This window comes from Lagopus leucura, unplaced genomic scaffold (genome assembly GCF_019238085.1).
Source record: "Lagopus leucura isolate 7727_CA_CO unplaced genomic scaffold, USGS_WTPT01 Super-Scaffold_100159, whole genome shotgun sequence".
Lineage (NCBI taxonomy): Eukaryota > Metazoa > Chordata > Aves > Galliformes > Phasianidae > Lagopus > Lagopus leucura.
This window is the reverse complement of record NW_024962335.1, coordinates 33,926,460-34,070,638: the sequence shown is the minus strand read 5'-3', so window position 1 is coordinate 34,070,638 and position 144,179 is coordinate 33,926,460. Positions and strand designations below refer to the sequence as shown.

Sequence of the window (144,179 nt, the reverse complement as noted above, 5' to 3'; positions counted from 1 at the left end):
TTGGAGTCTGAGCCAAAACCCTCAATTTCACCAGTCCCCCAGTTCATTCCGTACTAAAATAACCTGACATGTTCCTGTTTTGACACAGGTTTCTCTCACTCCATCATCAGCATTGCACTTCTGCAAAATAAGTAATTCCACTAGATACTGGAATTCCAGATGGCATACATGAGGAAAATGTAGAGGAAACAGCAGTCCAGTCTTACAGAGTCCATGCCCAAAGTATCGTTAGCTACCCAATCACTGTTGTGCACTTGGATATAGGATATCCCTCGATATTTTCAGCCTGAAGATTGGAGTCCCACTCCACAGTCAGCCCTCAGTAGTTACAGGGTAGCCCCCGTGTTGGCTATGTACTATCACAACTTTTACACAACCTCACAAGCATTTTATATGCTGATATTCAAATATATTCCTGCTAGGCTTTCCTGCCATATCCTCCTACCTGCCTGCCATTGATTTCATGCCTTTCTCCTCACTTTAGTGCCCACAGGCTTCTGCTGGAAGCATTAATGAGAGCAATGTGCAAACCAATGTGAAAAAATAATCTCTAATGCTGCAGGCTCAGAAGCCATCAGAAACCAGAGGATGTTTTCTAGCAAAACAGCAGCAATAAGAGCTATTATCTAAATAAATAATGTCTCAGGGCATACAAGCTTAGCATTAGCAAGGAGATCATGGTCTGAAGGCACTCTAACCACTGTTTCTTACCACTTTCAGGGAAGTACTGACACAAGAACCTGCCATTACATTACACACTGAAGATGCTGGCTGGTATTTGGATCTGTTGACCAAAGTTCATTCAACAAGCAAAATTACTGGAATCTTTGCATTTCTTCTTGTCTTTGTAAAGACGCTTTATTTTGCTTAAGAGTAGTTAAATGCTATCATCCCCATTTTACACAGGAGGTAAAAACACTTAAGAAAGGTTACACTCAAGTGACTCCTCTCTGGGCATGCAGGAAAACAGAAGTATAACAAAGCTACAAGCCTGAAACAACTCTCACCATCAGCAAAACGATGACTTTCAGCCCATCTTCTTTGACTACAGATCGCACAGGACAGTCACAGAGATGCAGTGTCTACCTGCCCTCCTTTCAGTGACCATAAACTCCTTGCAGCCCCCATGAGCCTCCTCACTGCCCAGGAACAAGCTGATGCGTGGGGACATTAAGCTTTTAAGAATGCCACCGCACGAGGTTTTCTCCCTCAGCTGCAACCATTGGGGTCCATACAGCAAAGGATGAATAGCTCATTGGGAAGCATGGGGGCTTCTCAGTTGTTGCCACACTTTGCACAGAGTGATTATGACAGTTGTCTAGAGGGTTGTGACCACTCTATATGACTCATACTGGAGCTGGTGAGGTGGAGGAAACCAAAACCAATGGCGCATTTGTTGCTGGCCCTGATAGACCTCCTATTGATAGCTCTATCTCACACTGGGACAGCTGCTTCAATACCAGAAATTCTTCACAGCCCCTCTAGCCCTCATGGTGCTACCAGGAAAGCTCCAGTTTCAGTTAAGAATTCAATGGCTGGCAAGTGTATAAATCATAAAAGTAGCTTTGTTCTGTAACACTTCAAACCTACTCAGTTCTCTCATATTGCTGCAGTTTGCTGGCACTTGCTGTTCAATTTATATAAGCTAAGCTGTGCAAACTCATGCCTTTCCAGCCTGTGGACAGCTTGTTATACTGCACAGAGATGCTGCTCCTTTACTCCATGCTGTGTTTTCCTGACAGCGGGGCCTTTTTGGGAAAAGCGCAGCCACTTATTTTTTGGGAGATTTTATTTCACAGGAAGCCCAGACAACTGCAGGCTTTTAATACTGATTTAAACTGAGTAAAATCAGGAGGCTACATCCGAGCTGATTACTTTCAGCAAGCTCTGTGCCTCAGCAAGGGTTGGAAAGCAGAACAAGGGCACTGGCAGCTAGATGCCAAGGAGGAGGAAGCATGCCCTTTGCAGACATAGCCTCGGGTGAAGGCTGAGCTTCAATTTGTGGATACCTCCCCAGGGCGCTGCCCTGGCAGCCAAGAGAGAGCACGGGGGCAGAAGCTGCCATGCCCCTGGTCCCACCCTGCCCCTACCCACCATTTTACCCAGGTGGGAAAGCAGTGATCCGTGGGCAAGAGGGGTGGGACCAGCCTTTCATCTGGTGTGAACTTCTGCAGTGCCTTTGATGTTCTTGGGTCTGGCACGTAGGTTGGAGTGGGAGCCCCATAATAGTAATGTGAAGCCAGTGGAACCTGCTCAGATGCTCAGATCCTCTGAAAATCTGGGGTGTGTGGGGCTGCTGAGCATGGAGATCATTTGAATAGCATGACTTGCGGCTGTGCAGATGCTCAACCTGCAGGCATCTAATAAATGAGCAAAGAATTGGAAAGAAAAACAAAAGCTTTGGTTTTCAGCAAAATTTCCAAATTTCTTTCTGATGCAAAGCACTGAGTTCTGTCATTATTCAGAAATCTGTACTTATGCTCAGCAGTTTAAGCATTTATTCAGTCCAGTCAAAGTGTTTCCAAATAATTCTTTAAAAAAAAAAAAAACTTAAAAATACATAGGAGGGTATGGGTTGCACAAGCTAATTATCAGCTCCAGCTCAGCACACTTTGCCCTCTCACCTTCTTGATGTTTGAATTGCTGGACTCTCCCCTCTTGCAGGTTGTCAGAGCTGCCTGCTAGGAAGACTTTTGATTATTTTCTAGGACTCCCCAGTGCTCAGCAGTGTGGCACACATCGTTTTGCTGAGTGATAAGCTGAGCTGGGACAATTAACCACCACAGCTGAGAGCCATCCATATCTGGGCTCCGATGGCCAAAGTAAGTCATCACACATGACCATGATAGAAAACTGTTTTTGTAAGTGGAATGTAAAGCCTCCGTGGATCCCTAGAGTCCACGGGATGGCTCATCTTGTGAATTTTTACCCTCCATCCCAAGGGCCAAGAGGGCCCATGGGTTGGAGTGCAATGAAAAAGAATCATTATTTGGGAACATGGATGGAAAAATTGAAGTGGCTAAGAGACATATTTCAAAGCTCAGGCTATGTATATATATTTACAGATGTGTGTCAGTGTATGTATATAAATAAGCCTTTCTTTCCATCACAGAGATGTACAAACCTACATGCCCACACACGTCCATCAATTGTCCCTTCATTAAGTGCAGCCCAGTGATACATTGCTGCCTACACTGTGACACTCCTAAGTAGAGATGGACAAAAGCCAAAGAGCTAATTTTACTTGTTTCCAATTTGGTGATGCCCGAGCTTTCATGCTTGCTGGGAGACTGCAGTCCCATAAAACTGCCAGCCCTCTTGCATGCAACGTGTACATCCCATGTTGCTGACAAGTTTAAAAGTTCTCAACAACCAGACCATTTCACCTCTCTCCCTCCATCCAGTCTACCATACCAGACATCTCACCACAATTTTTATTGCGCTATTAGTGACATGTAATGATGCACTGTTTACCAATTGCAAAATCAACACATACAGGCTGGTTTACACCTACTGAGGAAGGTGTAGCAATTGGACTCAAACTCTCATTTACCAACATATGTCCTGAAATCAATGAGATCCAAAGGGACTCAGAATCTCAAAAGTGTCAGGGTCACAGAAATACTCGAAAGCAAAGGAAAGGCCTAATAGGGGAGGAGAGGAAAAATAACGAAGTATCTGCCTGTAGGACGTAACAAATGTTTCCTGCAGGAAATTAAAACTTGTAAGTCACTGAATGTATGGTATTGTGCATGCCCACCTAAGCCTGTGCCAGGAAGAAGAAATAAAAGATATGGGGAAGGGAAGGGAACAGGAGCTGGTACAGGAACAGTGCTTGATAACCAATGGTTTGTGCTCAAGTTTCAAACCACTCCTCTTTCAAACCTCAGGCCGTGAGCACTGCAATTGGGCTGTTGCAGCCAAGGCTTGTGCCAGCACTGTGGGCACTTGTAAACCATTTGAGTGGGTAACATCCTGGTTCATGGGCCATCACACATTTGAGCACCCACATTTTGCACATGGAGCAAAGGGACAACACAACCACCCTGCTAATCCCAGAAATGTGAAGATTGCTTCCTTAAGGTGGATGCAGTGGCAGTAACAGTCCATGGTAGGACCGTGAGTGAGCCAAAACCACACAGAAGAATCACTGTGTATAAGCAAGGAATCTGTAGGTGGGTAGGGAAGGGCTGGGAATAGATGCAAAGAGGATAAACACATTGCTCATGTCTCATAAACTCTAAAAGCCAAAGGAAGTTTCCCTAGGGGTAGCCCTTGATCCTTTCTGTAATCTTCCACACCAGAGTTTTTTGATGCTTTCTCCTTTCTTTTTTTTTTTTTACTTTTTAAGGATCCTCCCATTTCTAATTAACACTGCATTCTTACCACCCTACAGGATGAGGCCTTCAGTGGCATTCTCTGCATAAGGCCAACAAAATACAGAAATTTCACCCATTTGTTGCTGCTTCTCTGAGTTGGCAGGTAAAACTCTGTCTCACTAGGAGCATCCACGTTGGAATGAGCAGTCCATCAGACCCTCGGCATCTTTTGTCCCTGGTTTTTGAGCAGGAGACTTTTATTATGTGAGGTACTAGAGCCTTCCCTATCATTGTACCAGTGGCTCAGAGCATCTTCAATCTTCTTAAGTTCTTTATAGAGAGAGTGGTGAGGTGCTGGAACAGGCTGCCCAGAGAGGCTGTGGATGCCCCGTCCCTGGAGGTGTTCAAGGACAGATTGGATGGGGCCCTGGGCAGCCTGGTCTAATATTAAATGGGAAGTTGGTGGCCCTGCATGTGGCAGGGGGTTGGAGATTCATGATCCTTGAGGTCCCTTCCAACCCTGGCCATTCTGTGATTCTGTGATTCTGTGACATGCTTTGGATATTACTAGCACATACTTACTGTGGGTACCCAAGCAATGCAGAAGTGTGTGGTCAACATGCATGAGCATTTGGATCACTTTGCATTCTCTGTGTCCTCCTAGCAAACACCTAGCAACAGAAAGAGAAGAGTAGAATCAAGAGTGATAAATCACATCCATACATCTTTGAGCATGTTGGGGAAAAAAAGTAGAACATCTCTTACAACAGTATTTTAAAAATTTAGAACCCTCTGACTTTGTCATCACAGCTCTATATTTTAAGAAGATGCATATTATGATCATGTGTCTAGCCCTGGCTCTAATGTGCTATGTTTATTGCTTTCTGCTTGGAAAACACCTTCAAATTTCTGAATTTTCCTTGCTGGGGATAACCTTCTGTATTCTGTGGGATTTACCTTCAGAATAACTCAGAGCACTGAAAGTCTTTTTACTTTACCATACCTCAGATAAGCTTTAGGCAGAGTCCATCTCAGTATAAACTGTATTTTTAGTATGTATTTTTGTCACTAACTAATTAAGAGTGTAGCTGTAAGTAAGAGATACCAGGCTTACTCTCTGCCAGATTAGCAGTAATCCAAATAGCACTTTGTCAGCAGCCTGAACCTTGTGTCTAAAAGGCTGAAATGAAGATGCAATGAACATCTGCTCTCTTCTTCAATAGCGGAGTAAGGCCTAAAGTGACAGGTCTCTCCATTCAGCTCAGACATTTCGACCTGAGCATATCTCTGTTCTGGAGAAAGCAGAAACTGGCCCCTGGGATTCCAAATATCAGGACTGTCAAGAGCATGAACAGGCTGCACTGGGAGACCCACAAAGATTGGGATGAGGCTGGAGGAGATACTGCAGCATCCAGGCTTGGAGGAGGAGAGGAAACATTCACTGAGAGAAGAAAACATGATCCAGATGACTGGGAGCTGTGCTTGCAAGCAGCGACACTGAACAGACAACCCCAGAGCCAGCAAGAATTTTTAATAACCAATTTCATTGAACCCAGATAACATGCTCATAAATAAACAAGTAAATAAAGAGCAGCTCCTCTGAAGTTGCACATGAGTTTTTTGTGCTAAGCATGGAGCATGGTGACAGGATCTGTCGGGATCAGTTTAACCTCATGCAGCAAACTTCACAAGGCATTAGTCGGGGAAACAAGGAGTCTTAAGCCAAGCAAGAAAGCCTCCTCCTGACAAAGTCAACAGCTACTTCTCTTCATGTGGTCCTCTTTTCCCTCTGCTCCTTCACCCACAAATCCAGTCCAAAGCCAAATATTGAATAAGACCCTGTTCAAATTATGTTTGAATGTGACGTGAGTTTGCATGTGCATACATGTGTGAGACTAAAACCTGCAGGTGAACAAGAGCTGCAGGATCAAGACCTCAGATGCCATCTGGCATACCCTATTTCTGTCTTTCAGGAGGAAAATCTTGCTGAGTGGGAGGCTTCTTTTCACCAGGGCAAAATGCTCAGGATCTAGGTTTTAAAATAACTAGGAAATACTACTGAGAAGAAAGAGTACTTCTTTTTTCCTAGAGTTATGTATTTTTTACCAAGACAAATAGTTAGAACTGGGGACACATTTTAAAGACTCTTCAATCTCTCTTCTCAGTGATGCTACAACACAATTCACTGACCCTATCAGAGTACTGCATTCCTCTTCAAAGGGGCACTGTGTGACAAAATGATAAGTATACTCAAAAGAAATAATTACTCTTGCAAATTGACAACTGTGGCAAAATGAAGCATGTAAATGACCTTCATGAAATTAGAGAGAAATAAAGCAGGTGACAATTTTGAAGGGCTTCAAGAATGCTTGTAGCTTCTTTGGCAGGTGTTTTCTCTCAGGGGTGAGTGGGACAGCGAATAATCCCAGAACATTAAAAGTAGGCAGAATATCAGAAAAGACAATATCACCTCATACTTTTACACTGCCTGCCAGGTTCAGGTAAGCATTAAACCAAAGGAGAGCATTTATCTTGATTTACCAAATCAGTTTGTTACTACAAAAGGCATTTGCTCAGTGTTTCATCCATCATACAACTGGAGTTTTTCTATTTCTTTTCTGTTCAGGAAAAAGCCTAAGACTCAGCTGTCTAAGGTGAGGGGATAGCAATGTGGCTTTGCTGAGGAAACAAAACTTACTTCCTTTCCTGCCCTTTTTCTCTCCATATTTGGGGAACTCTGCTATTGTTCTTGCTTTGTCACTGGTGGGTAAATGAAGGCCTTGGGAGCCAGGATAAAGTAATCTGTGAGCCACAAGAAGCAGAGGACAGCCACCCGAAGCTCAGAGAGAAAACCAAGAGGTTTGTCTGTTCTCTCTTCTCCTGAGAGCTCCCCATCAGGAAACACAGTGCCTTCACAGATCCCACTCATCAAGTACAAGGCCCTAACTGCACACAGCCCTAGGTCCCAGATTCACTCACATCCTTTCATGCCTTCTGCCTCCCTTCTCTCTTTCCTCTCTTCCATTCCCACTTCCTGGTTCCCTCTTTCTAAATGGTGGCCTCTGTCCGTCATCCATGGTGAAGTTCAGGAAGGCTCTGCAAAACCTACTCAGGCTCCATATGCACTAACAAATACAGGTTCAGAAATGACTCGTACTTTGGAAAATCTACAGATAAATCCTGGCTTATACTGAAAAGGGGAAGCAAATTCAGAAATGCAGGCTTCCATCAAAATCACTCTTTTTTCCACTCTATACAAATTCCTGTCCACAATATACATGGCTGGGTCCAACAGAAAATTATATTTCTGTAGCAATGCCAGCCAGTCCTCTCAGTCATCCATTCCAGTGCACTTTGCAAGAGGGCATTCTTGCCCAGGAATCCCTAGTGGCATTATGATTTCATCTGCAGCAATAGCAGCTATGTAAATTTTATTAATAAAGGCTTTTAGTCTTTAACTCTTTCTATAGAAAGAAGGGGGGGAAAAAAAAAGAAAAAAGAAAAAGAAAAAAAAGAAAAAGAAAACAACAATGCTGTGAAGTGGTTTGCTGTGTTCATGTTCTGCACACCATATGCACACAGGCTGGCAGGCAGGACTTCACTTGTGACGTGAGTTGTGGTCAACAGAGGAAGCTAAAAAAGGAACTCAGGGTTTCTATTAACCGAATGGGGGGATATAGCTTACTGGAATCTAGGATGTGCTACTGCTGATTTACATACTGCATAGGAGATGTGTGCCTCAGAGATATGTCACAGATCACCAAGAACAAGCCATCCTGTAAACTGAAAGCATCTTCCAAGAAATGCTGAAAATCCAAACTGCTATTGCTCAGAATATTCATGGAAGAACTACATTTGCTTTCTTCCCCCTCTGCGATGTTTCAGGCATGGTATACAATTTTGAGAAGGACCAAAAATCAACTAGACATGTTGATAACACAGAGCAACAAGGCCATGTCTCCAAATCTGGCAGAAATCCTGAGCTCTGAACCCTGAATGAGGAACAGCCTGATGCCCACTACGAACCTGGCCCTCCAAGGTCTCAAGAGACAAAAGAAAGCCTTTGCTTTAAGGAATTCCTTTTACTTCCCCTTAGCAGAATTAGACTTTGGATAGATAGTAAGAACTGAGTCCTTCCAGTTTGTAAACATTTCATCATAAGAATTTTCTCTTATCCTTCTCATTGGGGTTAATTATCTCAGTAACAGCATGGTTTCTCCTGAGAATCACTGTGTTTTGAGATTGTCTTATCTGTTTGGAACAACCACAGTTCATAATTCTCCTCTTTGGAAATCTCCTGAACTTAACTGAATTTGATAGGGAAAAAAGTTACAGTAGTGTTGCTTTGAAGAACTGGTGCAATTTCTGTAGCATCCTCATATCCTCTGAGTAACGCAGCACTTTCTCCTCCGCAAGAAAAAGATAGTCATTCATTCTCACAGAAATTCTATGGTCCTGTCCAATCAACACTTTTCTTACTGATGGCAGTGAGACTGGCGTTCTTCTTTCTGAAGATTATCAAAATGCTGCCAAATTTGGGATCAATATAAGCTATAAGCATTTGTCATTTGTATTGGGTTATGAGTTAAACCCATGAGTTGGGCCACAAATCTCACCACCTCTCAGGCTGATCCCTGCAAGAACTTGAAAATGTTTGAGTTTTTTTTCCTCTCTGGTGAACTTACTGTCTCCATCGCCAAGGAACATTAAGATGGTCAGTAAGGTAAAATTCTCACCTCAGTTGTGTTTGGGGCATATTAGGAGCTAGGGATGAGACAAAACAACAGAGTAACCCAAGCTGCTGTCATGACGTCAACCTCAGGATGGCTGGGGAAGCAGCTTAATCTCACACTTCCACAGGAAACTCAAGGTTTGAGCTACCTCAGGCAGTGCCTCTAACCCCAGATTCATTCCCTTACCTGCCAGGCTCTCATCTGGGTGGAATAAAGCCAGTGAGGGAAACCCTTACTCTTCTGTTTCTACCGTTTCAGGCTGTACAGACCCAAGGTTCCAGTTTTGCATTTTTCTCTAATTATACATAAAGCTGAAGACCAAGAAAACAGTTATTTCAGTGAACTTACTAACTGCTGCCTCACTGGCCCTACAATATTAAGTAGATCACTACCTCTTCCTGTAAGTGCTTGTTATGGGAAATGGTTAGCTCATGTAATTGTCACATACAGAGAATTAAACTCCATTCCCTACAGAAAGGACAGAATATTAAACACAACACAACACACTCACATCAGTGACTTACCTAACCCTCACTGCTTTTCTGTGTAGCCTTTCCTTTGCTGCAAATTGTTGTTTCATGGCACATGCCACAAGAGTACATATGTTTTCTGCCAGCATCTTGGCCAGACTTTAATGCTCACATTCCTTTTACCTGAATTCCCTCTGCAGGGAAGTGCAGACATTAGTCTTCCCTGGCAAAGAATACTCCTGTGCAGTGCAAAGCAGTGGCCGTGCTTCACACCAGAAGCCTGTAAGCGCAAGGAAAATAACTTGTGTTATAGGACTGAGGGAGTCTGTAAAGCATGGCAGGTCCTTCAAAGCAAGAGACAGTTTCGAAATGCTAGACATTGAGATTTGCATCCCTCACTCCCCCTCCCCCCCCACCACTGAGAGAACCAAAACGAGATGAGAGCTGATCCCAGGTGGGTTGCACTGCCACAGGAATATCAGATGCATGGATATCAGGGCCAGCATGAAGAGATAAGGCCAGGAGGGAGAACTACTAAGGACTTGTCCCTCCGTTGATGGACAAAAAGATGTATAGGTCAATATCAGTGGAGGTGGGTGGATGTGACGAAGAGCTGTGTTCAGAGCCAAGCCTGGGAAAATGTGTACCAGAGGAGAGACAGCAGCAAGCTGCAAGGAGCTGAGCTTGCCAAAGATGATTTTTTAACAGCCAGCTCAGAAAACAGCTATGATTTTAACAACCAGCTCCACGAAATAAACCCAAAGTGCCTTTAGCACAGCCCTCACACTAACAGCATCTGAACTGTCTCTGAAAGCCTTCCTTGACCCTGCTCTGCATTTAAAATGAATTCCAAGGAACATTATAATCTGGACAAGGCAGAACAGAATTAGATTTAGGAGAGAGCAATGAAGGTGACTGCCCAAGGCCCAAAGATGGAGGGGAGCCGCACTAATGCACATCATCAGCAGAAGTCAGCCACTTTGAGAGGCAGGCAAGGAGCTGCCTTTGCCCTATGCCCCCAGAGTTTAATGCTGGCTGTGCTGTGAGAGCAGCAGGGCCAGGTCAACATTGGTTTGTAAGGCAGGAAACAAAGACTCCACACAAGATAGCATTGAGGTGACTTAAACATTTACAGGCTTGCTGCAGGCAGGGGGTGAGGAGAAGTCAAGTTTTGTGCAAGAAGGCAGTAAATTTCCTGTTCAGATCTGTACACTGTTTTTTTTCCCAGAAGTAAAGCTACTACTTTCAAATTCATCATTGCCCTGGTGTACAGAGCAGTGTCTGGGTGATTCACATCTGTTGCTGTGTGGCTGGTTGCAAGCATCACAGACACTTTCAGTCTAATTTTGCCATGAACAACTTTTCATGAGCAAAAAGTTTTGAAAACCTCTTAGGATCATTGCACATCATTGTGCTGTGGGCACATCCTGCCACCCGTTTCCCCTTCAGACTGAAAAAAGACGCCAAGAGAGGGAGGGGAGCACCATGGCCACATAGATCACTAATGTTGGTGTTGTGCTCCACCAAGAAGCTATCCTCTAGAGATGTGGAAGAAGCCTGGTAGCAAAACAAGCTCTGGGGTCACACTCCAGATGGCACAAGAGAGGGCAGTACTGAGAGGTATGAGAAAAAGTGAAGACATCCTGGTTTCATTTGCAGCCACAAGAACAGTTCACAGGGTGAACCTGAACCCGACCCAAATTACATTAATTTGCATCACAATGAAAACACACTGTAGCAACAGTGGTTTGTGTCCTGCCTCCTCCACCCTACATGATTTTCTGGAAAAAAAAAAAATTTCTGTAGCATGAAGTTTTGCTCAGTACATCACTTCCTCATTCGTCCCCAGCTACTTCTCCATCCAGGGCTATATGGTCTCAGCCCTACTCTGGGGCATGAAATGCCATCCCCAAGAAGAAAGAAAGGGCTTCAAGTGCATGGGGAGGGAAAACTAAAGAGAAAATTACTCATTCTTCCCACTCAGCTTGGAGGGAGAGCACAGACTTCCCACAGGGGAAGAACATGCCTTGTGCACCCCAGCTGACTCTGAAACCTTGTCATCTGGTCTCTGGTTGGCATGCAGTTACTTCTGTGTCCTATAAGGATGTTACCCCCTTAGTCCACTCAGAAGAGAGAAAGGAAATACTCAGAAATGTGCCCAACAAGTCATGTTCTCGATAAAACACTGAACAAAATTGGCATGCAAAACTTACTTATCTTGATATATGTAAATTCATTGTGAAACTTCAGTTTAAAGAGAAAGATTGCTGTGCTAAGAGGGAAATGAGTGGCGTCATGCCAGCCATGCTGCTCACAGGTGCCTGAGGTCCTCACCAAGCATCTCTCAGTACCTTGTGCAAGTATTGGCTGAAAAGATCTTTAATGTGTGCACTACACGGTGGCCACCTCTAGAGCTTGGTTCTGGGCTGGTATAAGCCAGTACAGATTATTTTGGTTACATACACAGAGGTTTACACCACTGCCACGTCCCCCAGACAGAGCAGAAGAAACTTTTCTTCTGAGATTTAACAATGGCTCTTTGCTTTCCTGCTTCCAGGTATTGTGATGGAGTTGGTAAATCAGACTACAGCATGTCTCTGAGACACACGCCCTGTTTCTGCCATACCCCACTGCTTGCCAATGCTCCTTGCTACTAAGAATAGGCCACAGGTAAAACATCAGCATAGTATGGATCTGATTGGTCTTCAAATCCTTGTCCAGCAATATATTTCTTCCATAGCCTCAAAAATAATGTCAAGTCTTTGATTCTCATAGCAAAACTCACACCGTTTTGTCTTCCACATCACTATACGAGGACATAAAGCATCACTGGGCGGAGATCACGCACAAAATATGATATATGAAGGTACCTTAAATGCCTACACAGCTCTTGACACAGGTTTCACAGCCCTACTGTGCACTTGCAGACCTGTGACATTGGGCCACACATGCAGAGCAAAGACACAGTGAACCTTAAAGAAACTTCAGCTATCATGAGAAAATTTTGATGCAGACACAAGAAAGATACCTCCAAAAAAAACAACAAAACATAACTTAGTAGCCCTAAAGTACTGCTGTCATCTATAAGAGATTTCTTTTGTACCTTTGTCTCAAAGCTTGCTGAGCAACACTGATGGACAAGCCTAGTCAAGGGTTGAGAAATACTTTGTCTGAGGAACACAGATGGTCAAAGTTGGCAAAATCTTTTGTCTGAAGATTTGCAGGCCAGGGAGAACAAGAGAGAGATAAGCCACAGCTTAATGACTTGGAAGCAGTCTTTTGTGTGGGCTTATCTCGAGGAAGATGGCCATCTCAGGAGGCACTCCTGCACATGACTCCCCAAGCACCTAGGAGAGGCAGAAGAAGAAGGATAAAGAAGGGACCAACAACCATGAGGTATGATGCCTGCCTGCTGATGGACTCTCCTGGGCCTGCTACCTGAGACTTGCCCCTTCCTCCTGGACTTGCTCTGTCGCTGTACCTGCTTGCTGCCTAAGGCTGGCCACTCTGCTGCTCTCTCTTCGTGTGCTTTTGCCTCGGACCATTGGAACGGCATGCAACAGAACGCTGCTGGATCTTGGTGCTGACTATCCCTTCTTTATGTAATTCTTGCTTCTTTCCTATCTTTTCTATTGCTCTCTTTCCCTTCCCCATCACCCTAATTTGTAATAGTCTCCGGCCTCCCCTTACACATCTCCCTGATGATTAAGATTTGTAATAAACTGGTCAGACCAACATTTGAACTGTTGTTTCTTAATCTCACATCGGGTATACATATATCAAAGAACCTCCTCTCCCTCCTTTAAAATGGAGCAAAACACCATCCCAGCCCGTCCGTATGACAGAAATACGTGTGTTTCATAAAAAATTCATAGCCATCACTGGCTATAAAACCAATATAAAGAGGACATCCTACCCAATCATTGCAAGGTCAAAGAAGGGAGGAACAAATTGGGCTGTCTCTTCAACCTTACCTGTGACGCTCCTACAGGCTCCCATTGCAAGATGCACAGCAGCTGGCCTGCTGACTATGGCATCTCCTCAAGTTCTGAGACCACGGCAAGTCACACTATCTGATCTTCCTTCCACAGCCACAGATTCTTGACTGGACTCTCCAATACCACTTGCACACAGGAAGTCAGCCAAGTGCTTTGATTCATACTGGGGAGCAGTGACCAAGGCAGAGATGGGATAGACACACAGTGGAGGGTCAGTGGAAGTCCCAGCTACTTTTTGCCACCAAGCTCATGGCAATGACCCTACTGCATATCTAACTTCCACAGTCATCACAGAGCCAGAAGCTGGTGCTTTACGTTCCAGGTATATGACTCCATGGCCCCCAGTGAGCATCACAGGCCCATTTGTCCCCAGATGGCGGGCTTGTCCCTGAAATTCAATAAAGTTCTTCAGAAAGATCTGAGTTCCTCATGACTTATACCGTGTTGTAGGCCCTACTGCCACCCTCAGCTGTGTTACTGGCCTCTTGATCTTGATTCATTTTATTCCAGTATTGGTTCCTACTTTGCTGATGAGACAGAGGTTATGCTTTTTGGTACTCCTGCATAATAAACAAAACCCCCAAAAGAATACCACGAGCATGAGCACATATGTTGCAAAATCTGAGCGAATTCTCAGTCACCAGAAGTGTCTGATCTGCCTGTCACTACTGAGGTGCCTTCCTCTCACTAGCACCAGCTAACAGAAATGCTGTACAGTGCTGTGTCATGCAGCCACACTACAGCCCACTACCAGCTGGCAGGTGAGAAGGGAGCATGGGATTTTTTCAGTGCTGATGCCCAAATGGGGAAGCAAGCAAGCATAAATTAGGAAACTACAGCAACTCCTCTTGTGTTGTTATGTTTCTGCTTGTGCAAAGAGGAGGAAATGTTTGTAAAGCTCATTTCCCAGAATGAATCACCTCTGATGGAAGGAGGTCCTGTTGAACTTCCCTGTGCTCATCTCACCTCCACAGAGCTTTTCTGCCTGCACACGGGCAATGCAGGGTCACTTTGCTGAGCTCCATTCAGTTGGAAAAAGAAAATGGATAAAAAGAGTTTTTAGAATCTGCCAAACCATCCCTCTGCCAACTCTGATAGAGTATCACTGTCGTTTTGCACTCAACTTTTACAAAAGCAAGAAAACTTCCCATTCTTATGGCACAGCCACCAGTTTCATAGGCTTCGCTGACCAACATTCGCAAGGTTTTGTCCTTGTTTGCACTTTTCCTTCAAGGAAATGATAACATGGGGTAGATATCTTACAAGGCTGGTCATAGATTGTTGAACATGCAGTCCCAATAAAGGTTTTGAAAAATAGCTTCCAGTGACTCACAGCCACATGACTTTGCCTAGTCTCTCATTCCTTCCTCGGTGTTATCTTATAGTCTAGTGTTGCAGTGTCAGAGCAAGTCATCTCCCAGGCCACAAGAAGTGCCTAGAAAAGCCCTGGAGATGGTGACAGCAGCAATTTTCTAGCTCACGAAGAACAAACTAATGTGCGGTGTTTTTCATGGTAACAGCTGCTTCCTCACTTATGCTGAAGAAAGTCCTGCCAAAGCTTTTCTATTTTACTTCTTATATACTTATATATACTTATACTACTTATATATATATATACACACACACACATTTGTTTGTTTATTTATTTGCAGTGGCAGAAACCAACCAAATTTAAAAAAAAAAAAAAAAAAAAGGAGGAGAGAAACCAGTCCTGGACTACACCGTTCAGCTCAGGCAAAGAATGCTGGAGGTGGTAGCTGCCAGAATGACATAGGGATAGTGATGTGTCTGACCAGTAGTCTTTGGGTAGCAAAGAGCCATGCAGCATGTAGAGAGAAGGGCGTATATTTTTCATACACACAACTTGTTGTTCAGGGTGCATACGCCCAAGCTGACGCACACAGACAGCGAAGCTGCAAATTTTGCCTGTGTGTCGCAATTAGGTGGAGCAAGGAACTCTGCTTAGCAGAGGTCACCCAACACTTTCCATAAGAAGAATGTGTTTCAGTTTGCTTCAACTTTGCCAGATTTCAACTGTTTGGGCTGGATTTTTTCCATGCATGCTGTCTGCCCCAGGGTAAGTGTTTTTTGGGAAAGTTTCAGCAAAATGATTCAGGTTTTCTCAGCACAAGAGTAAGGAGAAAATATATTTTGACCCTATTAAGGGCTACAGATATGAAAAGAGCTCTTTGCAGGGTTCTATAATTGCTCCGTGCACTGGAAAAGGAATATGGTATTTGCATGGACAAAACTGGGACTTCTGCTGGCCCTGTGTGATCTTGTTCAAATCAGAAGCATTGTAAGCTTCCCAGAAACCTCAGTTTGTGCAGGAGACTTTCCAGGGTTTGAACATTCCACCTGTGTGTTTCATCCATAAGTATGAACCATCAAGGAAACAAAAGGCATTTGAATAAGGGGATGGGATATCAATGGGCTATGAGGGGACTGTGGTCCAAGCTCTGAGCTCTGTGAGAACTTCCAGTTCACAAAAAGCAAGTTGAAACTAACCAGTTATTGCTAGAGAGGCAAAATCTCCAAACCCAATAACTTCCTTCCTGGTCATGTGCTTAGACTCTCTTTTGGGGTAGCATAGTATAGCTTGTACTCTGGGTAATGGTGGCAACCACTGCTACAAAGACAAAAAAAGGAATGGGACTATGCCTGGAGTCAAAAAGAGCATATATATACATATCCCCTGGAATAAGAAGTGATGCCTTCAGTCTCATGTCTACTCATGGCAAAACCTATCAGTCAGCAGGCTTTCCTCTGGGAATGGCTCCAGGCAGAGGTTAACCTAAAGAAAACAATCCCTGACGCCTCCCTGGCTGCCTTAGGAAATGTGTTGTGGGAAACAAACTGCATACAAAAAAAAAAAAAAAGAAATCCTAACCGGAAAGTGAAGGTGGCCAAGTCAAGCCCCCAGTAGTTAAGAATTCCAAAACTGAAGTTATCTTGTGCTTGGCTCTCTTTCCTAAGCATTTTTAAAATGCGCTCTGATGAGATGTGCTCAGGTATCAGCATATGCAATATTGTTGATGCTGCTCTGGATATTTTTTGCGAGTAAACGGAAATTAAGCACTACTCTAAATAGGACCCCGCCATTCAAGAAAGCAATGAGTTTCACAATTCAGCCTCAAATACCTATATTTTAGTAAGTAAATAGATAGGAAGAACAAGTATCATAAAAAGATGAGCCCCATCACCTTGCAAAGCCCCATTACCTTGACAGAGAAATGCCTAATTTATACAGAAATGTCATGGTAAGAGCAGGAAATATCACATCAATATCATTCTTGTATATACTCTCATTTTGCTAAAGAATTGGTAAAACTGTTAAGGAATGTCAGGATTCATTAAGCAGAACTGGAAGTACAGCTGATACTCTTGGGCACTTGCTGGAAACTGCAAGAATTGATGGGAACGCCTTAAATATTAGCCTTCCTCTGATCATTTGAAATGATTTTTGCTTATTTCTCCTTCCGTAAGCTTTCCTCATCCAACTTGACTGGAAGTATACAAGCTCAGCTCTCTAATTTAATAATACGTTAATTGATAACAAAGGAGGAAAACGTGATGTTGGCTATATAATTCATGTTTTATGGTGTCCCTGGGAACTGACATCTCTGCTGGTAACCTTATGCACTGAGATTATGGACTGTACACCATAATTCTGCTTCTAAGAGTCATGGACATTTTATAGAGAAAAACCTTTTCATTAATGAGTCACAGATTATGGCTGCTGAAGATATTTTTGGTCCAACCTAGAAAGACAAAATAAATAGGAGATCTTTGCAACTCTGTATTTAAAACAGGCCAAAATTCTTAAGTGGCATTTCTGCAGATGTTCCAGGCAGAGAAAAATTGGTCATTTTATCTTCACTTGAATTAAAATAAGTGGGCATCTGGATTCCTATCTAGGAGAAAAGATTTACACATTTGTCACTAAGAGAGGCTTATAAGGTAGAGAATACTCTGTGCTTTATATATCCAAGTGAAATGCTGTTTTGATCTGACAGAAAAGTACCTGGTTTTCGTTTTAAATTAATCATTTCTCTGGACATGGCCCTGCTGTTGGTTATTCTTCCCTGCCTTTTGGGAACAGCTGGGTAGCCACTGCAGAGTGCTGCACTAACAATATCAGAACAACATATCTACAAATGGCTCTCATCTTCTGCAAAATCTCAGTTTGTTTTCCCAAAAACATAAGCCTTGTGCAACCATGCAGCGTGTGAGTGAGTCCATGTATCTCTGATTATCTGTCCATTCTGCCCTTCCTCTTCACCCTCCTGGAAGACTTTATGCTGTTTAGGGATATTTCCAACAAAAGTGGCAGAGTGTCTCGAAGTTGGTATGAAAGCTCCCATTTTGTGCAAGCATGTGGCCAAGTAGAAGAAAGGAACTGCCATGATAGGCCTGGTGATGGACAGGCTGGAGCAACAAGAAATTAACTCACCCTTTATTAGACATTAGAGACTACAGGACCAAGGCCAAGCAGGCAAATTTCCACCAATTACAGAAGTTGCACAGTGAGACACTTCCACTTTTATTTTTATGCCAAAGGAACCTGCAGTGAATGTTTTGATGGAAGTCGGGATGGATCAAGAAAAGAGAAATCTAGGAAACTGCGTGCTTCTTCTGCCATGACTGCACAGTTATCTAAAAAGCAACAATCTTTCTACTCTTCATTCCATCCTCACCTTGACTAATTTTGTTCTTTAATTATGACTCCTGGCAACTTTCAATACAAATGAGTATTTTTCTCCTTTAGGTAACGCATGTTCTTGGCTCCAAGGAGGAGATTTGTCTGTCAAAATGTTAGCTAATTCTTTTATATGTGAAGTATTAATTCTATTTATCTTCAAATTATTTTCAAATACTGGAGGCATTCTTCTCTGTATTGGAATGAAACAAGTGCTTAATTTCAGGTTTTCATGTTATTCTTGCTCAGATACGAAGCCAAAAATGAGTAATTAAATTCCCATTTAAACCCCATTTCCCTAAATACACCCATTCTCTTCCCACACACAGCCTCTATGCTAGCCATGTGTTCTCTCACATAAGGCCCACAGCCTACAGGGACAGGTATAGGACACAACCTTCCTGCAGATGGCCTATAACCACATTATTATTATTCCACCTCTTACCAGAGAACACTAATGCATGTGTTAGTGTGCAGGAGACCAAAGGTACTCAAAAGACTTATTTGTCCTCAGCAAGGGAAGAATTGTCCCTGAAGCAAGGGATGGAGTGTATGGGAACTGCTGAGTCACGGCCTGAACCTCTGATTAATCACCTGAGGTGAGCCTTGAGTCAGCCAGAGGAACACAGGTGAAGGCAATTCTCCTGTGCTGCCGGAAGGGGTGGAGCCAGGCTCCACCCCTCCTGGACCTATTTAAGAGCTGGCTACCAGAGGGGAAGGATCTCTTCTGGAGATCCCCTCTTCTGGTATCTTCTAGTGAGCTCAACCCAAGGGTAAGCTCTTCCACTTATTCTCTTTTTGTGATCATTGTCTGCTTTGCCTTACTCTCTTGATTATATTGCAATTATAACATCTTGATATCTATTGATTATACACAATTATATTGTGATTATAACATCTTGGTTATACAGTGGAGTGAAAAGCTTACTGCCACCTAAGGACAAGACTTTGCTCTCCTCACTTGACTTCCCAGTTACAGCCTCCATGAGTCTGGAACTACCACATCTATATTTCTAGCAAAAAGAAAGCAAAGGGTTAAACATGGAGTGATATGAGGGAAACATAGAAATGGAGGTGATTTGATTAATCCATATATTCAGGTCCAAAGGCAGTACTAGCAGTCTGGCAGCATGTTTCTGTGCTGACCTGCCTCTTGGTCCTTCAGTGCCTCCAGTATCCCAGCAGTGTGCCCTTGTGGCCAAAAAGGCCAATGGCTTACTGGGGTGCATTAAAAAGAGCGTGGCCAGCAGGTCAAAGGAGGTGATCCTCCCCCTCTACTCTGCCCTGGTAAGACCTCATCTGGAGTACTGCGTCCAGTTCTGGGCTCCCCAGTACAAAAAAGACAGGGATCTCTTGGAAAGAGTCCAGTGGAGGGCCACGAAGATGGTGAAGGGCCTGGAGCATCTCCCCTATGAAGAAAGGCTGAGTGAACTGGGTCTGTTCAGCCTTGAGAAAAGGAGACTGAGAGGGGACCTGATCCAGGTCTATAAATATCTAAGGTGTGGGGGGCAGAATGGCGAGGCCGGACTCTTTTCAGTGGTGAGTGGAGACAGGACAAGGGGAAACGGCCAGAAACTGCAGCATAGGAAGTTCCGCACAAACATGCGCAAGAACTTCTTTACAGTGAGGGTGACGGAGCACTGGAACAGGCTGCCCAGGGAGGTGGTGGAGTCTCCTTCTCTGGAGATGTTCAAGACCTGCCTGGATGCCTACCTGTGCTACCTGGTGTAGGGAACCTGCTTTGGCAGGGGGGTTGGACTCGATGATCTCTGGAGGTCCCTTCCAACCCCTACAATTCTGTGATTCTGTGATCCACTGCCACACTCTCTTACCAAGGGCTTCTCCCTGTGAGCCAAAGAAAGGGAACTGCAACATTTCTTACTGCCAAACCCATGACTCCTCTTGAACAAACTGAATGCAACCATCACTTGTTTTCATTATGCCTAGAGGAAGAGAAGTTTTGGATAAAATAGTCACCACCAGCCAGCTCTAACCCCTGCTGAAATATCAGAGGATGTGACTTCAATGCTTTGAGGTATTCAGTACCCCAGATCCTAAAGACGCACTTAAGGGACTGTAAAATGCAGGCAAAACTTCGGCAAGGGGCACAGACACAGACTCTTGTGCCCATACCAAAACATAAGAATCAGTGAACTCCAGCATCCTTCTCTCTCAAGGCTCCAGCAAAGGCCTCCTTGGGACAAAGGATGGACATCTGAAGAGCAACTCGCACTTCAGAAATAGTTTTCTAAACTACTTGGAGGAGAAAGTCTCCATCAGCAGGAAGGCATTTCCAGCCTTGTGCCACTTCTGCTTTTTCCAACAGGCAGCCTGCCTTGTGGCACACTGAGCACCATGGTTGTGAATCCATGCTTTCAAGCACTGGGGAGGAACATAACTCACAGTCCCTGTCATGATCCTGTGACTAGTGATATCCAAAAAGTGAACACAACTTTTTAACAATCAACAGTTTATTGCTACCTGCAGCAGCACACTCCATGAAGTGCAACAGTCTGAGAGTTTTTCTTGCTTTGTCTTTTCTTATTCATACTCAAAGAGCACAGTCATGAGCAAAACCTGCCACGTCTAACCTTACATTCCCACCCAAGCTAATCCTGGAAGAGTCTATGGAGGTCTGATCAACATCTTTCTGGGTTTTCATCGTGTTTCCCAAAGCCTGTTGGATATCACTACTAAGAATACTCAGAAGGGAAGTAAATCCTTTAGAAAACTTTGATTTTAGTAATCTGCTCAGTGAGAGGCAACACCACCCCTAATTAGAAGTGGGGAGGGAAACAGCTTTGCCTAGAGCTTGTGCTAAGTGATAAAGGAGCTTCCTACTCAGCCAAAGAAGAGACTTGGAGCCTGAGCTCTGCCATCTGGGCCATACTCACTTCACAGCCATCCCATGCCACCCTGCAGCCTTGTCCTGTCCTTTTTAATCTTTGCTAGTGCTATCTTCAAGAGTAGCGAGTAGCTTTCCAGTATCAGCCATAAGGAACAGTCATGAATACTGCCTCATTCTGGCCATCAAAAAGCAATCATCTGCTAAAGACTTTTCATTTATTCCCTATGGTGCCAGGTTCAGATTTGTGAAAACAAGAAAACTTGCTAATATGTTTTCAGATTAAATTGACCTTTTCTTCTCTTAATAAAGGTGCCTAAAAATAATAAGAGTTCAGTTCCAGGTTGAATTAAAATTGTAGAGACAATGAGGACATATTCTTGCAGAGAATATAAAGACATGCTGGATGACTGGGAATAGTAGATGAGCAAAGGGTAACACAAAGACATCTGAGCACTTGTAGGACTTCATGTTTCTATGGAATGATTCAGCCCTACCCAACAAGCTTTCCCCCTGGACTTTCATTTTTTCCTTCACCTGTGCTCCAGATCAAAGGAGCAGCAGTGAGGGGCTGATGCCCCTTCTCAGGAACCGTAGGTCGGGAGGGGATTAACACAGAGCCACTTTGTTTTGCCCTCTGCTTCATCTCCACTTGTGTGTATTTTCAGAGAGAAGTGGCTGGTGGGGCAGCTGAGTCCTTCATCTTGCACACTTTCTGCCAGCAGAATCCCCTCTGAGAGGGGAATTTGCTGCTGCCAGTCTGCAGCCAAAATTGCATGGTATCCATTGATACTCATTTGCCCAGAAAAGTTCACTTCAAAGGCAACAGCTGCTCTTCAAAGAGGCAACAAATTGCAGTGAAGTGGAGAATCAATGCCTTCTCCAGACTTGGCCAGAGCTCCTGCAAGGCATCAGAGGAGCCTGGGCCCAGACTGCACGGTAAAAACCCAAAGTTGAAGAAAGGTGGAGGAAGCAGGTTGTTTATACATTTTCTTAAACAGAACACACACACACACACAACTTTTACACTTTCTTCAAAAAGCAATATGTTATTTCTAATCCATTTCTGTGGGTTTTTTTTAATTTTTTTTTTTTTTTTTTTTTTTTTTTTAGAAGATTAAAGATGAGACATTATCTACTTTTCCTGAGATCACACAGAAAATACCAATGGTCGTCTGTCAGTTCTGAGCATCCCTGTAAAATTATAGGTATTCAGGCTCTTGAGAGGTAATACTAAAAAAGTGAAAACTGATTTTTGCCCATCATCTAAGCCTATGAAGTATGCAATTCTTTGAGGCTCATGTAAAAAGAAGGTAAAAAACTATACTCAGATTTTTCAGCCTCATCCAGGTGTCCTCACTTCCTTTTAGTCTTTTAAGATCGCTGCCCTATGTTACCATCATGTATTACTAAAAGGCCATGTGACACAAAAGAAGTCTCCAGACAGAGAGACATTCAGGCAGCCTGGAAAAAACTCCACCATCCTGTGTTCTATTTTACACAACTGCAAAAGGGTTTGTCGTATGTGAGAAATCTTCACATTTATCAACTCAAAACACACAAAAAAACCCTCAATTTACATTTCATGTTTTTCATAACTTGCTTGGCCTGCTTTTGTTCACTGTCAAAAAAAAAACCCATATATTTGCATTTAATCAAAGACTTCAAGTTCCTATTATCCCACTGTTTCTCTCCCTGCAGTCTCTTCCCCTTTCTTACATCTAGGAGAGTGGCTGCGCTTAGGACCCAAACTCTGCAAATAAAGTTCTAAGGAAGAGCTTTATCACCAGGGATTCACAGATTTGGTTCTGGGTGCTTTGACTAGGCTCTCAATGGGGAAAAAGGCCATTGTGTTGCACAGCACTTTCCCTGAGAGCATCGCACCACCCTCAGCACTGAGATTGCACCTGAGAAGGCCTAAAAGACAAGGAACTTCTGAAACATGAGAGTTTGACATCTTACCAAACGAAATGCTGATCTGTCTATTAGTTTTATCCTCCACAGTCTCTCCACAACTACCAAATGCTGTCTCACCAAACACTTCATTTTTTTCTAAAAGGATACGTGGAGTCTACAGAAATGGGAACTCAGCACACTGGACTGTTTAGCACATGAAGAGAAAGCACAAAACACGCAAGGTGAGTATTCACAATACTTGTTCTAGGCTTCACACAAAACCCATGCAGGAGGACATCCAAGAACAGGGGGAAAAAAGAAAGCAAACCAGCTCAGAAGAACATGCTCCTAGTTGAAGTAGGCTGCTGTGATGGCAGTACTGGTTGTCTGTTGAATTGTAGCAGTTAGCTCTTTTACATGCCTGGTTTGCACCTCAGTAAAGCTTCCACGAGCACATCTCATCTTTTGCCACTCTGAAGTAATATGGAACTCATAATGCAGCATGAAACTGCAGCTTCATATCAAAGAAAATTTCTCCAGATGGCACTTCTCTGCTTCATGTTAATTACCCCCCAGTGCTTTCTGTACCAGATATGCTCCATTTACTAGAAAAATGTTTCTCTTTCCTAGTCCAGCTAGGTTTGCAATACCACCCACCTCACCACAGAATCTGAGCAGGTTCCAGAACTGTATTAAGCAACACGCCTAACATCTGTCACATGTGGTTTTTCTCTCTCTCTCTTTCTCTCATCCTCCTGCCCAGTGAAGGTCTATGAGTTCAGTAGCTTGTTTCACTTGGCAAAGGATAGTTTTATTTTTAAAGGTGCTTATGGATGTTCTTTAGAGAAGTCAGCACCAGGAAGCATATCCTAAACAGAGAGGAGAAGGAAATATGCCTTACATTCTCCTTGGAGGGAATTTCTGCTGTGTGGTCTTGCACCAGTCCTTCAGAAGCCCTCTGTCTCCTGGAAAACAAGCTTACAAATTCACCTGGATCTGAAGATCAGTTCTGAATATGATCTATGATCTTCAGAAGGGAACTCAGATTATTATTTTCTTTTGTAGCCAGAAGGTGCTTAACATTGTGCGCCCAGAATATAAATATAAAAACCATGAGCCTCGATGCAGTTCTCCTGCTCCAAGCCACTGAGATCACAAACAGAAGGCAGATGTTCATCAGAAGAAGCACTGATTCCTTAAATCCCATTAAACCACCTGTACGTGATCAAACAGTATAGCCGTCTGGGACACACTTGCTAATTGCTGAGTATGAATGAGGAGTATACTATCTGCTCCATAGCCACCCAAAAAAAAAATGGACCCAGAATATTTGTGCTGAACAAATTAGCTGCAGCAGAATTGCCAGGTCATGGTCTGATGACTGAGCACCAAGTGAGAAGGCCTGGCTAACCCAGGGAACTCAGGAGTAAGCAATGCACCTGAGTGACTGGAAGGGATGAAGTCTGGATCCACCCCTCCTCACCCTCATTTAAGAGCCAACAGCCAAGGGAGTGGTATCTCTTTGGACAGTGACTGCATTCCTCTCAAGTTGTCACTTGTTTTTGCAATGGGTGAGCCAATTTTTCTTCTTTGTTACCTGCTGTTGTTTCATGGCGCTCGTCTCTCATTAGAACCGTCATAATCTTCTTCCGCCATATGTTAGCTAATTGGTATGATTGGTATGGTTGACCTTAGATTAGAGCCACACTTTAGAGTGTAAGGTAAGACATGACGTATTGGTACCAAGAGATGTTGCTTAACAAATAAAGAGGTACAAATACAGATAAGAAGAGGTAGCCAGAAGGGCACTAAGTAGCAGGAGCAGGAAGCTTGAGGGAGCAAGTTTTACCTTGGCTTTTAAATGAGCATGGCAGAGGGCTTAACTATCTGCTTGTAGCTTTCCACCTCCTAGGATTTCAACTTATTTTTCAAGCTTCTTTTCTCATTGGAACCTCAAAGATTTATACAGAGAAAGGAAGGAACAAAGAAGGGAAGGGGAGAAAAAAAAAAGCCAACACAGCATTTTAAATACTCAACTTAGAAGGAGCCCCACGTTCTAGTTACTGGCCAAAAGAATTCCAGAGAATAAACAGTGAATTTTTCACTCTTTTTCATATGATGCAACAGCTCAGAAGGACCCAGGTAAGCCAATAACTCATCACTCAGGACACTCCAGAGAGAAAACAAACTTTGGTCCCTCGGGGAAAGCAATAGATGTCTTCAAAACAGTGATGCCCTAACCATGCAGTCATTGGCAAAAGGGAAACAGTAAAGGAGAGTGTAAGAGAAGGACGTGAAAACTGGTGATGGAGCAACTTTTTCGAGTGAGTTTTGAAAGAAAGTGCTTTTGCTGTGGAGGTCTCTCAGCATGCTGAGAGAATCTACTACTCCAAGCTGCCCAGGGATGCTAAGCAGGTTTTCTGCCTTTTCACCCTACACACTACATTACTTTCCTACAAAAATACTGCAACATGGTAGATGTCTGTGATATCTCCATGAAGAAGGCCCCTTGACAGACAATCACAAAACTATAGGCCATCAGCACTACTCTACCCTCTGTTTTCCCTAACTACACAGCTTGCAGGTCATTTGTGGAGCAGACTTAGCTGGCCAGAAGTGTGAGATGAAATTTGGAAGGTAGAGCCTGGGCTGTGCTGTTGGAGATTGCGTGACACCATCTTGCAAGCCTCCTTGCTGTAAGATAGATGGCAGTTTCCCTTCACAAGGCTATTAGGTTTTGCTTTGATGCAAAGCCAGAAGAAGACAGTACCAGCTTCCAGGCAGCAATTTTGTGGCAGTGCTGCTAAACTGCTCCCTCTCCCACCTACTGTGCTGTTAAGAGCTGTTGGTGCAGTTCTGTAATGAACTAGACCAGAAATCTTTCCAGCTGAAAAGGAAAAAAAAAAAAAACAACAAAGCATCAAAGCAGAGAAAGTGGGAAATCTCTGCCAGCTCCATTCCCTGATCCAGTTCCTCATGTAACTTTCCTGGCAGGATGACATGAGTGGGCTGGATGAGGAAGGAAAGGGATGCCTAAGTCCATGTGTAGGCTGTACCAGCTGTGAAACTACTGCCTACATTGCATTAGGTGAAACTGGAAGGTCAGGATTTCAAGGCCTTCCACTCCCAGACTGCTATGACTTGCCCAGCTCCACCTGCTTGCAAACACCAAGCCCTCTTTTGCAGTACTTATGCTCAGATACAGGTGGCTTTGCTGGAAGAAGAAAGAAAAAAAGAAAAAAAAAACAAAAAACATTGAATTCAACCTAGTTATTCCTCAAGCCAAGAAGACAAGCATCCCCTAACTGCTAAGCCTAGGCATGGCCTCAGGTAGGAGCTGACCTCCATTCAATTGTCTGGCGGCAGGGGCAGGTTGCTAAATGCTGACCCAAGAGGGACAGCTGGCAAAGCCATCCTGCTGCCTGTTGGGAGAAAGGACAAAAAGGGAATAAAAGGCAACTGAAATCAGTGAAGCAGGTGAAAACAGCCCCGTGTCTTGTCCTGTGCTACCAACAAGCCTCTAACTCTCTCCCATGCTTCAATGCCCATGCTTCACCCTTTCCAAAAGAAATAAGCCAGTTTTCTTACTGCATTAAGCACTGTTACCAATAAGGTTGCTGGAGTCCTAAGTGACTCTCTACATGCTGTGCTTGTTTTGTTTTTTTTTTAAGTGGGAAAACACAAGAGGTTTGTTTTTCAGTTTTCCTTGAGAGTGATCCCTGAGGTCATTTTCAGAGTAGGTATGGCAAGAGCAAGCGAGAAACCCCTTGCAGCACGTCGGCTGCAGACAGACGCACTGACAGAGCCCGGCAGCGGCTCCTCGAGTGCAGCCAGTAGAGGTCTCTCCTCCCCTGAGCCTCCCTTCGCAAATAATAACCTGCCCATAGAGGTGAGTTCACATGTGTCTTCCCTTCTGAATCCGATCTCCAAGCAGAATGACATTAATAAAGAGGGAAGCTGGTGGCTCAAATAGGAACTCAAGAGGAAAGAAAAGAAGAGGAAAAAAAAATCATAAGAGAAAGATTGAAGTCTGCTACATTGCAAAGCCTAAAGCATCAACTCCAGGCTTCCCATCTGGCAGGAAAAATGCACAGCACATTCAGCCCTGGAGCTCTGGCTTCTTTCCACATGGATAGCCTCCTACGGAGCTCTTCCACCCTGCCCCAGCAGCAAGGTGTAGGGACCCTGCTTGGCACATCAAGTCCCCACATTCAGTCTGTGTGGAGTCAGTCCCAACAGCAAGCCCTTTTCAATTTGTAGTTTTGGCCTCCACATAAGGGCCTCTCTCACACTTACCTACTGTCTATACCACACAACCTTGGCTATAAGCCTTGGGACAGGCACCCATGCAGCAGTGACATTGTAGGGCTGGAAGTTGACCCTCTAACAAGTGGCAAAGTTTCCTGTTTATCACAGCACCCTGTAACAAGAGAGCTGGGAAAGGGGCAGCTCCCAACTTCGTTTCCACCTCCTGCCAGACAGCAGGATTTTTGCCTGCACTGCAAGGCACAGGCCTTTGCCTCTTGCTTTTGTTGCTCTGAGAGTCCAGGCAGGCACTCCGCCAAATCTGGGCTCTCCAACACATCTGGGACACCCGACGAAATCAGGGCACCCGACAAAATAGAGATCCTCACTGCATCTGGGCATCCTAACACATCTGAACTGCAGCTCCAGTGCCACCAGAGGATGACAGAGGAAGATGGGGGGGCAAAGCTCTGGGGCTCTTTCACTTTTCAGTGCTAATTTTGCATCATTGGTAACCTCCTTTAAGAGGATTTTTCTAACTGCTCCCTGTTGTATTTTGCTTCTTCAGGCAGTAGTAGAGGAAGAGTGGGTGGTCTGATGCTGATTTAGGCAGCTGTACTTTTTGTATTCAGCCAAAACAACATAGGAAAACATACATTTTCCCCACCTTTTAAGTAAACTAGTTGTGAGTTTTTATTTTCAATTAAAAAAAAAAAAAAAAAGTACTTTTTTTTTTCTTTTTGAAGAAATGCACACTGGATGGAGGAGGAAGCCCAGCTGGATGACACTGCGAGTGCCGTGCAGACACAGACTGGCCAGTTCGAAAATACCTCTCTTCAGCTCAGTAAGCATACCAGATGTTGGTGGGGAAAAATAATCAATACTTAAAGAAATAGAATAAGGAAGAGAATGTTTTCAAGGATTTACCAGCAAAATCAAACCAGAAAACATCTCATCTCAAGACTGGGCAAAACAGTATTATATACACAATATAATGGAATTACTGTATTGTAAACCTGACAAGGCATTTTGTTTTTGTCATTCTACTGTAAATATTTTCATTGGATGCATATTAAAAAAAAAAAAAGATACAATCAAAAAAGTAACAAGAGAATAATAGATTACTTTTTAAATGCAGAAAAAGAAGTATTTTAAAATGAAAAGATGAAAACATCAAAACAAAAAGATGCTGAAGGTAAATGCGTTGGTGTTTCTGAAGGGGGATGTTTTCTTTTGAAAACTACAAAGTTCTTTTTCTCCAGGTTTTGTCATCTGGAGCTTCTCAGAAGCACGGATAAAGACGGGCATCTGAAGACTTCGTGTTGCCCCACACCCGACACCCTGTTCCCGCCGCGGAGGCGCGCAGATCGGACCGTCAGAAGGGGGGGAGGGGAGGGGGTGGTTGCGCGCGCGTGCGTGCGCGCTCCCGCGGGGCAGCCCGGCAGCCGCGCCTATTGCATCAGTCGGGCCGGGCCGGGCCGGGCTGGGCCCAGCACGCCGCGCCCCGTCCGCGCCTGCCTCCCCCTTGCTGTGCCGGGAGCGGCGCTGTTGGAACGGAGCAGCGGGGCAAGGTTGCCTCCAGCCGCCCGAAGAGGAAAGGCTGCGACGGGGCAGAGGCGGGGAGGAATAAAATGATATTTTAACATAATGATTAAAAAAAAAAAAAAAAAGTTGCTCCTCGGCCCGGCTCAGCCCTGCGTTACTCGCGCTACCTTAAATCCGCCCCCTCCCCCCCGCTCCGCCCGCTTCCTCCTGCGGAGGTTCCGCCGCCAAGCCCCTCCACAACAACAAGCCGGGCGGGGGGAGAGGGGCTGTCCCCTCCCCCGGTCCCGCCAAACGGGAAGGGCGAGGGGACTGGCAGAGAGCGGGGCGGAAAGCCCCATCACCTATCAAAAAAAAAAAAAAAAAAAAAAAAACCCTAAAAAAAAAGAAACTGAGGCGGCGGACTTGCTTGCAGCAGCTCCCCCGAGCACTTTGTTCGTCTTGGGGGGGAAAAAAAACTCGTTAGTCCCCGGGAAGCTCCGGCTCTGTGCGCTCTCCTCGGCCGGGGACAAAGCCGAGTGGCTGTCCCGTCCCTCCCCGCCTCAGCACAGCGTTTTCGGGAGGTTCCAACGCGAGGGCGAGCCCAAGCGCCACCGCGATCAACAGCCGGATCGAGTTGCAGAGCGGGGGGAACTCGGAGAAGACTCGCCCAGGGCTTCCCCCACCCCCCGCCCCTTTCCATCGCGCTGCGCTCATTTTCGCACGATGAAAATCCTCTCCTTCGCTGCGTTCCAGGGGAGGGGGGGAGGGGAGGAGGGGGTGCACCCGCACCTTGCGACCGCAAATGCCGGGCTCGCCCCGATCTTTGGCAGCCGGGGGAGTCCGCGGAGAGGGAGAAGGGCTGGGCCGGGGGCTGCCCTCAGCGGTGCTCGAGCGGCGGGGCCGGACGCCATCTTGGTTAGCGCCGAGGCGGCGGGAGAGGGTGGGACGCGGCGCTTGGTCGGCGCCAGGCCGCGGGCCGGCAGGCCCCGGGCCCAGACCTCGGATTTGGGCGCCTGGCGGCGCGGAAGCGGCCGTACTCTGGACTTGGCGGGGGGGAGGGGGGGGTAAGTTTTGGCTCTGGCCTACCCGGAACGAGGGGTTGATGGGGACCAAGAGCACGGTACCGGCCCACTGGGCTCGGGGTTGAGGTGTTTCCCTCGGGTCTACACCAAAACAACAGCGTCTCGAGCTGCTTCACCGTTACGTAAAATAGAAAAAAAACAAATGACCAATTGTGATGGGGGGACGTTCCACAACTTAGAACTGAAGAGGACACGTTCATCCCAACTCTCATCGAGAACTAGCACAGCACCGAGGGCTGCATCCCTCCACCTGTGCCAGGCCGACACACCAGGCAGCCCCCTGCGAGCTGCACACACACACTCAGGAAGGACATGGCTCTCACAGATGGCACTTCTCTTTATTGATTGCTCGCCGTGAAACAACATCGATCCGTATTTCTGCTTTTTTTTTTTTTCCCCAAACATTACAAAAAAATACGGAATTGGCTCAGTCTGCAATCCTTTAAGCACAGCCATATTATCAGGAAGGAAGGAAAAAAAAAAAAAAAAGAAAAAAAAACCTCTAAGAAGTCTACCAAATAGAGCATTTACAAATGCACAAAAACACGCCGCTTTGGCTTTATGGGGAAAAATACTGTTTTCTAGATTAAAAAAAAAATCTTTTAAACATAAATAAGTTAGTATAATTTCTCAGTGTCTTTACAGAGTTATGTACACAGGTACACTTCAAACTTTCTTTTTTTATTTTTACATACAGGTACACAGGCAATGTAGAAATACTGTTTAAAGATGTAGTATCCCCTTCCCTCACGTAAGGACGAAAGGATGTGGGCCAGGTCAGAAAACAGCAACACTGGAGATACCCTTCCAAAAATAAAAAATAATAAATCCAGCGATGTAGCAAATGGGGTGAATTTGTGAGAGTGCAGAGGCATTCCAATTTCATACAGGGATTTGAGGTGGGGGATCACCCCGCCTCCCACCCCTTCAGCCCAGCACAGAGAGGAGGGCTCTGATGGCGGCCTGCAGGCATCTGCTGTGAGCAGCACTACCACCGTAGTGCAAGGAAAAAATAAAAACACAGGGGACCCACTTAAAGGGACAATACATCTTTAAGGAATAAAAAGCCTACACTGCTTCTCTTCATTTCTTTGCTTGCTAGATGGCGAAAGCAAGTTTCGATCGGTCACCTTCTTCCTCTCCCCCCCTTCCCAAAACGTTTATGTGCTACATAAGGTAAAAACTATATACACAGGTAGTACAATGAAGCAAATAAGGAAACACCTAATTGCACAATGCTACATCCGATGCTTTTAGAGGCAGGTCTTTTAAGAGTGTCTAAATTTTTAGTGTTATTGTCTGCTTTTTTTTTGTTTTGCTGTCGTTGTTTTTCAGTGCTTGCACAGGGTCCCCATCCCACGGAGACCGACGATATGTATTCATCTCTACTACAACTTTATATCTTCCTGGCTTCACCGCCCCCCGATGAGCAAGGAAACGCGAGTCCTCCGCCCTGCAACGGGAAGAAGACAGGGAGAAGACATTAGAGAAGCTGAAAGCGACGCACTCCCTTCCCCGGGCGCGACCGGTCCGAGCCGACGCCGCTCCCCGCGGCGGGCAGGCCCACCCCGGGCAGGGCCCTGCGGCGTCCCGGCCCCGCGGCGCTCTTAGCCCGGCCGCTCCCGTCGGGGCTGCGCCGCCCCAGGGCCGTCGGCCGCCTCCGCTCGGAGCCCGCGAGGCCGGGCAGCCGCCGAGCCGCGGAGCTGCCCCCGCCCCAAAGGAGCGGGCGGTGGTGCGGCATTTGCATAGAGGCGAGGGCTGACGCGCTCCGCCGCGGCTCCCCCCAGCAGGAGTAATTTGTTGCAACTTCTGCTTTACAGCTTAATCTCTTCGGCACAATCGCGAACCGCGTTTGCGAACCTCCCCGCTAACCTCGGCCCCGAAACCGCCGGCGCGATGTACCACCTCCCTCCGCCCCAGCCCTCGCGCTGAAACAAAACAACAACAAGAACACCACACACGGCTGCCATTAACCCGCTCCCTTCCCTGGAAACTCAGTCAGCGCCTAAAACTAAACCACAACAACCGGGGAGGGGGTGAGAAAAAAATAAATCAATAAAAGAACGGAGAACCACCTCGCCTTACTCAGACCGAAAGGCTCCCGAACAGCCCGGCTTTTACGACCCTAGAGCTCTGCTAGGCTGCAGCTCCCTGCCAAGGTGGGACAGTGGCAATAGCGCCGAGGTGGGGCAGCCCTCCCGGACCCCCGCCCCGCGTCGAGCCCCGTCCCTCGGCCGGCACGGCCCCAGGAGCTCGGGGAGAAGAGCGGGGCCACCCGGTCACTGCGGCCCCAGCAGCCGGCCCCCAGCAGGAGACCCTCGCGGCTTCCCCCACGGCATCCTAACGCCCAGAGCCCGAAGGGAACCTACTTAGGGAGTTTACGTTTGATGTCGTCTCGGGCTCGATTTCTTGGGTGTTTGCTCCACTGAACTGGCACTGGGGGAGTCTTCTGAAACCTCCTCTTCTGTTGTGTTGGCTCTTTTATTTTGAGGAGAGGAATCTAGGAGGGGAAAATTAAAAACAGGGGGGGAGGGGGGAGAACACTGGTTTAAAATATTGTCCCGCAAGGTGCTCGCTCGGCACCCGGGGGCGGGAGGAGCGACGGGGCCGGGGCTTATTCCCGCACATCCCCGCATCCCTACGTCAGCTACCGGGCTACGCGAAGGTGGGCACGGGCAGGCTTCTCTCTCGGCAAGAGATGCGCGTTTTAGTTTCGCCCCAAGTCCGGTGATGGAGCCTCCCCTCCTCTCCTCCGAGAGGGGTGCAGAGGGACGCGAGGCTCTCACCCCCGGCCCCCACCGACCGCGGAGCTCCCGGTGCTGCGGACGGCACCGGGGCCGTTCGGACGGGAGGAGGCGGGTGCCGGGCCCGGCGCGCGGCGCTGCCCGAGGGGTTACGTTACCGTCGGCGGCGGGTCTTTTCCTCTGCCCAGCGCACTGCTCTGCAAAGTCCGTCTGACTGCCAGCAACATCAGTCTTTCGGCCTACACAGTGAGTGTCCTCTGAGATTCCCTGAGAAGCGGCGCAAATCGCGGTTTGGCAATTCCCGTTTACATCCAGGCTCTGACGGCCGACGGACCTGCAAACGGCTTTGGGTAGCCTCGGCGGTCTGAAGTAGAAATCGGGCGAGCTCCCCTTCTCCACGGCTTGCCACTCGTACCTGCCTTCCAGCGGCTTGTGGTTCTGGAAATCGAAATTCCACTTCCTCTGGCATGCCTCTTCCATTTCCTTGCGGTGCTTCTTCAAGTCCCTGTTTAACTCTTCGTGGTTTACCGGCCCGAAGAGGTTCCTGCAGGCCGACGGCTTCGGGTACTCCGACTGCCGCGCCTCCATGCGCTCCAGGGTAGGGCTCCCATTAGAAATGCGGACGTTTGACATCTCCCCCTCCCTTTCTGCCGTCACCGATGGCGGTGGGTTTTCTCGCGGCTCTCCCCGCTCTTCCTCTCCGCTTCTTACCCGCGGCCGCTCGCAGGTTCCCCTCCGCGGTCTCTCTCCGTACGGCCCCCTCTCTGCGGCCCCGCCTCGGCCCGCGGAGGAGAGGCGGCAGCGCGCAATTGCATAAGCGCCGGGCCGGCCGAACCCCGACAGCCGCCGCCGGGCAGCCCGGGCGGCTCCGGAGGGGAGCAGCCGAGCGGGGAGCGGCGCTGCCCTCCGCGGCCCCGGGGGCGCCCTCGCGCTGCTGTCCGCACGGCCCCACCGCTGCCCGCACGGCCCCGCCGCTCTCCCCACGGCCACGTCGTACGGGCGGAGAGGGAAAAAAAACAAGCCGAGACGAGCCCTTTTCTCAGTTCCCAATATGGCGATTGAAGGGAGGTTGACGAAGGAGAAAATGATTGACAGGACGAGTCTATTTAAACAGCGGAGCCGAGCCATTGGTTACGGCGGACGGCACCGCCCCGTCGGCACGGCCATACCTCGCAGCCGCCGCCGGCTCTAAAGGTGGCCCTGGCCGGCGGCCGCCCCTTGGCGGGCGGAGAGAGCGTGGGGGGCACGGCGCTCTGCACCGCTCCGCTCCGCGCACGTGAACCCGCCTCCCGCTGCGGAGTCAAGTATGGTGAAAGTCGTGCTAAGTTGAGGGGGCTAGCTGCATTTTGACTCGTTATGGCCATCGCTCTGCTTTCACCGGGTCGGGAAGTCAGAGCGGGCCGGGAGCTGCAACCCAGCTGGGGCGAGGGAGTGGGTCGCTGCCCCGCAACCCCGTCGTGCTGCCCGCAGAGGGAAAAGGAGAGAATGAGGAGAGGCTCCTGCTGCCCTGCCGGCAGGGAGGGCCCAGGTGTGGAAGTAGCTATAAGAATTCTCAGCAGGGACCTGTGTTCTGAGTTAGTAGGGGAAAGAAAATAAAAGCCTTCAAGTTTGTGCAGTTTGTGTGTTTTGCAGATTAGTTGAGTCAGGAGTCATGGACAGGGTTTTCTGAGCCATTCCTCTGATTCCTACAGCAGGTCCGCTGGAGTTAAGAGCAGTCCAGTGTTCTCCTCCTGGCCCTCCTTGTTCCCACTCCTTTCTACAGCCAGCATCCCTTGCTCAGGACAGCCCCACAGGACATAAGGTCTGTTTTCAGATCCTGGAGGTCTGGGACTTCCCCAGGGCCCAGGTCACCTGGGGGCTACATACCAAAGTGGCTGGCCTGGCACCCTCTGCAAAGTGCAACTGGTCCCAAATCTTGTGGCCTTGAAGATAGGGAGCTTTTGCCATGTCTGTACTCACACATGTTTTGCTTCAGGCCTTGCAGTTGTGACGGGCCACCAAAACCTACCCTGCAGTTGCTGTTTTGGACTGGGGCGTCACCTGTGCAGGCATTGGAAAGGGAACAGAATCAGCATGCAGTGCTTATCCCCAGGGTACAATTGTCTGTGGGCCTCCTTCCCTGAGGCAGCAGCCCCCCACCTTGCTCAGCCTGCTCTCCTGGGTCAGCCTGGTCTTGTCAGCCCTGAATTCAAAAAGTGATGTGTGCAGCCAAAGAGAAAAATAAAAATGTTTGAAAAACACAAGGTTGAAATAAAATGTTAGCCCTGTTATTTTTGCTTCACAGAACTTTTACCACAAGTTGTTTTCCAGCTCCTCTCAGCAACCACAAGATCTACCAATTCACAGAGAATTCAAGCTGACATCCCCATGTCTGCATCTTAGGTGTTTGTTGTTGGGTTTCTTTGTTTTGTTTTGTTTTTTGAAGTAGTAACTCTGTGGGGAAAAAAGGAAAAAACACAAAACTGTGCGAGCTGGCAAAGTGGGACTTGTTCATCTGCTTCATTTGAGGACTTCGTTTTCTCTTCCCCAGGCTTTCCTGTCTTTAACTTAGCTATCATTAAGGTAGTGCCATTTCAGAATTCTCCACTTTTCATGTGAGGTGTGGGACACTTGGGTTGTTTTCTTAGCTGTGCACAACTGGGTACACAGCAGGAAAGCAGTCTGTTGAGCAGCTCCCCCATAACCTGCTGAAACCATCTGAGATAGGGAATTCCTACTGTTCTGCCTTGCTGGGAACCACTGCCTGATTCCTGTAACCAGAATCCTTGATGGCAGGATTATGACACAGTGCAAAACCATGCCAATAATAATAAATTATGATGATTGGTAATAATAGGAAGCAAACACTGGAAAATACAGCGTAGCCTGACGGATAAACACCCGCAGACATGATGGCAGCTGAAAAGAGCACTGATTTATCTCCCTGTAGCGCTTGGAAAAGAAAAAGAAGAAAAAAAAAAAAAAAAAGAAAAAGAAAAAAAAGTTCCTCTCGGGCAAAAACCTTTCTGCTTTGGTCGCTTCGTGCTGCCCCCGGGATCAGCAGTTTCAGCGTGCCAACCCTCCCCAACCCCGCCCCCGTCATTGTCAAACCACCTTAAATCGCTGCGGCCGCGAAGGAGAAAGGCTGTGTCTGCAGCGACCTTGCCATGATCTAAAGTGTTTTGTTTACAGTCAGCTCTCCCCCTCCCCCCCCCGCCCCGGGGGCCGGGGGAAGGGGGGGGGGGGCGGGGGGGCCGCCCCGTGGAAGCAGGGAAGCGGGGAAAAAAAAAAAAAAAACTACTACTGGATCCTGGAGGAGAAATGTGGCAAGACCAGAGCGCCATCGCCTTGCAAAAAGCAGACACGGCAGCCGGGCGGAGAGAAGGGTTTGTGGGGAGCTCCTCCCCAGCGCTTAATGCAGTTGGCATGTGGAGCGGCGAGACTGTCTGAGCCGTAAACACAGAGGGTGGGGGTTACCCGGGCTATTCAGCATACAGTTGGGAACAAGGTTTTCAGCGTTCCCTTATAAATCGAGAATAATACCTGGGCTGCTCAACGGCGTGCATCCTCCTGCGCTGAGGATGAAGAAGGCAGGGCCATGGCATAACCCATGGAAAGCCAGAAGCTCTCACCTCCCTCAGCTCTCCCTGCGCCGATGCTGTTTCCCTAACAACCCCCGTTTTTCCTAGCACACCCATAAATTCTCGGGAGGTTTGGGGTTGGAGGCGCAGGCCCTAAGAACCGAGCCGGAGCCTTCGAGGCGGCTCCCCTCCTCCGCAGCGCCCCGAGAGGCCGTGGCCAAGCCGAGCCGAAGCCTTTGCGAGGCCTGTGTCAACTCTAGAGGGAGCCTAAGGACAGGGATCGGGCCGGCGTGCCCAGCCTGACGTACATACAGGGCGAGGGAACTGAGCTGCTCCCGAGGCAGGTGAGGCTGGCAGCGTCCTGAAGGCAGCAACGACTTCCATTTTCTGGGGGCAAGGAAGAGAATGTCCGCGTACACTCTTGTGTTTAGCTGTCCCAGCAAGCAATACTGTCGTGGAGAGGAAGTTTAAATCAATAGAACAGTTTCGTTCTGTACACTAGCCTAATTTCTCCAAACAAAACACACCATATAAACAAAATTTGCAAACTGGTGTAGCTCCATATATACGTCACCTATTGCTTATCACTTTGCTCAAACAGCAAATTGCTCACAGGAGAATCTTAACTGGAGGCTTCTCATGGCAGCTGAAGAGTCTCCTAGCTTCAATTTCTTCTTTTGCCCTTCTTTTCCCCTCCCCTTTTCCCTTCCCTTCCCTTCCCTCCCCTTCTTTTCCTCCTCTGCTAGCCATCCCAATCATATAAAATACTCTGAGGTAATAATTGGGCAAAGCCCTCCAGACTCATGTTGAAACTAAAGAAATATTATTTCCACGGAAGCTGTACCTCAGGCTGGCCAACAGCAGCTCATACTCTGGGGACCTCATCCTGGTGAGGGGCAGCGCCCCTGCACCCGCACTACAGAGAGGCAGCAGCACTCTCAGAGGTGCTTGGAACATTACCTGCTTCATGTCTGTAAAGTGCTCTGAGGGTGGAAAGTGCTCAGCAAGAGCTAAGTAGTAATAATAACGATGGACTATTATTTGTTACTATGAGGTCCAACAGTTTTCCAGTTACTTGCTCAGCAACCTATGCCTTTAAGAAAGTTTCTCAACAGATGAATTATATTCAGAGGAAATGAGTTGTTCTGTTTTTCTACAAAGCCTGAAGTGAACCTTTCTGGGAAGGGGATGATATTTTGTAGCAATGTTTTCTCAAATACAATTCTTCAGGTTCCCAAGTGATGACACATTGTACAGCAACTCTCCTGGCACACCAAGTTCATCTATGAGAGGGGACACTGGCCCCATTTTTTAAAGCCATCCGTTAAATAAAAACACCCTATGTCATATGTTATGTTCCTCCAAAATGTTTAAAGTTTTTTGTGTATGAAATCATATGGTGCCGGGATTCTTTTTTTTTTTTTTTTTTTTTTTTTTTCCAGAATACAGCACTAACCTCCAGCTCAGTTACTGAACATTGTTGGAAGAGCTTGCTATTTTTTCTTAGCGTGTGTTTTGTTTTCACTTGGTGTGATCCCAACTTTATGCAATAGGCTTTTTTAGAAATACAGAACTATGTAAATGTGATGCTTACAACTGACCACAAAGAGGCCACTCACACACACACACGCACACATACACACACAAAGTAACAATTTTTAGGCATTCTAGGTGTCACTTACATGAGATTCTAGCCCAACATCCCCCTCCTCCTCCCATGGACTATCAACTGCCCTACGATCAAGAGATCTACAAACATCTTCTTAATACAAACAGAGGAACTGGTCTGAGTACTTTCTAAATCCTCTAAGGGAGTTGACCCATCTCAAGTCACTGATCATAATCAGGACTTTGGATTTGTGTTCTGATTCTGACTCCCATGGGTCAGGTCCTCCCACATATATATTTCTCCTTTCCTGCTTTTTCTGTTGCTTAGAGTTTAAGCTGCTGGAGATGCTCTGTTCCTGGTACAGGAGGACTTCAATCTCAGTCAAGGTCTCTAGATGCTAAGGTAATTAGAAATATAAAAGTGCTGATTACATTTCAAGCTTATCACATATTGTTGGTGTTAGTAATCCCTAGCAAGTGAATTGTACAGCTCCAACGTGGAAAAGCCATTAATGTATAACAGCACAATTTTATCACAGAGAAAGACAGTAAGTGGATCCTGCAAGACTGGCAACAAGAAAATTTGTGTAAGGCAGGTGGTAAGCACTTCAAGATAAAAGGAAAAGGACCTTGTCATACCAGATACCCCACACTGGAACCACAGTTTTGGGGAAAAAATCATTTCCTTTATGATGACTCTCTCATAAGCAACCCGCACAACAGATTCAAAAAAATTCCTTCTCTTCTCCCAGCCCTCTAGGAGTTAAGTATGTCTCATTGCAGAGGCCTAACCTGCTGTGGTTTTTGACTTGATAGCTGTCTTGTTACTTCCTTTGTTCTGACTGCCAGCAGCTAAATTGGGACTTCTGCTCAAAGACAAGTACCTAAAGGCACCATTATGAAAGGTTTGTCACCTTGTTATCTCTAGTTTTCAGAGCAGCTTCTGCTCAGGACGAAGTCAGCATTGCCAATAATGTATTGCATGTAGTATATATACATAATACCTTTACCGAATGTCAGAGATGAAGCATAGCTGTTACTGTGAGAGGCCAACCTGAAGAACGGTCCTTTCACTCTGGACATTGACAGTTCAGGTACCCAGACTGACCACCTGCTCTTTGTGTGGTGCTCTGAGAAGAGCAAGAAACTTGAACTGTTTCTCTTCAGTGTGGGGGATGATGCACAGGATCCATGTGCCAGTACTCCTCAAAAAGAGCAGCCTAGCTCAAATCATATCATGAGGCTTCCACTTACTTTCTGTGCTTGAGCTTTGTAAAGAATCCCATATTCCATCTCTTTGCCACCGCTGCAAGAACTGTAAATAAACAGATTTTGTTTCATGCTCCTACTCACAAACACACCTTGCTTTAGAGGAGGTGACATTCACCGAGAATTTTTTCACCTATTGTATGAAGCTTCACCTTTTAGTTGCCATGAAAACTATGTGTTTCCATGCCATGCTACAGCTCTTTAGAACTTATTTTCATCACACACGCACAGGATTTCCAAATCGTATTGAAATAAATCGGAGCTGCATGTGTTTTCCATCAAATCAGGCCCTGAGCATATACACAACTGACATTCTCTTCCTAAAGGCTCTAATAAAGGAGAATAGAAAGGCATTATTCAATATATATATATTTTTCTTTCGCTGTTGCTCCTCACCCCAAGTCTGCAACAGATAGGTGGGAAATCACAGAAACAGCAAAAGCCCTGGTTTCACTCAGTACCTGCTCCTCAGATCTCCATACTAACGTCCTAAACAAAGTTATCCCCTTTGTGGTGGTCTCTAGTTCTTGAAAGCTATGCGTAACCTCGTGTAATTTCTTTGCCCTTCTCACCCCCCTTGCTCCTCCCCCCCAAAAATACATATATATATGTATATATATATATATATATATATACACATGTTATTTGTTTATTTACTGAGAGAGATTATCTCTGTCTTTCTCACATATATACACAAGCTCTCACATGTCTTTGTGGATGTTTGAACATATCTTTAAGCCGTGGGCACCCCAGTGTTTCAGAATAGCCATAAGAACCTGTAAGCCTCCAAAGCTCCTCAGGCTAGTAGGAGCCCTTTCAAGTTCCTTGCAAGTTCCTTGCAAGCCTCTTGAAAGTCTTTAGATCATTAGTGCTTGCTAGACCTTTCCATCAGGTCTCTTTATTTTCTGCTGTGGTTGACCTGCTCAGCCCAAGTTAGAAACAGAAAGTCCAACTCTTAACAATCAACAATTCGAAGAGGCTAGTCAGCCACCCACCAGGACAAATAAAGCCCGCTGAGAACTCAGGGCCAACTTCTCAAAGGCATTCAGGTGTCTAAAACACCTTTGAAATGCCTAATGGTCCAGAAGATGATTGGCAGTAAGCCATCTTGGGGTGCCTAGTTGAGCCTAGGCTGTAATGACTACACAGTTCTGAGGTGCGTGGTTGCTTCGGGGTTTTAAAAGTCATGAGGTTTTCAAAACAGTTCTGTTTAATGTCTTCTCCCTTTTGAAACTTCCTCCTTACACACAGGTATCAAGAACTCATCTTTCTAGAAATGAAAGTCTCAATAGAAGACTTTACAAAGCCAATTAACAGCTGAAATCCTATTCTGAAGAGTGACTCAAGCACTAGGACATGTGAACTTCATAATCATGCAGAATTCCAAACTCACATTCCCAATAACAATTTCAGCAAAACTGTGTAGCTACATCGTTATTTTTTTTTCTGCATGTGAAAAAGGTTTTGATTTAATTGAGTTGATTTTAGGTTGTATTAGCTCCTCTGTGAGTACTCTTAATGACATTTTACAATATCCATTTATTTCTCCTTATTAATAGTTTCTTACTTGAAACGGTGATCTAGTAGAATCTTCCAATAGAACAATAATATCTGCTCCAGCTTTCTTGTCTCTCTACAAATTATCGGTAGAAAAAGTTGATAATTCTAACAAACTGTTACTCTTTTGTACATTCAAAATTGGACATCTGTAGCTTGAGTCTTGGAGACTGCTTGCTTCTGCACAGCTATGCAGTTTTTGTTTTTAATTAATAAGTAATTTAATTATTTCCCCTCTTTAGCCTTTAACAACTGATAACAGCATATACTTCAGAAAGTCAAGCATGGTCCTTTCTTTTCCACAGGAGGTACTTAGCTCCAGGCCTGGAAAAGGGCCAGAGCACACAGGGACACTGTTCCACAGTAACATTTTGTACCTTATTAAAACAAAACAAAAAAAAACACCAAACCCAACAACAGCCAACTCTCACATGAATAAAATGCTTTTCTTCTCCTCCCTCTCTTAATACACAAATATTCATTTATTCATTATACTTTCTGTATAAACGCTGGCACACATGCATATTCACACTGCCTTCTGCTGAAACTTTCTAGTGAACAAATGATGTGCTAAGATGTCTTGTATTATTTTTATGAGTTTAGTTTGGCTTACATCAGCTACCACCAAAGCTTCCTCATCTCCAGGGCTCTGGGGGCAAGGGCTTTCTGGGTGATCAATCAGTGGTTTGGATTACTTCAGTTTAGGGGTGCTTCGCTAAGAAAATCTGTGGAAATTCATCACTTTTACGGTGTCTCATATCAGGCATCTTAGACCAAGAGGCTGCCGAGTCACTCTGGAAAATAGTGGCCTGGAAGACTGCAACAATCTACGCAAATATACCACAATCCAATTAAACCAGCAGACTACACAATTATTTGCAGACTTTCACAACCCATGGCAGCAAACAGATACAGACCATATTGCACAAGAGTTGTCACAAGCAAGCATGTCCCACAGCCTGGCAGATATCTCCTGGGGCATGGTGCAGGCATGCTGGAGAGTGGGGAGGGGCACACTGCAAGCTGCTGGGCCTGCAGGCCACGAAGGCCCAGTTGCCTACCACTCCTCGCAACTTCGTACACAACCCAACTTCACTACAGTGGCAGAACCACAGATGGGCAGAGAGATTAGCAGGAACCTCTGCATCCATCTAGTCCAAATCCTTGTCAAGCAGAGCCACCCAGGACACATCACAAGGCCAATTTAAGAGGCTGCCACCTTTTGTTATCTTGCACCGCTCACTCCCAATTCAGCCCAAAAAGATGCTTTTACAGCTGTGCTGCAAACACTTGCACTTTCACATCTGAGGAGGAGGAAAATAGATGGCAAAATGTGATCTTTTCTAAAGAAAGAATGGTCATTCTAAGCTCAAGCATAGTCCAAGGACTGTATCTCTGACCTGTCTCAGCATAGAGCTGCACTAATATTTGTGATAGAGCAGTGAAGTACGTATTTGGAGAACAGTGAAGAGAACACGTCTATGCAACCTCTGATCTGGGAGCCAAGCAGTTTTCACTAGCAAAGATGCCACTGCACTCTGCAATGTGGGCAGATGTGAGGAGGAGATTCTCTGAAGCTTAGACTGAGCACAGATCCCACTAGGCAGTTTATAGGAAATACTGAGATGAAAAGCACTGGCCTGAGGTCTGTTGCCCTGAAGGCCTCTGGCAGCCATCAGCCATGGTGAGCATGAAGCTCCATGCAGGCCACAAAACCCACTGGACGAGACAAGGGAGGTGAAATTTCATCAACACATTTGGGATACCCAGCTGAGCCATTCAGGCATCTGGCTCTAGGCTTCAAGGACGTGCTTACTTCACAGAATCACAGAATTGTTGGAAGGGACCTCTAGAGATCATTGAGACCAGCCCCCCTGCCAAAGCAGGTTCCCTACACCAGGTTGCACAAGTAGGCACCCAGGCGAGACTTGAATATCTCCAGAGAAGGAGATTCCACAACCCCCCTGGGCAGAATCACAGAATGATTGGGGATGGAAGTGACTCGTGTCCCTTTGGTCCATCTCCTGCTCAAGCCAGGCCACCTGAAGCATTTCTTCTCAAGACCCACCACTGTGAAAGTGCCCAATCTCTCCATTTTGAGAAAAGAGGAGGAATCAATCCTTTCAGATCGTGGCCATATCCTCTCCCATATCACAGAGCTCATACAGCACTCCCACTGTAGATCACATCTGCATCACACCCACCATGCTCTCCTGGGTCACATACAGTCAGTCTTTCTCATTGTCTTTGGGGTTGTTTCTTGTTCAGAGACTGAAATTTGGGTATTTTTTACACCAAAATAATCTCTGTTTCTTTATACCATGCAAAAATGAATTTTTTTTTTTCACCAAAGAATTATGGAGATAAGGACAATGATGTTCAAGTAATGTACTATAAGCATTTCCCTAGAAACAAGGGAAAAATGGGCATGAAAATTAATGAAAAAAAGAGAAAGGAGGAATCAGAAAAGTTAAACAGAATTGTTCTTTCTCTATTTGGTTTACACAGTTAAGGCTGTGTTAAGTTCCTTTTAATGCAAGGAACTGGGTTTATCCCTTCTTGCTGATACACCCCTTTTTTATTATTTGTTTATTTATTTATTTATTCCTTTGAAGTCTCATCTTGCCAGCTCCTTCATTATTTTCTGGGAATAAGCTGAACCTTTCTGGTAAGTGAAAGATCCCAAACACTGCCAGTTAACAGCCCCTGGAAGTGCCATTAGCATTGGCTCATCACTTCTGCAGCAGTTTCTGGTGGTCTGTGAAAATGATAATGGTCACAAACCACCTAATTTTAGCTGCCTAATTTGGAATTGCTAGTGTCAGCCTCTAACCTTCACAAAAACGGAGCTCTGTCAGAGTGCAAGGCATCCCTCTTACCTCTGACACCAATTCGGGTGATGAATCATCCTCTGGACAGTCCTGTGTCTCCTCACAGTCTACTGAGAGCACCTATACACCTCGTTCTGGCTGGGTGCAAATTTCCAGTCCATCAAAGTTAAGAAAGATGAGTCCTACCCATAGTGCTGGCATCTCCCCATGGTTTCCATTTGCAGCAGTACTGTAACAGATGCTGAGAATACATTAAATGCTTTCCTAATGTCACATTCCCATGTCTGCAGTTATGGTAATTGCCTCAGCGAAGTTTTGCAATTGCAAACTAGCAGGAAGCCATCTGCAAAAGAATCTGTCTATTAAGATGTGGCCCTTACTCTGAAAGTGCTTGAAAAGCCCTAGTACATTTCTTGGGCTAAAGATATAAAAGAAAAATAAAGGTCAGACTCCTGCAGCAATATGGAAAGTGTCCAGAATGCACTCTAGTGATCCAAAGAATAGACTGACTTTTGCTTAAGGACTGGGCTAATTAAATATTGCTAACTACATCTGAATAGAATTAAGTCTAATTCAAGGCCCTTTCTAAGCTCCAGGCAATGTAAGCCTGTCCTAAAAAAAGAAATTACCAACTGCTGACAACAGGTGTCAGCAACAGAAGAGGCTGAATCAGTGCTGAATGTGAATTAACTACAAGTGTAGACAAGGACAACGTTCTGTACTACTTCCACTGCCCTGGCAAAGATCTCATTTGGAAATAGGGAGAAACACGAGGACCAGGACAGATATGAACCAAGGCAGTTCCGAGTACTGCTGTCCTTGACAGTGTTTGCAGATAACCAGCACAGCTCCAACATTTGTGGTGCAGATAAGGTTTGTTTCTGCACCACCCATGCCAAAAAGTACCGTAGGTTCCTGTATGAGTTCTGGGCGGTGGTCAAGGGGACTTTTCAAAGTCTATTTGTTTCCTTCCTCTTATTTCTTCTTCCAGCCCTGCAGTCATCAAACTGGATTGTTTACTTCTTTTTTTTTCTTTTTTTTTTTTTCTTACACAGTTTCACAGCCCAATTTCCACATACCTCTCCTTCCCCATGTTCTCAGGAGTGTACACACTGCATGCCACACTATGCATCCATGCCAAGTTCAGCAGGGTCTTTCAGCAGAAAAGCTACTTGGTGCTAAGTTATTTGGTAAGCAAGGCGAGCAGAAAGCAGAACAGAACCTTCTCCAGCAGCCTTTTCCCTGGCAGTCATGTTGCTGTAATTTCCTTCTGGCTCCTACACCACTGTCTCTCTTGTCATGTTTCTTCAGTAACATCCCTTGTCTCTTCTCCCCCTTGCTCTTTTTACTTTAAAATATACATTTAAATATTTTGTTTCCATGCCCTTTCTCAGTAATTTATCCCATATGTGTACATGACTCTTCACATGAAATGCTTTTGCTCAAGCACTTCTTTGCAGACAGTTTTTTGTTTTGGTTTTATTTTTAATGTAGTTTTTTGCTGCCGTGATCCTTTTCTCCACTGCTTTCAAAAACACGCCTGTTTAACCCTTTTCTGACTCCATAATTGTCCACTGGATGCAGCCTCTCATCTGATGTTCCCTGTTCATATACTGTTTTTCTCCACCTACAGAAAGATCAAGAAAAACAGGTTTGCAGATGGTATTTATTAACAGAGCAAAAGCAGCAGGTTTAAATTCCTCTGGGCTTGTTTTTGTTTTGGTAAAGAGAAATGGTAAGGGCAGGTCTGATGGCTCAGGACACACAGCCAGGCTCACAGCCTGAGCTGAGCACAACACCTGTTTTTCTACGGGCTTGGGGAGAGAGAAGGGAGCAAATTCAGATGTAGTGAAAGTGAGGACAGTCTCATCCATTTCAAAAGAGTCTCATCCATTTACAACCACTCCAAATTAACATCTCTATTTTAATTCACCTCTGTACCTTCTATTAGAGTAATTTCACCTCTGAGTCCCATTATGAAATAAAATTTCTGCCAGAGGCTATGGACCAAGCTCACAGGATGTCTCCATTTATTAGTCTTCAGCAGTTTCACATAGGCTAGATTTCCTACAAGGAAAGGAAAGTAAATTTCTGCTCCCGATTTGTGACAAAGCTGGATTCCATTTTCGAGTCCAGAATAAAAGCCTTTAGATCTGTATCAAGAGAAACAATTGTGATCAACTTTACACTAACAACACTAGGCTTAAATATTATGTCCCAACGATGAATATGCTTAACATTGAGTTTAGAAAGCTTGAAAGAATAAAAGAGAAATGATGCAATTGTCATAAACTGGCATAATTATTGGTATCACTGTGGAACAGATGCAGCCATCTTCTGGACATTCCAATCAAAAAGACTTAACTCACCTATTTGATGCATTAGATCCATTTTCCTCTTTTTTTTTTTCAGAGCTACGCATATCTAACTGAAGAGTGACCAGTAAGATTCACAGAAAGAACAAAGCTGTTGCCTCCTAATTGATATGCTTTGGAAAGGATGAGTCTGAACTTATTTAGGTCTGGTCTCATTCACTCTGACCAAAAGAGTTAACTGTGAGTCTAACAGCAGAAAACTTTTCTAAGTTTTATGCTATATTTTATTGTCTTTTTAGTTTGTTTGATTAGTTGGATATTTTTTGTCTGTTGGTTTGTTTTAATACAGTACCTCAGATAAATCAGTGTTTATCAAAAGGAATTCTACTGAAGAGATGGAAATTTGTGTACTGAGATCATGCCTTCTCACATCTCCACCACTATTAGACAAAGACCTAAATGTACAGGGAAATAAATCCCTATTTGTTTCAAAATCTACTGCCAAGTCTGTAGTTCACCTTTTGTCATAAACCCCCTGAGGTTAAACACTTGCTTATGCTCTTTCCTCCTGATGTGGAGTGGTGAACATCACAGAGACCATTCACATCAATTGCTCAGGGCTCTCTGGTTTTGAAAGAATGGTGGAGTTTTCTACGATGAATGTTCCTGTTCCTAGCAAATGTTTATACATGCCATGCTAATGATGATTGTACTGAGCCTGAGAGTACCGGTCAGTCGAAAGGTCTATCTAGATGAATTTCCTGTCTCTGACACTGGATAAAAGCAAATGCCTAATGAAGAATGTAGCAACAGAGAAAGTATATTGTGCTATTTCCCAGAAGTATTCTCCCAAACTTTAATGGATTGAGACTCAGGAATTTGCTGGTGTTTTTGTGTGTAATAAAGCAGGATGGATTTCCCTTCTGCAAACTTGCTCAATCACCACTTGAGCCTATGTAAACTCTTAACACTCACAATATCTGTTGGTGTGGAGTCCCAGGGCTTCACTATCCCTGATAGGAAGAACTACTCACTCTTGGTTATTATGAGTTTCCTCCCTAAAAGTCTCCTTCTTCTGTACTGGAAGAGACAGTGAAGAACCGCCCCCTCCAAGACATATATGAGCTTACAATTTGCTGCCATAAATGTCCTCACTCAGTCCTCTCCCAAGCTACAGAATTAGAGAAGCTTAAAAGGTCTGGCTTAATTAACATTTGCTCATAAGTAAACTGCTCCATGCCATGGATCACTTGTGTCATCCTTCTCTGAATGTCTTCCAGTTCTGCAAGTCTTTCTGAGTAGGAAGAGTAGAACTGCCTATGGATGTGGCCATGCCACAGATTGGTATGGGAGCAAAGTGAAGATTTCTGTTCATTTCTTAGTATAAGCAGGCCCAACCTGCACCCAGCAGGTCGCAAAATGTGGCCCACTCCCCACCCCTCTGATTAAAGGTGGCAGATCTTCCCTGTGGAGCCAGAGTGGCCACAGGCTCACACCCATCAATCAACAACAGTCAAACTTTCAGAGTGCTATTAATGCTGTGTTGACTGAAAACAGGGTGCAGAAAGGGCAGTGCTGCCTCAAGAGATGGCACATAACTGTATGCATTTTGAGACACTGCCTAAACACAGGGCTCTGAATAGCAGTATTTATGCAGCCACGCTTTCTGCTTTGGAAAAAAAAATTGTAAACACAATCATAGAATCACAGAATCTTTGGAGTTGGGAGGGACCTTTCAAGGTCATCTTAGTTCAACTCTCCTGCAATTAACAGGCACATCTACAGCTTGATCAGGTGCTCAGAACCTGGTCCAGCCTGGCCTTGAATGTCTCCAGGGATGGGGCATCCACCACCTCTCGGGGCAATCAGTTCCAGTGCCTCACCATTCTCACTGTAAACAGACTTTCCTTATATCTCCCCTCTTTCAGTTTGAAATAATTTTCCCTTCTCCTATCACCACAGACCTGGCTAAAGCATCTGTCACCTTCTTTCTTTTAGCCTTCCCTTTAGATATCGAAAGGCTGCTCTCAGGACTCTACAAAACTTTCTTTTTTCCAGGATGAACAGCCCCAGCTCCCTCAGCCTGTCTTCATAGGGAAGGTGTCCCACCTCTTGGATCGTTTTTGGGGCCCTTCTCTGGATGCGTCCCAACAGGTCCACATCTCTCCTGTACTGAGAACTCCACATCTGGATGTAGTACTCCAGGTAAGGTCTCACCAGTGCAGAGTAGAAGGGTAGGATCACATCCCTTGACCTGCTAGCTGTACTTCTTTGGATGCACTCCAGGATACGTTTGCCTTTCTGGTCTCTGAGGGCACATTGCTGGCTCATGTCCAGCTTCCCATCCACCAGTGCTCCAAGTCTTTTTCAGCTTGGCCAAGCTCAATTCTTTCATCATTCCCCAGCTTGTACTGGTAGTGAGAGTTGCTGTGACCCAGGTGCAAGGCCTTGCACTTGGCTTTGTTGACCCTCATGAGATTCTCCTGGGCTCAGTGCTGAAGCCTATCTAGGTCTATCTGGATGATATCCTGTCCCTTGGGTGTGTTGACTGCACCCCACAGCTTGGGGTTTCAAGACTGCCAAAAAAAAATTTTTTTAATCATCAATTTACATTTACAAGGCCATTTTCAGTTGATATAAATACACAACCTGCAAGTTTTCAAATGGAATATATAGAATTGCAATCAGATATCCAACACAATAATCTGATCATGTCTCTTTACTGGACTTTCATAATCCCTGTCTGTTAGCAGAGAAAAATATCCTCCACTTCATAATCACACCTTATTCATATCATTGCTTTTTGGCAGATCACACATTCTGAACAATTGTTGTTAGGGATGAAGTACACAAACAGTAAAATTTCATCAGAAATCTCTGATGAACACTTTGAGGCCACACTGAGAACTGCAACCAGTGCCACTGAATCAGACTCGTGTGTTGGTTTCACAAGGTCAAATATCACACTAGTTTTATGCTTTTTTTCCTCACTCCTTTTTTTAGTGCTTTATGAAAAAAAAAAATCTAAAATTAGAATGTTTTGTTACTTATTTGTTAATGATATTGTATATTCTGTGAGGGCTGCTCCAAAAATAAAGCCTCCTATTTTATTATGATGGCCAGCAATGACAGAGGCAGATATTGGTGGTACAGCAGTCGAGGCTGAACCTTCCCACCAATATTCTGTTACATTTTGTTGCCATGTGACAGACGGCAGCAGAGGGGCAATCAGACAAAATGGCATCTGACATGGAAGGAAGTTCATCTGAAGTAAATGTATGTCATTGAATTCCTCCATGTGGAAAGAAATTTTACCTACCAACATTCACCAATGCTTTCTTAATTGTCACTGAGATGAAACAGTGAATATGAACACAGAGAGGTGGTGGGCGGTGTGTTTCAGAAGCAGTGAGAGTGGGTCAGATTGTTATGAGCATGGCATGCAGGCTCTTGTTCATTACTGGTGAAAATGCATAGCTAATGGTGGTGACAATGTTGAAAAACGTGTTTTGTAGCTGAGAATTTGCTCTAACAAATAATGTTATTGTGCTCTTTGTATCTGTTGTCATTTCCATGGAAATATATTACTTTTGGAGTGACCTATGTATATACGGCCTACAACAATTTCTATTCACTAAATATGGCTCAGGCAAGCCATAAGCTTGGACACCCATGCCTTAGTAACTTGCTACAAAACCCTAAAATGAGATGAGCTTTGAGCTCTGTGCATCTCTGAGGTGGTTCACTGTTTTACAACCCATGACTGATTTCCTTTGCATAGTGGCAAGCCCACTGCTTCATGCATAAGGCAAGACTGCTTTTTCTTCTATGTATCACTCTATATTTATCCACAGTTAAACTAAAAATGTATCCATGCTGCACATTCAGACTGAGTAGAGGCCAATGCTTTTGGCTAACATCCCCTTCTGCCTTGTGGCTGTTGTTTTGACATCACTAGCAGTCATGCACAGAGTCTATGACAGGGTTGGCCTGGGCTCTTTCCACCTGATTTTGCCTCCTGCTCTGTTCCAACACAAAGCTGCACAACCCCAGTTTGAGGAAACTTGCCCAGCTTTCTGCTGGCATGGAGAAGTGGTGCTGACGCAGCAACAGCAGAGAGGCAACAGACTATCTGCTCCTTACTGTACTTCAGTTCTTCCATATCCTCTTCTCAGCCCTGTGCTTCTGCACAGGCTGAAGGGCCGCATTTCAACTAGGTATCAGGCCAGAGGCATGGAGGCAATATGCTCAGACCTGGGGCAACAGTGGAGATAAAGGCAAGTAGAGGCAGGACCTCATACTCAAACACCCACTTGCCTGACCCTTACACGTAGCCTTGCGCCTGCAGACAAGAAAAAACAACCACTGTAGGCTGTAAATTGTAACGGCAATTGAAGGTTCATGGATTCTCCACTCCCCTCTGATGTGTGCTGTAAGAAACAAAAGGCAGTGGCTGGAAATCTAACAACATTTAAACCTTTGTCCCATTACTTCGCCATTATGGTCACCTATTTACTTATTCTCATTAAACACTTAAAACTTTTATTGCCATTCAAATTCCTTGTGTCCAGGGGTAAAATGCACAAAAAGCAGGCTGACTGTACCAGAGACCACTCAGTTTCTAGGGGGTTCTGTGACCCCCATTCAGCACCCCTTACCTATCTATTTAGACAGCAAGGCTTGCAGAGAGAAACCAGAAATATAAGCACATATATGGAAAATCTAGCATGTTTTTAAAAGCTTTCATACTTAGTCATACCAAAAAGAGACACCAAGATAGGATCCAAAGCATTTGGGATTTGTTTTTAATTTGTGTCATGGGCACACACTTTATTTATGTGCAGAGTGACTACTCAGTTAATTTTTCAGTGCACATAAACATGACCTACTTGGTATGAAATTCCTTTTTATGTGAATGTAAAACACAAGTAATGAAAGAAAACCCAGATATTGTAAGATATTTTGTCTGTACCATTTCATAGTGAATCTGATAAAAAACAAACAGAACACAAATCTGTATTAAATTAAAAGCATCTCCACCACACTCCTTCCACCCCAACTCACTAAGTCATTAAAGTGATTTGGTGGAATAAATGTAAGCTTGGAAAATCAGTTTATTGTTAAAACACAGGATTTAAAAAAATGCAATTGGCAAAGCATAAACCCTCACTGACCTCATCGGGACCAAATGTGAATCTCATTTCTTAAGCCTTGTAGGTCAGAGCTCAGGAACTCGGAACCAGAATGTAAATCACCTTATGCATGCATGTCAGGAGCCTTGTCATCTAAAGCCCAGTCCCTGCAAAACTATAATAAATGAAAAAAAAAAAAAAAAAAAAAAAAAGGAGAAAAATAACCTAATCCATTTTGTCTATCTATATTACTGGCATCTATGCTTTGCCATGCATTGTCAGTCTGAATTAGGGGGGATTAACAGTAGGATGATGATAAAATGTAGGTGTTTATAAAGATTCTTATACTGCCTTCATTGTACAAGTCCAGATGTGCTTTACTATCAATAATAGGATGAGAAAACAGTAAGACAAAATGTGGTAGAATGTGACTTGAAAAAATTTAGATTTGTCAAGCTTTGTGAAGAGCCAGAAGTTGAGAGCAGAGGTCTTGTGATTGACTGCTAGCTTGATGCTGGCAATGCCCCTTGAAGGAGCTCATGTAACACAGTGCTAAATATTTTCTAATGATAGAAAACTAATGCAAGAAATCAAGAAACACTCTGTGGCCTAGAGACGTAATGTTGCAAATGACAAATAAATCTACCATATTTAAAAGATCATGGCAGGTGAAGTTCCCGCTGACTGGAAAAGGGGAAACATAATCCCACTTTCAAAAATGGAAAAAAAGAAGATCCAGGAACTACAAGCCAATCAGTGTCACCTCTGCACCTGGCAAGATCATGGAGTAGATCCTCCTGAAGGCTCTAGTAAGGCGTGTGGAAAAGAAAGATGATGTGATTGGTGGTAACCAACATGGCTTCCCCAGGGGTAAGTCATGCCTGACAAACTCGGTGGCCTTCTATGATGGAGTTACAGTGTCAGTGGATAAAAGAAGAGCAACTGATGTCATCTACCTGGACTTGTGCAAAGCATTTGACACTGTCCTGCATGACTCCTGGTCGCTATATTGGAGAAAAATGGATTTGATTGATGAACCACTCACTAGATAAGGAATTGGCTGGATGGTTGCGCTAAGACGGATCAATGGCTCAAAGACCATGTATGTGAGACAGGCGACAAGTGAGGTACCTCAGGGACTGGGGTTGGGACTGGTGATATTTAACATCTCTGTAGGCAACTTGGACAGTGGCATCAAGTGCACCCTCAGCAAGTTTGCAGATGACCCCAAGCTGAGTGGTGCATCTGACGTGCTAGAGGGAAGGAATGCTATCCAGAGGGAGCTGGACAAGCTTGAGAGGTGGGCCCATGCCAACTTCATGAAGTTCAGCAAGGCCAAGTGCAAGGTCCTGCACTTGGATCAGGGCAATCCCAAGCACAAATACAGGTTGGGCAGAGAATGTCTTGAAAGGAGTTCTGAGGAGAAGGATGTGGGGGGTGTTAGCTGATGAAAGACTCAACATGAGCAGGCAATGTGTGCTTGCAACCCAGAAGCCCAAGTGTATTCTGGGTTGCATCAAGAGAAGTATGACTAGCAGGTGGAGGCAGATGACTCTGCCCCTCTACTCCACACTGGTGAGACCTCACCTGGAGCTCTGCTTCCAGTTCTGGGGTCTCCAACACAAGAAGGACACAAAAATGTTGCTGCAGATCCAGAGGAGGGTCATGAAATTGATCAGAGGGTTGGAGCACCTCTCCAGAAGGACAGGCTGAGAGAGTTGGAGCTCTTCAGCCCAGAGAAGAGAAGGCTCAGAGGGGACCTTATAGCAGCCTTCCAGTACCTGAAGGGGGCATACAGGAAATCTGGAAATTTTTATAAGGGCATGTGGCAACAGAATGAGAGGAAATGGTTTTAAACTGGAAGAGAGTAAATATTAGACTAAATATTAGGAAGAAATTATTTACTGGGAGTGTGGTGAGACACTGGAACAGGTTGCCCAGAAACGGTGTGAATTCTCCCATCCTGGAGGTGTTCAAGGCCAGGCTAGATGGGATTTTGCGCAACCTGGTCTAGTGGGAGGTGTCCTGGCCTATAGAAAGGGGTTTGGAAGTAGATTATCTTAAAGCCCTTCCAACTGAAACCATTCTATAAAAAAGGATAAGAAATCTGCTTCTATTAAGTACTAGTTTGAGTTACGTTTAAAACCACTGAGAACTTTGCATCAATTTCAGAAGGAACTGGATCAGGCCTCTGAAGGAAGAATGCCCTCTTGACAAATTTCTGTAGCCTAAGGCCCTGTCGAAGTCTAAGACCCATTTCTGGGTCTAAACACAGCACATCTTAAAGTAAAGCACGTGCCTCTGACATTAGAGAGGAGAAAAGGAGAAAAGCCCCACTGAGAGCTGTCTTAAGGAGCCTGTAACAGAGCTCTGCACATTGCCACAGAGGGAGACTATCTCAGCTGTCACCTCGGGTCCCACAGCAGCACAAATGAAGTTTCTCCCCATTGTTTCTTGGGGTCCCTGACACTAGGTGTCACTCTGAACTGGGGGAGCAAGGGGGAAAAATAACAGGAAAAATGAAGGCCAGGAAGGTGAAGTTTCCACCTCAAAGCTGGTGCAGAGATGAGCCCCTGCATTATAATGCTGTAGTGCTGCTTCTTTAGTCACCCTCTGCTGCAGAAATGCCAGGGCTGTGTGTACATGTATTATTACAGATTTGGAGAGGCTGTTTAAGTGGCAGTTCCAACTAAAATAAAGTGATTCGGGAAACAAGAGAAGAGACATGGACCGATACTGTCTATATTTCTGAAGTACCAGCAGGCTTTTCCCTTCCATGCAACAGAAGGGAGAACTCAGCTGAGATTTCTGAACACAGATGTCAGGAGAAATGCTCTTGAACATTGTCAGATAAAAGTCTACAGTTGTTTCCTCTTAAGCCACACCTAAGAATTGAATGAAAATACATTTTCCAATATATTTTCCACCTCTGTCCCCATTTCTCCCCACACAATTGCAGAAGGATCTGGCCATCCAGATTTGCAATGTGCTGAGGAAAGCATACGTCCATTTTTGAATAATTCTGAAACATTTTCCTTACTCTTCACTTTCTTTTTTTTTTTTTTTTTTTTTTTTTTCCTGTATTCCCTTGTGAATGTCCTCATCATCCCTTGACAGCTATTGTGTATTGAGCCACTCATGACCCAACTGCAAGGCAATTCCTGGAAGTCCAGGAATCCTAACCTGGAGAAGCACTTAATACATGAGGGGAAAATCATTCCCTTGACCTAAGGAGCAATTGACTCTTTGGTCAGCCTTAGACCTGCAGTATTACAGTCAAACTACTCTGTCCAGAACCTCAAACGGGGGTTCTCAGAAAAGTATCAGAGAGTTTGATAATATCTATTGTATGCACAGGGAACAAGGACGACAATGAGGTGAAGGAGGAACAAGTTCACACGAGACTCTTGCTGTTTACTAAAAATACAGCCAACATGATGCTTCTGATATTTTTGTTTGCAGTTCTGAGCCAAATGGAGGAAGTGCAGATGGCTGAGAAGATATAAAAAAACTTCTGTTTTTTTCCTCCTTGTGACATATTGTGTAACTGCAACCCTGGAGAGACCTGGTAGTGAGGAGTATCAGGTCAGGGCCTGCCTGCCTGCCTGGTGTTTACCAGGGTAAATATAATGCTGCTCCCCTCACCACCCCACTGCTTCCTCCCTGAGAGGCCATAGTTTAGGATGAAGATATAATCTTCATTAAGCCTTTTTTTTTTTTTTAACAGTACATTTTGTGAAGTAATATACCTGCTTTCCTGCACATGCAGCAGAAAATGGATGACAGTGCAAGAAAACAAGGATTTCAGTAATAAAGCCTTCATCCTCCATATAAGTAGGATATATGCAAGCAAAAGGAATGACTTGGTTTCTCTACACCAGCCAGGCAGGGATGAAGGTCTTCACACTTGGTGAGGGAGCTCATGTGTGAAAACCTTGGGATTAATAACAATATCTAGATGTCAGGCAGAGAGAGCCCTGAAGTAAAGTCCTAAAGGTGAATAGTTCTGTCGTCCTTCACAAAATGCCTGAGCCTGACCTTCCTATCCAGGTTGTTTCTTTGGGAAGTCACTTCCCTACCATTAGCTTCACAATACAGTGGGACTAATAACTAACTCCCAGAAATACTCAGGGATTTAATGCCAGCCATGTTTGGTATGTCATCTGAAATTCATACAAAAAATTAAGCACTGCAGGAACGCTAAATGCTGTGATGCACTTGAGGCTTGTGTGGCAACTAGATATCAGGCCTTGCTGTCGGATGCTGTGCTGCTCACACTGACTTAGAAAAACTCACCATCCACTGTGAGGTGAGGCAGCTCTGTTTACCCACTAACGCACAGGGAACAGAAACTGGGATGTCTAAGTGACTTGTCCAAGGTCACCCAGTGACTCCTCAGCCCCAGTGCCCTAGTAACTAGGCCTTCCTGCTCTTGCCTACAAAGGCTTGACTCACTCCAGTCCACTGCGGCTGCATTGCACAAGGGCAAATTTCAAATACAGACAAGTGAGATCATTTCTACCAGTGGAATTCCCAGTGTAGATACTGACTCTTTATCTTGACCTGTTCATACAGGACTGGACTCTGGCTCTGTTACCTCCCTTCATGTGATTCAGGTTTTAGGCTTCTGTTCTGCACCGGGTTGGTGGTAACAAGAGCAAAGTACAGTCCTGAGGTAGTCACCCATGTACAGCTAGTCATTCAAAGGCACAAAGGTCTGTTGTACATGTGCTTTACAAGGAGTCCTGCAATAAACAGGTCATATCACATCCTTTCCACAGTGGGCACAAGTGATTCATTGAGTCCCCTTTTCCACTGCTCCTCACACAGCACATGCTGCAAAATGCTGCCTTAAGCTGAGCGAACCACAAGTCGCACATGGTTCATGACAGATGGCTGCTTATCTAAAAGAACTGGTCATCAGCTGATACTGAATTGCAACTATGTTTTAGTAAGCTCACTGAGTAAAGAGACTCTTCTTTGATTTCAAATCACCTGTAACTGCCTCAAATTTCCATTGTAAAGCCTTCCTGGCACAATATGCCATTATTCACATATGCACTGAATACTGAATGTGGCCAGGTGGGGCTTATACCATTACCTTTTGTGTTTGCTTGGATACTAAACGGAGTCATGCAATCTTTACATCCAATAGAGATACAAATGCAATTGAAGTATAAAACCCTATATGCTCCACGGAATCAGAATTCAGCTCCTACCTACTCTTTTTTCTGCCTGCAGGCACCTAGCATCCTCTTGTGCACAGTGTCATTGTTCTAGCATATGTGCTCTTGAAAATTCATGTTTCTCTGTACTGAGGGTAAGTTTGGGGTAAAAAGCTCTCCATTGCAGGTGCAGGAAATCGGGAAAGGAAGGTAAGAGACTAGCATGGCTGAATTGGGATCTGCTGCTCAAAGTGAAGAGCAAGAAGAAAATGCACAGACAATGGAAGCAGGGGCAGGTATAGGCATGCTGCTAGGTTGTGTGGGAATAGAGTCAGGAAGGCCAAGGCCCAGCTGGAACTAGGCTTGGAAAAGGGTGCAAAGAAGAACAAGAAAGGCTTCTACAGATTCTTCAGCCAGAAGAGGAAAATCAAAGAAGAATTCCCCTAGTAAGCAATACAGGCAGGCTGGTAACGACAGGGAGAAGGGTGAGGTACTCAGCAAACCTTTTCCTCATTCTTCGCTGGCAAAAGCTCTTCACACACTCCTCCAGGGGTTCAGTCAGAATATCTGTAAATGAAGATCAGGTTCACAACCATCTGAGGAACCTGAACATCCCTAAGTCTATGGTTCACAATGAGGTGCATCCCAGAGTCCTGAGGGAACTGGCTGATACAGTTACCACTGATGCTTGAAAAGTCATGCCAGTCAGGTGAAGTCCTTTGTGACTGGAAAAAAGACAATGTCACATCATTTTTATTAATAGAAAGGACAATTCAGGAATGTACCAATATATAGCCTCACCTTTGTGCCAACAAAGATCACAGAACAGATCATTTTGGAAGCTGTGCTAAGGCACATGGAATAGAAGGACATGATATGACACAACAAGCATGGCTTCATCAAGGGCAATCCCGCCTCACCAACTTAGTTGCCTATGATAGAGTAGCTGCATCAGTGGACAAGGGAAGAGCCACTGATGTCATCTATCTGGAATTCAGTAAGGCTTTGGACATGGTACCCCATAATATTGTTCTCTCCAAATCAGAAAGATATGGATTTGATGGGTGGACAGTTTGGTGGAGACAAGGAACTGGTTGCAAGACCATACCCAAGGAGTGGTGGTCAATGGGTTAATGTCCAGATGGGGATAAGTGACAAATGTTGTCTCTCAGGTGCCAATACCGGGACCACTGCTCTTAGATATCTTCATCAGTGACATCGATAGTGGGATCGAGTCTGTGGATGACACCAAGCTGTCTGTACAGCCAACATGCCCATGGGATGGAATGCCACCCAGACAGGCTCTTTCAGTGGGTCCAGAAGAACCTCATGAGACAACAAAGCCTAGTAAAAAGGTCCTGCACATGGGTTGCAGCAACCCCTGCTATCAATACAAGCTGAAAGACAGAAGGTTCAAAAACAGGACTTGGGGATATTGGTGGATGGCAAGCTGAATGTGAGCCAGCAGTGTGCCCTCAGAGACCAAACAGGCAAATGTATCCTGGGATGCATCAAAAGAAACAAGGTCAACAGGTCTAGGGAGGTGACTCTGCCCTTCTACTCTGCACTGGTGAGACCTCACCTGGAGTACTACATCCAGATGTGGAGTCCTCAGTACAGGAGAGACATGGAGCTGTTGGAGCGTGTCCAGAGGAGGGCCTCAAAAATGATCCAAGAGGTGGAACACCTTTCCTGTGAAGACAGGCTGAGAGAGCTGGGGCTGTTCAGTCTGGAGAAGAGAAAGCTGTGTGGAGATGTAATAGCAGCCTTTCTAAAGGTGAGCTGTAAGAAAGAAGGAGACAGACTCTTTCACAGGGTCTGTTGTGAAAGAACAAGGGGAAATCTCTTCAAACTGAAAGAGAGCAGATTTAGACTAGATATAAGGAAGATGTTTTTAACAGTAAGGGTAGTGAAGCATTGAAACAGGTTGCCAAGAGTGGGTGGATGCCCCATCCCTAGTGGCATTCAACGTCAGGCTGGGTTAGCCTCTGAGCAGTCTTGTCTAACTGTAGATGTAGATGTAGATGTCTTGTTCACTGCAGGGGAGTTAGACTTGATGACCTTTAAAGGCCTTCCAACTCAAACAATTCTATGATTCTATGGACCACTGGGCTTCTGTGGGAGGCTCCTACTGGTAATGGGCCTTGGAAACCAGGTATACTGTATTTTGCAAGCCATTCTGCTTCCTTTTGGGATTTGTCCAAGCTCAGACAGCAGGTAAGCAATGAGCATTTCAAACTAAGGCAAGAACTTTTTGAGTTTTTGTAAGCAGCACTTTCAGAGCACATCTGACACACTGACTTACTGGATATGTGCCACACAAATTAAAAACTTATGTGCAGTCAATAACTGTTCCAGTTAAGTTAAGAGTCTAAAGTCCTCAGATTTGAACTTGTTAAGTGTTCCAGGTGGAAAAAGAGAATATTTTTGGTGACAACTGGGCAGACAACTGTATTTCTGGGGCAGATAGAGATGTTTTCATCCAGGACATGATAGTGGATGAATGTAGATCAAAATCTCAGATCTAAGAACCTAAGTTGTATTTATGATTGATTTCTTAAATCTTTTGGAGGTTTGGCATTTTTTCACCAGTTTTTTAACTTAGTCCATGGAAACATTCCAGCTGGGAAAAGAAATAAATCCATATCATTTAAAGCCCCTGAAAAGGGTTTATACAGGTGAAAACACATGAAATTTGTTTTTTTTTTTAACTAGTCCAGCACACTATTAATTCTTTTCACAACTTTCTCAAGTCATGTTTGAATGACTGCTCCTTCAGAAGACTAACACTGTTTTTTTAAATGGATGTTCTCATTTGCATCAGAATTATTGCTGAGGACCTGGTGAACCAGGAATCCATTCCATGTGATTAGATGACAACAGCAAATTCTGCTTTAATTACTTTCCTTTTACTTTACTATATGTACCATACTTCCTATACACATACCATCTGTGAACACCACATCCCAGTCCTGCAGTGCTCACTCTAATTCCAGTGTCATGGTATCAACAGAACAGGAGCAGTAACAGAAAGAAGAGTATTAACCTTTCAGACAAGATGAGCAAGAAAAGCTGAACAAGAGCACTGAATGGATTGCTGTATATATATATATATATGTATGGTGTGATGCCACAGGAAGCATTCTAGACTTCCAGCATGTCAACTGGGTGATCAAAATTATTGACATTTATGAGATCTTTTCTTTCCAAGACCACCAGTGTATGCTCAGAGAAATGACTCACTTTAGTTTGAGGTGCAACGTCCGCTCTCAATGCAGGTTTTTCTCAGTATGAGACAGAAAAGGCATGGGTCAGCAAGGGAGGATTTTTTTTTAGCAACAGGGAAGTCTTAAGCTTGACAATCTTGTAGTAAACACAAATTAGCAAGGAAGTCACTGTTCAGACACTACAGCTTAGAGGCAGCAGATACTAAAGAGTAATTGTGGGGATTTCCCTTGTATCTTGTATACTGAACTGTAGCTATAATTAGATCATTCAGATATTATCTTCCTAACAGACAAAATTCCTCATCTCCGAAATGCCTGCTACAGCTGATCCTCGAAGTTCCCCTATATATTTACTTAAACAAAACCAAAGACTTGAACTGTGTTGCTTTTGCTGAGGCAAAACTTCTGGTTTCTTGGGAAGCCTAGTCCAGGTACATAGGTTGCTCTGAAAGTAATGTCTCCTATTTATTTCCAATGAAACTATAACAGATGCAAAGAGCATCATGACATCATACGATAGAGCAAATACTCTGCTACAAAACGCTGGCTTTCAATATAGTCATCACCATCAGCCAATTTGCACAGATGAGCTGATCAAGTCGCTCTTCATTTCTGGTGTGACAGCTATGTGTGGCCATCTGGAATGTGGTTTGTCTTTCACTGTTGTCACTGCTGAAACATACCACCCACAATCTCACTGTGCTCACATCCATCTCCCAACATAATAAAACAGGAGGTATTACTTTTGGAGCAGACCTCATAAAATGTATATTATAGGTAGTGTATATAACTGACAAAACTTATGTTAATTTCCAATATTTTATATTAAAACACTTTTAAAAAAGGAGTAAATGCATAAAACTAGCGGGATATTTATCCTTGTTTTGGTGAAACTAATGCATCAGTCTGGTTTGATGGAAGTGGCTGCAATTCTTAGTGAGTACTCAAGGTCCCTTGTCAGAGATTTTTGATGAAATTTTACTCTTCCTGTGTATCACCCTTGAAAATAGTTTTTCACAAATGTGCATACTGCCAACAAGTGACGATACAAATAAGGCATGATTGTGAGGCAAGGGATATTTCTCTCTGGTGAGAGAAGTCTTATGAAACTCTGGTAGTCTGACTATATTTTTGAGTTGCATATCTGATTGCAACTTGAGATTCCATTTGAAAATCTACAGCTAATGTAATGTCTGAAAATGGAGTTACAAATATACCAAAAAATAGATGATTTTTTCAGCAAACTTGAAACCTATTCTCAGATTCCTTTATCAAAACAGAAAGCACAGATGCATATTTTTTGCTGTTCACAAGACTGTGTTTAGCCGATGTATCAAAATGCATAAATGAATAAATGCAAATGCATAAAATCACTTACCATAATTTGAGTTAGCACTGCACTGTGCCCATGTCCTGGTTTCATCCCAGGCAGTGCTAGTCACATACCGATGTTTGGATATTGCAGAATGCTAGTGCATTCCAGAGGCTGGGCCAGGGCACTTGATGGTGAAGAGCTGCTGCCTTGATGGTGCGGGGCAGGAAATAGCTGCAAGACACACTGGGACAGGTTGGACATGCCTATCCAAGTTTTTTATGAACTTCAGTGTAAGGTAATCATGTGCTTTTAATTAACTACAAATATACACAGGTGTTGGCAAGCTTGGAGCCAACTCATTTACCATAATTAATGAAATTGGTCAGAAGAATCATGGTCAAACCAGAACATACAACAATGAAGAAGTCTTTCACATTTGTTTTGTACAAAGGTAGAAGAGTCCTACAATGCAAAGCTGTGGAGAATCAAGTTGATTTGATTCTCCTGTATTTCTCTATGTCAGATTTTTCAGGTGTCTTCAAGAGCAAAGAGGAAGTACCATAAGATCGTGTGGCAGGGAATATTCGATGCCTCCAGGTGTATGATACAGTGATTCAGGAGTGGGCAGACAGGAAGCTTGCCACCATCATCTCCGTGGGATAATGGTATGGAAAGTCCCTGTTGTGCCTAAATACACAAGGAATGTCCCTGGCTGTTAGGGACTGTGTGCCAATGTGTGAATGTCAGTGTCTGAAATACTACATGCTGAACCAACCTAACTGCTTATCTTTGCAGTATGCTAAATTCTGATTTATTCTACCATTAAAATGTGAAAAATCGGTTTGATCATCTAAAGGCTGAAAAATTTAAGAAAACAGAGTAATTGTGGCCAGCCTGAAAACATACTGGTACAAACTTTCATATATCATTCCAGTGTTTATAATGCAGGTTTCCCGCTTACTGGTGCAAATAGCTCTAACCTCTCTGAATTAAAAAACGGCATTTAGTAAGGTTTAGATTAGAGCTCTGATATTTTACACCAAGTACTGAGGTAAATGGAAAAGTGGTAACTTTTTCCCAAATGCCCAAGAAATTCAGATTTGATTGGAGTTCTGAGCAAAGCTCTGGGCTGATTCGACATAAACCAGGTTTGCTTAAATGGCCTAAGCAGCAAGTGCTCCAGCAACAGCCTGGAGTGCATTTGGAACTGCACATGCTGGCAGATCACCAGCAATGTGACAGCTGCTCTCACCGGTCCAAGGAAGGCCTAATAGAAAGACCAAATCTCTTTTTTTTTTGGTCTCTTGGTACAGAGGAAAATTCAAAATAAGACGTTTTCCTCAATGCAGCAGCACACAGCCTTCCTCTCTCACCAGCCAGGCAAACCCCTTTTCTTAAATGTCTGCTGAAACTGTCAGATAGACCTTGAATCTTACCTCTTTCCTAACTGACTAATGAAAAGAGTGAATGAGCTTGTCTGGAAGATAGCTACCCAGCTGCTGGCCATGGAACAGGGCTACAAAGTAAATGAAAATGACTTGAAGCAACCCCTGTGGATTCCATTCGCATTTCTGTTCCGGGGTAAATTCTGTCTTCATGTTATTGTGATGAAATCAGTGAGTATGTGAAGCATTTATTAGCAGTCACCTTAAACGATTTTGACATTTTTTCCTTTGTAAGGAAACAATATTGAAACCTCCATGATCTAGTATTTCTCAAGCATATGAAAATTAGCTAAAAATGTCCACCGGCAAATGGTTGAGAGTATAGGTAATAGAGTGATGCCTACGTTCCCTGCAAACCAGATCCTCTGCGGAAATGAGCTCAGGCCATTATGGGTGAGATGAGTGAGATGACAGTGTGCTGTCCTCTGGGAAACAGGCTAACTCAATTTCAGACAGAAGGAGACTGAATGACCCAGCAAAGGTTTTAGCGCCTGCGGAAACTGGGAGCAGGATGGGGAACCTAGCTATGAAGGAGGTCTTTGAACAGGACCTCAGCTGTCCTCTGCCCACAGCAGATCTGGAGCTTTGGTGTGTTGTGTAAATTTACAAATTGGCAGGTTGTTTTCTGATTACCCATCCTCTTTGCACGTATATGCAGCTCAATTTGTAATGTATGAGGCCTGCTCCAAAAGTAATGCCTCCTGTTTTATTATGTTGGCCAGTGACAGCAGAGGCAAATGTTCATGGTATGGCAGTAGACGTTGAACCTTCACACCAATATTCCATTATATTTTGTTGCCATGTGACGGCAGCAGAGGAGCAGTCTGACAAAACAGCATCTGACATGGAAGTGTGTCTGAAGCAAAGGTGTGTGACTGAATTCCTCCATGCAGAAAAAAATGGCATCCGTTGACATTCATTGATGCTTGCTGTATGTTTGTGGAGACCAAATGATGGATGTGAGGACAATGAGGTGGTGGGTGTTATGTTTCAGCAGTGGCAACAGTGAAAGACAAACCACATTCCAGATGGCCACACATAGCTGTTACACCAGAAATGAAGAGCGTCTTGATCTGCTCATCTGTGCAAACTGGCTGATGGTGGTGACTATATTGAAAGCCAGCATTTTGTAGCAGAGAATTTGCTCTATCATATAATGTCATGGTGCTCTTCACATCTGTTATAGTTTCAGTGGAAATAAATAGGAGATATTATTTTCAGAGCAACTGATACATATCTCTGTCTCTTGTATTTTCACTTGTAAAAAAAAAATCTTTCCATCCTTGCTCCAAATTCACAATTTACTGTATTTCTTTATCAGTGACATTCATTTTAAAAGATTTAGAAATTAAAGTCTGCACACAAAGCAGATTTTTTAAAATTCAAATAAATCACAGTATTAGAAAGTTCTTTAAAACTGAGTCTGAAAAAAGAAAGACTAGATTGATTCACAAACCAAGTAGGTGTAGATGACTTGCAGAGTGTGCATAGACATCTATTCATCTAGGAGTGTGATTTTTTGTATTAATGACAAGTTGAAGGATTTTTAAGTTACATGAGATATAAACGTACCCAAAAGCATATTTGGAGGTACCATTGTACACATTATCCACCTGCTTAAGAAAATGATTTCAAGTAGCAGAACAAGCTGGCTATGATCTCTCAGGTCTACGATGTTTTACCAAGGACTAATCCCCATGTCTTCAGTTATGGCACCTGTTGTCAGAGCAATCTGACAAACCACACCCAGTCCACCTGATGCATTGCTGCTCAGCCCTTGACATGGCTTTGCAACTGGTTCTGCCCCAGTGACAGCAGTGGTTCCCCACCCACGTGGCTCCATTTGCAGGAAGCTGAGAGGGGATAGTGGAGATTTCCCCAGTCCTCTTGGGACACACATGCCACTCAAGCAAGGGATCCCATGCATGGGATGAAGAGCTAGCTGGAGCCCTGCTGGAGCTGGTGCCCAAGGAGAAGCCATTCTCTTTAGATGGTATGAGGGAGCCAACCCTAGAAAAGGGACTCTCAGCCCCCGTCATCCTTCTTCCTCTTTCAAAACTGGGTCAACTCTCAGGCCATAGGCCCCAACTCCCAACACTGCCACATTTGGTCACCATCAGACATACTCAGAATGGCATCACCATGACCTCCTGATGTCACAAATCACCTCACAGCCTTTTGTTCTGAGGCCTATAAATAGGGGGACACTGCATCCAGAACTCCAGTCGGGGAACAAGAGACACCAGCTGAAACTTTGAGCTTGATAGCCAAGTGCTTTTTTTTGCCAAGGAGGCAGGATGGTTTGCCCTTCTGCAAAGAAGAGGCAGCTAATGGGGGAGCTCCATATCTTCAAGCCCACCTGAGAGAGATAAGGAGCCCATGCAGGTGGACCCAGAGCCAGAGGAAGAGCTGGTGGAAGACGATCCACTTCAGTCAGAACACAACCATCACCAGCCCATCGCTCTCAGGCAATGTAGGAGAAATTCCAGACTCAAACTCCACCCCTACCATTGCAGGGGCATGGCTGTCCTGTCCTCCCACAAATAGCTACCTTGGCGTCAGCAGTAAAACTCCTGTCCTGTTCCTGTAAGTTTACCATTAGCTGGAAGAGCCCAAACTTTTGCACCACCTCACAGGCTCACAAGGGACATTCATTTCCTGGGAATTCTTCTTTTGACAGCCAAGATTCCTACGAATCCATTCTTCCCACCCCCAACACCGTCTATCACCAAGATCTATCATCTCTTCTTCATCAAGAGGAAGAACGGAGGGCAGGGTCTGGCAGCCTCTGAACTGCAGTGCCAGCAGAGGGATTTCAGCTCCTGGGGCCATGAGGAGCTGTCAAAGATGTTACAGAGGTGGCAGTTCAGGACTTTTTTTCAAGATTGGACTATATATATATGTATATATATATATATATATATATATTTTTTTTTTTTTTTTAAGGAATGGAGTGGAATGGAATGGAATGGAATGGAATGGAATGGAATAGAATAGAATAGAATAGAATAGAATAGAATGGAATTAGAATAGAATAGAATAGAATAGAATAGAATAGAATAGAACAGAACAGAACAGAACAGAACAGAACAGAATAGAATAGAATAGAATAGAATAGAATAGAATAGAATAGAAAAACTCAAACCCACAAAAATAATAAAAACAATAAATGTTCCTCTGTTGTTTTCGAACTTGAGAGTCTGCACTCTGTGTCTGAAATCTGTGATTTCAGTGTCTCCTCTTGGTCTCCCTAGTATGAGAAAGACATTGCCATGTGGGGTGATCACCCAGCCCAGGGCCATAGGTCTGGGGAGGAGCCAGGGCACCTGGCATCCCAGGGCAGGTTGAGGGAGCTGCCTTTGATCAGCATTAAGGAAAGATGTAAGAGGGGATTCTGAGTGTTACCAACAGCTGCTGGTAGGAGCACGGAAGAAAATGAGGCCTGGCTTTCCTCAAAGGTGGTGGGCTTGGTGGTGGGAGAATGAAAGGCATCCATCAGGCCCACACTCCCAGCTGGGCAAAAAAAAGACTGTCACTATGAGGACGCTCAGACATGGAACTGGTGCCCAGTCTTTCCAGGGTATTCATTCTTGACTCATCTTGGCTGAACACAGCACCTTTCCTGTGAAGAATGGCAGCAAGATATAGTATCATAGTATTACAGAATCATCAAGGTTGGAAAAGACCTCAAGATTATCCAGTCCAATCATTCACCTACCACCAATATTTCCCCACTAATCAATGTCCCTCAATACAACATCTAAATGATTCTTGAACACCTCCATGATCAGTGACTCAATCACCTCCCTGGGCAACCCATTCCAGTGCCTGACCACTCTTTCAGAGAAGAAATTTACCCTAATATCCAACCTGAATCTCCCTGGTGCAAATTGAGGCCATTCTAGTCCTACTACTAGGTATGCAGAAGAGGCTGACCATCCACCTCACCACAGCTTCCTTTCAGGTAGTTGTAGAGAGCAGTAAGGTCTCCCCTGAGCCTCCCCTTCTCCGAAATGAACAATCCAGTTCCCTCAGCCACTCTTTATAAGATTTGTGCTCCAGTTCCCTCACCAGCTTTGTTGCCCTCCTTTGGACGTGCTCCACAGCCTCAATGTAGGGAAGGGCCCAAACTGAAAACAGTACTTGATGTGCAGACTCACCAGAACTGAGTACAGAGGAATGATTACCTCCCTTCTCCTGCTGGCAACGCTATTTCTGATACAAGCCAGGATGCCATTGGCCATCTTGGCCACCTGTGCACACTGCTGGCTCATGTTTAGCCAAGCATCAACCAACACCCCCAGGTTCATTTCTTCCACACAGCCTTCCATCCACTCTGCCTCAAGCCTGTCATGTTTCCTGGGGCTGTTGTGCAAAAAGTGCAGGACCCAATACTTGGTCTCGATGAACTTCTTTCCACTGGCCTCAGCCCAGTGATCCAGCCTGCCCAGATCCCTCTGCAGGGCCTTTCTACTCTCAGGCAGATCAACACTTCCTCCCAGCTTCATGTCATCTTCAGACTTACTGAGGGTACACTCAATGCCCTTATCCAGGTCACCAATAAAAGTATCAAATAGCACAGGTCCCAGTACCTACCAGTGGAGAACACCACCTGTGACTAGTCATCACCTGGATTTAACTCCATTCACCACCACTCTCTAAGCTTGGTCCTCCTGCCAGTTCCATACCCAGCAAAGAGTGTACCTGCTCAAGCCACGGGCTGCCAGCTTCTGCAGGACAATACTGTGGGAGACAGTGTCAAAAGCCTTGCTGAAGTCAAGTCTAGGTAGACCACATCAACAGCCTTTCCCTCATCCACCAGGTGGGTCACTTGATCACAGAAGATCAGGTTGGTATGCAGGACCTGCCTTTCATGAACCCATGCTGGCTGGACCTGATCCCCCAGTTGTCCTGCACATGCCATGTGATTTCACTCAAGACCATCTGCTCCAAAACCTTTTCTGGCATGGAGGTGAGGCTGGCAGGCCTGTAGCTCTTTAGATCCTCCCTATGAACTTTCTTGTATACGCGAGTCACATTGGCAAGCCTCCAATCCTTAGAGATCTCTTTGGTTGACCAGGAATACTGGCAGATGACAGAAAATAACTTGGTAATCACCTCTGCTAACTCCCACAGCACCTTTAGGTGGATTCCATCTGGCCCCATGGTCTTGTGACAGTCCAGGTGGAGTAGTAGGTCTCTGTTTCTCCCTGAATCATGGCGAGGTTGTGAGAATTGTTTATTGAAGCATTTTGATACATAAAAGAAGCTTATAAGAAAGATGGAGACTTTTTCTCAGGGCCAGTAGTGGAAGGGGGGACAATTTAAACTGAAAGAAGGTAAATTTAGATTATGTGTAAGGAAGAACTCCTTCACTGTGGGAGTGGTGAAATAGTGGAACAGGCTGCCCTGAGAAGCTGTGGATGCCCCATCAGTGGAAGTGGTTGGGAGGGGCATTGGAGAAACCTCATCTAGTGAAAGGTGTCCCTGCTCATGGGAGAGGGGTATTAGAGCATAAATCATGCAACACAAATCATTCTGTGTGCAGTGAATTTAACCCAAAGAACCAACAAGCAGTTCTCTGAAGATTTTATTTGCTCAGCGACCTTTCTAAAACCAGCAGGTTATAAAGAGAGAAAAGACACTATGAAGCAGCTGAGAGGAGACACCTGCCCCAGTTTGTCCAGTGAAAAATTTGTAGTTGGTATTACCTCCTTGTCTCGCTCCAACTCGCAGAAGGGAGAGGAAGTTCTTTGATATATGTATATCTGATGTGAGATTAAGAAACAACGGTTCAAATGTTGGTCTGACCAGTTTATTACAAATCTTAATCATCAGGGAGATGGGGAAGGGGAAGCCAGATACTATTACGAATTAGGGTGATGGGGAAGGGAAAGAGAGCAATAGAAAAGATAGGAAAGAAGCAAGAATTACATAAAGCAGGGATAGTCACCACCAAGATCCAGCAGCGTTCCGTTGCACGCCATTCAAATGGTCCGAGGCAAAAGCACATGAGGAGAGCAGCAGCAGTGGCCAGCCTTAGGCAACAAGCAGGTACAGCGACAGAGCAAGTCCAGGAGGAAGGGGCAAGTCTCAGGTAGCAGGCCCAGGAGAGTCCATCAGCAGGCAGGCATCACTCTGTGAGGCATCTGATGTCAGACACCAATCCTCATGGTTGTTGGTCCCTTCTTTATCCTTCTTCTTCTGCCAACGTGGCACTCCTAGGCGCTTGCTAAGAGTCATGTGCAGTACCCCCTGAGATGGCCATCTTCCTTGAGATAAGCCCACACAAAAGATTCCTTCCCTAAGCTGTGGCTTATCTCTCTCTTGTTCTCCCTGGCCTGCAAATCTTCAGACAAAAGACTTTGCCAACTTACCAGGACTTGCCTGTACTTGTCCATCTGTGTCCCACAGACACAAGATTTCTCAGCCTTTGCCTAGGACTTGTCCATCAGTGTTCCTCAGCAAGTTTGAGACAATGGTGCAAAAAATAATCTCTTACACTCCTGCATCTGTACAAGGCACAAAAGCAAAACACTGGAAGCATCCAGGAAAAGGGGGTGCATTGCAACCCTCTGACGCCATGGTAGTACAGGCACAGTAATCCACCAAGAGATACACCAACACAATTTCCTTAGTTCTACAAGAGTCTGTACAATTTCTTGGCACACTGTTTGCACTTTAGTCACTGCACAGGAAACAGAAAGTGTTTGACACTATTTCCCACAGCGTTCTCTAGGAGACACTGACTGCTCACAGCTTGGACAGGTGTACAGTTTACTGGGCAAAGAACTGGCTGGGTGGCCAGGCTGAAAGTGTCACAGTAAATGGAGTTCAATCCAATTGGTGGCTGGTCACCTCTGGCTCTCCCCAGGACCGAGTACTGGGACCATCTTTGTTTAACAGTGAATGACTGAGTGCATCCTCAGTAAGTCTGCAGGAACCACCACGTTGGGCAGGATTGCTGATCTAACTGAGGACAGAAAGGCTCTGGAGAGGGGTATGGATAGGCTACATCAGTGGGCTGCGTCTAATCACAACAATACGATTAAACTGAACCCATTAACATTCATCAACACTTGCTGAATGTACTTATGGAGACAATGGTTGTGAGCACAGTGAGTTGGTAGGTGGTGCAGCTTAGCAGTAGTGATAGTGGTATGAAAGACAAACTACATTCCAGATGACCACACAGATTTTCACAAGCAAAGCATACAGGCGCTTGTTTGTTGCTGGTGAAAACACATAGCTAATGGTGGTGACTCTGCTGAAAAACAGTTCCATAGCTGAGAACGTTGTGTTATTGTGCTCTTTGTATTAATAGTAGTTTCCATGGAAATAAACAGGAGGCATTACTTTCAGAGCGACATTTAAGAGGAGAAAAGTCTTAGGACAGATTCATTTAGTCACAGACCCCTAGTGAATACCACCAGTAAACAATCTCTCAGTGCTTTAGGTGGCTGTGTCATACTTTCAGAAGTGATTTGGGTCCACATTTTGAAGGGATTTAGTTATGTAAGGACACAACTAACAGTAAGATGTCTGCTTGAACTCTTGAGCCTAGATATCTGGGACATCTAGTCAAAAGACATCCATCAATAAGCTCCACATCCACGCAACCGAAAGGCTGCTGGTTCAGGATCCTTAGAGAGTTACAACTGAATGTTTTGAAAACTCTAAGACCAGTATGCTATTTATGCTATTTTATCCTTGGCACTGGAAGCTACAAGTCAACCAAAGAGTGGGAAAGAGTTGCTCTAAAGTGCACTTTCCAGTATCAACTCTTGTGTGATTCTGTGCCTCTTTGCTTCTGTGACATGCATCAATTTGTGTGCAGGGCCCAGAACAGGGATGGCTGGTGAAAAGAGTATGACAAAGAAAGAAAAGCCTGTAAAGCTCAGGAGACTGGTATCAAGAAGGCTACAGGGCAGAGCTGGGAGCATTACAGGAAAAATTCAGCAACAAGTATTAAGACATGAATGGAAAGGAAGATCTAGAGTAAGAACAGCTGCAGAGCTGAAAGGCAGGACTGAAGGCTCCCTTGCATCTCAGGTACCCATCTGTAGCAAGAAGGATTGATAGGTATTCCCAGGATCTACCTTCAGTTGAAAGAGGCTGTGGCCTGGGACATACTTTGTTTAACCACCTACAATGGCATAGACAATTAAATCCCCTCCTCCATATGAATTCAATTTTCTTCAAATGGTAGAAAATAACAAAGAAAATGCCCAAACAGAGTTTCAGCTAATGCCTTCCTGTTTCTGTCTAAAGTGTATTCCTTTATTCAGGTGACAGTAGAACAAACATGAGAAGGGAAGACAAGAGCCGTAACTACGAGGGGCACATTTTCTGTAAGCAATGCTTACCAAACAAAGATCTCTACAAAGGTCTGTGTCTGTGTCTAACTGTCATTTTTCAGCTGTGTGATATATCCAACATTAGACCCCTTAAGTAATGGAGTAGAAAGAAAACAGCTGCACACATCAGTTTACAATGAGATTGAGGAGAAACATGTTCTGATTAACACCCCAGGAGATGTTCCTCCCATCCATACAGTGCCAGAGCTAGCAAGACTTAAATTTGCCAATGTCATCAGAGTATCCAGGAAGAAAATTCTCTAACTCCAATGAGGCATTAGAAGCTTTTGCCTTTCACCTACCCTGGAAAAACGATAGCAGAAAATAAAACTCCAGACAGAAAGAGCAGGTAGAGGAATGTAACGCGACATGGGCACCTCTTGCCCTTCATCAGCATGTGCTATGAAAAATACTAGTAAATTTCTGACAGACAGATATAAAATCCCAGCTGGAACTGGGAAAGAGCATTCTGTTTTACATCAAGAAGCCTTAATGTTCCACTGCCTAAGAGAAGCCCAGCCCATACTGCTAGGGAATGAGCTGACACTGAGCTAGAGCACAAGCATCCATCCAGCTCCTCCCTCCTCCTGCTCAGATATCAGACTTGGCAGCACCAGGGACATGGCTTGGGTCAAGCTTCAGCACAGACCCTCTCCCTGTAACACTACAATAGGTTTAGAGAAGAGGGGAGAAGCTCATCTGTCTCTGTGGCTGGCAAGTTCTCTTCTCCATCAAATCTCTTTCTTCACTGCACCTTCTATAAAGACTTTATTTTTTATTATTGTAATAAGAGAAAAGTAAAGTCAAAAATAAAAAAGTCCCTCCCTAAATTTCCAAATAAAGCAAAAGACAGGCAAAAATACAAGCTGGGAAACCAAACTTCCCTCTTGCTAAGCATAATATCAATTCACCAGGTACACTTCCCCTGCACACACACAACTTTATTTATAAAAACCCTGCGCTTGAGTTGCTCCCAAGAGCAGAAGCAGAAATGGTGACATAAGGACGAGAACTGTGTTCCCCTTTCTAATATTTTTGGTGTGTTCCTCCCACTCTTTTTCCCTTTCCTTCAAAGAAAAAAACTGTTTTGTTGTTGAAAACCAGTGGCACCACCACTCCCCTCCCAGCTCTCACACTTGGCTGTGCCTGCAGAGCCACTGCTATCAATCCTTTCTCTCCAGCTGCAGTCCCTGTGACTCAGATTCTCCAGAAAACCCTTGGCTCAGCATCAGAAGAAGGAGGGATTAAAACCCATGAAAAATGAGCTCGTACCAACCCTTTTTGTAAGTCTCTAATGAAGGGTCATATGAGCTGGTCAGATCTCCTGCATTCCCTTCCCCCTTCCCGTTCTCTGATCCTCCTGTTATTCTTGGCTACAAGATCCTGGGCAGTTGGATCTGGAGAGGATATCCCATTCAAAAGCCCAATTCCCAGTGTGGCCTTTTCCTGCTGTAAGCAGTTGTAAAATTTATTCTCTTTCTATTTTTTTTTTCTGGGTACAGAGTGCCTGACCTACATATTCTAGCATGGTGTGACTTAAGCTCTATCACTGACCTACATTTTCAAATTGAAAAATAAAAAGTTAGGGATGGGAGGCCAGCAGATGCAAAGCAGAAACCCCGCCCTGCAGAGAGAGCAAGAGAGATCTTCAAGCACTTGCCCAAAAGTAAGGCCAATGCAGCTTCTTTTTATTCCAGCCTCCAGCCCCCTTCCCCCCTACCTCCACCCCCAGCTCCACACCCACCTCCCATCGCCTGGCTTTTTCCTTTCACCCCAGCTGTTTTTACTCAGGAATGAAAACAAGACAGATCTGCTAACTCAATTTCAGATTGGGAGGGATTTTAAACAAGTCAGTAGGGTTGCTCTAGGCTACCCCCCTTTATCTTTAGCTCTCCTATAAGGGGAGGCTCAGATCTCCTCAAAGGGATTGGGTCTCTTGCCATCCCTAGAGTTTCCAGGATCTGGAATCCCCAAAGATCATCACTGCCTGTGGGCATTGGCAACCATCCCTCCTTGCTAGGGGACTCACAGGTTCTTCATCCCTGTTTTTCTCCCCATTTACCAAACTGTAACTAAGTTGAATTCTTTCTGGTACCATAAACAAAACTCAGCATTTCCCCTGTTGTTGCAGTAGCTGTTCTCAAACCATCCTCTTCTGTGCCCTCATGTAGAGCATGATGATCTGGTGCCAATTCATTGCTCTCCTCCAGCATCACTAATGACTGCTGAATTAGGTCCCTTTTCTGCTGATCTGAAGAGGACACAACCCATCGTGGCTTTGCCCACGGGATCCCTTTTGACTGCTGCATCCATTTTAATCTTTCTGTTTCTCCCTCCAAAATTCACATGCAGCAGAGCTTAAAAGACAAACTCAGCCTAATAAAAAATAGGGTTCAGATAGAAAAAAAAAATCTTTAAATGATAAGCTTAGGTCAGACCTTAACACAGAAATGTTTACTAGGCATTTTGGAACAACATGATACACTGAATGAGTCCTATTTTCACGAAGACACAAGCTTGGCTGTTCTAGTTTCCAAAAATCAAGAACGAAAACATCCTCTGTATCACACTCTTTTTCCAGAGCATGAGGAAATCCTGCCATATAACATTAAAGTTTCTGCAAAGTTAAAGCTATCCTATATGTTTTAATACAAAGGATGGAATCATAGCCTGGCAGACGGTGATGCCAAAAACCCCATTAACTTCCGTCAGGTCAAAAATGCCTTCAGTAACCCCAGAGCTATATTTGGAGTGCAATCTCCATGGCTGATAAGCTCATGAATAACAAACCTTCCAGGCAGCCGTTACCCCTATGAGGGTGTGCAGTTGGATGTATATGCATACAATTGCTGTCCCACTGCTGGAATTTTCAGCAGCAACCAGAGCTCAGCTACAGTTGATCTAGTTCAAGTCTCAGAGAACAGTCCCTGGATTTCAGTGGAAAAGGGTTCTGCCAATATTCTTTTTTTTTTTTTTTAAATATCTCCATAGCAATATAATATTACATTCATGTCTAATGTGTCTCTAGTGGACAATATTAGGTTATCTTTGCTGATATATTAAATTACTTTCCATTGCTATTACTGTCCTTGTTGCTTGCCATGACAGTGTTTATTCCACAGAATTCAAACGTTACAGCTTCACTACATAATACATGAAATATTTAAAGCCTACAAAGCCAGAGAGCTGAGGGCATAAATCCTGCTGAATGACAGCTGGATGCCTAATTCTCAGACATCTCTTTGGCAACCACCGTTGCAATACCAACCTTAGGCAATAGGATCGCATTCTAGGCCACCTTCCACAACTGGTTGCTAACAGTAATACAAGTAATAGTTGAATATCTGCTAAAATATTCCAATGGATTGTTATTATTAATTCTCTGCTAGTGAACTGAGATGGAGAGAAGGTCAGCAGATGTAAAGGTGTGCAATCCAATGGGCTTTCATGTGGGAAAGATGACTTCTTGCTGAACAGCTGACCCTTGGTTCTGCAACTTGTTTCCCTTTTTCTTTGAAGCAATTTCCTAGCAGCTATGTGCTACGGTAGTACAGAGCAGCACCACTTAATATGATAATTCCAGGCTAAATAAGGCTGTTAATAAAAAGCTGGCTTTCTTGTCAGACTTAGAAATTGTCTTCCTTCTTTCCCCAGTTATGCTGCATAAACAATTTATTACTTAGTCATGTAAAGGTTTTAGCTTATTCAAATTCTTCTTGGCCGTTTTAACAACTAGTGCTGCTCAGGGTCAGAGCCAGATCACTGAGGGACTTTCCATTGCCCCTTAGACCCTGGCCACGATTTCCTATCACATTGCTCTGGCTACAGTGAAAGCCTATGGATTTCAATGGAGTGGAATGGGTCTGATCGAAGTCCCTCTAGTGAACCCTACAGCAGGAAAGCAGGGGAAATTCCACAGGAAAAAGAGCCCCAGCCCATCAGAGCACTAACCTCCCTCAAACCTTCCTGGCTGTAGTAAAAGTCAACACCATTCAACACCCCACAAGATAAAGCTCACTCTTTGGGCCTCAAAGCCCAAAGTCTGCCTGTATTTAAACATGCCACATTCTCCCTGCAGTCAGGTGGACTACCTACCCACGTATTTCAGTGGCACAAATGCAGGAATGCCTCTCCAGACTGGGTTCTCATTGGATCTGACAGGGGGGTGAGATAGACAAGGACCTTGGGCTGAAAATACCATGTCCAGCGCACAGGAGGTGTTCTTCCTAAGGGGCCCACCTCAGCAAAACCAGTAGGTCCACAAAGCTCAAAACAAACCACAGCTGATAAACAGTTACCTCAAGAAAGGAGTTCTGCAGCAAGAACACTGTGTCACAGGGTTGGCTGGTTTGCCCTTCTCAACAGGTAATGAAGGAGAAAGAAATTAGAGCTGTGACTCCCATTCACAGTCTGTCCTTATGTTACAACAACCTGACAGGTCTTCTGCTAAGACACAGCCATCTGCCATTCACTTTCTGCAACTATATAAACCTGCACACTATTGCAAGTGTTTAATGGGGAATTTCCTGGTGAGTACTTTGTGATGCCATGGCTTATCAGAGTGAGGAGGGAAGTACTGTTGGATTTCTTTCCCCCTTTTCCCCCACCACATGAGTTTTAAGAGAGCACACTGTTTTAAGAGACAGTTGGCACTCCTATACTTCAGACACAGTCCTCACTAATCATCTGGGCAATGAGAGTGGAAAATGGGGCTGAACGCAGCCAACATGGTGCAATGGGAGGCTGAAGAAGAACACTTACCTCCATGGTGGGGCCATCACCTGAGCACGTATCACCCAAGGGAGAGCATAAAGTGCTCTGAGCCACTGTATAAAACCATTCGGTCCCATCCTGTGACTGATGGGAGGACCATGAGGACAGGAGAAAATGAGGGAGGATGCAGGGAGAGAATAGCATCAGCACGGGGTGGGGGGAAGCCTGGAAATCTGTGGCAGTGTTAACCAGTGGTGTGGATAACCTGTTCCAAGATAACCAAAAAACAATGGTAAATTTCACCACATAGAAATGAATTTCCTTTTTCTGCTATTTATTTTGAAACCTCAGTAGCTTCGAATAGGGTATTTGTGAAGCCAATACCAAGTCAGGGGAGATTCCAGGCAGTGGGAGGTTAAAACCCCATTTATAGCATAGGGCTTGAAAAGTAGTGTCTAAGTACTGAGGGAAACAGAGACTCAGGATACCTACAGAAAAATATAGGACAACAACAAGTAGAAGAGCCAACCCACATAGTTATGACAGAGGTGAACCTATGCATTGTAACATCCATATGAAAATTAACAAAGGAAGAAAGATGCTATGAATGTGCCTTCTTTGCTTGATCCCAGACTGAAGCCCACAAACCATGGTGTTGTTTTCCCAGCACCTCTTTAGAAGTGCCTGTTGGGAAAGCAAGTCACCTCTGAGAGCCAAGCCAGCCATCTGCTAGGACTCAGACATGAGCCGATCACCTTGTGGGACAGCCACAGCACTAATAATAGCAACAACTAGAACAGACTAACACCACTGCAAGTGATGCCTAATACACAGTACCTTATAGGGGCAAGAAGTTCCAGTTGCTTTGAGATCCATGACTGGGACTACCAAAACAAGCCTGAGTCAGACACCACTATACAACTGAGCCAGGGACTATCAGGGCTCTGATTCATGCAGCCCAACCTCCCCTTACACACTGTGAATAACATTTCTAGTGAACATCCACCTATAAAAGCCTAGAATCAGCACACAGGGAAGGTGAATAAGGATCTGGGCAGAGTTTAGAATCAGTGCTAGGGCTGGGTGTCTGCATCTCTGCTTCTCTAGCAAAATGATCATTGAAGGCTTGGGAGGAAAACAGGGAACAGAGAAGCGCTTTGACTAACAAGAAGTTTAATTCTAACACATGTTCTCCAGCTAAAAACGCCATGTCAATGGTGTTGAAATAGCATCAGGGGACCATGTAAGTACATGCAAAATAGCATGAAGATTAATCTTCCACATGTTCATGCGAAAGGCCAGTCAAAGATCACAAGAGTGATAATAAGGATTCAGTTTAGACACTCTGGATTTTCCAAATAACTTTAAGGGGACCCCCAGGTTTTTTAACCTATTTTTAAGATTTTATTATAAATAATAGGGACTGCTTGGTGTCAGAAGCTCCACGTAAGAAACAAAGAGAGATTTTTTAAACTTAGAATGATAGAAAGCAGTAATCTAAATCTGTTTCTTGACCCCCTAGAAGTAAGTGACCCAAATTTCCAGAAATGCAGGGCTCACACCGCAGAGCCAAAGCTGAATGCTACACAGTCTGCCAGGAAATGAAGTGAGCCACAAGCCTGGAAGCCCAAATGACCTGGTTTTATTTTTTTTCTTTTTTGCAAATAATGATTTCCTGATCTGGCTGTTCACAACTGCAAAAATTTAAGCACAGATCCAAAGCCTGTATCTAAAAAAATCCAGTCAGGAAAATTCACCATGGGAATATGAATACAGAGTTTGGGTACTTTTTTTCTCCCTTAGATGACTAATGAAAAGCTTTCAGGACATGGAGGGAAAGAACTAAGAAAACAGCTCTGACATGTGATGGAGCAGTCACATTGCACAAAACTGATGATGCACAGCAGTAACCCACAATCCTCATTTATAGGGTGGGAGTGAGAAGGTGGCAAATGAGCCAATGTTTTGATGCTGTAAAGGCTCTAATGGAGCAACAGTCATTAGGCTCCAGGAAGGTCAGTAAGCTCAAGCCTGGGCTCAGCACAGCACCAAGTGGGTGAGATCTCTTGCCTGCAGGAGACTGAAGCACAACACATTTAAGATCCCTAAGATAAGCAAATCTGACTTTGCCTTCTTATGGATGAAAAGAAGCCTCCAGCATTAGAGGCAGAACTGATTAAAAAAGTGTAGTTTCTTCTTCTACTTTTTCCCCCATCCCATAATCTCCATTTGGGGAGCCACATATAAATGTTCGGTATTTTGGAACACTGTAAAAATGCATACAGATTACCAAAAAGTTGAACTAGTGAAAAACAAGAGAAAAGCTTGTTTCAAATCAATTAAGGGGGAAATCACAATATAATTCCTGAGAGGATCAAATAAACATTTATGTCATGCTTTTGATAATGAAAAATATGTATGAAACCATTTCAGAATCCTCTGTAAGCCACTGAAACTGACTGTCTGGTTTGTTTGATTAACATTTTTCCAGATACACTGCTTAGCAGGACTGGATCCTGTCTAATCAGTCAGCACTGTCTAATCAGTCCTGTCTAATCAGTCAGATATATAACACGTCTTTCCAGAACCACTGCTGACCACACCAAGAAATGACTGAAAACATTCACTTGCATTTGCTGGTGCTCAGTTATTTGCACACTCAAGAGTTCTCCTCAGAGGCTCTCAGGTACTTCAGTCTACCATGTCGAACTATGGGAAAAAAGGGAGGAGAGGACCAACTGGTAAAACATGCTATGGAGCAAGAACATGAAAATTAAGAGTATATGAGCAGCATGTAAAGGGAGGAAACCCCAGAAACAACATAATCACAACATGGTTGAGGTTGGCAGGCCCTCTAAGTCCATCTGCTTTGATCTCTGCTCAAGCAAGGACACCCTGAGCAGGGACACCTAGGGCAGGGACACCCAGACCCAAGTTCAGTCAGCTTCTGAAAATCTCCAGGGAAGAGACTCCACAACCTGTGCCAATGCTCTGTCATCTGCATAGCAAAAAAGTGCTTCCTAGTGTTCAGAGTGAACATCCTGTGCTCCAGTTTGTTCCCATCATCTCTTGTCCTGGCAATGAGTACCACTGAAAAGAGCTTGGCTCTGTTCTCTGTGCATCCTCCCTTCAGGTTTTTGTACGCATTGACAAAATTCCTCCTGAGCCTTTTCTTCTCCAGGCTGAATAGTCCATCTTTCTAAATGGCTCCTCAAAGGAGTGGTTTAGAAACAACTGGGGGTTCTCCAGTTACTTCATCAGCTTATTGGTCCTCCACTGGACTCTATCCATGTTTCTCTTGTACAGAGGAGCCCAGAACTGGACAAAGCATGCCAGTTGTGGTCTCACCAGTGCTGAGCAGAAGGGAAAGATTACCGCTATTGACTTGCTGGCAGCACTTTGCCTGACACAGCCCCGAATGCCATTGGACCTCCTAGAAACAAGAGCTCACTGCTAGCTCATGTTCCACTTGTTTTCATTCAGGGCCACCAGGTCCTTCTCTGAGAAGCTGCTTTCCAGCTGAGTGCCCCCAGCATGTCTTGGTGCTTCTTCCCAGAAGTTGCTCCTTCCCAGCTTTGCATTTCTCCTTGTTGAACTACATGAGGTTCCTGCTAGGCCATTTCTCCAGACTGCTAAGATCTCTCTGGAAGGCAGCAGGACCCACTGCTGTACACATCACTCCTCACAGTTTTGCATCATCTGTAAAGTTGTTGAGAATGCACTGTGCCCATCATCTTGATCATTAATGAAGATGTTGAATAGTCTTGGACCCAGAATTGACTAAATCCAACTTAACAGAACTGTTGAAAGCAACATAAAACGCTATCTATGTAAATGTCACAAATGGTAGAGTTAAGAGGTAAGTGACAGTCTAAGACAGCAGGGTTTGGCAAAACCAGGTCATACAGGCTCATCAGAAACACTGATGCACAGGATACTTCTCACCTGAGCTAACATCAGATAACTGAAAAAGATATCTCTGTCCTACAATCATACAGGACACACTGCTCTCAGGTTCCAGGGACTTCTTGACAGCAGAGGAGAATAAGTTCCTTTCAAGATATGAGGAGCTGTGCTCCTTGGACAGATACGTCTTTCCAAATCATTACAGATGATTCCCTTCCTGCACTGTCTTGTTTTTTCCCTTCCTTATTTTGAGTTCTTTGATCTAGGCCCTTTCTTTCCAGCTAGCTAACATTCTCCCCTCATCTCCCAGTTTCTATACAAGACAACCAGCTTTCCTATCTCTACTCCCACTTTGCATCTGTGATCTTTCTTTCACTGCTCCTCTTCCAGCCTGCCATTGTCCCCAACCTAATCACCAAACAGCCTTCCACTCCACACACCAGCTTAACTTCATTGACAACAACTTGCTCATATTCACCACTGTGGCCCCTTTATGCCAAACAAGAAGCTGTGGGTGTCCCCTTACCTGTCCCTTAGCTTCCTGAGTCCTTTCATTTTCAGTAGGGATTCCCACTACAGACCAAGAAAGAAACCCTAGAGTGCAGCAATGCAGCAGCAGTCATTGGATGAATAAGGAGAACTTCCAGCCCATGTGTGTGCTGCTCTGATCTGGATGGTCAGTACTGAAGCAGTTTGATGGTGATGCACGGCAGCATAGACATGCTGTTCACACTTCAGTGCAGCATGCAACACTACAAATACCAAACCCATGACAGTGCTGAATTCAGACATTCCCCCACAAACTCCTCAAGTGCATCAGGAGAGAATAGCTGTCCAAAACTGCACCTCTTCTCTAGCCTTCTGTCTATCTAGAACAACAAGAGTCTCACTTCCCTTACTCTGCATGACAAACAGTGCGTTATTCATCCAGCCAAGGATGAATTAAAGCCATCACAGAAATACTTTGCCTGCCTGCTAGAGCTAAGCTTACTGCAAGCCCTCTGTGCTACTGGCAAAGAATGACAGCATCCCGGTAGAGATAACAATTAATTAAGAATCCTTCACACTCTGAACCTTCGGATTTGCACAACTTTCTAATGCCAGAAAGCCAGGATTGTAGCAATGTCTGCACCATCTGTCTCTTGTCTGCTGAGGAATTTATCCTTGTTTTCAGACACCAACAGGGAAACCGGGTCTGTTTAGCATTCTCACCTAGTTACAGTCAGAACGCTTTGTGCTGCTACTGGAAATGAATGTGTGTGTCTTGCCTAGGCTTAAGAGAAGATGCTATGTGCCAATTTTTTTTTTTTTTTATTCCATTGAAAAACATGATTACTTCAAATCTGGGGAATGTTTTATAGAGACTTCCTTACTTGGTATAAGTTGCAATGTATGCCTTGCTTATTTGTTGAAAGAAACAGCAACAACAGTTTAAATGTTTAACCCATGGGAAGTTTCCAGCATCACACCTAAGTCCTGAGCCCAGCTTGCCCCTGCATCACCTTTTTCCCACTGTACTGCCTGACATGCTGGGAGTGCTCTCACATTGCCAACTGTGCTCCACCTGCCCTTCCTGAACAGATACATCAGACAGCACCCACAGGACTGTGGGAACTGCCAGCCAGGGGAAAGGATTTGAGATGAGATACCAGAGGACTGAGTCAGCCTATTCCTGACCCTGACTTGCCACTTCAAGTAAACCTTTTCTATTGGCTACCTCTCAACTACCATGTAAAAGCAAAATGGAGACAACAGTTTTCCCCGCCATTTATAAGGTCCATAGGGCTGAATGGATGAAAATCTGTGTCTTCTTGCTAGTAAGCTGCTAGCATCAGATCACAGCACACCACAGCCTTCCACAGCAATTAACTCCCCAAGACCATGAACCATGAACAAGAAGAGATCCAGCCTGGCTTCTGTGGGCAGGTAGTAGGGTGTGAGAGGATGAGAGGAAGCAAGCATAGGAAGGAGAAGGGAGGAAAAGTATCCAGGAGAAAAGTGGGACAAGTGGGAGAGAACACACCATGTAAACAAACATCTCATACATTGTGGCAATTCATATAATTAAGGATTAATGGAGAGGAATTAACTTGGGAGCAAGAACGACAGAGGGCAGAAAAGGAGGGAAGGGTGCTTGTTTTTCACACTGGGCCAGTTCGGGACAGGTTTTGTTTGTAAATTTTCTCATTCTTTGCTCCATTTCGTTTTAAAGATCTTGTCCTCATTATTTCCCATGGGAAACAAATCAATCAGTGTAACAGCTTACAGAACATCTTTTCTGAAATTGAGACTAAACATTCCTTTAACATATCTATACCCCAGTTTTTGACTCCTCATTACTCACAACATACCATATGAAACACTTCCCCTTTGTCCCAGCCTCAACACAACTGAAATGCTAGCAGGCTCTTCTAAGCTTCTTACTCTTTCCAACTCATTGTCTCTTAATCAGATTATGCTGATATCAATTTATCTGCAGCTTTCCTCATCATTCAGAAAGGAAGCTAAGTGACAGCACAGCAAGAACCATCTGCATGTCATTTCCAACTCATATATGTGCTAAAACAATCCTAGAACGGCTTAGGTTGGAAGGAACTTCAAAGACCATCTAGTTTCAACAGCTGTGCCGTGGACAGGGTTACTACCCACTAAATTAGGCTGCCCAGGGCCCCATCCAACCTGAACACCTACAAGGATGGGGCATCCACAGCTTCTCTGGGCAACCTATTCCAGCATCTCACCATCCTCTGAGTGAAGAACCTCCTCCCAGTACCTAACCTAAATCTCCCTTCTTTTAGTTTGAAACCATTTCCCCTTGTCCTACCACTTTCAGACCATGTAAAATGTCAGTCCCACTCCACTTTATAAGCTCCCTTCAAATACTGGAAGGTCTCAATGAGGTCTTCCTGGAGCTTTCCCCTCTTCAAGTTAAACAAGCCCAGCTCCCTCAACTTTTCTCCACAAGAGAGGTGCTTCAGCCCTCTGACCGCCTTCGAGGCTCTCCTTGAAGGCTCACCTGTTCCAAAAGCTCCACATCTTGTGCTGGGGGCCACAGACCTGGATGCAGTGCTCCAGATGGGACCTTACAAGGGAAGAGACCAAGAGAATAATCATATCCCTTGGTCTGCTGGCCACCCCCATTTTGATTCAGTCCAGGATACAGTTGACCTTCTGGGCTGCAAACACACACTGCTTGTCTATTTCATTAATTAAAATGCTGAAGAGCACTAGTCCCAAGATGGTTCCTAAGGGGCACAACTCATGACCGGCCTCTATCTACTCAAAGAGCCATTGACCACAATCCTCTGGCTGTGACCATCCAATCACCTCTTTATTCACCAACTAGTCCAGCCTTCATCTCTCTGCAATTTAGAAACAAGGATATGGTGTGGGATCATGTCAAAAGCCTTGCACAAGTCCAAGCAGAAGACATCTGTTGCCCTCCCTTTGTCTACCAAGCCCATCATTCTATCATAGAAGGCCACCAGATCAGTCAGGAATGATCTGCCCTCGGTTGGACTGGCTGTCTAGGATCACCTCCTCCTCTTGAATGTGCATTTACATCTCTTCCAGGATGATCTGCTCCATCATCTTTCCAGTCAGAGAAGAGATCCTGGGTCTCCCTTTCTCCCTTTTTCAAATATGATGGAGAGCACCTTGGCAACCACATCAGCCAGTTCCTTCAGGACCCTGGGATGGATGTCATCTGGCCCCATAGACTTGTATCCTTCTGTCTCATGAGGTGGTGTATGTCTTGCTCTGTTCTTACAGTGGGAGAGATTCCATTCTCCAACCCCAGCCTAGAGGTGATGGGACATGGGAGGCCTGACTGTCAGTAAAGAGAAGGCAAAGAACATATTGAGTACATCCGCCTTCTCCATGTCTGTTGAAGCCACTTGTCTCTTCTCATTTACCATTCTCCTTTAATTATCTCACACGTCCAATGTGTCTAAAGAAATCTTTCTTGTTATTTTTCACATCCCATGCCAAGTTCAGTTCCATATAAAACTACCTTGGTTTTCCTGATCCCATTTCTGCATGTCAGGGTAACATCCTTATATAACAGAACTGCCAACTCTGTCCCGTTCCTTTGTCCCCAAGGACAGTTTCCCAGGGAATCTCATTCATAATTCCTTAAACAGCCAGCAGCTCCTGAAGTTCAGGGTCCTGATTCTGCTCTTCGCCAGGCCCATGTTCCTTGATATCATGAACTTAATGTGGGTATGGTCACTAAAGCCCAGGCTGCCTCCAATATAAGCCTCTTTAATGATCTTCTCAATAGACTGGAGCCACTACTACTGCTGTGAACCCTCTTCACTTGAAAAGTTAGTTGAATTATTTTTTATAATGGGAGAAAATATGCTCATGACTATCTCTTTTACTACAAAGCACATAAACCCAAACTGCAACCTCCATATAGGCTGTCGGAATGAAAAAACAGCCAACAGTGTCCTCATGGATGGTTTCTAACTTCCTTCTACCTAGCACTGAGAAAAAAGCTTCCCTTCTAGCATTTTCTTGGGGTTAGTCTAGCCTTCAAACTTCTGTGCCTGTTTTTAATCTTCTTTGACACTTCTGTGGCAACGTATATGCCCTCAAGACTTAACTTGTCCCAGTTGAGCTGTTTCAGAGCACATAAATGTGAAAAAAGGATAAAATATCTGCCGTCTCCCTTGACAGCATGGGTTCACTTTAAACCCTGATGAAAGCACAAGGGAAGTTCAGCCAACTGGCTAACTGCTTCGGCTGCAGACTAACCAGAACTAAACATTTGTGCTGGAGACAAGAATATCTGCCCTATGAGTGATGTTGCAGGCCATTGCCTGGGCTATCATTCCTGGTGTTTGGGAGAAATGAAGTAAGTAACTGAAACATGGAAACTGAAGGAAAAATGAGAGTCCCAAGAACGGTTCAATTCTGATTAATATTGTGTTTGGCTCTCGACTCTCTCCTTCTCTTTCAACGTGTCAGGTGATGGGTTAAGGTATGAGGACAGCTGCGTTTATACCAAGTGAAACTGATCCTTAGAGCTCATTTGCAGTTGAAACTATCGTGTTTTGTGGCAAACATCTCCTGTGTGATATAAATGTTCATTCCTGTATCCCCAGCAAGGAGAAAGGAGAAGGGGAAGCACTAGTGCCCTGGTCAGGCTTCACCAAGGTCCTCTCCTCCCTCCCCACTTCATGCTTCCTTTCTCCTGCACACTCTGCCATCCCCAGAGAGATAGCAAAAGGACCAGGGAAGACAGCTCATTTCCATACACTTGTTTCATTCAAACAGGTTTATTTTCAAGAATTGAGGCTGTAAGCATTTCAAGTGGCAGACGGTGCTAAAATTCTGTCCTGGGCATATTACCAGCTGGAAGGATATCACAGGACTTCAGCCCACAAGGGAGATAGGAGCATAGGCACTGCAATACTGGGGCAGATAGATGCTATATCTAGCCCAGCATCTATCTCAGACAGTGACTAGAGCCAGACGCTCCAGAGGAAGGCATAAAACACCATGCACTGAATTACACAAGAAAATACTAGCTTTTTCACCTGCTGATGATCAGGCACTGCTCTGAAGCACACAGCCGTCAAGGATGTTGAAGTTTTATTCCAGCCAATCATAACTGCAGATGCAGCTGGGTGAATGAAAGCAGACCTCCTGGCCCGGTTCATGAGCAAAACAGCTGGAAAGGGATCAAAATTGAAGGAGGGATTTTTCAAAACTGAGCAGGGCTAGCCCAAACCCTCTGCCGCTGACATCACTGCCGGCCTCAAAAGGAGGCCTAAGGCCAAGATTCTGACACAGCTCCAACTTTCTTCAAAGCCTTGACAGATATGGGGCAGCTTTGATGGCAGGAAGGTTACAAAAGCACTTGCTCTTCTGACTAACCAAAAGCAAGTGCTTCCACTAGGAAAAAATAACAAAAAAAACAGAAACCAAAATGAAGCTCAGTGCTGTGACCTCCCTCCTTCACCATCACGACTGACTCCAGGTGACCACATACACTGGCCATCATAGCCCCCTCCTAATAATGCCAGTCAGACCATTTCATTAGAAAGGTTGGTCCCAAGTGTCGGATCTCTTCTGTCCCTCACAGTCCCTAGCTGAATAAAACAGCAGGTCACCTGCTTCCAAGTACTTCTCCTTCTTCTTTAGGCACTGAAAGGCTGCAATGAGGTCACCCCGCAGCCTTCTTTTCTCCAGGCTGTACAAGCCCAGCTCCCTCAGCCTCTCTTCATAGGGGAGGTGTTCCAGCCCCTTGATCATCTTCATGGCCCTCCTCTGGAAGCTCTGTTTACAAAACTAACTTATTTAAATTCATTTCTTCTATACATGCTGGAGTCTGCAACACTCTCCAGAACACACTGGGAACATCATATAGTAGCTTTCACCCTAAACAAAGGGTTGAATTCTGAATTACAACACTGAAAATACAGTTAAAAATAAGAACCTCTTAAGAAAGACTATATTGGAGTGAATGAAGGGGGATGAAATTACAAAACGTAGCTGAAGAGCTTCTCTTCAGATGCACAGTACCAATTTACATAGCTTTGTTTTGCAGTCTTGCTGCTTGTCACATAAGAAAAACTTGACCAAAAGCAAAGGATGATTGAATCTGACTGCCTAAACACTGAGGACCAAAAATTTGATTCAGGTAATAACATAGAGCAGCTCCAAACATCCCTCTCACATACAGTAATGAGGAAGACTTGTGGCCAGAGCCCAGAAGTAAACAGCAAATTTTCTGGCACCCTTATCTTTATTTACCTGATTGTCAGCTGTCCCGATACAAAGAGCACATCCTGCCTGGCTGGAGAGAACAAGGCAGGACTGTGATGGACTCTCTGCCTTTGCTGCTGGTGCATGAACTCTTTCCTCCTTAGCGCTGCCAATCTGCAAGATCAGACAGACAGAGCTGACAGAACCAGAAGATAGGTGATACCATACTTCTCTTTAGGAAATACATCCTTTTTCTACTTTTCTTGCCCTCCCAGCCCTCCTTATTCCCCATCTTACCATACTGAATCCAGACAGAGCACAGGGTTATCCCATCAAAGCAGCTCTGGACATAAAGAACTGCAATTTGGGGGGTTCAGACCTACTCGTGAACAGTCATTACATTGCACGCTGAAGACACCTAAACCATCACTTCTTTTCAAAAACAGGTTTTTTCTCCCTATAGAGAGGGTTCTCCCTACCTTTCTCTCAAAACTGAGCCTTCAAGCTATGCTTTTTCGTAAGAAGGTTATACTGTTTCAGTTACTGAGTTACTGCATATATGAAAACTAATGGAAAACCTGCTTTAGGAAGCAAAGGAGGGGAGAAAAAATCTGGAGTTTTCCTATGTCCTTAAAATCATACAGGGTCAAGTTTCTGTGATTATATTTTAAATGCATAAGAGGATAAATGGAGTGTGGATGATTGTCTGGTCCTTAATTTTTCCAGTGTTTATGTCTGGGTTTTATGATACAGACAATATTCCTAAGCCTATTTGAAAATTAATCTCTAGTGAACAGGTGAATAGATATTGCAGCATTGACTCTTTTGTCTCCATTTATCTTTCCACTTAAGAAGTTAACTGAAAATAGGAACTTACTCAATAGCATTTTTCAAGGCACACATTATTAGAGCATTCTGACCTATAGCAGCAATTTGCCTTTTTGCTTACTCAGAGAGGCAACAAGTTAGAGAGAACACACATCCCTGGCATTGCAGAGACCAAAGCTGACATAATAGTAACAATGATGTCAATCTTCATATCTACTATATCTGCCTTACTTTAACAATTCTTTCTCACCAAAACCACCAATATCCTTCATTTTTTTTCCTCAGTTTTCTAGATGTCACATGGAGGATGTGACAAGTACAAGACAGAAAAACGGGCAACATACATATGGTCTTCTTTTTACAACAGGCACATTCATCATCCACTGTATTTTCCCCCACCTCATAAACTGTAAGACATTTGTGCATGGGAATCAAGTGGAGAGTGTGAGACATCAAAAGATGAGTGATCTCAGAAAGTCAGAATGGATGGCAAATCCAACTTGGAAAATAATCCTTTGGAGCACAACCCCTGCAGCAAGAAGAACACTACAAACCAAAAGCAAAATCAAAACACTGGTGGGGGGGGGGTAGGGGGGGGGGAGGCTGGGAAATAAGGTGGTAGGAAGGCTGACGAGAGCTGTGGAATGCTCTGATGGGAACAGCTCAAAGTCATTCTCACATCTGCCCCTGACACTCCCTAGCTTAGTCTGTCTGATCATCATTAATGCTATTCCTTCTGGTTTGTAAACAAATTGAAGAAAATCATAGGTTTTCTGGTTTGTAAATGAATTGAAGTAAAGCATAACTTTTCTCCAGTTTCTCTCTCTCTTCCAACTCATGAGTAACAGTACAGAAACCCAGAGCAATACAAACAAGCAGACCTTTCAAACGCAGAAATGGAAATACCGAAGTGCTCCAGTGCTAACAAAATGCCACCCCACTTCTCACCTATGTTTTCTAACCTGAAAAATGCAGAAAACAGTACAAGCCTACCTTGCTACAGAGGGCTTGTTCAGCCTTCTTCACACATTTTTGGGGAGCAACTGGAAAACACTTTCCTTCTGTGAAAAGCAACATACTGTTAAAACTGCTCAGGAAAATACATCATCTATCACAATTATATATAAACATGTGCTGCAGACTGATCTATCTCAGGGTCCTTCTGTTTAGACAGCTGAGTTTAGACAGCCATCTCACAAATAGGGCCACCTTGGAGAGAAGGACGCTGCAGATTCACAGGTTGGCACAAGCCTCCTGACCTTGATTATTGCCCACACCCAAGAAAAAGGGTCACAGAAGGTGAATGAGGTCTGGGAGCACGTCTTCTGTGAGGCTGAAAGGGCTGGGCCTGTTCAGGCTGGAGAAGGCTCAGGGGTATCTAAGCAAAGCCCACAAGCACCTGAAGGTGCACCTGGGATCAAGCCAGGCTCTTTTCAGAGGACCAGTGCCAGGACAAGACACAATGGGCACAAACTGACATGCAAGAGGTTCCCTCTGAACATGAGGAAGCACTTTTGCGCTATGCGGATGAGAGAGCACAGGCACACGTTGCCCAGAGAGGCTGTGGAGTCTTCTCCACAAGGATCTTCAAAAGCTACCTGGGCATAGGACTAGGCAACCTGCCCTGGGCAGCCCTGCTCAAACAGGGGTTGGGACAGATGGGCCCAGAGATCCCGCCAACCTCAGCCATGCTGTGATTCTGTGCAAGCACGATCCGCATCCCCATCCTCACAGCCCAGCCTCTCTGTCTTCAGCCACCTCATTCTTGGGGGGCCAAAAATTCCCATTTCGCCCATTCACCTGAGAGGTTCCGACAGTAGAAACACCCACTTTCCACATGACCTTTTCCTCAGTCTCGCAGCCGCCCCGCGCTCCTCCGCACACGAGACACGCAGCCCCACCAGCCCGAGGCCGATCGGCTCCCCACGGCCTCGCCGAGCTGGCCGGAGCCGCCTGGGGCCCTCACGTTGCGGAGCCACGTGCAGCGCCGTCTGGCGAGGCGCCCGGCCCGGCTCAGCTCAGCCCTTCCCGGCGGCACGTGAGGCGGGGCAGGGCGGGAGCCGGGCTGAGGCGCGCTGCGCCACGCCGCTTTACGAGCCCGGCGGTAGCCTGAGACCCGGGCTGCTTTCCTCGTCGTCCGCCGCTGCCGGGGACACCCCTTCCCTGGGCCGCGCGAAGGAGAACGCAGGGGGCGGCACTCGGCGTGTCCCCGCATGTAAGTGAGCTCCGCCCATCAGCAGCGGTGGGACGGGAGGGAGCGGGTGCGGGCTGCGGTGGCGGAGAGGGGCTGTCCGTGGCCGTGCGTGGCGGGGTCGGGGCTGCCGGTGCACCCTGACGGGAGGTGTGCCCTTCTGCAGGAGGGTTTGTATAGAAATGTGCGAGCATCTGCCGCAGGCAAGCGAGGTGCTGGAAGGCAAACGTTCATAACTGGCAACGCTCGTTCGGGGTCAACATTAGGACAGAAACAGACCTGCATCGGAAGAACGAAAAAAAAATAATCCACAGCATCCATTCCCAAATCATCATCTTTTAGTTGGCTTATATATTTTTAAATTGTGTGTACGTGGGAAGGCTGGAAATGCCACCTACTGCTTCTCTGATACTCTGAAAGCATGACCCAAGAAGCAAGCACCTGAGGAAGTTTGTGTTTCTTTCCCCCGGAGCTAGCCCGTAACACAGCTCAGCCACTTCTAGCTCCCTATAGCTTTCTTTCCTGCATCCTGCCTGTAGGAGCAACACTTATACGGGTAGGTCTAATGCTGGCAGCATGGGGCTTGCAACTTATTGGGTGTCACAATAAATGTGGATCAAGAAAGGAGACCCTACCGATGTTTCTGCGTTTCTGAAGGGTTTCAGTTAGGTTCTGCAGGTGTTTAATTCAGCCTTGCAGCTCAGACCAGCATGTGGGAATAGTGATAGTGCAGCCCTAGAGTGAGACCTGGAAAGTGCCCTGCAAAAAGCATCTGAGCTCTGCAGCAGTAAGCTTGCACCAGCTGCAGCTGGGCCAGGATTTAACTCTGGATGTGACTGTGAGTAATGGAAACAGCAACGGTCCACATATACGCATGATGTAAGTTTAGAATAGTTATAAGCATGTGTGATTCATTACATAATTAAGAGCATTAGGAGGAAACTTTCTGTAGGGAAAGGTTATTCTATAATTATCCTCTCTGCAGGCTTTTTATCTTCTTTTGAAACACCTGGAATTAAACAGCCCTAAAGACAAGACACATGGTTCATAGTCTGCCCTGGAGCAGCTCTTCCCCTGTTCTTGTAATCATGAACAGAGTAAGACAGATTATCTCCTTGTTCATTCATATGTGCTGTTAAAATAAATTTTAAAAAAAATAATGGAGGCAGCAAATGTCTGATGAACACCTTCTTTCTTCCTGGCCCTGATTGGCTCTTTCCAAAAGGCCAATTTGTAATGCAATTCCTAGTTCACGTTTCCTTCAAAGCACTGGCTGTGCCTTCCTGAGACTGACAGATTGCCTTTCAATGAGCTTAGTTTAGGTTGCTGGGTTCTTGGCACCAGATGAAAAAGCAGCACAGCAGCAGTGTGATTGTTGTTAGCTGTAGTGACAGCCAGCACCACTGAGCATCCCCATGGCTGAGGGCAAGTTTGCACGCAAGTCGGAGAAAAGTTTATGTTAAGTTTTGGGATTCTGGATGCCTCCTCAAGGATTATTCTTGTTGGCGTGCTCTCTGATGCTTCTTGAGAAAGTACTTTCCCAAAGACTTTGCTGCGACCGCATAGGAGCATCTACTGGGGTTATAGTCATGTGGCATGATGCAGTAGCACTGATAGGAGCCAGGGAGACACCGTAATTGCATGAAACTCCACTGCTTTCTGTCCTAACACTCACATGTGCCTGTCTCTACCTTTGGGAGCCATCAGCCTTCAGAGCACCACACACATTTGGAAATAAATACACGTACCAGAAGGGCAACCTACGCCTGGAAGTCCAATATCAGTTTCCAATGACTGTGGGCCATGCATCCATGGTCCACTATTTCAGAGCCACTAGGGGCAAGGAATAAGGTTCACAAATGGATGCAAGAGCCCATCTGCCTCTCTGGAGCTCTGCTACTCTGCATTATCACCTGCAAAATTGATGCTCAGCTTCCACCTGAAATGAGGTGACTGCATCCCCTCGCTGCAATTGGTGTGCAAAACAATCTCTATGCCAACAGCAACCTCTGGCTGACAAGTTCTTGATACTATAGCCACAAAGTGACAGGCACTAGGGCATGAGTGCAAAGGGGTGCTTGGAGTTTGCTTAGATTAGATGCAGACCTGCAGAAATAATAGGGAAGGGTGGTTACAGAAATAGCATCTGGGTTTGTGTCTACTGCGGCAGAAGCACCCTTTGGGATGCTGGAGACCAAGCCTATACGTGTGGCTCTGCAAAAGCTATGCTGCTGCATTTTTAACTATCTGCATGGTCTGCAGATAGTTGGTAAACTCTCTTAGCTCAATCTCTAAATTCTTCATACCCTTCAGAATTCAGTAGTGCAACAGATCCAAACCATGGCTCTTTGCTAATTTTTCTCTAAAGTTTCTTCTTAGCCTGTCCTCTGCAGTGCATCTGCAGCTTTGGAGAAGGGACTGAGTTTTGGAATGCAGGGAGAGAAATAATTGAATGATACTGAAGATCTATTTTCAAGCTCTTTCAGAAGTTGAGCACTTGAGCAGAAATTAGTAGGTGAACATACTTGGTAACTGTATGTACCAGCCCTTGTTGGTCTGTGAAATTTGCAAAATGCCTGATTTATTTCCTCATCATTGCCATGCCTCCACCTTACCTGCCAGGGGAAAATGCAAACCTTTCTTGCCCACATGCTGGCCTGCCCAGTGCTTGAATGGGATTTGCTGATACCAGAAATGAGATCCTGTTGCCTGGGACTGGGACATTTCTCAAGCACTTGCTTCAGGACATAGGAATAAAAGTATCAGGCAACAGCCAAGTGATATCTCTGGTCATCTTTGTCCTCTAACTGGCCAATGCTGTAAAATAAATGGTTAGAGTAGTTGGGATGGTAATACTACCTCCACTGTAAAACTAAACTAGTTTGTATATTTTCTTGTTTGCCACCTCCATTATTTGTTCTAGAAGTCCTCCTTTTCAGTACATTTCCTTTGTTTAAAAAGATGTTCTTGGCAGTTTTCTCAACTCCCACCTCTATGCGCTTTCTTTTGCCAGTGTTCATACTACAGCAGCTCCTAGGAGTCTGAGTCCTATAAACAAGACTGCTCACTGTTAGGCAGTGTAAACAAAGCACAACAAAGAAAAATAACAGTCACTGCCCCGAGGAGTGTTCTCCACTTCCTTGTACAGCTCTGTCCCCATACAGCAAACCTCTGCTTGGTATACACTGGAATATGGATGCACATAAGAGGTGAAGGCATTTCAGCTTTACCTGTTCCCTGTCAAAGCTGCTGCCACAGACAAATCCTATAGAATTCAATAGGGATTTTTGCTCTGGTCTAGATACTGGGATAAATTTCATCCAAAATAAGCCAGGAGTCTTCATGGCAGAATCAAAGGGATTTGGGTTTACTGCCACACGCAGATAATGGTCTTTCTGTCCTCAGCAGGGAATCGCTCCTGGGTGCACTCGCCAGAGAGCAGCACCAGGGAGAAAAGATGGAGTGGCAGTTGGGGAGGATAGCGCACAGCCAGCGGAATCTCTTTGGCCCAGTAGACCATGAGCAGCTGCGTTGGGACTTCCAGCACATGCTGTGCAGCAATATCGAAGGGGCCAAGCAGAAGTGGAACTTCGATTTCCTACAGGATGTGCCAATGGAGGGATTCCTGCAGTGGGAAGAGCTGGGGGGCCATGAGGTGCCAACCTTCTATCACAGCTGTGTGGTGAGAGAGAGCCGGAGGCCACTGCGGCACCTGAATCGGCCCCTGTGTAGGGAAGAAAAGGCTCACCGGTTGACCCTGACGGCACTGGCAGAGAAACCAAAGGCTTCCAAGCAAACAGGAGCTGGGAAGGTCCCAGAAGGAAAGAAAAGAAGACAGATGTCTTTAACAGGTATGAGAGGCCTTGGTATTACTCTGATGACCAAACCTGGTTCCAAACAAGAAATTCTGTGGCAGGAACATGCACTGGCATTACTTTAAAAAAAATGCAGCCTTTTATAGCAGCATCTGAAAGAAAATAAAATATAAATAAATGGGCGTGTGATGTGTTTCTCGGAGGTACTGGGCCATAACCATCTCCTGGCCCTCAGGGTCCCTTTAGGACCTACCAGAGTCAGAGCGGTAAGATAGTGACCACTTGATTGGGATGGTTAGGAGGGTTAGACAACAGTGTGAGAAAAGCAGTGGAGTTATTTCTCAAGCAGGAATCAGTTCACCTTCTGACTTCAGCTTGGATATTATTCTCAGCAAAGGCATCTGAGAAATGTAAGGGCAGATCGTTGTTAAACTTGGCCAGGTGGCAGAAGAGGCTAGGTCTTCAAATGCCACTGAGCAGAACTTACTGCCAGATGTAAAAACAAAGGAGTTTCAGCATCCATAAAAGAGCTTTCGGTTCTTGAAAGTCTTTAGCATCTGCATACCAAGATCTTTTGGAAATTCCCCCCTGCACCCCCACCCTTTACTGTTCTCAACAGGAATTTGAGCTTATTTGAAAAATCATGTCCTTTTGAGGATTTTGTTAATCCAAGTCTGAAGTTTTCAAGACCTAGACCAAAGATTTCCTTTTTGGAATTTGATGTAAGACACCGGCTTGAAATAGCCTTGGAGATAATTGAAGCTAAGGTTCAGGAAACACTTTCTGAACAGCGATGTTGATCACAGTAAATCAGGGAATAGAATAATTTGCTATTTGAGGGTATGGAACTTAATTGGTAGAGAGAGGTTGGGGGTGAGATTGGAGATTAATGAAGAGTGAACACTGTACACTAGTGTACAGAGCAATGATATTTAATGAGTGCTCTTTTCTTCTCCAAACCACTTTACAGCCATTAACTAATTAACAGTATAATTTACAGGTAGGAGTACAGAAGAGTAATTCAGAGTACAGTGCTGTGATGGTTTGAGGGAACTGCTGCTCAATTGTAAATCTTTCGCTGGGTGTGTGGGAGTAAATTATGAAGATATTTCCAGAGGATATTTTTCTTCTGTTTTTTTTTTTCCCCAGGCAAGAAACATTTCAACAGGGGATATGGAAACCAGAATACCACACTACACAGTTTAACACTTTCCCACATATATTTTCATAAGAAAAAACACTTTAGTCCAATATCACAATATCAGTACCCTTCTCCCCAAGGAATCTGGGTCTATGAAATGGGCCAAGAAAATAGTTTGCAGTTGTCTTTTTTGATGAAAGTTGGAGATCAGTCTCTCTCTCATTCCTGCACACAGAGTGACAGACATACAGATAGACACAAAAGCTTACAGCCTTCGTATTGCCAGTTGAACTATGCGTTAGAAGTTTCCCTCTAGCATCAGAAAACTTTTGGGTACAACTGAAGAAATTCAGGCAAAACTCAGACAATTTTATGGGAAAGTAATATCTACTGATACACTCTGACCCATTGCTTCTGCCCATTCACTCAGCTTCTACCATCCTCTGATGAAGTTTGTTTAGCACTGAGATCTGAGGTTGGATCTGAGCACAGTTATCGGCATGGCTGCATTCTCCTTCAGTCAACAAAAACACTGCAGTGCTTTACATTAAGGTCCAACAATGTGTGTTTAATTTAGACTTTAAAAGACAGCTGTGGGCCATTAAATAAATATCAGCATAGTAAAAGTCAGCTGTGGGGTTTTGTGGATGTTGGTGCCTCTGGAGTGGAAGGAGCAGAGGTTTTCCTGCTCTGTTTGACTCCTTAAACATGCAGAGAGCTAACCAACACAAAAGGTAGGTTTTTCCTTCTATCTCCCACCCCTTTTATGTACACCGCTCCATCCTCATTCCTTTTTGACTGTGGTCCCAGTGTGGTTCTACTGTTTTCTGGTTCAAAAACCAGATCAGCTATAGGCTATAAGTCTTTTTCATATTTTCCCTTTCTTTTTATTTTTTTCTTCAATAGCAAAGGTTGGTGAACCACACCACCTCTACACTTCTTAACTTGTTGGTTTGTGTCAGTCTGGTTCAAACCTAGGCTGCTCTTGGAGAGGTTTTAGGTCTCCTTTGCTTAAAGGTTGAGAAAATTCCTAACAATCTAGCGTCTTCACTAGCTGGTATTGCTTCAGAAACAGTTATAAAGCCCCATTTTCTGCAAGGCGGATGGGACAAAATGGGGATGAAAGGAAATCCGGTATTTAGGAAAGTACGTTTAAACAGAAATTATTCCCTCCTAGGTCCCTGCGCTCAGGTTTTCCTACTGATGGGCTGCAGGCAAGATATTCCTACTCAGTATGTTGCTTATGCCAGTGGAACTGCTCTTCAGAGGCCCTCAGTGAAAGTAGTCATCTTCCATGGACTCTGTTTAGTGTCTTAGAGAAAGGCTAGAACTGTTAAATATGGCTCTGGGGAGTCTGTATCCCTCTATTACATGCTTCCATCAGTTCTGAAACTGGTCTCAGCTATGAGGCATGCGAGCACACAGCAGCTGGCCTCTAGCTGAATTCTTCATAGGCAGAAATGGGAATAATGATTGTCTCTTTTCTGACTTCCACCTGCTAAGCATGTCCATCATGCATTTATTTTCCCCAAGTGAAATAAAAGATAGCTATGTAGGAGTCTTATAAATGGGTGTAATAAGGATTACGTTACTTTCTGCTATTCTTTTTCTCTTGTGAGAGAGTGCAGTGGACTATTGCTCTTCATGTTCATGTTGCCAATTTGACTCTACGCAAAGCTCAGGTTTAAACACTGTGAAGCCCATATCCTCGGTTAGTTTAAATAGTATTTTTGTTATTGGGTACAAATAAATGACACCAGGTAAGCCCATCAATTCTAAACATAAAATAAGCATCTATCTTCTATTTCAGCTAATTTAGCCCTATCTACCTGAAAAGAGTATTTTTTCAGTGTGAGGGTGGGAGGCAGGGGGTTAAATCTTATATAAACCCTTTGTTGTATTTGTAGTTCTGTAGTTAATACTGACATATTTGCCACTGAAAACAGAAGCTCAACCACATGACTGTATGAGAAAGGAGTTCTCTCTCCTTGAGTTATAGTACTTACTACCTGAGAGAAGAATAAGTTATAATTCAGTAGCAGTGCAAGGTTTTATGCAGCCCTGCCTGAGTCCACATTTGATCTAATAAGCAGAAATAAAGTAGTCCATAAAGATGTTTCTTCTTGGTGATTTTTTTTTTTTTTTTTTTTTTTTTTTTAATGTTTAAGGAGGAAAAAATAACTATTTCTGACTGGAAAGCACTGCAGCAGTAGATCTAAAAACTGGAGTTAAATGTCACATTGCTCATCTTGTGTAATAGAGCCTTTTGATCAAAACTGGATAAAAGCCAGCATATTTCCTTTGTTTTGCTTGGTATTACACAGTTTTATATGGAACATACTAAAAGTATTAGTTTTATCCATTCACTAGCCTTAGAGGAGTCCAAATGACAAAAACAAGATTCAGGAGATTTCTTTGAAGCAGCCCTTATTAGCATCACAGTTGTAATTTTGTCTGTTTGCATGTTATTCTCTAGATTACTACTCAGGAAAGAAGCGAATGAGGACGAATACACAAGCTGCTGCAAAGAAGCCAACTGCCTGAAAGCAAGCACTGAACTGTCCTGTACCAGAGAGGCTACAAGCATCTGCTGGGTTTCCTTAGCATTGAAAAACTTCATGTGCAGGATTGGACCCTTAAGGACATGACACTAAGATGTATACTGATGACAGTGATCTCGCAAGTACAAAAACCTTTGGTTGGAATGAGTTCAGGCCAAATCAACTGGAAACACTTCAGTGAGAAATTACTAGCCTTAAAAGACACTAGTTAGCACATGTGGACTCCACAGGATTCAGTGAAGGCTAGCAGTTTAATGTGCACTAAAAATCACTGGACATGAGAAAATGACTTAAAAAAAAAAACAGCACATATGTGTGTAATGTGGTTCTTGGACATATCAGGGTACAGTTGGGATTTTTTATATTGTTGTGTCTTTGCATATGCTTTTTTTTTTTTCCTTAAAGCAGGGTGTCTTATTAAATATCACCATCTCATTTTTACAGGTCTGACAACTAAGAATAATTCCCAGGCACATCTGTGGTTTTTATCAGGTACAAAATTTTGTGCTTACAGCTATCCAGAGCATAAGTAACAGCACTTGGGTGCCAAGTATTGCTGGATTGTAAATGGAGAAAGCTGAAATTATTTGGGAAAGCTTCCATTTATATCAGCAGCCATGTTAACTCTGTATGTCTGCCCACTGTGGAAGAATTGGATAGTTCAGCTTGTTATGAGTACATGTTTCCAGATATACTCTTGCATCTTTTAAGTCATTCCTGTTATCAGCTGTGTAAAAATTCACCTGTTACTTTCAGCTGTACTATTCCATCTCAGACTTTGGATTTGCAGTGTAAATTAGGATAAAATTTGCTGTGCATTCATCCACAGTTTTTAAAAATGCCTGCTGTTTGTAAGAATGTGCTACAAAAGAGGTAAGCTATTTAGTTGCTTTTAGTGCTTTTTTCATACTAATATTGTTTTTGTAGGAAGAAAAAGGGCATTAATGACACAATGATCTTGACATTGTGTGGACTGCTTTTTCTGTGGCATTTATTAACAGACTTTTCCATCACCTACTTTTTATTTCCCTTTTTCATTCCCCTGACTGGTTTGGATAACTGAGGTTTTACAGCACATAATAATCAGTGGGTAAAACAGAAAAAGAAACCTATAAAATATACACTCTGAATTATACTGCTGCATATGGCCATAAGATGCACGTGATGTTTAATGAACACATTTGGTAAGAGCTTTGTAAATGTCAGCTTTTTTAGGACATTGTGCAGTGGTGGAATACTACTTTTCATCTTGAATCTAAACAAGCCAAGGTTTATCTTGGGCAGGAAGAACCAACATGCGCATGCATGTGCACGTCAGTTGTGCACACAGGAATTGAAGTAAGGAAGTAATACATCCTGCACTGCACGCAATGTCAGGATGGTTTAGAGCATTTATTTTTTTCCCATTAAGAGCTGCAGTGATCAGATGTAAATAATGTTTGCCCCCAATTGGCAAAAAAACAGCGATGATTTGTTTCTATATGCTGAGACAAATATGCTCAGCAAATTGCTCTTGGAACCTGTTTCCAGATGCATGCAAGAGAGTCACAAGAAGAGATTTTCTCTCCTGGGTTTGTGATGTAATGAGGAACCAAACTTGCTCCAGCTGATGTCAAAGGCATTTTTATGCAACTGAAGCCAGATAAGGGTCAACCTTGGCAAATGCTGCTAGTCATGCATTCGGTGTGTTTATGACTGGACCATTCTGTAACAAGCTTCTCACCACACTGAGATACAGGTGAGAAGTTGGACAATTTGTGAGATTATTTTTAAACTTGACTTGTGATTAGAACAGGCTAATCTACATTTTTTTAAGTGTAGTGTTTTTCCTTAATCAGAAAAATTGCACAACAGTTTCTCCATGTGTTTGTGATTTTTAAATCAGACCAATGACACTGAGCTACAGCTTTTTGTTTTGTAGCAAGGTTACTTGCAGAATTGCTTTCTGATCAGGATGACATGAGTTGTGCATAAAAGGCTGTAAGTTTGTGATGGACGTGTGAAGTAGTGTGGGGTCTTTTTCTTTCAAGAGGAGAAGGGGTGCTTCTCTTTATTAGGGGTGATGATGACTGCTGATGCATCGCTGTCCCAGAGAAACAAGGAAGGATCTTTGCATTTTCACATCAATTCTGTAATATCCCACTGCTTAAATGGACATTTAAAGTGAAATACCTGCTTCAAATACTTTGTCATCAGGACCAATAATGTCCTATGAATTTTGTTGAAGGGTTATTTAAATTATCAGCAACAGGTTTTTTGGATAATAGGGCAGATACTGTTCTTAGAGTTGAATGTCAGTATATTCAGACAGAAAGGTAAAGGCCCTGGCTGAAAATGCAGCTTGTGTTTACTGCATCTTAATTAGCTGTGACTGTGAATTTAGTATTAGGATATAAAAGAAATTTCTGACAATGAGACAAGGTAATATTCTTCTGCTTGCTGACTGTGCTTACTCATGTTCTTTGAAATGACATAATATTGGAAATAAGCATACAGAACACATAGGGCAAAGGAAAGGTTTTCATGCCGGTGTTTTCAATGGGAAATTCTCATACATGCACCACAGGGCCTAATCCCCCTGCTTATTATATCTCCACTAACCTGCAGTGGAAGTGCTTTGGTTTACAGCAGAAGAGAATGAGGTTATGTAGTTTTGCGCTAGTTCCCTTAAGTACCTTAAATCAACAAGCAGCTAACCATGAGAAGCCATTGTCTCCTTTCTACATGCACGAGTTTTTAAAGATTTCTTTTTTAAAAGAAGGTTTCTGCTATGTTTTTTTCATGTGTGACAGCCAAAAATAACAACAAACATCTGATTAGTGCCTAAGCCATCAACTGAGTAGATAAAACATATCGGTCTTTATTTCATTACTATGCTCAACAGAGAAACATTGAAACATGGAATATTTCATTATTTTGTTAATGTTGTAAATTGCACGTTTTTGTTAAACAGAGTGTACAGAAAGGGAGATGCACCATTATTTAGCAACACTGTAATAATGATATTTTTGTTTTTATACAATGAATGTCTAGCACATTCCTGTTCTTCAAGTGAGGCAGCACACCTGACTGAAAAAGAAATACACTGAAGCTTTGATCTGCTTCACTGTGGCACAGTCAACATACTGGACGTACCAAGTGTAATTGCATACCAGAGCATGTCAGGGCTTCTTTGCTGACTGTGAATTGGATTGACAGCATGGGTGCATGCTTTTCTATCAAATCTCACAGCAGTGCTCTCTCATAATTAGAGGCAAGGAGGTATGTTCTGAAACATATTGAATCAGAGCATTAAGGAAATGATAGCAGCACTGTTTTAAGGTCTTATGCAGCTGAGTAGAGGCTGCACGGCAGAAGTGAGACCACATCAGGAATCCATGGTACATTATAACCTTTGGCATGCTGCTAATGAGGTAAAATCGTACCTGCTTGATCGCTTTCCTTCCCATTTTTTCTATGATCTGTGTGTGTGATTTGGGGCCATATAGTACTCAATATCCACAGTGTAGCTCCCACGGTGATGTAACCAGTGTGTACGTTTGGGAAATATATAGTTCAGATTTTTTTCTTACTGAGATATATGCATCCCACATGCAACACAACCTTAGCTGAAAATGGGATAGAACATCTCCCAGAACAGCCCTTGCACTAGCTTTATATTTTGTACAAATACAAATATAAACTTCAGGTGTACATCATTTTAACAAATTCCTGTCAGTAGCAACCAGAGAAAGTTGTTTCATTTGGGCGGGGTAGCCAAGAAAAGAATTCCTCTGCACTCTCTCAATCTTTTTTGAGGATGGTGCTGTACAGCTTCCTTCTACTTAAAGCAGCTCCTGTGCAAACTGTTGGTAGGTATCCCTTTGAGGAATGCATTGGTTTCTTGGAGAATGTACTCTGATACGTTTCATTCATCCACCATTATCTTTCTGATTCTTGTTTATATGCTTCAGAGATGTGCCTTAATGTCACAGAAATTTTGGCCCGGAAGGGAACCTAAGAAACCACCTAGTCCATCACTCTGCAGCCTAGCAGAATTGGAACTGACTTATTCCAAAGATTGTGAACTGCTGTAGGAGATTATTTGCTCAATCCGTGTGGCAAATTTAATGGGTAGCCCAAGTCAACAAAATTCCTCTGGAGATTGAAAGGATATGTGTTACACAAGGTGCTTGCTTTCACGTAGCAATTTTCCTCTGCTTGTTTTGTTGCAATACTGTCATTTCAGTTAAACCTAAAAAATTGGTGTGCTGAACCATTTGATTGTTGGATGTGGATATTTGCAAGGTCATCAATAACTGCTAGGGCATATACATGTTTTAATAGCAAAAGACATTTAATTGTCATCCTTGCAGATAGGTTTCTCTTTTGTTTCTGCACTGCTCTAACCTGGACCCCCTATGTTGGTCTCCCAGTGGAGTTCCACTTTTTACAATTGATCAACTTCAAACACGAAATGTTGACAGAGCTGACCTGCAGCCCAGAAAGTGTGTTTCTGTGGTGAATGTGTCATGGTTTCCCACTAAGGTGTCACAAGAGAAAAAACTTTTTTTTTCCTTTATTTATTTTCTAAAGTTTTTTGTTTGTTTGCTTCTTTGCTTAGGAAATGCTGCCTGTTTTCGTTTAAACAATCTGTTTCCTTGGCAAATAAATAAATAGATAAATATGGCTATCAGGTGTTTAAAGCTGTTAAACTCAAATTTTCAAAAGCGAGAGGGTTTTCCCCAGTGTCCTAGACACATCCAGCTTTGGTAATTGCATCTTCCCTCCCTAACTAAAACCTTCTTGCAGGTTCATGGCATTCTTCCTGTCCTGCTCAAGTATTTTGCAGAGAACTGCTGTGACATTATGTGTTAAACATCTGCCACAAGTTTGCCCAGAATTCAATCACAGATGAAGTGATTTATGATAGATGGCACGCATATACACAGATTTTTATTACAATGGCTTCTACTGACCTGTAAGAGTTATTTAGGAAAAGCGCTTTTGAAGAAATCAGCTCAGTATCTAAATATGGCTTCATTCGAGGCCTCTATTTCAGATTATTTTTTCCAACCCCATCCCATCTCTTATAAGGAGGCACTGAGAAATGGCAGATGCATGTGATCAGCTGTGTTTATAAGACAATAACCTTTACTCTGCCCATTAATCCACTCCATAAATGCAACACACATTCCAGAGTGCTGTGCTGCCCCTATCATCAGCAGATAAAAACAATACGTACACACCTGCTAAATAAATATTTTCCCTGTACTCGTACAAATGTGACATTTCTTCCTTGAAATTATGCTGGCAAGAGGTCAAAGAGTACCAAAAAGTTCATCCTGCAGTGCTGATGGCTTATAAACTCACAAGGAGAGAGGAGCACACTGCACAAGTGATTTTTCACACTAGCTGAGGACATCTAGTGGTCTGTAAAACTTCAGGCAATCATCCGCGTACCAGTTACAAGCATTATTAAAAATAAGAAGCCCTACATATTCTCACGCCACAGCAGTAAGGAGAAAAAATGGAGAAAATAAGAATGTATGGAAGTGTCTGGTGTTTAGCTGCTGGAAATAAAACTACTGTGGCAGCAGCGATATAATTGGTGTAAGGTTCTTTATCCTAAAAAGTTAGGTGGTCCCTGTCTTAAAGAAAGTGAAGAAACACTCTCGTGAGCCCACTGAAAAAGAGAAACTCATAGGATCCAGGTGATGCACAGCACTGGCTACTGGTTTAAATGAGCCAGGCAATTTTACACTTCAGAATTATAACATTATACTGAGCAGAAAATTTTACTATGGATATTTTTAAATCCCTGTCTCAGATATGTCCTTGGAGCTAGAGCTGGGTGAGAATGTATGTAATGAATGAAATCTCTTTAAAACTCTGTGGTATAGAAATCAAAGTTATTATAATTTTGAATCATCTGCATCCTGTATTTGTTTACATGGACTAATCAGAGACCATGTACACCTGTTCTTTCCAGTATGTGTATCTCTGTGCATGTGTGTGTCTGTTTTCACAGAGAAAGTACACCCAAAAGCACGTTAATAACATTTTCTTATCCAGGAATGGACAATCTTTCTGATTTTACAAGCCACATGTGAATTCTTAATGCAGCCAGCAACCACAAGACACATAATCTGGTATGTCAGTGGAAGCAGGGAACTAGGAATGGCTGGAAAAGAACAGTGACTCCCTTTTTCTCCTACCAGCTTCTTGTGACACAGAGCTTGTCTGGCCCTCCCAGTAACCCAGCTGCAGGGAAACTGTCCTTTTCTTAACCCATAGAAAAGTTATTTAAATACTCAGCTAGAGATGAGTTTTCAGCTAGCTTTAGCAAGAGTAGATGCAGCAGACATGTTTTTGCCAGGCTGCCCAAGAGAAGACTCACGAAGCCACATCTGCAGTCAAAATGGGGCTGAGGGCTGAAGTGATCGTGCCACCTCAAAGGTCCTCCCTCTGCCCCCGATGGCAAGGGGGCTTGGGAGCTGTAAGTCAAGCACATTGGAGCTAGGTAGATACATTAAGCTGCAGCTCCTCCTTTGACCAATACACCATTTGCAGAATTACTGTAGTATTTGACTTTAAAGACAGCCAAGCAGTACAGCACATTTCTTGACTCAGATTAAAAGCACTTTGAATACTTGTGGCTAGACAATTTGTCTTGCCTTTAAAATAAAAAAATACAGAAGCCATACCAAACAGTTAAGCAGCATAAAGAGGCTGAGATGTAGGACTGAGAGACTGCGGGGAATTTTTACCTTGCCTGCTGCAAATCAAGATCATCCGTTTTACCTTCCCACAGTCTTACTCCCTTTGGAATACTCATGGTTATCATGAAATCTTATTCTTACAGTCTTTTGGATGCTATAATTAGATAATGTCTCTGGAAAATGATACCAGTCTGGATATAGCTGTGCTAATAATGCTTTGTATTACAACACCCCTTATCCATTGAGACTCCAGAGAAAAGCATATATGTATGAAAAAAAACAGATTTAATAAATAATACAATGTTAATGTATATATTATTTGTTGTTATGTATATGTGTCTATATACAAATACAGGGAGATATCTTTACATGTTACTTGTTAGGACTTTTTTGCCCAAAACAAAGAAATCCTGTTCTGGGAATGAAACAGAGCAGCTGCTGGGTAATTCAATGTGTCTGTTGCCTTTTGGGCATGACACCAAGATCTTCCTTCAAGAGGGGTCTTGCACCAAACAAGCTGCCTGCTATCAACAGCAACAACACACCTCCCATGACTGTCACATCCCAAGAAGGAGAGTAGGAGATGAATGGAATTCAATGTGTAGTACATGTTCATGGGCACAAGAATACTTGAATTAAAAAAGGAGGAAGGCACTTGTCTACAGCCACTGCAGTGTCAGTCTCATGCTAGAATAGAAGGCTTTGCTGTGAGTCCCAGAACTCCACATGTTCACCCAGCAATGCTCTTGCCATAGTGTCAGAAAAAAAAAAGAATGAAACTTGATTTTCTTGAAACCACATAATTTACTGTCTCTATGTAAGCATGTAATTATTTTGCTGTAGTTTGACATTGGAAGAAAGCATCATATAGATGATTACTTTCATCAGCAGTCTATTTTATGAAGGGGATCCACATTAATGGCTCAATAATATACATTAAACTTGGTCGTCTTAGAGGTAGATGAACCTACATGCAAGCAGAACTTATTTAATAACATCATCTGTACAAAATGCAGGTATTTCTTGTGTTTTTTTCAGTCCCTACTGGCTCCAGCAGCATGAGGACTGCTGCTCAGCAGTGTTGCTGGATCCAGCAGCAGGTCTTCAATTCCAGATACCAGCATTTGCTTCAGACCACTTGCATCTTTATTTTTTAACTTCTCTTCTTAGGAAACAATAATGATTGCATGATAGTTTTGTGAAGGTAAGCACCTCTTCAGTGTTGGAAAGAGAGAAAGTGGCAAAGAACCCCAAGTCTTGCTCTTGCAGACGAGACCTTTGGAGGCAGTATTTCATTAATTTCTCTCAAAAATAACCCTGAGACACAGGGTTTCACGCTAAATGCAAGTGAGTGAACTGCTCTGCCTTGTGTATTTGCACATGAGTCCAGCCCAGAAAGGGAAGAAAAAAAAAAAAAGAAACGGCAGCTACTGAAGGTATTTAAAAAAAAAATAAAAAAATCAGTGCATGGAAAGGGGCTTAATACGTTCACAATGTTATTTAGCTCTAACAAAGAACAGCAACCCCAGATGACCTTCTGGCTCCTGTCTCCACCCAAGTTCCTGGCCTCCGGTCAACGTCCTGGCAAAAGTTGCAGACATCCGCAATGCAATGCCAAGTGGCTGTTTTGTCTGTAGATATGTAATAGAGATTAGAGGAATGGTGGGGGGGAAGCTGCTACACATAAAACAGCACCTCTAAAAGCAGCCCTGGCACCAAATTCCCAGCCACAAACATTCTCCCAGCAGCACCAACCACCTCCCAAAGGTTCTGGAGGCTTAGCAGGACCCCAAAGTGCCCATCGCTGCAGCCTGTAGGTCCTTCCCCTCCACTCAGCCCTCTCCCACGTCAGGGCCAAGGCAAGGCCTTCATATCAATGATTAGCTCCTGTCCATGGAGTTCCAGGCCCACACAAGAGGTGGGCTTGTGATATAGCGCTGTGCTGGTGAGCTGGGTCATGGATCACCAGTCACCTCTCAGTGCGAGCGTGCCAGCTGGTGCTTGGATGGGAAGAGGAGTGTAGCCCTGAGCAGAGCTTGTTAACACTTCCTGCCTGCAGTCAGTCACACAGAACCGAGCCTGGGGTGGAAATGGCTTTTGTTTTCCCGTAGTAGGCTTTAAAAGAAAACCCAGTTCTGACTTCAAATACTTTTTCCTCCCTTTTTTTCACTGGAGACAGGAAACAGTTCTTTCATGTGTCCAGAAATACAAATTATGACTGGCAGGACATTAGAGTGCAGAAAAACAGCTTTTGGAAAATATCCTGGAGGAGCAAGTGAGGCAGATTAAAGGTTAGGACCTGCATCTATCCATCCAAGCCCTTTGAGTCACACACAGCAGCTTTCAGGAGCTTGTTTGTATTTTCAACACAGAACTGAATAGATCTGCATTTTTAATAAAATGCGAAGTGGAAGGGGAAAACACTGTGCTCTCCTTCTCTTTCCTTCTCCTTCTCCTCCTTTTTTCTCTTTCTTCCCCTCCTCCTTGTTTTTCTCCTCACTCGTATGGACAATAATAAAGCAAGCACCAAATATTTTGCTTTAAAATGCGTTCATTGTTACCATTTTTACTTTTACCAAGACCAATATTACTGGGGAATGGCAAAGGAACCTTTTCGAAAATAATACGTTAATTCTGTACAGCGTAATATGTATGACTGTAGTGTTTATGTTATCTTGTAAGAATTATGCAGTATGTTATTAAATTCTCATTGTGCTAATATTTGGGGTGAATTTAATAATAGGCTGCCAGAAGAAATCAGGTCAGAGAACATGATGTTTCTATTAAGCACCCAGATTCAGTAAACATTTTGGGTCTGTTAGGGGAGACAGCACCAGCTACCTGCCACGAGGCTCTACCCCCAGTCCTACCCAGATAACAGTCTGCAAAGCTCTTGCTGCTTTCCCTGCTCTGTGGTCCATTCCACCACCCCTCCAGCAGGCTGGAATTTATGCAGCAGTACAGCTTTGTGGTGGGAGCCCAGGACTGGATGCTGTGCTCCAAATGGGGGCTAAAATAATAAAAATAATATTAATAAATAATTCAGCAAAGATAGAAAACTGAGATCCCAACAGCATGTTCTATTGCACTTTTCACAGAAACAGGTGTTTGAAACTCTGACCAACTGATGTGCTCAGACTTCCCCTGCTGAACTCGTGTTTGGGGCAGCATCCACCAACAATCCTCATACTTTGCAATAGTAGGGCAGCCACAACCACTCTGTGTTTCCCCATACTTCACAGCAGTGTAGTCTACAGAAGAGTGACCCCTGTTCAGTTTGTAAGACAGTTCTGAATCTTTTGGGAAGGAGGATGTCAACAAATGATTTCTATCCCACAACCATAACTCCTCCATATTGTTTTTCTCCAGTTTTCCGTACCCTTGAAATTCCTTTTCTCTTTCTCTTCTAACAGATGCTGCCTGACTTTTAGAAACTAATTAAAAAAACAACCCAAAAACTAATAAACTACAACTAATAAAAATAATAAATAAATAAATAAATAAATAAATAATGGAAATAACAAACAAATGCTTGAGACTTGAAGAAAGCTGTGCCCAAAAGTACTGATATGTTGTGAAGATGAGAGGGTGAGAGAAGAAACCTTTGGCTATGATGAGACACAGATGTCTAATCCTGCATGTGTCCAGCAAAGTTACTAAGTCAATATTTGTTTAGATTGGGTCCCATCACACAAGTGTGTTTATTAGCATAACAAATTTGCAGTGGCCAAGGAAAGGAAAAAAATGACTTGCCTAATGGAAACGAATTGTGCAGCATAACCTGGTGGTACTTAGGACTGTCTCATGGTTTTTAATGTCTTTCCCCACACTGAGAGAAAGAGTCTTGACTCAGGCGCCAGTAGGTCTGTAAAGCCATTGGTAGAAAGCCAGGGCATACCATTTAATGGAAGGACATCATTAAATATGCCTTTACTTTTATTACTTTGTAATATTATTATGCAGCTGAAATAAATCACAAGTTGTTTTTAGTGGGATTCGGTCACAAGCCACAAAAGCAATGAGCTGGGGGGCTTGCTCCTTGATCTCCCTCCAAGCAACCTTCTGTATTCACTGCAAACAGCAAAACTTGTGCAGAGAGGTCAGCCTAGGGACTTTTGTTCCTTCAATATTTTTAAAAGCATAATAAACAAGTTCGATTTCTTAAATTCACAGGACCAATTTCCAGGCTACTGCAGCCCAAGTCTGCAGGCAAGCATGTGCTACAGAGCCCTCAGGCCAAAATGGATGACTCAGTACTGATCCTACATCACCAACTCACTGGCCAAAAGAACAATGGAAGAGGCTTGGTGGAGGTCAAGTGGGTTTCAGCTCTCCTGCATGGTCCCAGCATGACTCCAAATTCCCTCCCAAATTAGAAAGTACAAAGGTGTTCCATGCTCAACTATCTAGTTTGCTGCAGTGCAGCATCACTGAACTAGAAAAGGGATTTGGCTCTGACCCCACAGCCACGTGAGCAAAGCATGAAGTCTTGAAGTCTTCAGGCATGCAAAAGAGAAGTTAAAAAGAACATGTAAAAATCTGTGCTCAGACTTTCACCAAACTGTGACAAAATAACTCGGTGGAGAGGTTGTCCTAAGAAACTAAGAAATGCAACTCCAAAGCTTTTAACTGTTGGTGTGGCGGGTTTTTTTGTTTTTTGGTTGTTTTTTTTTCCAGTGAATTAAGTGCTAATGAAAGGTATGCATCATCCCGACCCTTTGCTGCTTCTATTTGTAGGAACATAGGTGGTTTCCAAGGTCTTGGGCTCCAAGCTTTGCAACCCCAAGGCATTGCTCGATCACGGCCAGGCTGGGGAGGTTGCCTACCAATCCTGAGTGGTGAGAAGTGGAAAACCACAACTGCAATTAGGGAGCAGATGTCACACGATCTTAATCTGTCCTTCTCCAACCAAGGTTGAAGCTAGTGGGGACCTCTGTCACCACACGCAAATGACAAAGAGGAATTCCCACTGGGAACTCTAGAAATTGTTGTTTTTGGAAGGAGGTTGATGTGGATTAGACTGAGTCATCTTTTCTGTTGTTGAAATACTCCGTTGCGGTTCTCCATTCAGCCAGCAATGAAACGGTTTGCATCATATAGAAGATTTTTTCAGCCTTTTTAATTCATAGCTTTCATTCTTTCATGTCCATTTTAAAATGGAAACTATCCTCATTCAAAATTAGAAGTCACATGTTTTATTTAAAAATAAGAATTTTCAGACCTACATTTTGAAAATATGAATTAATAATAATTAAATATTTGCTTGCTTTTTACAGACATTTCTACCTTGTTTCTTGTGGCTGGAACTAGATGATCTTTGAGGTCCCTTCCAACCCAAACCATTCTATGATTCTATGATTCTAAACCATAACTCACTTTCGTACATCAGAAAGCATGCAGAGTACCGTTTGTGTTTAAATGGGATGAACTCTTAAAAATCTGTTACACAGTCACTCATTTTCTTAACTCCTACGTAAGTGAGATATTAACTTTGTTATACAGAACATTCTGTAGAAAAAATATATATGCCTACGTAAATAGGAAGTTACTGACCCTGGTGTGCTAATAATGTTAGCTTCACAGGTTTTGCATTTGTGCTAAGTGTTCAAGTTCTCCCTTGAACATTTATTTTCCATTTTTTTTAGTTTAGATGCTCACATACAACTTTACAGAGAAGAAGAATGCTAGACTGCAATTTAGAGAGTACGGGTGAAATGCTGGTGTTTTTTGTGTGAAACAACCAACAGCTCTGTATGTTATCTTTAAGGTGCCTTTTCATTTCTTTCTGTTAGGTAAATGTTAGCAGGATCTTTATCATTTGTCACTCTTTATTTTATTTTTATTTTTATTTTTATTTTTATTTTTATTTTTATTTTTATTTTTATTTTTATTTTTTAAAATTATTTTTGTGTTACATTATTCATGTGAACAGTATGTGTTGCAAGGCTCTTTTGTCCACTATTTAGATGCAAGATATTCAGGTTTGAGTTTTGTCTAAAACATGTCCAGTCCAAAAGAGTCTGTCTCAGAAGGCAATCTTGAAAGGCTTCAGTTTAGAAAGTTCAATTAAGATGCCGAAAAGTGCGGATCAGAGAGGTGAGTTACCATGCTTCTGGGTCAAGAAAAAATCATTAACAACATGATGTGAAAATTGTTTCACTCAAAGAAGGGGAAATCAACATTTTACTCGGGTAGATAGTGATAGGAAAAGGGGGAATGGTATTAAGCTCAAGGAGGGAAGGTTTAGGTAAGGATGTCAGGGGGAAATTCTTCACAGAGAGAGTGGTGAGGTGCTGGAATGGGCTGCCCAGAGATGCTGTGGATGTTCCTTCTCTGGAGGTGTTCACAACATTCAAGATCAGTTGGATGGGGCCCTGGGCAACCTGTTCTAGTACCAGATCTGGACATTGGTGGCCCTACCTGTGGCAAGAGGGTTGGAACTTGATGATCCTTGGAGTCCCTTCCAACCCCAGCCGTTCTATGGCTCTATGATTCACTGCAGAAGTTCAAAAAATCCACATGGCCTGTCCTTTTCTGCAGTACAGTTGTGTTTCAGTGAAGATTATTCTTAGTGTTACAAAGAGCAAAAAGTGGGTTTAAAAGTACACCGTATCTGACTCACAAACATCAGAAAGGAGACAAATGACCACTCTAGTGGTCAAAATTCCCACCAATACATTGACACCCCTGTGAAAAGCTTGCAATCTGGTATAAGAGAGGCGCTCTGCTATTTTGTAAGCAAAGCTGCTAAATATCTTTCTACAATGAAAGAAGCAGCGAATCCACCAACTTCCTCAGTGCCAGAAATTTTCTGTCAGCAGCACAGAGCTCAGGTGCACCACGCAGGTAACAGCAGCAACAACAGCAGAACAGGCTGGATGTGTTCAGGGGATTTTCTTTCCAAAAACACAGAGAGACTGCAGAAAAAAAGCACCCTAAGAGGTCCTATAAAGGTGCAGGTCTGTAGGCAGAAATATCCAGCAGGTTCCTCCTGTATTTCTGATGATCTTTCAATTTCTGTTCCTGAACTAGAAGAATGCTTCCTTACCACATGTTCTTTATATCTCCCTGCCCTGTATAGATGCATACAATCTTCTTATTTGCATATGGAACTTAGATTACAGAGTTCTGTTCACGAACTGAGAGGGACCCGTGCTCCCAAGCCTGTCCTCCAGAGCACTAATTCACCCCTCCCTCTTTGCTGTGTCTGCCAGTGGAAAAAATTAGCAAACTCTATTTACAAATATTTTTGCCTCTTGGCCCTCTGCCTAATGCTGTGCTATTAAGACTGTGTTGTTCCACTAAACAATTGCCAAATTTTTTTTCATGCATGCATTGACTTGCTTTTGAGTTCAGATATTCTTATTTCACTGCCCACTGCTTCTTTCACAGTGAATGCTCTAGAATTCAAGCTTGACAGAAATTTTCCCCTTTTCTCTTTGCTACACCACTAAAAATATACTCCCAGAAGTACAGGTAAATTTCTTCAGTTAAGACATTTTCTATCCCAGCCTCTCCCTTCATCATGGACAATGTTCTGCTAAACTTGGAGCACCATTCCCCAAAACTTCACACTTACATCAGATGAGGTCAAAGAGACTGTAACCACAAAAATTGACAACCCAGTGGAATTTGGGTACCCAACTCTGAAAACAGTATCCTGGGAAAACCTTTTCTCAGCTGGAGCCTGATTCCAAAGACAAGTAATCTTCCTTTTTCTTCCTTTTCTGCATGCCCAAAAATGTCACCTTAGTGCCTAAACCAAGTTACAATAAAGAAACAAACATTTCTCCTCTTCTCCTCGTGGCTCTTGATGTAGTAGCCATTCTCAGAGCATATTTTCAGGATTTTTCTTCCTCCAAATTGCCTTGGTGACCAAAAATTTCTTTTAAAATGCAGAATAAAGAATTGTTCCTTGTACACCTTCCTGCAGTCTTCCTTTTTCTTTACACCTTTCTTGAACAGTGGCCTAGAAAGTAAGGCACCCTTTTTCTATCTGCAAGGACAGAGTCCCTTGGGATGCCCTCTTTAAAGCATCTGTAGTCCAGATGGAGACCAAACATCAACAATCCTGTTCCCTTCCAGTTCTGTTGAACCAGAGCCAGCATGACTCAAATGACTATATTACATGTATTCCTGTTTGAAGAATCACTTCAGTGGTGAATTACTTATTTTTGCCTTTTCTTGTTAGCACAGAAAACTTTCAGGTCTAATCTGTGCCTGTATAGACCGTTTTGGTTAGGTATCAGTGCAGTAGTGTACTGTAAGCAAATAGCAAATACGATGGTAATGCTACATGTTCTGACACACAACATCAAATACAAATATGATTAAACAGCCAATGGGTGGTTTCTATTTTCCTTCATTCTGGTGTAAATCATTTTGGTAATCAGACAGAATACGGACCATGTGTAGAAATTGTAGGGAGGAAAGGAAGGAAGGCAAGGAAGGCAAGGAAGGCAAGGCAGGCAGGCAGGCAGGCAGGCAGGCAGGCAGGAAGGAAGGAAGGAAGGAAGGAAGGAAGGAACGAAGGAAGGAAGGAAGGAACTCCATAGATGCTCACATTTTTAATGGCTGTGCAAGTATATTCATGCTTCTGTGAGTAGTGTTCTGTCCCAAATTCACAGACAATACAGTTTGCTATTGTTTCAACAGCAGCTGAAACAGACAGTGATAAATAGATGTTGAAGAGCACTCAAAGAATGCAAGTATCATATCTGTAACTGTAAATGTTAGCATGGGAAATCTGATTCTGAGAAAACAAAAGAAAGACTTATTCCTCTAATGAAAACAGCTCCAATGTCAAAACAGCATAAGATCCCAGAAAAGATAATTCTGGAGCTATCTCCAGAAATTAATCAGAAAAAAATCTGAGTAAAAAATACATGTGAAAAAATTGCTAGGATAAGCTGGAATAGGAAATAAGGGCAATTATTAATTATTTTGATTTATGCAACCACGTTTAATAGCAATGTAAGACAATAAATTAAAGCACAGACAGAATTTCCTTCTGTTTTCATGTCAGTTCTACTAAGCTTAATGTGTTTCTGGGATCACGGTGAGCAATCAGAAGGTCCAGGTGGCCTTCAGGAAGAGAATTCCAGCACTTGATTTCTTGTATCTGCAGTTGAAAACTGATGGTATTGGAGATGTGACTGTGGACATATAAAATCCTTTCTGTGTACCTTAATCTAGCTAGTATGTGGATAACCCTAACAGCAAAGATGAGCCATGCAGCCTTTAGTTCAGGCAGCCACACAGAACACAGTACTTTGAGAGACAAATTTGCTGCTAATTACTCCCACCAGAACCACACAAAGCCCAGTGCTTGTCCCTTCCTGCTCCTGTTTCTCAGGCTGGCACATGCTGCAGTCACACCTTTTCCTTTGCTGTGTAAACATGCCTTATATCACTATCACCTCCTTTGCCCTCTGGTTTGTCACCACATCCAACTACACTGATATAATCCTTGTATCTGCCCTTGTGAGGAAGGAGATGAGTTATTCTATCTGGTAGTTCAGTCAAAATAAACTCTAGCCATCAAACACACTGATCTAGATAAAGACTTGCCATTCTGGGGATGGATGGTGATGGCTTCTCACCTGGATGAACTCACAGAATGGACAGGGTTGGAAGGGACCTCATTAAGCTCCAACCCCCTGCCACCAACCTCCACATTCAATACCAGACCAGACTACCCAGAGCCCATCCAACCTGGCCTTGAACACCTCCAGGAACAGGGCATCCACAGCCTCTCTGGGCAGCCTGTTCCAGCACCTCACCACTCTCTCTGTAAAGAACTTCCCTTTGACTTCCAACCTAAATCTTCCCTTCCTCGACTTAAAATCATTTCCCCTTGTCCTGCTGTTATCTAGCCTTGTAAAGAGTTGACTGCCCTCCTGTTTGTAGGCTCCCTTTAGGTACTGAAAGGCTGCAATGAGATCATCCCGCAGCCTTCTTTTCTCCAGGCTGAACAAGCCCAGATCCCTCAGCTTGTCATTCTCCTTCATTCTCACTTGTCAGATACTAATGTGAATATTCATCTTGATCATCAGATAGTTAACAAATCTTACTGTCCCAGTGTAAATTCATGCAGTGGAAAGAGTATAACATGAGCTACCAAACCAGGTTCTCCCCATGCTGGGCACTTCCTGTCTGCTCACTTGATGAATTTCCATGCTGGGACAGACTCTGAAGGGAAACTCTGGAGATAGACCCACATGGACTATTGAGCATCTTGGTCTTGACCGTCCTGTCCATTTGTTCAAACACTGTTCCAGGTTCATGTTTCTTTCTGATTAATGGCAAGAAACAAGTTTGTGATCTTTAGATCAAAATCTATCTTTCTATATCTTATATATATCAACATATTAAGATATATCTTATGTTTCAAGAGTTGCTGGTAGTACGCTGGGATCAGACAGGGTTGAAACACTTCTTCAGAGTCACTGGAGCACAGAGACACCCAGAGATTCTTTTTTATATATTTGCAGACAATGCCACAAAAGTCTAAGGTTAAAAGGATGAAGAATATTTTCAGAACATATGCAAAATCTGCTTCAATGTTATGTACCCACTGTGAAAGAAATTTACTCTTAATAAGGGTTAGAGACAAACTTCATACTGTAGTCGAATCTCTTAGCCCGGTCTGAGCAGCCCCACTGTGACCAAACTAATGAAAATGAAGCAGGCAGACATCTGCTTTGACAGTTCTATAACTATCTCCATTTTACCGGTGCTGCCAGACTCTGTGTACATCTCAGGCCAAGTCTCCACCATGCCCAGTGAGTGGAATTTAGCCTTCCTGGTGACAGTCATGTTGTGGGACTTTTGTGTTACCATTTGTAATAAAAATGACACTTGTGTAATTGTCCTCAATGGAAATGAGGGTGACTTAACACCTTAAGAGCTGGGTGAAACTCTACTCAGTTCCATCCAAAAATTCTTCCTACTCATGGGGATAAGAAGGACTGTGCTGGAGGCAGATAAATCTAGATCAATGGAACAACCATTAAATATCACCAGCAATTAAAAATCCATCACTAGTGAGCCCTCTGCTCCATCCTTGCTGCATATCATGGTTTCTGGACCCATGTTTGGAAGCCTAAATCCCTTAGACTACCACCAAGAAAGATTCCCTTGCATTTCTCAGAACCAATGTCCTTTGTATTTTTCAACGAATGTCTCACCCCTGTTTATTCAGGCTAAGGTAGAAGCCAGAGACCTGAATCAGGCTGGGTGCTGTCAGCACATGGCGCAGGAGAGCTTGTAATGTGATTACACAAGGCAAATGCAGACAGATGGGCTGTGTACCAGCACAGTGTCTGAGGTGCAAGTCAACTCTGTCTTTAAGTTAAGAGCCCTCATCTTCCATCTCCCTCATAGAAAAGCTGTGCCCAAGTGTTTTCTGCAGCCATTTTCAACGTTTTCGTAAGACTTCCCCACACTACGACCCTTTATTGCCTTCTCTTTAATTTCAATTCTTTTAAAAATTACAAGTGCTTATATCACTTTAAAAAAAAAAAAAACAACAACAGAACACAGAAAGCAGGGGGAGGGAAGAAAAAAGCAAACAAAGATTGTTAGTAAATGGCATAAAATTCTTCTCCTTTGAAGAAAGGAAGAGGGGGAATCTGCACACAACTGAAGTATCATTCTTGTGGTCTGTAGTGTCACTACCAACCTTGCATGCACTTTTTCAAGCATAAATCAATCCCAACCCTCTATTATCCTTCATGCACACATCATGTAGTGGCCAAAATTATGCATGGTTGCTGTCTGGGAACAGCTGATAGTAAAAATTTTTCCTCAGCCAGCATAGATCACATGGTAGCTATATACACAGACCTGTATCATCAGCTGTTAGCTCACTGTGGAATGAGGTGATCACATGTTGTACTCTGGCTAGCTACCCTTCAGCCATGCAGCACAGCATCGGAGCAGAACTGTGGAGCACATGGGGCATATAAAATAGTTGCCAACAAATGCAAATCTAAAAAAGGTAAAGTTAAATGAAAAAAAAAATACAAACTGCTAAGAGTGAAGCATTAAATCCGCCAGTTCTGGACTCTTTTTTAACATTTTTGCTATGTGGTTTCTGAAGCAAAAAAGACTCTATTATGTCACTGTGAATGGAAAACTGATTCTTTCACCAAAAAAAAAAAAAAAGAAGAAGAAGAAGAAGAAGAAGAAAAAGAAGAAGAAACAGGAAAAGGAGAGAGCTGTATGTGAAAGACCCCTGTTTTTTTAATATATTCTTTTTCCTTAATTGGAGAATTGAGGAAAAAAAAAAGAAAAAAGAAAAAAAAAACGTGTAGAAATTGGCAAAATTTGGTCAAAACTTTCAGTAGCCAAAGCACAAAAATTCTGGCTTATGTTATTCTGTAGATGTTGTTTTCATTTTACACACACACAAACACACACACACACAAAAAGCCTTGTTCCAATGCAAATCTCATTTCAACTTGTACTAGTCACAAGCTGCATGGACAGGTATTCTCTCCTTCAGATGACTCCCCTCCACCTCCACTACTCAGCACTCTCTCTTTTATTTTTCTGATGCCTGCAAGGGAAGAGGGTGAGAGCCAGAACTCTATGCTGAGCATAGATAGAGGTGGAAAGGACCCAACAAAATGGAGATGGTGGGAGCAGGAAGGGTAAAAGAAAGGACAGGATTATTTTTCTCCCCTTCCCCTTTAAAATAAGTTTAATTTTCTTTTCTTCAAATGTGGTAGGAAACCCAGCATATTTATGGCCTACGTGGTAAAGTTTGGGAAAGGAGATGGAGTGAAGTGATTTGTCCAAGTTCACATCTTGTTTTATCTCCTGATGCCAAGTCAATTCTTTCATCCACATTGCTTTAAATTTAACTGCCATTTACTGATTCCCCACATTCTACTAAGTTCCCAGGCAGCCTATAGCTAATGTGACAGCAATGACAATTTTTAGTGAAACTGATTTGAGAAAGTTATAATTGCTGGAGAAAATTATAAGACATCAGAAAGAATAACTTTAGCAGACTCCATTGCTCTGGTGACTTCTGACATCCAAGACACAGGGCAGCCCCGGTTCTGTGGACTGAGCTGTCATGTTTTCATGGTGCAGATACAGAAGGCTGGCAGCTCACATTGCGTTTTGATGTGCCAAGAGAAACCTAGGACTGTGAAAATGCCTTCCCACATACAATAGCACAAAGAATAGCTCCTTGGAAACAGACGGCTCAAGAGCTGGGGAATTTTGCAGAAAAAAAAATTACGTAGTACTTTTCTTTCAAAATATGATGTGTAAAAAACAAAATCATGTCAAGGAAATAGAAGAATTTTTTTAAAATAAAAAACTGTTATATTGTACTGTTGTGTTTGCAAAATACTCCTTATTCCCTACTGAAAACAAAAGTTGAATAGGAGGTGGAGATGCTTAGCTTGTACCCAGTATCAAGTATTTCTCCTTTAAGATGTCTATGTGTTTCATTCTCCAAGGTGTTCTCAACACAAAGCCATCTACCCATGACAAGTAACCAAAGGGTTGTAGGTAAAACCAAACACATGATCTGCTCCTAGCTCATCCCTGCTGTGTAAACTCAGTGCTGTCAGCCACTCTGATTGGAGGCTACTGGCCAAGTACATGCCACAAGGCAGCACTTAGAGCGCTCTAGGCACCGAGTACATACTAATTTTTGGAGGGTAAGGAGGTTACAAAACCCATTTGGCTGCCAAATGATCTGTTTGCAGCTCCACAGGCCCTGGCAGCGGTTGTGGCACGTGGGTGAGGCATTTGCTTTCTCTTTGCCTTGGCCCTCTTTGTGCATGTTGAGCTTCCCTGGTACGCTAGGTTCCCGCTGAAATGCTACCTTCGTTTGTATTGAGAACTGGCAAAGAGACAAGGCACTTTTCCTAATACCAGGGAGCTATGGTAGTTTCTGCTGAACTGAGTTATCAAGGGCTCCTATGTGAAGCCTTCACCAGCCTGTTCAGACATTTCTTCTTGTGTAAAGAGGTGATGTTCACCAGCTACACAGAAAGTGACCCTTCTGGAGCCATGGGACTGAGGGGCTGTGCCCAGCTTTAGGAGAAATTTAAGTTAGGTCTAATTAAGTTTCCTGACTGCAAACTCTAGAAACTTAAGTCACTCATTCAGATATAAACAGGATCACAGGAAATACTTTTTAATGCTTTACAAATAAATATTATTTTAACTGCATTCATCTCTTTTTTAAATTTTCCATGAATATTGTACATTTGATGAACATACATTTCCCAGAAAGATTAATGTTAATCTCTGTGTTTGCAGAAAGTTAATTTACTCTGAGTGTTCTTGGTGCAAATCTCAGAGCTACACTTGTATAAACATGGAACAGAAATCTCCCATTGCCTAGTCCAAACAACTCACATTTTGATTATCTAAATGCTCATAGGCTAGCTACAAATAAACGATTATTCACAAAAATTATGGTCAGAATGATTTCAAACAACAAACACATTCAAGACATCCAGGCAGGCTCACAAATAAGTTACAAACAGCAAAAAGGCTGAAGACTTCTATTCAATTACTTCTTGATTATTTACACAGCTCTCTGATAACAGTCCCCTGTCTCTATAGGCCTGCATCAGATGCATTTCAAATTTGGGATGGTGGAGAAAGCTCCTGCTCTATCATTATGAAAACTCAGAGTTAAAACTCGCTTGCTATTTCTTTAAAAAAAAAAAAAAAAAGAAGAAGAAGAGTAAAGGATGGAATTTTCTTCAAATGGATTAGTTTGGAGTTGCTTCATTTCAGTGGAATGCAGTTATTTTCACTATGGTTTTGCAGAGAGATGAGTGGCATTGTTAACCTCAAAAGGAAAGAAAAAAATACATGTAAACCCATTTTTTTCATCCTGTGTTGTTTTTTCTTTTTTTTTTTTTTTCCATTGGAAACAACAACAGTTTCACAGCTAAGGTTGCTTGGAAGCTCTAAAAAGTAATTATTGCTCAATATATTGATCAAGTGCTTGCTGCACAGTACATGATAAAAGGCTTACAACAGCTATACTAACCATACACAGCCTCTGTGCTCATGGTCAAACAACATTTGAAGCTTTCATCTTCCATTTCTCAGAGGTAGTATCCACCTCCCAGCTGCTCTCCATGCCTTTGTTCATGTCATGAAATCTTCCTATATTTGGGCCACAGGCAGATATCATGCACACCATGAACACCCTTCAAGCCAAGGCAGTAGGCACTGTCTCCCTAAATACAGAGTTGAGCCAGAGCCCTGACATCCCTAAGGGTGCCCAGTTGGGCTGTTCTATCTCCAGGCAGCCAAGGATATTTATCGCCCTGTTTCAAACCTATCCTCTCTACCCCTGGCAGGCAGCAGGGGTGGAACTAATTTGGGCTGGTAGTATGCCTTACTACTCACCTTGAAACATTCCTGTCTTTGTCCTAGAAAAGTTGCTCATACTTCCACACTTTCCCAGCAAACCAGATTGGTTCTGAACACATCCACAGCTGTTGTGCAAGTCAGTCTGGGAGCTGGCTGACCACACTACTCCAGCTCTGGACCTTGGGCACTCTTCAGCCAGCTCTCGTGCCAAGGGAGTATAGAACCTGGAAGTACTTTGGAAGAACATTGTTCATCCCTCTTTCTTCATTCCCTCTATATTAATTCCTTCTCTCTTACAGCCAGAATCAGTGTGCCAACATTACATATTATTTGGGAAAAAAATCACTGGTGTTCATCGTGTGCAGGAGGGAACCGCGATTGCTTAAAGGTGGAAGCTCTGCACTGTTCAACTAGCACAGATCTGTGCATGAGAAAGAGAATTTCAGACAATTCCTTGGCTTTATTACTTCCCATGTCTGCAAGAGGGGGTAGCAGTAGATATTTCAGACCTTGAAGTTGTGGGATGAGGGGTCAGGATTATGTTTTTCACAACATATGCCTCCCTTCCACCAAAAAAAATAATTCTTTTCTGCTTTTGCATTAAACACATCTTAGCTTAAAGAATCCTCTCCCAAATAAGGAATAGTTACAGGCAGTTCACTGTCCATCTTCTGTTCTTCTTCTTGGCCTGGCACATGAACTGCTTTGCTTAGCTATGAAACTGTGTGAAAAACAGGAAGTTTCCAATATAAAATCCTCAAGTTGACTTGAGGAGCACATACTTTCACACAATGACTGTCATAAAATTAAAGTCTTTTGGATGAAAGTTAAGAAATGCTAGCTTTTGACCAAAATTATTTTATGTGGAAAGCAGACATTTACTGAAAATGCACATTCAGATGAAGGCCTAAGTTTTCAACCAAAAAATTAACAGTGAAACAGACAAAGTAAATTCTCATCACAGGACAAATATCCTTGTGTGTCAAGAGATCTGCAGGTACAATAAAATGACCTGTAAGCTCAGCAACAAGAAGTTAATATTTAACAGAGAGCTTCCATATAACAGAAACATATCTTTCCCTGGTCAACAGGCACCAGCTCTTCAGTGGTGAAGTCAATGCCAGGGAGCAAAATGTTTTATCATTGTCAAAGTACAATAACCATACTGAATACCAAACAACAGCACAGTAAACCCTATATGGAGACATCTTCTTCCATCCCTTTTTTTTGTCAGGATAGCAGATAACACAGATATACTCGTATATACTATGCCATGAATACTCATATATCTTCAAACTCTTATTAGAAGTCACTTGTGCAGTTTCACCAAAAGATATTGGCTGAATCAGGTTCAGTGTCTGGGCTGAGGAAGCACTTCCCTCCACTGGTTAACTATAGAGATGTGTAAAGCAAAATGGGACGAAAAGAATACCTCAGCTTCAAAGCAGGTACTGGGAGCCTCTGTATCAGATGCAGAATAAAACAAGTGCTGTTCCACAGGCAATTTGATTTTGGACCAATGTTGTCATTTTTCTATTTTACAGGAAAAATGACAAAAAAGAAAAAAAAAAAAGAATAAAAAAGGAGTTAAATAAAAGTAAGAATAACCTGTTGTATATGCTGGGATCTTTCTTTCTTACCTTTTTTCCCCCCTCCCCTTCTCACTGGTTCTTTACACCTCCATTGGTTACACATCATTTTTGTAACTGCACCCACCAGGTCTCTGAGACTTGTATCTCTATGTATGTTCCATTTCCATGCTTCTCATATCACAACTTCCCAAAGCACAGTTCTTTTCCTGCACTCATAAGAATGTCTTTTCACCTCCAAACACATTCTTATCTTCCCACATCCTATGAAAGAACTTGCAGTTACATCATTTCTTTTCTGTTTCTCTCTTCAACAATGAACAGATCTCCAGATTTCTACTTTTACAAAGCAACCCAAATATTTTCAGTATGAATATCTTATGCCTGGGCTTACTAGGAAATCCACCTGAGGCGTTAAGACCCACATTAGACCCTTTTCTCCTTAAGTCAAACATTTGGTGCCCACAGGCTAAGGGAATTTATTACATGCCTTCTGTATTGCATTGTACAACCTGATGAAGCCCAAAAGCACCACTGCCTGTAACAGAGCCACTGCAGGACATGAAAGTTTCATAGAATCATACAATGGCCTCAGTTGAAGAGGACCATAAAGATCACCTAGTCTCAATCCCCTTGATATGTGCCACCAGACCAGGCTGCCCAGAGCCACATTCAGCCTGGCCTTGGGGCATCCACAACCTCTGTGCACAACCTGTTCCAGTGTGTTACAACGCTCTGTGTGAAAAACTTCCTCCTAATACCTAACCTAAACCTCCCCTGTCTCAGTTTAGAAGTGTTCTCCCTTGTCCTATCACTATCCACTCTTGTAAACAGCCGTTCCCCCTTCTATTTATATACTCCCTTCAAGTATTGGAAGGTCAAATGAGGACCTCTGGAGCCTTCTCTTCGCCAAGCTAAACAAACCCAGTTCCCTCAACCTTTCTTCATAGGAGAGGTGCTCCAGCCCTCTCATCATCTTAGTGGCCCTCCTCTGGACCAGCTCCAAGAGCTCCATGTCTTTCTTGTACTGGGAGGTCCCAGGCCTGGACGCAGTACTCCAGATGAAGCCTCACAAGAGCTGAATAGAGGGGGATAATCACCTCCCTCTCCTAGGTAGTCACTCCTTTTTTAATGCAGCCCAGAACACAGTTGGCCTTTTGGGCTGCAGGCGCACACTTCTGGCCCATATCCAGCTTCTCACCCACCAGGACCCCCAAGTTCTTCTCCACAGGGCTGTCACAAGGCGTTCTTCGTTCAGTATGTATAAACACCTGGCACATCTTGCACTTGGCCTTGTTGAACCTCATTAGGTTCACATGGGCCCATTTCTCCAGCCTGTTCAGGTCCATCTGTATGGCTTCCCTTCCCTCCACTGTATCGACTGTACCGTTCAGCTTGGTATCATCTGCAAACTTGCTGAAGGTGCACTTGATGCCATCGTCTGTGTCATTGATGAAGATGTTGAAAAGCACCAGACTCCTGAGGGACACTGCTTATGACCGGCCTCTGCCCTAACACAGAACAGTTTCTGTGGCCCTTCTTGTGGAGAACTCCTGCTGGCATACATAACTCTCATGTTCACAAACACCAACATACAGCTCCAGAAGATTTGACATTTTTTATAAAGGTGAGTTGCCCAGGTGGTGGATTTCTCTTATTTTTTGATGGGGTGTCCAATATCAGTGGCCCTCAGCTGCAGACCTTCCAAGCTTGATGCCCAACAGCATGGCTCCATAGCCAGTAGGACAGGTTGTGAGCAGCCTCTTATCCCATCCTGCTCCACAGTCAGACTGAGCACATCTTCTGTTTCCAGCCCTACCTCATTCTGTTTCCAAAACATGCAAGCTCCTGTTTAAAAAGCCAGCTCTGGAAGTATAATAGCAAATAATATTGCTCTGCCTACGTATTTTGCCACTGTATTTACAAAGTGCCACAAATATCAGTCTGTGAGAGATTTCTGCTGCAAGTATCCCTATCAGTATCTTAAGAAAAAGGGAGCTGAGGCACAGAGGGATTAAGGGCTATAGTCAGACCCCCTACTCTGGCGTCTATAGGAGACATATTTCTGTGATCCCTAATACAAAAGACTGACAAAGTGTTCTTCTTCTTCAAAGACCTTCTTCTCCCAGGCCTGCCAGGCTCCCTGCAACAAAGAAAAAGAAGTGTGATTGTATTCAGCCTCCTTCTCTGGATAACCAGCTTGAATGTTCTGTCTATTTCCTCTGTCACCATACAAAAAGAAAACCTTGTCTCCTCACTGGAAAACAGGAACTGAGTGCCTTCCACTGCTGCTTTCAGCACAGTCCATTTCCAGGCTCACTCAGTTACCCACAGATATCACAGATAGCACAGGCAGGCCAGGCGCAGAACCCCACCTGCCTCTGTCTCAATCTGTCATCACCATGGATGTGTCATCAGCAGTGAAACTGCCTCGGGTTGGGATGTGCTGACAAAATGATATCAATGAGCCTACTGCACACTTACCTCCAATGTGGGCCAAAGCAGTACAACAGGCTGTACCTGCACACATTCAGTTACTTGAAAGATAGTCTCCAGGGGTTTCACAGCTCTTTTATTAAAAAGAACATTTTCCCTAACTACATTTATCAGCTGTCTTTACAAGCAGGCATTGTTTTGTTTTGTTTTGTTTTGTTTTGTTTTGCTTTGTTTTTTGCAGTTCAATACAAAAAGGACAAGAATAGGGATCCTGAATGAGCATGTCTGTCTCAGAGCATAACATCCCCATTCCTGCTGCAGTTTAACTGTTTGAGTCATAGAATCATAGAATCACAGAATCATGTAATTATAAAGTGGAGGGAACATCAAAGATTACTTAGTTTGAACACCCTACTGTGAGCAGGGCTGCCATCCACTAGATCAGGCTGCACAGAGTCCCATCCAACCTGGCCTTGAACACCTCCAGGGATTGGACACCCACAGCTTCCCTGGGCAGCCTGTGCTCTTTGAGTTTAAAACCACCCCCCTTGTCCAATCACTATCAGACCATGTAAAAAGTCAGTCACCCTCATGTTTATAAACTACCCTCAAGTCAGGTGTGAAACAGGTAATATATGCCACAGCCCTGGGAACAATAGGCATGTGGTTATTATGAGCTTCATTTTACAGGTGGGCAAACCAGGCCTATCACAATAAGCGATCTGCCCAAGATTGTGCTGCATCTGCAAAGTCAGAATTGGATGAGTTTTTCTAAAACACGTGGGGGACTTTACAAGGGTACTAAAAACACGAGGACTCTATATTAACACAGTGACATAGATGAGGTATTTACTATATACAGCTCTGACACCATTATGTTGGCTGTCTCTGCTAAAACAGCAGCTTTGCTGGAGCTGAATCTGTTTTAACCAGCCATAAAACTCCTTCCTGCAGCTTCGCACAGTGCATGCACTATCAACATCAGAGAGGTTGCTCTGGCTCACCAAGGAAAATCTCCCCAAACACTTCTCTCTGTCAGATTACTGCTCTTGAACTGCCTCCTCCACTGACTTATCTGCCAAATGTTTCCTCTGCATTTCACAGGGGATTTCTCCTCGCAGGATGTCTGAGAGACAGCCCGGAGGCTCCAGGAGCATGGAGTGGAGCTCACTGACATCTACCGACGGAAGCGGGAAAAGCAAGGAGCGTGGGACGGAGGGACGGAAGCCAGGGCAGTAGGTCCTGGAGGCAGTGGGTTCTCCTCCTCGGAGGCTTTCAGAATCTGCTTGAGCGTGATCTTGGGCACCCTGCTCCGGGCGTCGCTGCTTAAGAACGGGTTGGGCCAGGTGGACCCTCAGGTCCCTGCCAACATCAGCCAGCCACTTGTTCTGCAAGGAAAGGAGTCAAGAGAGTGGGAGGGAAGAAAGGAGGGATGAAGAAGAAGTAGGACATCATCTGCCAATTGGGCCAAGCAGAGAAAAAAATCAGGAAGGAGGCAATTCTCACCTCTGAGCTGATGAACACCTCACATGTGGTTTAGGGAACCTGCTTTGGCAGGGGGGTTGGACTCGATGATCTCTGGAGGTCCCTTCCAACCCCTACAATTCTGTGATTCTGTGATTCTGTGATTCAGTCTCACAGGCTCAGAACTAATACACTCAAGAAAGACTGACATACTGACCTTTGCCCACAGCTTTCTGTACCCCTTTTGTAAACACAGGGCCTCCATCCCTGCTCTCTTCCTCCTGCAGGCACATCTGGCACAGTCCCATCCCTTCACACCACTGTCCCACCCTGGTTATCTGCACCATGGGAGCCATGATCTCCTCTCAGGCCCTGCAAGTCAAAGACATCTTCTTTGAGCCATGAGCAGCCCAAAGGCATCTCTTGCATTATTCTCAGGCAGATAATTCCTTGTGTCCCACTGTGCACTGTGCAGTGTCAAATCTACAATCTTCTGTCGCAAAAAAAAAAAATGGTCATCCAGTCTGTCTCATTTCATGACTGAATTCTAAGGATATTTCCTTTCTCTTCTCTTTGTTGTAATTTAGCTCATGTGCCAAGTTACATGCTGATTGAAGAAAGTATGCACACACACACACACACACACACAAAATCACACACTATTAACAGTAACAAAAGAGATGTGTTACTCAATTTGCCTTTCCTGACAGTTTTTAAATTCCCATAATTTTAATGATGCAGAGCCCTAACCAGCAAAAAACAGCAAGGCAGGTTTGCTTTGGTGGAACATTTTATCAATGCTGTAAGACTGGGGCCCATTCTCACAACAGACATTTTTCTGAATAAGGCTGGTTTAGAAGAAAATAAATAACTACATCATCATGAAAATCACACCAAATTTCCTCATATGGTTTGACAAACAAGAAGATATATTAAAAGATCCAATTAGTTGCTTCGTTTTGTTGGTTTTTTTTTTTTTTCCCTAACACCAGGTACACAAGATAATGATATACCAGCAAGGTCCTAGAAATTTACCTCATTTTAGTCCTCTGATTCAGACAAATCTCATCTACACTGGTGCCTCCTTGCTTTGACATTTTGGGTTGTGTATTTATCTCTTACATATGAGTCTGAACAGAAGTCATTCATTTCATGGTCCCAGCACTTAGCTGACTGCAGTGAACTGGGGCCAGTTTCATTCTGGGCTTGTCTGCTTCCCCTGAAACCTGTACAAACATACAGCAGCTGTATGGACAAGGTCACATTTTAATTTCAAAGGTGGCAGCACTAATTCAGCTCTAATTATCATCATAACCATGTATAATTTTTATACTTTAATCTGCTGCAAGTCTTGTCCCTCAAAATCAATATACCTACTTGCCAAGCATTTCTTACCATAAGCAATACCATGCTTGGATTAATCATTACTCTTATGAACTTCATATCAGATAAACATTAAAAGTCCCATAAAAAAATAGAATAATTATTCAATTTTGCATCAATTATTCATACAATAAGAGTCTTGTTCCCCGCAAGGATTTCTCTTGACTCTTGTCTCCCCTTCTTCTACAAAGCCTTAATGCTAGGAGACATGCCAAATAGTCAGGTAAGCAAAATCCCTACCACTGTAAGAGCAGAGCAAGTCTTAGATCAACTCATGAGAATGCGTATGTGCAAGTCTATGGGGCCAGATGACATACATTCTGGGGTCCTGGGGGGAACTGGCTGATGTGGCTGCCAAGGTGCTCCCCACTATATTTGAAGTTTTAGCTGACAGACAAAGTCTTGGGTGATTGGAAAAAGGGAAACACCACTCCCATTTTTAAGAGAGGGGAAAAAGGGAAGACTGTGGGTACTACATTTTGGTGAGACTCGCTTCTGCCTTCCCTGTCTGGGAAGGTGATGGAGCAGATCACCCTGGAAGAGAAGTTAATCCACATGCAAGATAAGGAGGCGACCCAACACAGTCAGCCCAACTTCACCAAGGGCAGGTCGTTCCTGACTGGTGGCCTTCTATGATAGAATGATGGTAGACAGAGGAAGGGTAACAGATGTCTTCTACCTGGACTTGTTTCTAAACTGGGGAGAGATGAAGGTTGGACTATTTGGAGAATAAAGAGGTGGTTGGACAACAACAGGATTGTGGTCAACAGCTCTTTGAGCAGGTAGAGGCCAGTCATGAGTTGTGCCCCTCAGGGTTCCATCTTGGGTCTAGTGCTCTTCAACATCTTTATCAGTGAAATAGACAGTGCAATTGAGTGTATCCTCAGCAAGTTCACCAGTGACACCACGCTGAGTGGTGCAGTTGACACAATAGAAGGATGAGATGCGATCCATCCAGAGGGACCTGGACAGGTTTGAAAAGTTTCAATTAAATTCATTCTCAGCAAGTTTGCCAATAACACTAAGTTGAGTGGTACACTTGAACTAACGAAAGTACAGAATGCCATCCAGAAGCCAAGCTTTAGAATTGGGCCTGCATGAACCTTGATAAAGTGCCATGTGTCACACTTGGGCCAGGGTAATCCCAGGTATGTATACAAACTGGGAGAAGAACTCACTAAAAGCAGCCCTGCAGAGAAGGACTTGTGGATTTTGGTGGATGAAAAGGTAGACATGAGCCAGCAGTGTGCGTTTTCAGCCCAGAAGGCCAATGGTATCCTGGGCTTCATCAAAAGAGGAGCGGCCAGCAAAACAAGGGAAGTGATTGTCCCACTTTTCACTGCCCTCATGAGGCACCACCTGCAGTACTGCACCTAGGCCTGGGGCCCCCAGCACAAGAAGGTTCTGGAAATGTTGGAGCATGTCCAGCGAAGGACTATGAAGATGAACAGAGGACTGGAGCATCTCTTCTATGAAGAAAGGTTGAAGGAGCTGGGCTTGCTGATTTTGGAGAAGAGAAGGCTCCAGTGATCTCATTGTGAGAGTTAAGTACCTAAAGGGAGCTTATAAATGTAAGAGTGACTTTTTACATAGTCTGACAGCAATAAGAAAAAGGAGAATATTTTAACACAAACAGAGGAGAGATTTTAAGTAGATATTGGGAAGAAATTTTTCACTCAGAAGATGGTGAGACACTGGAATAGGTTGTAAATGCCCTATTTCTTTAAGCATTCAAGGCCAGGCTGGATGGGACTAGACACCCCACTTTTGATGCAGCCCAGATACTGTTGGCCATCAGGACTGCAAACACACACTACTGGCTTTCATTCAGCAGAATCTCCAACCCTTTGCAGGGCTGCTCTCAATCTGTTCATCTTCCAGTTTCTATTGGTGTTTGGGATTGCCCTGACTCAGGTACAACACTTTGCACTTGGCCTTGCTGAACTTCATTAAATTCACATGGACCCAGTTCTCAAGCTTGGCTACTGGATGACATTCCTTGCTTTTATTATTTCAAGTGTATCACTCAGCTTAATCTCATGGGCAAATTTGCTGAGAATGCACTCAATCCCACTGCTAATAAATTTATTGAACTGATCCAAGTATGAATCCTTGGTGGTCTCCACCTGGGTCTTGAGCCATTGCTCACAACACCCTGAGTGCCACCATTCAGCCGTCATTCAAATCCATATTTCTCCAATTTAGAGATAACTATATGAATAATTAAGTATCAGACAAACAATCAAACAATAAATAAATAAATAAAACGATAAATAAATAAAACAAGAAGAAAAATACAGTATTGAGGGAAGCCTCAGAGATTGGGCAGGTACTGATGGCTGTTTGGTCTCCTGCCTCTGTGTTGCCTGAATTCCCCATGTACTCAAGGGACAAGACTTGCTCCTCCAAAGGACAATGGCGAGTAGGCGATTTGGCTTTTGCCTTTACTTGACTCTCTAGCTGGGGTTGCAGATTCAGGCACCTCGTTCCATACCAGACGAGGAGGCACCCATCTCCACGGGCGTAGATGGAGCCGGGCGGTCCCGATGCCGAGGACTCTCCCGTGACCCGGCACGCCGGGTGCCGCACGAGGGCAGCATCGGTTTTCTCTGTGCTTCCCCCTTTTCTTTCCTTCCCAGAGCATCTCTCCTCTAAGACGCTGCACTTGGGGTTGTGCCAAAAAAGCTCATCTGGCAGTAAGACTTTTTCCAAGGGTTACTAAATCGGTCTGGAAGACAGAGAGCGGGAAACTTATTACACTTATGCATATGTTTGTATTTCGGATATGTACTTAGCTCCTCAATTCATATATCTAATATGGACCAGTAAAGGTCCTCAGAGAATTTCATTCTCAAATGGGGACATTTTGAAAGAGTGCAAAAGTATTATGGGTGGTGGTGATTTGTTTGTTTTGTTGTTGTTTCTTGTCTCTGTGTCATCAAGAGTGTCTAAGTGCATCCATGCTGGTGCACAAAAACAGCATCTTTTTCTGGTTTATAAACCCATGGGGCTGAATTTACCGTGATACAGACGGATAGGACAGGGAGCAGGTCCCTTTGAATGTCAAAGCCCCAAAAACACACTGATTATAGGAAGTCAATAGCAACAACAATCTCACAACACTGTATTCTGTGCCTTTTGGGGGTATATTTCTCTTTCTTGCAGTTGTAGGGAAGCAGTGTTGGAAGGAGCAGTAGTTTCATTCTGCTGTATGTCTGTATCTTCTAATTCTCTACCAAGGGCAAACTAACAACCTTCACTGCTAGAGCCAATGCTAAGAGCTGTAAGTTCTCCTGCTTATAACTGCCTTCTGAAAGTGAATGTGAACCTGTCACAAGGATTCGTGAACTGATTGCTCAGACAATGCTCCAGAGAGGAATTTATGTCCCAACATAAGCACCTCCTTACTTTATTCAACTCAGGGGTCACCCTGGTTTCCCTCGTCTTTCTGGTTACCCAGTGCCTTGCTTTCTGTTCCAGCAGGATCCCCATTCTGACTGAGATGCCACAATTACGTATGCAGCTGCTGCTCTGTGCAGACCAGACAAAGGCCTGGATCCAGCAGTGCTGCTCAGACACTTCAAAGAGGTAACTCCATTTACACAGCTCCTGGTGAGAGAGGATTCAAGCTATGGGCCTGAGTGCCTCACAAACAACACCAGAGTTTACTTCACAGTAGGAAGAAAGAAATTACCATACCTGTTCAAATAAGAAAACCTGTTGGCTGAGGTAAGTGATAGATGATTGCTATTTTTGCAATAGGCATGCGCAACAGCCTCACTCTCATTTTTAAGGTTAAATTAAAAGCTGAGGGGAAACAAAAGCCATTATGTGATAAAACCTGGTGTCTATTCACAGGGCTTGTTTATCATTTGTTAAAGCTTTGTTTGAATTGTAGAATCATGGAATCATAGAATTGCTCAGGTTGGAAAAGACCTTAAAGATCAAGTCCAACCAACAACCTAATCCTACTACTACCCTAACTCTAACAATCCTCTACTAAATCATGTCCCTGGGCACCTAATTCAAATGGTTTTTAAACACATTCAGGGATGGTGACTCAACAACCTCCCTGGGGAGCTTATTCCAGTGCTTAACAACCCTTTCAGTAAAGAAGCCCTTCCTGATATCCAACCTCTGGTGCAACTTGAGGCCACTTCCCCTTGTCCTGTCACCAATGAGAAGAGACCAGCCCCACTCTCACTGCACTCACCTTTCTGGTATTTAAAGAGAGCAGTAAGGCATCCCCTCAGCCTCCTCTTGCCCAGACTAAACAGCCCCAGTTCCTTTAGTCACTTCTCATATGGCATATTCTCCAAGCCCTTCACAAGCCTTATTGCCCTTCTTTGGACTTGCTCTAGCATCTCAGTGTGTTCTGTACTAAGGTGCACAAAACTGAACACAGTACTCGAGGTGAGGCATCATCAGTGCCAAGTACAGGGGCAGGATATTTCCCTAGTCCTGCTCACCACACCATTCCTGTTACAAGCCAGGATGCCATTGGCCTCCTTGGCCACCTGGGCACACTACTGGCTCATATTCAGCTGACTGTCCATCAGTACACCAAGGTCCCTTTCCATCAGGCAGCTTTCCAGCCACTCCTCCCTGTAGGAGCCTGTAGGGTTGCCTGGGGTTGCTGTGACCAAAATGCAGGACCCTACCCTCGGCCCTATTGAAACTCATACGATTTATGTTGGCCCATTGATGCAGTCTATCCAGGTCCCTCTATAGTGCTCTTCTCCGCTCAGGCAGATCAACACTTCCTCCCAACTTGGTGTCATCTGCAAACTTACTGAGGGTGCACTCAATCCCATCAATAATCAAGATCATTAATAAAGAAGTTAAATAGAAGTAGTTCCAGTACTGAGCCCTGGGGGACACCACTCCTGACTGGCTGCCAACTGGATTTAACTCCATTGACCACAATTCTTTGGGCCCAGCCATCCAGTTTGTGTTTCTCCCAGCAGAGTGTTAGCCCATCCAAACTTTGTGCAGCCAGCTTCTCCACGAGGATGTTGTGGGGAACAGTGTCAAAAGCTTTACTGTCATCCAGGTAGACCACATTATCAGCCTTACCTTCATCCACTAAGCAGGTCACCTTGTCATAGAATGAAATCAAGTTTGTCAAACAGGATCTACCATTGATAAACCCATGCCGATCCTTTGGTTGACCTTTAATTGATCCATGATGGTTCCCGAAAATCAGTGCCCCATTTTTTTTACAATGATAAAGTTAACTCAGAAATGAAGTCAGCTTCTTAGAGATGCATTATGTTCCAATCACAAAGATTCCTAGCTTGTAATCTCTCAGAAACATATTTTGTAACAAAAGTAGCATTCAACCTATCAAGCAATCTGCAGATTTCAAAAGTGACTTCAACTTACAAACTTTTTGCCCAACTTTCTGACACATCTCCAACTATCTCTGCTAACTTGAAATTTGTCAAGATGTTCATTTAAGACTCACATCACCAGTTCTGGACTACATGAGCCTCCTAGACTAAGCTGTGATTCTCCTACTCACTGTTTATACAACAGAACATTTTTATCACTTCTCTGCCAAAGAACAACACGCATACAAATGAGTCAGCAGCAGAAAAGTAAAACTTCTCTTTTGCTCTGTCAAGTAGGAAATAGATCCCCCCCCCCCCCCCCCAAAAAAAAAAAAAAAAAAAAGATCTCCCATTTAATTTCAGGGGAAAAAAAAGTCATGGTCAAATTCAGGAGAATATATCAGGTGAAGATAACAATTTGTTATTCCATTTTCCTCTGCATTGGATTATCCAGACTTCTGGTACTTACCTTAGCATCCTTATACAGGAACCCCTGATTTGCACTGTTAGAAATCCTTTCTGTCCTGATTCTACTGGTCTGACTTTGACAACACTGAATGATCGGAAACTGCCTCTGAGTAGAGCTGTAAGATTGGTATCCCTAGGGCAATGAGTACCACTTCAAAGCAGGCACAGACCTCACCGTTACTTCTGAATGAGAACTTCAGCATCGACTCTCCATTCATTTGAAATACATCCTTAAATTAAGAATGTAGCAGATGTGGCAGACACAAATGCGATTCATCTCAGCTGAGCTCCATGCATGCAGATCAATTAAATGTCAGCTATTAGAATTCACACTGCAGAATATTAACTTCAAGGCACAGTGAATTCTGCTTTGCATATAGTGCTTAGAGAAGAGACAAAGACATCTAGTTCAAATTGAGCCTTAATGAAGCAAAAACTGCTTTTCTGAATGCAAATAAGAGCAAGCCACCTTTTACTTTGGGCAACTTACTATTTCCACGTGAAATGGAGATAAGATGTCCCCTGAGCTAGTTATCCCAGAATTTCAGTTTCTCTTCAGGGTTTTGCTCAGATTTTACAGGAGTCTGAAGACAGCAAGCAGAACTACATCTCTAGCTTAGCTATGGGTCCGCTTGCTACTCTCTGAACCATTGTTGGGATTTAAACAGGAAGAAACAAGCAAATCTATTCTATCCTTAGAGTATCATTAGAATAATAGAATCATTAAGACTGGAAAATATCTCCAGGATCCAAGCATTCACCTACCACCAATACTTCCCCACTAATCGATGTTCCTCAATACAACATCTAAATGATTCCTGAACCCCTCTACCTCCCTGGGCAATCTATTCCAGCAGCTGACCACTCTGTAGGAGAATAATTTTATCCTAATATCCAACCTGCATCTCCCCTGTGCAAACTGAGGCCATTCTCTCTAGTCCTATCACTAGGTATGCAGGAGAATAGGCTGACCATCCACCTCGCCACAACTTCCTTTCAGGTAGTTGTAGAGAGCCTTAAGATGTCCCCTGAGCCTCCTCTTCTCCGGAACTAACAATCCAGTTCCCTCAGCTACTTATAAGATTTGTTCTCCAGACCCCTAACAAGCCTCACTGCTCTTCTCTGAACACACTCCAGGGCCTCAATGTATTTCTTGCAGTGAGGGACCCAAAACTGAACACAGTACTTGAGGTACAGCCTCACCAGAGCTGAGTGAGGGGATACACTATTTCTGATACAAGCCAGGATGCCATTGGCCACCTGTGCACTCTGCTGGCTCATGTTTAGTCAAGCATCGACCAACAGCCTCAGGTTCTTTCTTCCACACAGTCTTCCAGCCACTCTGTCCCAAGCCTGGGGTTGTTGTGGACAAAGTGCCAAAGTGCAGAACCCAGAGCTTCTTGAACTTCATTCCACTGGCCTCAGCCCCATGATCCAGCCTGTCCAGATCCCTCTGAAGGGACTTCCTACCCTCAGGAAGATTGACACTTTCTCCCAAACTTAGTGTCATCTGCAGACTTACTGCAGCTGCACTCGATGCCCTCATTCAGATCATCAATAAAGATACTGAAGAGGACAGGCTCCAGCACCAACCTCTGAGGAACACCACTTGTGACCGGTCACCAGCTGCATTTATCTCCATTCACCACAACTCTCTGGGCCCAGCCCTCCAGTCAATTCTTTACCCAGCAAAGAGTGTACCTGTCCAAGCTACAGGTTGCTAGCTTCCCCAGGAGAATACTGTGGGAGACAGTGTCAAAGGCTCTGCTGAAGTCTAGGTAGACCACACCAACAGCCTTTCCCTCATCCACCAGAAGGGTCATTAATTCACAGAAGGAGATTAAGTTGTTCAACATGCCTTTTATGAACCCATGCTGGCTGAGCCTGATCCTCCCTGCACATGTCATGTGATCTCACTCAAGATGGTCTGTTCCATAAGCTTCCCCAGTACCGAGGTCAGGCTGTAGTTTCCCTGATCCTCCTTGTAGAAGAAAGTCACACTGGTGAGCCTTCAATCCTCTGGGACCTCTCTGCTTGACCAGGAATGCTGTTATATGGTGAAAAGCATCTTGGCCATCACCTCCGCCAACTCCCTCAGCAACCTCAGGTTACCTTCTGGTCACACTCCTTTTAATGCACTTCAGGATCCCAGTGGCCTTCTTGATCACCTAGCCACATTGCTGACGCACTGATAACCTATAGTCCACCAGGACCCCCAGGTCCTTCTCCACAGAGCTCCTCTTCCACAGGTCATTTCACAGTCTGTGCTGACACATGTAGTTACTCCTTCCCAAGTGCAAGACTCCATATTTGCTTTTGTTAGGAAGTTCCACACAAATTTGTGAAGGAATTTCATCACAGTGAGTGTGAGGGAGCACTGGAACAGGTTGTTCAGGGAGGTTTTGGAATCTCCTTCTCTGGAGATACTCAAGATCTGCCTGAGTGCCTACCTCTGCAGCCTGGTCTAGGGAGCCTGCTTTGCAGGGGGGTTGGGCTCAATGATCTCTAGAGGTCCCCTCCAACGCCTACAATTCTGTGATTCTGTTATTCTTGTCCATTTTGAAGACTGGAGTGACACTGGCTATCTCCCAGTCTTGAGGTACCTCTTCTGTTCTCTAAGACCTGTGAAAGATAATAGATAGCAGTTCAGCAGTTACCTCTGCCAGCTCTTTCAGCACGTGTGTATGCATCACATCAAGGCCAATGGCTTTGTGCACACTGATCCCACAGCACCTGTGAGAGACTCACTTTTGAATACTGAGGAGAATTGTCATTATTACATATTTCTTATTAAAGCATATGTGGCAGAAAACATTTTAAAAGAAATTATGTCAGTGTTATACTCCATATTGAAAAAAGATGTCTAATTCCAAATGGGAAACAGACACTCTGATTTCTCTATTATTTTTTTCTCCTAATTAGTCTCAGTATCTGTATGATAATTAAAAAAAAAAAATAAAAAAAAAATTAAAAAAAAGAAGACGAAGAAGAAGAAAGAAAGGAAGAAAAAGAGCATGCATTCCCAAAGGCAGCTAATTAAAAATTCCCTCCACCTCCCTGTCCTTATCCACTATCCCTTTCTCTTTCAGGAGGCAGGGTCTCATGGCGACCATGGCGAAAGAGGCATGGCATCCTCCCCAGCAGCCGCTGCTCACCATAGCAACCGGGACGTCAGCGTCGACCGCCAGCCACCGCAGCCGGCAGAGCGGTGGAGAAGAACCGGGGCACCCAGCGGCCACCCCGTCGGGGCCACGGGGCCGGGGCGGGAGCCGTGCCGCTGTCCGCGGTGCTGACGGGAGAGGCCGCGACGGGGCGGGGGAGGAGGGAATAGCGCGAGTCAGCAGCCAGCCCTGCCACACGTCGTTTTCCCTTAAAGTAGAGGGGCAGAATAACCCACCCCTCCTTCTATTGGATTTGCAAGTGGCCGGGCACAGATGTGAACATACTGCGTGTTCTTCAATATGACTTCACTTGGGATTATAAAAGGAAGAAGGACGAGACCAGGACTTCTGGGATTATGCTTTGGAACAGGTACGTGTATCTATAGGTGCTATGCTGAGCAATGTTGTGGCTAAAGGAATAGCTATCCTTGTAAAGAAAGATGATCTTCTCCAGCGACTTACTTTATGTATATTTTCATGCGTGCTTTTAAAATCCATGGGTTTTAGCAAGGAGAGCTTTATTCAGGGACAGACACTCTGCAAGGCTTGAATGTTGAGGTGATTCTGTTGAAAGCAAAAGGGTGAGTAGAACTACTGCAGAATAAACGTCTTCATTTTCTACATAAATATATGCATCATATGTCAGCATTCAGTATTTTTATATGGGATTTATTTGCTTTCAAACAATCCCCTGACATGGACAGTATGATGAAAGAAAATAACTGAGAAGAAGCAGACTAGTCTGCCCATCTGTTACTCTCAGTTGCCAGATGCATTCATGCAGCTTCTTCTTTCCCCTTGAAATTGCACTATTATAGCCACTTTTGTGTTTTTCTGCCTTTAATTTTTAATTATCCCTTTTGAAAGAATTAAGTCCCTTCTTCTGTTTGGGTGCCTGGATGCATCTTCTTAGGAAAAAAAACACAGGTACAGTAATCTTTTCTTATCTGTACCCAGCAGAGGCAAGAAGACGACTCTGTTTTTGCTAATTCAGGCAGATACTCTCTAAAAATGCATAGCAATATTTTTCATGTATCCAGATGACTTCTAGGATGACAAGCAATATGTTGGTTCCACAGAGAAGTAAAACTGCCTTCTACTTTCAAAAGGCCATTTGTTTGTATGAGGTAGGGTTCCAAGCCAGTTCTTTCTGGCAAGGATCTTCAACAGTGGTTCTCGAAAGGGTTGTCAGTAAATCACTCTTTCAGTGTATAATTACTGGGTTTTGGAATCTTGATTTGTGAGTTTATTTGAAATATACTGAAGTCAGGATGAGACAGTAAGGGAAGAAATTTCTGTACCTTTAATACGTTTGGGGAGCTCTGCTCTTTAGCTCAGAGGGAGAGCTTGCAAACCCTCACACCTCCACAGTACTCCTGTGAAGCCTCTGCTTGTGAAGCTGTGCAGTGCAATTTCATCTGAGTTGCACCACATAATCTCATGTGATTTTTTCCTTCGGCAGTCCCACCAGGCATCTTCTCTCAGGTGTCCAGCAATTCAGTGTGACTCCCAGTCAGAGAAATGTCAACCAGAGAATGCAGGATAAGCCTCAAGCAGAGCCCACTTCCCCTTCCTACCTCAACCTCAGTCTTCTCAGCAACAAAACTTGAAGCAGTATTTGTGTTTTTAAGATTTATCCATTACAGCATCTTCCATCTCTCCCTACTTTCCCTTCAATTGGCAACCAGGACAAGTCTTGCAGCTGGCACCCTGCCCAAGTAAGTGTCTCCAGTGCAGGGACCGCTTCTTCCTCAGTGGCTTAGTCTTCCCTGAGCTCAGCAACGGTTCTTCCAACAACCGTTTCTACACCAGGCATTTCCAACCTAACTGCAGGCTTTGCATGGCCTCCAGTTCCCTCCTGCTTCCTCAGCAAAGTCAGTATGAGAAGGCCATGAAAAGCTCTCACTAAACCATATCCTCTGACAGAGGCCATAGGAGCATCTTCCTACTGATTGTTTGGGACTTCTCCTTTTATTCCTATCACGTAAGTCTTCCTGAAATCATATTCAGATCTCTGGCAGCTCTACCCCTGGCATTATTATTAGACACCATTGCCATCCTACTCTTCTGCTCTACACCTGGCACAAGTGACCCGTGTCACGTGAGCTCTAGATCTGTCTTACTGGAGAAGATACAGGATCATAAAACAGACATTCATTCCAGACATGAAAGTTTGGACCAGTGCATAAATATTGCAACCATATTCACTGCATGAGTGCTGATAAAGCAACTTTTACAACTTAATGTCAAGAAATCATTCCTGTGTGAAATTTTTATGTAGAAGAAGAAAATATATATATTCTCCTAAGTAAATTGTCAGTGTGAGCTGAGCTGCTGTCACCCTCACATATGCTGCTGGCATGTTTTCCATGCGGGGGAGAGGAGGCTTGGTGGGGAGAGGATGAGAATTTCCAGGAGATAGGCAGAAAAATCAGCCAGGCATGAGATTCATCACAGCTCATCTGTCAACACCCACCATGAAAAACTAGTCCTGTAAGCATTGCATTCCTCACATCAAGCACAAGTGTGTGTTGTGCTTTGAACAGGGCCTGGTGTTGCCAAAAATGAGTGTATGAGTGTGGGAGAGTACACCTATTTTTTTTTACCTCTGAATCAGGGAAGGACAGCCTCATTCCCCACTGAAGAAAGCAGAGCCTGCAGAAGAATATTTCAAGCTTTTGTTGCACAACACCAGTAGGTGGAACCTGTTTTGAAAGCAGGGTTGGAAATTAGGTCAGCCCCCCTCCTCCTTGCTCCCAGTCTTCCTGCCCCCCACAGTCACAATGGGCAAAGAGATATGGGTTCTGTCATCGTTTTTCAATCAGTATTCAGCTAAAGTTTTGGCTACTAGCCACAGCAGTAGGAGAGTAGAACAGAGCTTAGAGATTTTTAAGATTCAGTGGATCTTCCTTTTGAGTAAGAAGAATTACACCTAAAACAAAAGACCATAATCTTTTTTTCGTTTGTTTGTCTTGGCACTGTCTTTAAGAGTCTCAGCCAATGTGCAGTACCTTGTAACTTGCACATGTTCTTCAACACTGAATGTTTACCAAACTCATGAGCCTCTGGGCCAAAACTCAGGGCCCAGCTCTGCAGTCAGAGGAGTTGCTTCAGATGTGAAGTTACATCCAGAAGCAACATGTGGACCCAGTTCCTGGCTGGTGAGTTTCTGCGTGGCTCACCAATTACTAAGCCCAGTCAGCCACTTATTTTCCTCACACACATAGCAGAAAAATATTGTTGAGATTCATGCAGTAGCTGAAAACAACATACGGTAGTTATATGCGATGGAAATAACGATTTCCTTTACTTGATTCCATCCCCACTTCCTACTCTCTCACCCTGCAGTATAGGCTAGGCAGCAGATATAAAATACAACAAGCAGACATACAACATAGCAATGTGTGTCAGCTTACACTGTCAGTTCAGTTCAGAAGCTTTTACTGTACACCGGCTTACCCACACCTCCAGGCACACGACCTTTAGCTAACGATGCTGCTGAACAGGATTCTCTACCAGCAGAGGGCAGAAGCAGGGGTGCGGGCAGCGGTATATAAAATATGGGTTTGAATCTCAAAAGATGAATCTCAAAAGTCTTGTTCTCCTAATAGAAGAGAGACAGATGTTTTCTAACCCTGTGTACAGGAATGAAGAGAGTAAGAACACACTCAAGAGATTTCCAGGCTGTGCTCAGAAGAGCAGGTGGAGAACAGGAAAGCCTTCATAACAAGAGCAGGGTGAGGAGCTGAGAGTTTTTATGAATACTAGCACAGAGACAAGAACTGGCAGGGAATCTGCATGCTTTCAAAAGCATGTGCAGCCACATTCCTACCCTGGAAGCACAAGTACTGAATGGCCTCAAGATACACACAGGCATCCCTATGCAGCAAGAGACAGTTACAGGTCAAAAGGCTCTGTGCTATTCTATAAAAGGATTATTGCACTGAGACCCAGCACATGTAGCGTAGTTAATTTGAGTTAAGGCAAGAGTGAATGTCACCTCCTAGCATCTTACACCCAGACAAAAGCACCCCATCCTGATTCAATTTACTCCTGCTTCTCACATTGATTAAACTCCTTTAGATGAAGCATTCCTCTTGCAGTCTGGCAGCTACTCCCAAGAAATTCTTCTGAGAGGGGAGTTCATGGAGTAAAAGACCGGCATAATGTCCTTCAAATAACTCTCTGGGCCTCAGCATGACCAGCATTTTGCAGTGATGATGCAGAGGACTTAAACACACTGGATAAAAAAGCCACTTTGCTATTTACTTAGCTATCTTTTGTTCCTAAAAAAACCAAACAAACAAACAAACAAAAAAAAACTGACTGGGAAAAATATTTATTCTTTTGATTAAGCACTAAAAAAGACCATCTGTTGCATTCCTTTTTGAATCTTTTTAGGTTTTACTGCTCCAAATTGCAATGGAAATGACATTTCTAGACAGGACAGTAAACATGTAGTAACTATGCCATATAGGTTTTATACAACAGCACAGAAGATGTGGCAGTGATTTTATGTCATTCTTGTGGCTCAGGTACTTCTTCTCTGAGTAACAGACCTCTTTTGGAGAGTTAGCATTTCCTTTACTATCAACTCAAAGGCATATCCCTGGAAATGATGCATTTGGGCTTTCACATTACAAAGTAAGTCCATAAGGTAGGACATGCAGCACCAGGAAATCCCTCTTTGATGATAATGAAAATTTCCTTATACCCTATTGATTTCCACATAAATCTACAAAGCTTCAGATTTTAAACAAAAATATAGGAAGTCCTCATATCAATATTAAGAGGATTCTTACTCCAAAATATTTAGAACAAAAGAGTGAGAATTTTGGTAAAGCTACATCGGTGCAGATTCTCAATTAGTAAAAGTGCAATTTAACTCAGATCTATGTTGTTTTTATTTAAATGGAAAAACAAGCAGAAGTATTTTTAAAATAAACAAAAATGTCATTAGGCCTTATGTATTTATGTAATTTTTACTTTTTTGTGTGTCCAATACCTGCTTATTGACAAAGAAGGCAGAGGGGAAAATAAAGAGCTCAGTGCCGTTTTTCATACATGCAAGTTTGACAGTTCATTGACACTTAATTGCATTTTAGTTAGCAAAGCAGCAAAAAGGGGCATGAGAATTGCAGCAGGATATTTCTGAGTGGCAGATACCTTTGCATGTCAAGAAGGGAAATTAAGGAAGAATATAATAGTTCTTTTATATCTGGCTAATAGGCTCCACATGTATTATTCTATTACAGATCATTCCAGCATGCAATTCAGCAGGTTGTGCTGACAGTGCATCCTGCCACTCTGCCAAAGAAAGCACCCTATTACCCTGCAGACTGTTGGCAAAGGCAGGATATCTCCAGGAGAACACTAGATGGAGAGGGGGAAAGGGGTTACTTCAGGAACCAGGACTCTTCTGACAGGAAAATCTACTAAGAAAACATTTAGGTAAGGCAGGTAAGGACGAGGGAGAAGCAGAGGCCAGACTGGGCAGCATGAGAAAGGATGAGGGGCAGGGTATCTCCTGAAGGCTGAGGTCCCTTCCGGACAGCTGACACCCACTTCTTGGACTCTGGATGTCCTCTCCTTGTATCCCCAACTGTTATTTGAAAAGAGGGACTTGCATAACGTTCCTGAAACAACACTGTCAGTTATCAGCCTTAGACCGCTTCAGCTAAACTTAATATGAGATGTTTGCAGTTTAGATGAACACAAAAGCTGCTCAATAAGGCTAGCTTCTCTGGGAGTAGTGTTGGTGACTCACGCACTGACCCACTTTCTGGTTCCCAGCCAGCAGCCAAGCACGTTGTGAGGCTGATGCGGTGGGGCCAAGACTTGGAGAAGACACAGCAGGTTCCTGTCACAGCCCAGCTGTTCTGTGCAGAGTGGCTGCATCTATGCAGATGTGCCATGCACACAATGTTTCGTTAAGATCAGCTGGTGAACACTAAGTCTAAATAGCTCAAGGAAAACATCTTCTGTAATCACATCAAACAATTAGTACATCTTTTCCTCTTCCACATCTGGCTATTTTTTTATTGTGTTTTTATTGTGTGTTTTATTGTGTTCTTCATTTGGTAGCTTTGTGCTTAGAGAAAGTAGTTGGTGTAAAGCCAGATAAAGGCAGAGAAAAAAAACGTCAGAAAAACACTGGATAAAACCTCAGAAAGCAAATCTGCTGATCTGGATCACTTGAAATCTCAAGGAAGACTGTGGTGGTTTTTGACTTTCTCATTTGGCTTCTGGGATGAACTGTTTTTTTGCTAAGAGATTAATCCTGATATATCTGAGTTAGTACAAAGACTCTAGAGCTAAAGACTCACATATTGTAACCACAGGAACAGATCTTCCATTTCTAAAAGAAGAAGGTTTTGCAGTTCACCTTGAATTGGATTGGATGGACATTTTTCAGAGCATCAGGCAAGATGTCCATACATGCACAGTCAGTAATACAACATGTTCTGCCATTTAATGCTTGTGAAGTTTAAGACAATCTATGGGAAACATAGTGATTATTGCTATATTAGAAAATCTTGTAATATATTTCTGACTATTTCTCTGAAATTCACGTATTCAATTTAAAATTATTATTCATTGATTAAAGTAAGTTTTCACAAATACTTATAACATTTTGTCTTCATTCATACAGAGCCCAAGCAGGAGACATGACTGTCATGTTTGACCATAGTACGGACAACAACAATGTTTCTTTTGTTCTCCCTACATTATTGCTTCTGCTGCAGAACAAAAGCTACCCCAAGACCTCCCTTCCTGCAGCTGACCATGAGATGACAGAGTCACCCCAGGAGCCCAGGCCAAGCAAGAACCGCACTGTCTTGCAGTATGAGTTGAAGCCAGGGGAAATTGTATCAGCCAGCATGGTTTTTGGAGTACTGTGGATAATTTCCATCTTTGGAAACTCCCTCGTTTGCTTAGTGATCCACAGGAGCAGGAGGACGCAATCAACCACCAACTATTTTGTTGTCTCCATGGCTTGTGCAGATCTTCTCATCAGTGTTGGAAGTGCACCATTTGTGCTGCTTCAGTTTACAGCAGGCAGGTGGACACTGGGGAATGTGATATGCAAACTGGTAAGGTATATTCAGTATTTCACTCCCGGAGTCCAGATATATGTGCTCCTCTCCATATGTGTGGATCGATTCTACACTATTGTCTACCCACTGAGCTTCAAGGTGTCAAGAGAGAAAGCCAAGAAAATGATTGTAGCAGCTTGGATCTTTGATCTTGCATTTACATCACCCGTTTTCTTTTTCTATGGCTCCAATGAGGATGACCATTGCAACTTTTTTCTCCCAGGTTCTTGGGAAGGAGCCATCTACAGTATTATCCATCTCTTGGTGGTGTTTTTGACCCCATCCATCCTCATTATCCTATTCTACCAAAAGGTCATTAAGTACATTTGGAGAATAGGCACTGATGGCAGGACTGTTAGAAGAACAATGAATATTGTCCCAAGAACGAAAGTGAAAACAATCAAGATGTTCTTAATGTTAAATTTAGTGTTTCTCCTGTCCTGGCTCCCATTTCATGTGATACAACTGTGGCACCCAGAGGAAACAGACTACAGAAAAAGTTCCTTGGTTTTCATGGTTATCACATGGATCTCTTTCAGTTCTTCAGCTTCTAAGCCAACCCTGTACTCAGTGTACAATGCAAACTTCAGAAGAGGGATGAAAGAAACGTTTTGCATGTCCTCCATGAAATGCTACAGAAGCAATGCATACACCATCACCACCAGCTCAAGGATAGCAAAAAAAAATTATGTCGGGATCTCAGAAATCCCAGCACCAGCCAAAACTGTAACCAAAGACTCAATCTATCATTCATTTAACAGAGAAGCAAAAGAAAAAAAGCTTGCCTGGCCTATTCATTCAAATCCTCCAAATACATTTGTCTAATTGGCTTAATATATTTTAATGGTGATTATGTACCATCAGAACAAAAAACTTGATCTCCTTTTTGAACCAATGTAAACACACTTGTTTTTACAACAACTTTTAGAGAGAGAGAGAAAAAAAAAAAGATATTTTATTAAATGCATTGATTTTGATGTATCTAGTCTATATAATTTCAGCTACATTTTTCTTCTGTAAGTATTCTCCCTGAATCACAAGCATATTTGCTTTTTTACAAAAAAAGCAAAGCTCTTGCATTTTCTGTTTGTAGGGATAAAAGGGAGAAAAAATACCACTGCATTTTTAATCACTGTACATTGGCCACCATGTTTAAATATAAAAATACACCCAAAGACATCTCTACAGCCTTTTGTTATGCCCCTAAGAATATTGTTGCACTAGGGTTTTCCTTCTTGTTCAGACCCCATGGCTAAGATTTTTGTATGTGGTAATGCTGGCAAAACACGGAGCTGATTGAATTCAGCTATAAAATTTTCACTGCCTCTCTAGAGTCAGCACTGAGTGCTTTTGCATACTCAGCATTGCACTTCTAGAGAGATCTAGTGGTAGAAGCAGCTTGAGAAAAGTCCTACCCCATGTATTACCCTCCCCAGCTCCTCTCTAGCCGTGTCTACACCCACAGTGTGCCTGATGAGCAGCCACAGCAGAAGAGGAGCAGCATCACCTGATTTGACCTCACCACCAAAAGTCCCCTGGCAATGGCAAAATGCAGTGGGAAGCTCCTAAGTTACTTCCCCAGCGCTCAACAACTGGTTTGGAACCAAAATGCAAAGAACAAAATTCCTAAGCCAGCCTAGGAGGTGCTTGGCTAATTGTGCAGCTTGAGCATCTTGAGCTAAAAAAAAGGGGACACATATACACCGTGGACATGTATACCATGAGTTCATTCATCCTTGATATTTACTTTTGAGGTTTGCTTAATCTGAGATACAGATCCACTCTTCCCATTAGGATTAGGTAACGCCACTCTCAGTTATCTGCTAAGATTTACAAGACTGGATCATTAAATCCACAAGAGAATGAAGAGGGGTGTATTTTTGAAAACCAGTCTGAAATGGGCAGCCTTTACATCATGCTGTTATCAAACCCATTAAGAAGAACTGGAAAGAGCCTGTGTGTTTGATATTGATTTATTTTCCTAATTCCTATTCTACTGCCCAAAACTACAGCAACACACTCAGAAAACATCATAGATAACAAAATAAGGTCAGCACAAACAGCATTTGGTGAATTCCCCGCACTCTGATGGATCAGTGTATCCACTTTACCTCAGCCTGGAAAGTTCCTGTGTTGTCTTATAACATGAACAAGAGATTCTTGCTGGCTTCAGACCAGCAGTCCTGTTATTTCTTTGCCACATCAAAAATTTTCATCCTACTGTTATTTCCAACACAGAAACTGCTTCAGACTAGGCTCTGCTTGGATCATCATAATGTACCAGCTAGGGTACAGCCCAGTATCTTGAAGATCAGATTACCAACATGCATTTCAAAATCAGATCATCCCAAAAGCACTGTGGGTTTTTTGACCTTAGGCGTTCGACTAGGCAGAAGCCTATATATATATAATAACATGCAAACATCAGATATCCCCCTTCACACACCCTATTTCAGAATCTCTATCTTTGAAAGATGCAACCTCAGTCACAAACTCTTCAGAGAATAATTCTTTTTCTTCTGATTTCGGAGCAAATGTAGCACAACCTGAAGCCTGAAAGTCCTGCAGTAACAAAAGATAATAGAACAAGAGCAGTAAGTACTAAGGGTATATTAACCACAGTCATGCATCTCCCCTTCCGATCAGCAGAGAGCAGAAGCGCATGTATTGTTCAACCCTGGGTGACAGAAGTGGCCTGGATGGACTGTAGTGCTGGAATACTGCATAGGGAAACTCCTTTGTTGAGTAATTTTCCTGTATGTATTTTAGACATTTTCCTTCCCCCTACTCTACCACGCTAAGTGTGGCTATAAGAACCCTTACTGCTTGCGGGAACATTTCCTGTATGTGTTTCACAAATTCAGAAATCCCCATTAAATGAAGATTAGACATTTCTCATCAAAGTCATTAGCAAAAATCCCCATGTTCTAGGAGAGGAGAGGGCCTTAAAAATGAGACCATTTTATTCCACGTGGTTCA

At 43.8% G+C, this 144,179-nt stretch overlaps 3 protein-coding genes across 5 annotated transcripts; 2 read left to right on the top strand and 1 right to left on the bottom strand.

Annotated features, from left to right (window-relative positions):
- Nucleotides 1–30,130: 30,130 nt before the first annotated feature.
- CDKN1B (cyclin dependent kinase inhibitor 1B) lies at nt 30,131–33,391 on the bottom strand. Of its 2 annotated transcripts, XM_042889803.1 has the most exons (3): nt 32,714–33,386; nt 32,181–32,311; nt 30,131–31,264 (listed from the first exon to the last, which is right to left on the bottom strand). In XM_042889803.1, the coding sequence occupies exons 1-2, from the start codon at nt 33,186–33,188 to the stop codon at nt 32,190–32,192; spliced, it is 597 nt and encodes a 198-aa protein (XP_042745737.1). In that variant the 5' UTR covers nt 33,189–33,386; the 3' UTR covers nt 30,131–31,264; nt 32,181–32,189. The 2 variants fall into 2 exon arrangements, with proteins under 2 accessions (XP_042745737.1, XP_042745738.1); XM_042889804.1 differs by lacking the exon at nt 32,181–32,311 and having other exon boundaries at nt 32,714–33,391.
- A 55,168-nt stretch (nt 33,392–88,559) lies between these two features.
- On the top strand, nt 88,560–97,683 carry LOC122190409 (cyclin-dependent kinase inhibitor 1-like). 2 transcript variants are annotated; one of them, XM_042890387.1, is made up of 3 exons: nt 88,560–88,712; nt 92,097–92,539; nt 96,121–97,683. In XM_042890387.1, coding segments are annotated over exons 1-3 (513 nt in total). In that variant the 5' UTR covers nt 88,560–88,710; the 3' UTR covers nt 96,189–97,683. The 2 variants fall into 2 exon arrangements, with proteins under 2 accessions (XP_042746321.1, XP_042746322.1); XM_042890388.1 differs by having other exon boundaries at nt 92,094–92,539.
- Nucleotides 97,684–134,459: 36,776 nt separating this feature from the next.
- On the top strand, nt 134,460–142,025 carry GPR19 (G protein-coupled receptor 19). The gene is made up of 2 exons (XM_042890428.1): nt 134,460–134,473; nt 140,756–142,025. The coding sequence occupies exons 1-2, from the start codon at nt 134,460–134,462 to the stop codon at nt 142,023–142,025; spliced, it is 1,284 nt and encodes a 427-aa protein (XP_042746362.1).
- The last annotated feature ends 2,154 nt before the right edge of the window (nt 142,026–144,179 follow it).

Coding starts and splice junctions, on each gene's coding strand:
- LOC122190409 (XM_042890387.1), top strand. Junction 92,540..96,120: donor AAGACAGATGTCTTTAACAG/GTATGAGAGGCC, acceptor GTTATTCTCTAG/ATTACTACTCAGGAAAGAAG.
- CDKN1B (XM_042889803.1), bottom strand. CDS start 33,188: ATGTCAAACGTCCGCATTTCTAATGGGAGCCCTACCCTGGAGCGCATG. Junction 32,312..32,713: donor GAAAAGACCCGCCGCCGACG/GTAACGTAACCC, acceptor TTCCCCTCCTAG/ATTCCTCTCCTCAAAATAAA.